General features: G+C 39.1%; 2 protein-coding genes across 2 annotated transcripts; one reads left to right on the plus strand and one right to left on the minus strand.

Moving 5' to 3' along the window:
- Positions 1 to 637: 637 nt before the first annotated feature.
- Me2 (malic enzyme 2) lies at positions 638 to 62329 on the minus strand. Its single transcript, XM_076836814.1, has 16 exons — positions 62196 to 62329; positions 48628 to 48748; positions 43596 to 43729; positions 38828 to 38977; positions 36427 to 36502; positions 35238 to 35399; positions 34877 to 34980; positions 31675 to 31784; positions 31480 to 31577; positions 31024 to 31137; positions 27884 to 27998; positions 25006 to 25148; positions 17589 to 17691; positions 10329 to 10399; positions 9452 to 9550; positions 638 to 1451 (listed from the first exon to the last, which is right to left on the minus strand). Exons 2-16 carry the CDS (start codon positions 48733 to 48735, stop codon positions 1284 to 1286), a joined length of 1755 nt encoding a protein of 584 aa, XP_076692929.1. The 5' UTR covers positions 48736 to 48748; positions 62196 to 62329; the 3' UTR covers positions 638 to 1283.
- A 53477-nt stretch (positions 62330 to 115806) lies between these two features.
- On the plus strand, positions 115807 to 128910 carry Mro (maestro). Its single transcript, XM_076837041.2, has 7 exons — positions 115807 to 115893; positions 121175 to 121274; positions 122658 to 122804; positions 123842 to 124024; positions 127308 to 127463; positions 128191 to 128298; positions 128643 to 128910. The coding sequence occupies exons 2-7, from the start codon at positions 121179 to 121181 to the stop codon at positions 128694 to 128696; spliced, it is 744 nt and encodes a 247-aa protein (XP_076693156.1). The 5' UTR covers positions 115807 to 115893; positions 121175 to 121178; the 3' UTR covers positions 128697 to 128910.
- Positions 128911 to 144179: the final 15269 nt, after the last annotated feature.

Below are 144179 nucleotides of genomic sequence, written 5' to 3' on the forward strand. Positions count from 1 at the left end.
GTAGTCTACCATTGAGCTACATTCCCAGCTCCCCCTCTTTTTCTAATTTTATGAGACAAGATTACTATTGTAGAATGAACATTTAAAAGTTTTGCTTCTTGCAGCACATAAGGCAGACAGATACTATAGCTATACCACCATATTTTAAGATGCTTCTGGATCTTCCTTTAAAAATCTCTAATATGTAAGCTACACAAGAAACTGGTCTCTTTAGCCAGTTATTATCTATTTTACTGGGATTAAAAATGGCATCTCCTGGTCTGAACACCTTCCTTATTCATCCCTACTTAGCTCTGAAAAGTAATAAATTCACCTTTAATAGAGAAAGAGTTGTCACCATTAAATATTCAAGGGAATGCATTGTAGGAGAATCCCAAAACTATTTTGAGTAATAAAGAGCCTCAGTTGGATAGGGTATAGTTCCTCCAGTTAAATACAGCTCATTTAGATGTAAACCACAACTGATTTATTTTAAAAAGTACATGAAATTAGTTGTAATGTATGCTTTAGGCATCCTATATGCCCTCAACTAGAAATTAAAAAAAAAAAACAACAACAATGTATTTTCATTATAAGCAAAACTACATTTCTAGTTGGGCAATAAGGTAGCATAACTGAAGCAATTAAGTTTAAGACATTACTTTATTAAATAAAAATCATTTTTACACACTGTTGCAAAAGACTGCTTTGTCTAAAGGCAATAGTTCCCAAAACTTTCTCCTAATGTTATAGTTAAACCTTGATTAGTTCCAGAAAATAAGAAAAAGGAAAAAAATTTTCTTATTTCCCTAGATCTGTGTATTATAAAAGAATTTCAGAGCGTGAAGGTAAAATGAAGCAGATAAAGTTTTACATAGTGACAATTTTCTTTGAATTTTGTTTAAAATTTGGCTGCTTTGCAAAATTTGCCCTCATATCCACAGAAATAAACTTCTATTTTTGTAGAACTAACCGGATGATGGAAGATTGTTACAGTAAATAACAAATACTTTGGCAAGCAGGACCAAAAATACAAGTGAAGACATCCATAGACACATTTTAAACATCTTTTGGGTGTTGTATGGCTACAAATTAGGACATTAAGCATTATGGTTGACTGTAGGGTATTGGTGGACCTTAATACAGTCAACACATCCACCTCCAACAGACATGGACATACATGGGATAAGTCAAGTAAAGTAGTGGGGGAAGAAAAAAAATACAGAAACACCATAAATCTGATAACATCTCTCAAAAAAGGGGCTTCCCTGAAGCATGGGAAATATTTATTGGTGTGAGTGCTTCTATTCTGTTATCTGGGGAGGTCTTGATGCAGATTCTGGCCATTCATACATATCAGGCAGCAAGGAATCATATTCACTTCGCCATATTCTTTCTTTAATATACTTGGTCTTGTCTTCAGGTTCTGGGTATCGGAAAGCCATTTTATTAGCATATAGGTATTCTGTAACCTGAAAAACAAAGAAGATTATTGTATAGGCTCTCATAGAAAAAATTACAACACAAGAAATAAATTTAGAAGAATTGTATTTCTTCTTTTTAAGAATTAAAAAAAAAATTAAAATTACTTTGACTTACTTCAAGACATTCAGAAACTATTCAAAGTTTAAAAGACAAAATAAACCAGATGTGGTGGTACATACCTGTAATCCCAACAACTCCAGGGACTGAGGCAGGAGGTTCCCAAGTTCAAGGCCAGCCCTAGCAACTTAACAAGGCCCTAATAAATTTAGTGAGACCCTTTCTTAAAATAAAAAAATTAAAAGGACTAGGGGTGTGGTGCAGTGGTAAAGTGTCTCTGGGCTCAATCTTCAGTGCCAAAAAAAAAAAAAAAAAAAAAAAAAAAAAAAGACTTGTCATCTTACAATGTATTTATAAAGTGTTTTAATTACGGCCCTGACCAAGAATTATTACAGCACTTCCCTAATAGTGCAGTCAAAAAAAAAAAAAAATTATCACTTCAGTAGACACACCTGGGTGATCTGTCCAGCACATCACTCCCCATAGCCCTACTGAAAGAGCGAGCTTAGGGAACACCAGATATGTAGGACTTTACTTCCTAGTCATAGCTAACTTCACAGAGGTGAAAACCTAATACAAAGCAAGTCAGAAGTCTTTGTTTTAGAATATGGATTGAATCACAGATATAGTAATCAGGTGTTCAACACCAAAAATAAAGTGCAATGAATGGATTTCTGATCTCTGAAACCAAGCTAAGTACCATAGTAAGCGGTGAGGATAAACCCTCTAGCTTTAGTCTGATAAAATGAGGAATGTAAAAAGCTTCCTCACAGGGAGCTTGCCATCCAGTTATCACGTTATGGTTTCATTTCAAATTTTAAAAGCATTGTGACACATGGTAAAATAAATCCAAACTTCCTTCTCCTCCTCTAATTCCCATTCCAAATTGTGACCACTATTCACATTTCTTATATCAGTTTTTCTAAAAGAAAAGTTTAAGAAAATGGTCAATAAAAATAATCTATGAAGTCAGGTATGATGGTGCACACCTATAATTCCAGCAACTCAGGAGGCTGAAGCAAAAAAATCTTGCATTTAAGACTAGACTTAGCAAGACCCTGTCACAAGATAAAAAATAAAAGAACTGGTAATATAGTGCAGTGTTAAAGTGCCCATGGGTTCAACCCCAAGTACCAAAAAAAAAAAAAAAAAAAAACCCAAAACAAAACTCTGGTTACAAGAGCTCAATCTCTAATGTTATATTATGTAATGGAAAATGTGCTCCATCTATTGCCCAAAATGTCATTAAGTTTTTATTAAAAAAGGAAAAAAGTTTTCTGCTTTTAGGAAGAGAAAACAAACATACTTTCCCCCTATCCTGCCCGCAAAGTATAACCAAAAACGCTTGACACTGAACATGAAACAACCGTAAGACAACTCTAAGAGGAGGAGAGAAAAGGCAGGCAAGCAAGGAGCCTAGAGACATGAGGAACAACACAGTGGCAAATTCTTGGGGTTTCTTTTGGCTTCATGTATCCTAGATTTTTAGATGAAAAAGCCAGCAGCCCTCACACACCAAGAGATGCAGACAAAAAACACCTCAACAAATGGCTGCTTTCTCTAGCTGAAGGACCAGAAGGCCGGCTTAACAGACAGAAAACTTTCAGTCAATAGCCATTCTACTCCAGTCAAACACCACAGAAAAAATTTTGGTCCAGCCTACCTCTGCTAACAAAAGGTGAGTGAGGAGTTTAGACTTCCATCAAGGCTATAATGTGGTACCATAGGAGCCCTACCAGGGTAGTATCAGAGCCAGGACTTTCATCCCCACTGGTCAGCAAGAAGGACCTTATCTCCTCGCCACCCTGCTGCCCACACTGTCAGTGGAGACCATGTGGAAAACTTCTATCCTTAATCAGTCACCTCCTTGGTGCCAGGCCACTGGATGGTATTAGAGAAGGACTACAGAACACTTGGGACCTTGTTCATTGTCCTGTGGTAATGAGGTCACCAAAGTGCAGTGTCAGGACAGAGTATTACTGATGGGGAGGCTCCCCTCTCAGGAATCAACAGAGGAAGTGGGAAACCTGCAGTGAAATGAAGCACATACCCCAAAGCAGTATCAGAGAGAGTCATTTAAAAAGAAGATTTAAGAAATATTTAGACTCTAGGTCTCAATTAAAAGAAAAAAAGCAACAAAAAACTAAAAAGTACTTATCTTACCAAGAATCAGGAACATATCAAACTAGGAAAAAGAGTCAGTAGATGTTAAAACCAAGATGGCAGAGATGTTAAAATTATCTGACAAAGATTTTAAAGTAGCCATGATAAAAATGCCTCAGAGGAGCCAGATCCAAGGTGGAAAGCTGCAGGCGCTGTGAGGGCAGGGATGGGGCCGCTGGAGTTAAAGGCCAAGTGTGGGAATGTTTATTGAAAAGAACATGCTGGGAGAACCCAGCCCTTACAACTCGGGGATTTGGGAACTGGCCGTCTGCAGTGGAGAGCCCTGCCAGATGAGTTCAGCCGTTCCCACTTCATAAAGTTCCTGGTGCAAAAATGAATGGCAAACCCAGCCGTGAATGTGACTTCTTAAAGATTACTGAAACAAATGGTCCTGCTTTTTCAAATCTGCCCTGGTGGTCAGGAGGAGGAAAGTAGGGAGGAAAACTCCCTGGTCACTTGCAAACATCCCTGTCCAGCTCCAGAAGACACTAGTGTCTAATGGCACCACAAGAAAACGTGTGTTGTTAGATTTCTCCCCTGAACGGAAGATTCTGGATCTGGTTGCCAGCAGATATTGCAAGAGTGTCAGGGATCGTGAAAGGGAAGAATCATTTGTTTCTGACCCCAAAATAACACGACCCCAGACTGTCCCTGGGCTGTAGAACTTCAAGGCACATGTTAGATAGGCAGCTCGAGGAAGAGACACACTGATTACATATCTCATGGGCCGTCACTCTCTTCACTTCATAACATCACATATGTCGCGGTGGTTTTTCGGATTACTCTCAACCTAGATACCCTAGATATTCAGATCTCGTTTCCCCAGTGACTCTGTTGGCATCTTCCCTTGGAACTAGTTTTACTTCCTCACTTCTCAGATCTTTGACATGGTATCTGGGTGCCTCCCAAACCCCCAAGTCTGCAGAAGCTTTTCCTAGACTGCGGAGTCCTTGGGCCTTTATGTCTCCTGATCACTCAAAATGACATCAAACCTCACAAGACTGTCTGGCCTTGCTGCTTCTGGATCTACTATCCGGCCCAGCTTTTACCCCTTGATCTTTTCACTGTGTTCAAGGCCAGGGCAGGTGAGATCATTCCAGTTGCTCTTTCATGCTTAAGGAACTTGATAAATGAAGTTGTGTGGGGTCCTGGCAGGCAATACATTTGAGTAGAGTACAGTGGCCATCTGTGGACCAGTCCCTTATCTCTTTTTAAAAGTACATACTCAAAAAAAAAAAAAAAAAAGCCTCAGAAAGCAATGTTACACATGCTTGACACAAATGAAATTAGAGTCTCAGAAAACAAAATAGAAACTTGCAGTAAATTAAAAAGAGATATAAGGACTCATATGAAAATTTCAGTTCTAAAAATATGTGAATAACTGAAATAGAAAATTTAATAGATTAGGGCTGGCATTGTGGCTTAGTGGTAGCGCGCACGCCTAGCAAGTGCAAGGCCCTGGGTTTGATCCTCAGCACCACATAAAAACAAATAAAGGTATTGTGTCCAACTACAATTAAAAAAAATAAATATTAAAAAAAAGAAAAGAAAATTTAGTAGATTAGATTCACAGCTGAATGAGGGGAACAGAGGAAAGAAATCAGTGAACTAGAAGATAGAAAACAGAAATTATTCAATTGGGAAAACAAACTTGGAAAAAACAAATCCCCAAAAGCAAAACAGCATGCCATAGACCTATGTAACAAAAGATCTAAAATGCAAATTATCAGAGTCTGGGAAAAAGAGAAAAGGGTTGAGCACTGCTGATAAATATTCAAATAATGACTGAAACCTCCCAAATTTGGCAGTAAGTATAAACTACAGATTCAAAAAGCAGATTCCAAATATACCAAAGGAATCCACACTAAGAAGCATCATAATTAAATTTCCAAAAAATAAAGACAAAGAAAAATTACATTTTTTTTTTTTTTTGTACCAGAAATTGAATTCAGGGGCACTTAACCACTGAGTCACATCCCCAGCCCTTTTTATTTTATATTTTGAGACAGGTACTTACTAAGTTGCTTAAGACCTTGCTCAATTGCTGAGGCTGGCTGTTAACTCACGATCCTATTGCTTCAGCCTCCCAAGCTGCTGGGATTACAGGCATGCGTGACCGAGCGCAGAATGACAGTGGGTTTCTCAACAGAAAACATAATGGCAGAGGAAAGTAGTAAATTCTTCGAGTGCTAAAAGAAAAGAACTGCCAATCTAGAACACTATACCTATTAAAAATATCTTCCAGAAATGACAGGGAAATCAAGACATTCTCAGAGTGAGGAAAACTAAGAATATAAGGATGACTAAAAGAATTTCTCTAGCTTGGCATGGTGGTGCACACTTATAATCCTGGCAATTTAGGAGGCTGAGGCAGGAGGATCATAAATTCAAAGCCAACCTCAGCAACTAAGGGTGGGGATGTGGCTCAATGGTTTAAGTGCCCCTGGGTTCTATGCTAGTACCAAAAAAGAATTTATCTAAACACAAAGGGCATGACAGAGAAGAAACACTTCAGGAAGGAAGAAAGTATGGTGAACAAAAATAAGGGTAAATTCAGCCTGGCAATAGTAGCAGAATGTAATTGTTAAGTATGTAATACTATAGTAACCACCACAAAGCTATACAAAAAGATAGGCTAAGAAAATTCTATAATGGTTGGGCTGGGGTTGTGGCTCAGTGGTGGAGTGCTCACCTAGCATGTGTGAGCACTGGGTTTGATTCTCAGCACCACATAAGCAAATAAGTAAATAAATGTCTATCAATAACTTAAAAAAAAAAAGACATGTAACCCTGAGTGTGTATGTACCCAACAAGAGCTGCATAATATGTGAAGCAGGAAGGAAACAAACAAACAAACAAAAAAAAAGAACTGGAGAAATAAATCCACGACTATAATTAGGAGTAAAACATCTCTCTTTCAATGATTTTCAGAACTACTACACCAGAAAATCATCAAAGATACAGAATACCAATATCACTATCAACCAGTTAAGATCTAATTGAAATTTGTACAATATGCCATCCAATAATAGCAAAATACATATATACTCATCTTAAATGTAGGCATTAAACAAACAAACAAAAAATACTAGAACCAAACAAACTCAGAACTACAGCTAGTCAGAGCCATGACAGCTTAAAATACATTGTCTGGTTCTGCCCATAAGTGGCTTGCCACTGCCCTCAGAATGAATTTCAGATTTATTGATGTGATTACAAAGATTTCCCCCAACCTTGTCTCCTCCTCTTTTTCATTTCAAAATTCTCTCCTTTTTTGTGTCCATTTTCTAGACACATGAGGCTTTTTCCAGGATCACATATATCCCACATTCTTTTTCCTTTGAATCTTTGTATATACAAGTCCCTCTGCAGTAACCTCTTGTTTCCTAATCTAGGTAATTCCTCAGTCCTATGATATATGAGATACTAACAGAATATCCATCAGTATATTAGCTCCCAGCTAACTCAAAGTAGAATGAAGATCTCCATGTCATTGGTACTCAAAAGTTCTTGGACCATTAGATTCGTGGACTCCATCCCAGACCTATAGAACCTCTCTATTCCAGACTTTACAAAGTCTGTTACTATTAGAGATTGGTAGTAAGGTCCTGGAGTCTGAACAAGTTCTCCAAAGTTGGGCACAGTAGTGTACACCTGCAACCTCAGGTGTATAGGGATAGCTATATCCCTAGCCCTGGCCTCAAACTTGTGATCCTCCTGCCTTAGCCTCCAGAGTTGCTCAGATTATAGGTATGTACCACTATATCTGGCTACAAGCTGACTATAAACTTTCAGATCTTCTCTTATGCCATTTTCCTCTCTGTACCTTAGATACCAGCTCAACTGCACTAGCTGCTATTTCCTAAAAATAATATCCATTACCAATCCCCAATCTGTGCTTAGGCTATGAGCATCAAAATACTCTAACAATAATATTAAAAGGGCATAAAATTATGATTGTCTATTGCAATCTGAATATGTGGCTGGAAAATTCCACATCCAATCTTGACGTTTAAGAAAATCTTGGTAAACTAGAATAGACGCCTACCTTCTTTAGATATATATATTTAAAAAATACATTTGCAGATGATTTGAAACTCAGAAGTTCCAAAGAACTGAGAAACAATTAAAACAAAGTTGAGCTGGGCGGGCTGGTGCATGCCTGAAATCCCAGCAACTCAGGAGGATCGTGAGTTCAAAGCCAGCCTCAGCAATGTTGAGGCACTAAGCAACTCTGTGACACCCTATTTCTAAATAAAACACAAACTAGGGCTAGGGATGTAGCTCAGTGGTTGAGTACCCCTGAGTTCAATCCCTAGTAACCCCCCACAAAAGAATTAAGGTTATTCAGTAAACAAACTGGTTATCAAGCAAATCCAAGTATTCATTCCTTTCCTCTATATAAGAAATAATCAGTGAGAAAAATATATATAGGAAAAAACATTTTTATACAGAGTAACAAAAATTTAAAAATATTTAGAAAAGAATACGCTATATGTTATATTCAGATGAAGAAGAGAAAATTATACTGAAAAGATTTTTAAAAAGAATTTTAGAAAGAGATATTGATTGAGAATCCTAGGTATTCCAGAGGTTGAGTCCAGTCTGGGCAACTTTGTGAAACCCTGTCTCATGAAAAAAGGGCTGGGGATGTAGCTCAATGGGACAGTACCCTGGGTTCAATTCTCAGTACTGCCCTTACCCCAAAACTCCAAATAAAGAAAAATACACTCATATCTAATAGTTCAATGTAAATTAGTACTTTTTCCTCTGAAGAAACATTTGACAATGAATATTAGAAATCTTAAGCATGTTAATATGATTTATTTTTAAGATTAGAATTCATCCTAAAGCCATCACAGGATGGGGATATGGCTAAGTCGCAGAGTGCTTGCCTAGCATGCATGAGGCCCTGGGTCTGATTCTCAGCACCACAAAAAAAAAAGAAAAAAAAGAAAAAAAAAAAATCATGAATGCACACAAAGATTTATCTATAAGGATATTCAGAACAGCCTTATTACTAATAATAAGAAACTAAAAATGCTTACATATTCAAAAATAAAGATGATTAAACATTATAATACAATAACAAGAGGATACCAATCAGTATTAATGACCACACATAAGACTATTTATTGACTTACACAGAAAAGCTTATATTAAATGGGAAAAGTACAGTTAGAAATCAATTATTAAAAATGGACACAGATGGGGGCTGGGGATGTGGCCCAAGCAGTAGCGTGCTTGCCTGGCATGCGTGCAGCCCGGGTTCGATCCTCAGCACCACATACAAAGATGTTGTGTCTGCTGAGAACTAAAAAATAAATATTAAAATTCTCTCTCTCTCAAAAAAAAAAAAAAAAAAAAAAAAAAATAGACACAGATGATTATATGCATGTATGTATGAATGTATGTGCTTACAAAGAAAGAAAGAAAGACTAGAAGGCAAAAAAAAACTCTAAAATAATAATGTATATAATAATGTATATTATATTTTGGTAGTAAAAATATGAAAAACTTCTTTGCATCCTTCTCCATGTTTTGAACTATCTCTAAGAAAATTATATTACTCATACAAGAAAATGTCATTAAAATTTATGAAGAGGGGGCTGGAGTGTAGCTCAGTGGTAAAGCGCTTGCCTAGCATGTGTAAGGCACTGGGTTCAATCCTTAGCACCACATAAAAATAAATAAAATAAAGACATTCTGTCCATCTACAAAAAAAAAAAATTAAAAAAATTTATAAAGAGGTATAAATTTTACTTACTTTAATAGCGATGTTAATGGAAACTTCTTGAATATTAGCAAGTGGTGGGTAAAGTCTCCCCTGAGCTAACTCTTCATCTGTCAATTGACTTGTCAGTGCCTGAAAAGAAAAGCATAATTTTACTTCTGTTAGTTTAAATAACAGAAAGAGCTATTAAAATGAAAAAAATCAGTGGAGAAAGAGAAAAGCATAGGTAACAAAATTCTTATTTTTTGCAGGAATACATAAACCTCTACAGAAATTAAAACTGTTTATACAAGAAATAAAACAGATTTTTTTGATGCATTCTACCCAATACATAGAAAGCCTGGCAAAACTACAATATCTACTAAGAAAATAGACATCAGTATTTGTATTAATGTGATTTCTTCAGAATTTCTATTGCAAAGTCCAGTAGCCAGAATTCCAAATAAACCATCTCCATTAAAAATATGGAGAGGGGCTGGAGTTATGGCTCTGCAGTAGAGCACTTGCCTAGCATGAGCAAGGTCCTGGGTTTGATCCTCAGTACCACATAAAAATAAATAAATTAATTAAAGATATTGTATCCAACTGTAACTAAAACATAAATAAAAATACTAAAATATTTATATATTTATATCTATATTGTCATGATACCTTTATATTCTCTCTCTCTCATACACACACACACACACACACACACACACACACACACACACACGCAGAAGTTTTAAACATCATAAATATGAAAGAATTTATAGTTTACAACCAAATGTTTAAAAGTAGACAGGCAAATTAAAAAAGCCATGGGTGGTAACTTCCCTTTCATTAATAGAGCAGAGTTAAACCATTCTCTATTTTAAAACCCATTCATCTTTATAATTATTCCTTTATAAGATAAACATTTTAAACTTACCTTTGCAGCTTCTAGGAAAACATTATCACTGATATGTCGAGTTTGACAGAGAATAACAGCTAAAGCCACACCTGAAAGAAATTTTGAGTACTTTATTTAGTAAGGTCACTTTTCAAATTATGAAAGGGGCCAAATTCCTATAACAAAGTACAGAAGTGGTAATTTACTCCCATCCCAAACAACTCTCAAGAAAATACAAAAATCTGAGCTAAAATCAAACCAAATGATTCCTGTTAACTTACAATTCTTATTTGCTTAAGGATGTTATTTTAGAAATAAATGGCTTCTCAATTTAATTTTTAAGTTCACCAAAATTACAAATGCATGTAATCCATCAATATTCATTACAAAAAACACCAATTTCCAGTCCACATCTAGCCCTCCACTTCTTGCTCAAGAAAAGGAACTACTTTCAATTCATTATTTTAATATTTCTCTTACCCTTAAATAAATTGCTTATATTTCTTCTTATTTGGGGGTTCTAGATATTATTGATTCTTTCTGGGAAGCAAATATCTAGCTCTCCCCATATTTTCAGCCTTTTCCCTTCTTCCCAATATAACAGGCACAAGTTTGGTTTAATCGACCCTCAAAATTTATGTCGTCATGGGGCTGGGGTTGTAGCTCAATGGTAGAGTGCTTGCCTAGCATGTGTGAGGCACTGGGTTTGATTCTCATATATATATATATATATATATACACATATATACATATATATATATGTATATATACACACACACACACACATATATATATATATAAAAGTCCTTCAACAATAAAAATATTTAAAAAAATTTATGTCATCATGACTTCATAGGCACTGTTCACATCCAAATGCTGTATCATGATTACTTTTGCTCTTCTGTATAAAGTTCTGTTTCCCCTGAAGTTAATTATTGTTCTGTTTTCCCCATTAATTTGACTTTTCAGTACCTAATTTCATCCTGCAACTCTCCCCCAACTGAAAGAAATCTATTCTGGCTCCCTTGTATATTCTCTAATTTCATACTCTAGCATAAACATCTGCTGAAGCTCTATAATCTGGTCAGGTTGTTCTCCATTCCAGATGGGGAACTGTCGGTCATCCTGGAAACCCTGGTATCAGCATGGGGATTCTCTTTGCTTTTGGGACCATTTCCTATCCCATTTCTTCCCTAGTGTTTTATTTATTTATTTATTTATATATAAAAACTCTTTCAGGGCATACTTTCCATAGGTTTTCTGAAAAACAGTGTATGAGGGATACATTTTTTGAAACTTGCATTTCTGAAAATGTGCATGCTTGTCTACTTCTTTCCACTTATTTCATTATCTAGGTTTGGAATTTTGTTTAGAAATAATTCTCTCCTAGAATTGTGAGGTATCATTCCAAAATCTCCTGACTTCCTGTGTTGGTGACAAGTCCAGTGTCAACATGATTCCAGACCCTTTCTGGATGATTGTCTTTTTGTTTCATCTCTAGAAACATATAGGATCTTTGTTTTTGTACCTCTGTTCTTCAATTTCATAACACTGCCTTGAGGTACACTTTTGCCCACCATGGTTAACACTCAGTGCTAAGCCACTCCTACCTGAAAACCTGAGTTTTTCTGTTTGAGGAAATGTTCATGAAGTCTTTGAAGCCCCCTTCCTGATCTTTCTATTCTCTTATCCTAGAGTTACTCATTACCTCCTGGACTAACCCTTTATTTAATTAATTATCTTTATTTTCCAAGTCTTGTCCTTTGCTCTATTTTGAGGTGACTTTCTTAACATCTTCTCTAATCTTTCTGCTCACATACTTTTTTTTTATAAGAGCTTGTTTTATTTCCTAATTTTTTTAAAAAACAAATTGTTTTGTTTTGGAACATAATCTTTTTGTCTCCATGACAATATTGATAGTTGTTTTAAAAAAACTTTCCACCTCTTATCACAGTCCTTTTTTGTCTCCAATATGCCCTTTTCTGCTTATCTGCTCTGGTTTCTTATTTTCCTTTAATGACTAGAAATCTGAACATTTCTAATGTTTAAAGTGGTACTTATGAGCACAACAGTGGGGTTCACCCTCTCTGAGCACAGCTGTAGAATGATGTGGCTTTCAATCATCCTACTGAAGAATTAGAAGATTGACACCTCTGTTCTAAGCTGTATCTGGTGACTCCCATTTTAGGTTCTGTTTTATTTATTCCAATAATATGCCATCATCATTGCAGAGATGGGAAGAACATTCATTCAACTACCAAGGGAAAAAAAGAGGATCACATAATTAGCAGCTGCCTTATTTTAATGGAGCCTACCACACATACATGTGTGTGTGTGTGTGTGTGTGTGTGTGTGTGTATACATATCTTAAAACTTCTTTTTAGTTTAGATGGACACAATATCTGTATTTGTTTATTTATTTTTATGTGCTGCTGAGAATTGAACCCAGTGGAACTGGTGAATGTCTCACACTTGCTAGGCAAGCACTCTACCATTGAGCCATAACACCAGCCTGGTACATATATTTTTAAAGTAAAGCATATGATTCATGTATATTTTTTTAAGTATCTTTTTAAAAGTATTTTTTAGTTATTGATGGACCTTTATTTTATTTATTTGTATGTGGTACTGAGAATTAAACCCAGTGCCTCACAAGTGCTAGGCAAGTGCTCTTCCACTGAGCCACAACCCCAGCCCCATCATGTAGATATTTAAATGTTTGGGAGTAAATCTACTGTCTTCCTATATTTGCCAACTCCAGTATATATTTCTTTTTCTAGGTTGTTTAATAATATTGTTTTACCCCCTAACAAATTTTAATTTATCATAAATTTTAAGTTTTTTCTAGTTTTTGAGTGGTTATCCTAAAATTTAGAACATGTCCATAAGTAATCAAAATTCCATATTAATTTTAATTTTTCTGTCAGAGAATGCAAGTCCTTCATAATAGTTTAATTCTATTTAACCTAAAAGCATTCTTGTTATTTTATATCCATGTATTTTTCTAAATACCATGTTGTTACAGTTGAGCTTTCTGTACACAATACTGGTTTTGTTTTACCTGCATATTCACAACTTTTGCTTTTCATTCTTTCCTTCATCTTTAAGCTTCTATTTGGGATTTTACTATTGCCTAAGGAACAAGATTTCCCTTCCTTTCATACAAGTGCGTAGGTGGTGCATTCTGTTTTCTGAAATGTCTTCATTTTGCCTTAATTCTTCCAAGATTTTCACTGTGATGATCTAGGTTGGCAAGTATTTCCTAGAAGTAAAATAAACATATAATCCCACTGCCTTTCGGCATATTGTTAAGGAGTCCAATGTCAGCCTAAGAGTTGTTCCTTTGAAAGAAATATTTTGATCTGGTTGCTTTCATATTTTCTCCTTGTTGTGATTTTTCTGAAATCTCTCAATGAGGTTCCTGAGTGGATTTTAAAAACCTATCCTGCATAGGTTTCAATGAGCTTCTTGACTACTGTCATTTACCAGTTCCAAGAACTTCTTGGCCAGAGGCCTGCAAATGTTGACTCTGCTTTATTCTCACTTTCTTCTAGGACTTCAGTTAAAAATACAACATTAAAGATATATCTCTTACCTTTTTTTTTTTTTTTTTTGTATTTTCCTTTCTATCTTTGTGCTTTGTTCTCTATTGTCTCTTCTCAGATAGTTTCTGAGTTGACCAATTCTCTTTGTTCTATTCTGCTATAAGCCTCATTTACAATTCAGTTCTTGACTTATTGTTATTTTTGAATTCTAGAATTCAGTAGTTTTTGGCTGAGGTTTTCGAGCTTGGCTTTATCTCTATAAACTTAATAAGCATTTTGGTTTCTTAGCACTTGTCTTATATGTAGAATTTTAGCAGGTCTGTTTTTCTTGTGGTCTCTGCTGGCTTTGGCTTGTGTTGTCATGTCTCTTTAAATGTCTTATTATCTTTAGAAAAATAATCTGAAGACTTAGAATACTGTTATTTCAGAGAAGATTTGTTTGCTTCTGTTGGGTCCTTGCTGGCACTGGCAGTCCAGAACAAAGGCTTGAGGTTTTCTAGATCACCCACTGCCACTGCAAACCATAACCCCATTCCAAAGTACAGCCCTTTTGGGTTTCAGACTGGAGGGGGAAGGGTTCTCTCCTGAATTTTGATCTGGAAAACATTTTATTAGAGCCAATGTCTGATTAGCCTATTAACCCTTTTAAGGTTGTTTTGTTTTTAAAATTTCATACAGTTATTACAGTGACTAGACCACTAATTCCATAACAATCAGAGCCGTAAGTTTTTAGTTGCTTTATATACAGACTCTGAGATAATCTTCCTGTTTAAAGGCCATTTTTATCTCCACTGCCAGGTCATTTTTCATGTTCACATTTTTGGTGCTAATAATTTTTATTAATAAAGTTAGAATTTTTAAAAAATATTTTTTAGTTGTATATGGACACAATATCTTTATTTTATTTTATGTGGTGCTGAGGCTAAAACCCAGTGCCTCACATGTCTGAGGTGAGCACTCTACTACTGAGCTACAACCCCAATACAATAAAGTTAGAACTTTAAAATGTTGTATAAAAAGTAATCAACTACCAAACTCCTTATTAGTCAAGTAGGATATTAAAGTAGTTTTAGTAAAATAAGCAGAGATGTGTTCCCTTCCCATTTCCTCATGCATTTATACCACAGAAATACTACTGAAGCTGGGCATGGTGGGGCATGCCTATAATCCAGTGGCTCAGGAGGCTAAGGCATGAGGATCATGAGTTCAAAGACACCCTTTGCAACTTAGCAAGACCCTGTCTCTAAATAAAATATAAAAAGGGCTAGGATGTGGCTTAGTGGTTGAGTGCCCCTGGGTTCAATCCTCAGTACCAACAAACAAAAAAAGAAACACTACTAGATAGAAGAGATTGATTTCGAACATTATCAAGTTCCACAAAAACATCGATGATGGGAGTTTCTATTACAGATGCCAGGTCTCAAGAGACAACAATAACTATACTGGAAGAATGTTCTACATAAAAGCACTGGCATACTTATTGGCTAAATACATCCTTATTGTGACAATAGTAATAACATGCTTGTCTAAGGTGTGCTATTATGTGCTTTGCATCTACCTGCATCTTAATGGGAGCCTGCTGTCAGCTGCTAAGGGTAAGACCCACAGGGGAAGGAAGACAAAAGTGAAAAGGAATTCATGCCAAATCCCTGTACTGCTCAATATAGTCATTCTTAAAAAGAAACTGACAACTAAGGATAATCATAAATTTATGGGGAGGGGAACAGTACAAAGGATAAAATATTGCAAGAAAGAAAGAGATGAAAGAAAATCTAAAACTTTTTTTTTTAAAGAAACTATTAAATTATTTCTGGAATAAGAAAATATTAAAGGAATAAAAAATTGTTCAACTGAATGAATTGACAATAAATGCTATTAAGCATATTGGGCAATTATTATTAATTCCTTTGGTATGATAATAGTGAGGTGGTCGTGTTTTAAAATTCAAAAATTTAGCCAGGCGCAGTGGTGCTCACCTATAATCCCAGCAGCCTGGGAGATTGAGACAGGGGAATCTTGAGTTCAAAGCCAGCCTCGGCAAAAGCAAGGCACTAAGCAACTCAGTGAGACCCTGTGTCTAAATAAAATATAAAACAGGCTGCAAGTGTGGTTCTGAGTTCAATCCCCCTCCAAATTCAAAAACTTAATTTTCTAATATATACTGAAGTTGTTATGAATAAATTTATACTATGTTTCTGATCTCCTTTAAAAAGACTTAAAAAAGCCACACTTAATGCCCCCAAAAAACTTAACAGGCATTGATGAATGAGGAAATATCACAGAAATCTACCACGTTATGAGATAAAATGGCAAAGATGAAAACAGGAAATAAAATTTTGAAGTCAAAGACAGAAGAGAAAGGATTCTATCCATGATCTAATGAAGGCTTTGTAAGAAAAAAACTGAAGTTCTAGAAGGAAAGAAATGGAAGGGAAAAAAAAATTAAATGGGAATAAACCCAACCTAGATATATTTTAGTAAACTTTCAGAAATATAAAGAGAAAAGTGTGAAGACTCTGAGAGAAAAAAGTTATTATGCATAAAGGGATGTGATTCCTTTTATCAGATTTCTTATCAGCAACACTAACCTTAACAAAAAGTGAATGGTCTTCAAAGGTCTGATGACAAAGACTTTGACTTTACCCAGCCAAACCATCAAGTGAGAAGACAAAATAAAGATAATTTCAGATCTGTAAAACCTCAGGAAGATTTCATACGTTCTTTAGGGGGGAAAAAAAAAAAGAAAAAGAAAAAAATCTTTAAAGATGTATCCAGAAACACAAGGGAGACAGAATAGAAAAAGAAGACGGGACAGAATAGTTTACTCTAGAGTAAAATCAAGGAAGAAAAGAAGAAATTCATTATACTTGATAATACTTGAAATATTCTGAACATCAAAAATTAATGATTCAGAACTATATCTTCTTGTGTATTTGTCAAACCACTCTGTAGCTGGTGAATAACATTTATATAATCATGGGGTTTTTTTGTTTTTATAATTTTGTTTTTGAATATTCAAAATCTGTAGCGGAAGCATGGAAAACAAAAGAATACAATGTATCAAAAAATTCTCTACAATGTAGGAATATTGACAAATAAAACTGAAAAGTGGAAAAAGAAAGTAATTTAAGATTTTTTTTCATTTAGCAAGCTAATAAAAACTCAAATTGCTAACAAAAGCTCGAAAAGCTCTTTAAGTAAGTTACATAAAGATAATAGCAACTACTTAAGAAAACAAACAGTAATAAGACAAATTGAGTGGTGGATGAAGAAAGGTCTCAGAAGGCATGTGTGCGCTATTACTTGTATTTCATAGTGGAAAGTTCAAACATACAGTTGAGTTACAAGAACTGTGATAAAAGGAGATGAGTGGGCCTGATGGTGACTGCCAGAAAAAGTCAGAACCAATCACTGGTGGTAGTTTTATCTGACAAGTGTGGTTAAGAAGACACTAGGGGGATATACAGAGGGTTAAGCAATTTTCTACCACTTTGTTCCTTTGCATTTTTATGAACCACATACTATATTATTTCTATAATAAAAACAAGATTAATATGAATAAACAAATTTTTAGGGGAAAGAGAGCAAATTGGAAGTTACTGAATTCCTTGAATTTCCCTATACATTTGTAACAAAATTCTCAAACACCAATGTTTATTCCAAAAAATTTCAGGAAGTATTTTTATGTAATTCCTTATTGCTTTGTAACAAAAATAATGTATTGCTTTGTAACATAAATAATGGTGACATTTACCTGGAAAAATATATACATTATTTCCTTGACCTGGTGTAAAGACTCGCCCATCTTGGAGTTTCACTGGCCCAAATGGACTACCACTGGCAAACAAACACCTTCCCTGTAAATGAAATGAAATAATCTCAACTTTGTTCCTCTACATGGATGAGAAAATTGAGGTGAATTCATATAAAGTTAAGTCCTCTGGTCAATCAGACCAATAAATCACCTGGCAACAAAGCATCATTTACTGTATAACAAATCCTTTAATTAGGATAAGGACTATTTTATGCATAGTATTACATTCGAATAAACCTGAAAAATGTCCATTAGAGTAAACTTAAAAATTCTAATACTTCTAGTTCCTTTATAAAAATGAAAATGTAAATGGTCCACAAATATCATCCCAATAAAGATGGATATAAATTGTGAATGAAGGAGGAAATGTCACAATTAATTTACTACCATTTACTGTATATCTCCTGTTTTGGGTTCTGTATCAGGTGTTTTATATGTTAATCAGTTAACTTAGCTCTCCTGGAAAACCTTATGAAATTATCATCATCTTCATTTCACTGATTATTAAAAAAAAAAAACCCTTGATAAAGTACTTGGTAAAAAGTTACACATCAGGGCTGGGGCTCAGTGGCAAAGCACGTGCCTCGAACAGGTGAGGCACTAGGCTTCAGCACCACATAAAAATAAATAAACCAAATAAAGGTACTGTGTCTATGTATAACTAAGAAATATTTTTTAAAAAGTTACACATCAAATTTGCAGCAATTAAACTTGACTTGACTTTTTTTATAACTCCAAAGCTCAGGTCTATTATGCTATAATACTCTCTAGCAGGCAATTTATAAAATAGCATTGTACAATCACACCGATTCCAGAAAAAAACTGATATTTTACCTTGTTAAAGAAAATATTTCGCTAAAAACAAGATATTGAAAATACTGGCTGGGCACAGTGGCACACACCTGTTATCCCAGCAGCTTGGGAGGCTAAGGCAGGAGAATCCCAAGTTCAAAGCTACCCTGAGCAACTTGGAGAGGCCCTAAGCAACTGAGCAAGACCATCTCTCCAAAAATAAAAAAATATAAAGGGCTGGAGATGTGGCTCAGTGGTTAAGCACCCCTGGGTTCAATCCCTGGCACAACAAAACAAAACAAAAACAAAAACAAAAAATAATCTGTTAAAGTCTCCACATATTTTGTAGTCATCTGATTTAGTTCTGCGATCTATAATGGCATATAATGTTACTAGCACCTTCATTACTTCTAAAAGAATTAGATGCCTATATAATTGAAAATACTAGAGATTTAATTTATAAAACAAAATCCTTTACATATCATTCCCCATTCCCACCTTCTTCTCCCTCCTTCTCAAAAAGACAAGAAGAAAACAATAGTGGCTCAAACAGAATACTCTATCTTGTAATACTCAGGAATAACTAAAATAAGCCACGGGTCATTAGGTTAAAAGATAATTTACAGAAGACTGAAATATTTCCACACAGTAGGATGGACAAACTACCATGACACCTGAACATTCAACCAAGTTATAATAAGTGTTTGGACACTGCTTTATCTTCTTTTTCTCAGATTTGAAAATATATATTATATCAAGAATAATGATTATTCTTCAGAATAGATCTGGGCACTAGTGAATTCATTAACATTCAAGAATTTGACTCTAGGCAATTTGTCCACAAATTTATGTTAAACATGTGCAAGGCTGCAGTTTTCAATTTCAAAATGATACAAAGTTTAAGTGTGAAAGCAAGTTCACTATGGTAATGGTGGCCCAGCTGACTAGTTTGAATTTGCAACTCCATACAGAGATGTAATTTTTCTACTCACTCTACAGATAGTTATTATAATCCTCTACTTGTCCTAAACATAGCTCTACCTGTGGCAAAAAAGTTTTATTTCTTTGATGACTAATGTCACTGTATGTCTTAGGTCATATGTTACCAAACTAACATATAAAGAATATTTTTGTGGCACCATTAATTTTAATAGCCTTATTAAGTGGATTATACAATATAGCACTTTACAGGAAAAATGTTATGCCTTCACAATATCAGTCAGTTTGCAGACTTAGAAAGATTTTAGGAAGGTCTAAATGGAATATACATTTTCTCCAGGCCACCTTTATCTTCTCCCCGCCCCCCCCTAAATCAAAATGGAGCTTAAACATAGCCAGATCTTAATGATAACAGCATTCTCATTCTGAAGTCAACCTGGCCAATCTGAACAAATGGCCATTAAAACATGAGACATTTGGGGCTTTCTTTGTTTGTTTAAGTATTTTTCTCACTGAGCAGCAGAGGGTGTTAGAGTAACACTAAGACATGTCTCCACTGAACAGGACACCAAGAGTTGACTACAACCACATAGAAACTTTTGCCGTTATTTCATGTAGCACTAAGAATTCACATAAAGTTAAAACTATGAGTCAATGCCTTCCTATTTTTTGGTAAGAGACAGGATGACTTCAAAGTTATAAAAATTGCAAAAAAAAAATTTGCATCTTAAAACTGCTGAAATGCCCAGGCATGGTCGCACATGCCTGTAATCCCAGTGGCTAGGGAGGCTAAGGCACTAAGCAACTCAGTGAGATTCTGTCTCTAAATAATATACAAAATAGGACTGGGGATGTGGCTCAATGGTCGAGTGCCCCTGAATTCAATCCCCAGCACCCTAAAATAAAAAACAAAAATAAAAAACCCCTGCTGAAATGCAGTATATCAAACCAGTCTCCCTTGGAAATTTTAATATTCATACCAATAATGTATACTTTATCAATAAAATTTATTCAAAAATTCTTTAACGAGTAGAATACACTACTACTGTTCAATACATTCGATTTTTTTTTACATTTTAGAAATGCCAAACCCATAATACATTGAATATATGTACCAAAAAGTCATTATGTAAGATTAAGGTTTAATTTTAGGGACAAAAACTATCCATTCTATGTAAAACCTGGCGGATAGGATAGGCAATCAATCTAAAAGTAATCCCACATTTAGCAAAAAGATCAGGCAGTACACTGAGACTGATTCTAAAAACTATGGTGATTCTGAAACTGATTTTCTTTCTTTATTTAAAGAGATGGGGCCTCATTCTGTTGTCCAGTCTGTTTTCAAACTCGAGATCCTCCCACTTCAGCCTCTGAGTTGCTGAGATTACAGGTGCATGCCTCTGTGCCCCATGCAATTAATTTTTAAAAAGGAGGAATTGTGCCAGATGCAATGGGGTACACTTAATTCCAGCTACTTGGAAGGCTGAGGCAGAATGAGCACCAACTTTGGGGACAAACTGGGCAATGTAGTAAGCCTCTGTCTCAATATAAAATTTAAAAAGGGCTGGGGACATAGTTCAGTGGTAGAGTGCTTGTTCATGCACAAGACTTTAGGTTCAATTCCTAGCACTGCCAAAAAAAGAAAGAAAGAAAGAAAGAATTTCAATAATTATTGTATTTATTGGATGTCATCAAAGAGAAAAAAACAGAATAATAAAGATGTAAAGACATAAATATTATGTCCAGAAAGTTCTGAGAAAGTGTAGCTTTAACAATAATCTTCTAGGTTGCTTCATATTAACTTTCTCTAAGGTTACAATTAAAAAAAAAAAAAAATCAATCTATCCATCCGTCCATTTTTCAGGACTAGGGATTAAACTCAGGGTTGCTCTACCATTGATCTACATTCTCAAGCCTTTTCTATTCTTTCCAAGTAGCCTGGATTACAGGTGTGCATCACTGTACTTGGTTAAAGTAAATGTATTTTAAAAAATGTTCTTTGGGCTGGGGATGTGGCTCATGCGGGTAGCATGCTCGCCTGGCATGCATGGGGCGCTGGGTTCAATCCTCAGCACCACATAAAGTAAAGATGTTGTGTCCACCAAAAACTAAAAAATAAATATTAAAAAATTCTCTCTCTCTCTTTTAAAAAAAAGTTCTTTTTGTTAATATTTTTAAAACGTTCTTTAAAAAAAATGAAACAGAGTGTTACCAAGATAGTGAAAGTGTGGTGTTAGGGGTGGAAGGGGATGGTTTTTAACACCCAAAAGAAGAGGAAAGCAAGATACAAGGCCAAGCTGGGCAAGGTGACATATGCCTATCATCCCAGCGGCTCAGGAGGCTGAGGCAGCAGTATGGTTCAAAGCCAACCTCAGCAAAAGTGAGGTGTTAAGCAACTCAGTGAGACCTTGTCTCTAAATAAAATACAAATAAGGCTGGGGATGTGGCTCAGGGATCGAGTACCCCTGAGTTCAATCCCAGTAAACAAACAAACAAATAAATAATAAAAAGGGCTGGAGATGTAGCTGAGTGGTAAAGTACCCTTGGTTAAATCCCCAGTATAAAAAAAAAAAGGAAAAGAAAAAGATATAAGGTCAGTAATTAAATCTTTTCCCCTCAACTGGTAATTTCAAAAGCAAAAACTGGCTTTTACCTGTGTAACAAAGATATCAGCAATTTCATGATGACACAGAAAAACTGAAGTTCAGGGACCACTAAGAATGAAGGTTGCTGGTAAATACCTCAGGGCTTTGGAGCCATACCCAAAGGGGTACACATGTGGAGGAAGAAGAAACTGGAAACAGACTAGGCCTCACCTAGACTGCATCCTGGTTGGATTATGATGATATACCCCATCCTAATAGTCACCAGAGGATACATGAAGCCCCTCTGGAGGAAGAGAATGTCATCCAGACCCTCAAATAATTGTTATAATTCTTCACTCATACTATCCAGCATTCAATAAAAAAACAAACAAACAACTAGGCTTATGAAATGATAAAAACTGTTTACCCAAGGGGGAAAAAAAGGAAACATAATAAAAGTGGACTTACATAAATTGAGATATTTGCTATAATCAGAACCTTCAATTGTAATTCAGTATAATCCCCAGTATCACCAAAAGAAAAAAATAACCTGTAACTGTAATTCATATATATTCAAGAAATTATTTTACCCAACTTTATCACAGATTTATTACTTTATTTATTCTCAAGGGTATGACCTAACAATCATAACTGCTGAACACCATTATAAAGAGGCCTTTATGGGCCAGGTATGGTGGCCCACAACTGTAATCTCAGTGGCTCCCAGCAGCTGGGGAGCTGAGTCAGGAGGATCACGAGTTCAAAGCCAGCCTCAGCAACAGCGAGGCTCTTAGCAACTCAGTGAGACCCTGTCTCTAAATAAAACACAAAATAGGGCTGGGGATGTGGCTCAGTTTAAGTGCCCCTGAGTTCAATCCCTAGCACCAAAATGAAAAGCCCTTATATTCATTCTCTGGGGAGGGCTGGAAGTATAGATCAGTACAGAATGCTTGCCTAACAGACAAGCAAGATCCTGAGTTCAATCCCCAACAGAAAGGAAAGAAGAAAGGAAGGAAAAAAAAATCACTTTCTAGAGCCACTTAAAGATCAATTACAAGAATAAAGGAAGTGATTATGCTATGAAGATTAAAGTATAGAACATTAGGGAGGAAAAAGCCAAACAGAACTGTCTTAATGGTATATAAGCAGGTATTTGTAATTGAGATATAACCTTGTGACAATGTCAAATAATTTGAAAGTACTAAATCTCAAAACAATTTTAAATAAAAATTTGTTACAGGAAACTATCAGTTAACTCAAAAAAATGACCTAGTAAAGATAAACATTGATGGTGAAGTGAGTAAAAAATAATTGCTTCATAAAATATGGGGAAGGAAAACAGAATCTATAAACTGATAATTTCTGCGATTTTAAGTCTGTCATTAAACTAATCAATTATAAAAGAAACAGAAAGTCTACAAATGAAAATAATGCAATAATTAAAATTAAGAACCTAAAAACAAACTAGTACAACTGGAAAGAGAATCTGCAAACAGGAAGAAGGTCCAAAGAAAATCATCAGGCTGAAACACAGAGCAAAAAGGATGATATATACAGAAAACAATGTAAGGGATAATGGAGATACAGTGAAGTCTGATTGTGCAACTGGAGTTCCATAAGAGGAGAGAGAGATTATGGCCAAAGCATAGGAAACCGAAAAACAAAACAAAACCAGCTATCAAGCCACACATTCAGGAGCCCTATAATCTCTAAGTGGAATAAACACAAAGATACATTATTGTAAAACTGCTAAAAACTCAAGATGAGGAATCAAAAGAAAAACAGAAGTCAAAAAACAATACTATCTTCAAAGGCTGAAATAATGTAACCACCAACTTTTGCTTCTATACAGAACAAAAATATCCTTGTAACAACAACAACAAAAAAAATTTAAATAAACCCTCTAGCTTCACTTGCTATTAGCCAACAAGAATGACTCACTTGGAGGCCACATGGCTGGAAAATACATTGTTAGTATTCCACTAGCTTTGCTCTAAGTAATACCTCTCACATGTGGGTTATGATAATGATTGTCTACATTACTTTTCATGGACTTGAGGCCAGTTTTGCTAAAAATACTGACTCTTCTCTTGGGCCTAAAGATGTGTGACAGGTGACTACTATGAGATGAAAAGGCTTAGCCTATCTGTCTTTATACCACATTTGTCTCCTTTGTTGCCTTAACCTTTGTGTCAGACTCTACTTAGCACTGCATGTAGACATGGTAATCATCTGGGAAATGTTTTGTCCAAAACTATAATATAGGGTTAACTTGGCCTAGACTTGCCCAGTCTCTCTCCTCTCCACTTCAAGGCTAAAGAGACCCACCAGTCCTCATAATTGGAAACACCAGACCACGAAAGGAGTGAAAAGAGGTGGTACATGAGTTCCTGTAAAACCTCATCTATTTCCAGAAAAGACTTGAATGTTCCTCTCCTTTATTAGTCTCTAACTACATTATTATCCATGTAATTGAGAAGCTGAGGTGTGAGCATGGGCTCCCATTTCTCTACTCTTTGGCCATCAAATAAAGCCTTTCTTTTCCCCTAATGGTCGTCTCTCAGACATTGGATTTGCTGTGGATGAGCCTCCAAATCTGGGTTTGGTAACAAGTCAAAAACGAAGGCAAAAAATTATCAAGAGATTTCATCAGACTCACACTTAAGGAAAGGAGTTATTCTAGTAGGAGAAAATGATCCTCGACAGAAGCACAGACATGAAGGAAGGAAAGAAAAAGGACAGAAAAAAATAAAGTGTAGGTCAAATCCAAATGAAAAATTTATATAGAAAAACAAAATGCCCTTTGGGTTTAAAATGTACAGAGAAAAACAAGAGTGCAAACAATCTAAGGCCCTTAAAATGGGAGTTATATAACTGTTTTCCAGAATTGATATAAGCCATTTATATCACCCTGATGACCCATGGATGTATATTATAATCTTCAGTGAAACTGCTCAAAGAAGCATGCAAGAATATGTAATTAGTAAGTTAATGGACGGAGAAAACAAAACATGACCAATTCATATAATTATTATTAATACCTCTGTAAGTGTATACGCTTCTTCAGGTGTGCACTCAGCCTTTGTTGTAGGATTACTTAATGCAAATATTATAGGCCTTTCATTGATACGGGCCATGGCTTTGATTACAGCAGGAGTAAAAAGCCGGCCAGCACCTGCAACTCCTGCAATAAATAAGGGGGAAAAGTAACTTCAGCAGAGATATAATTAAGAACTTACCAATAGCATCTCTGCAATAGGTTAACCATAACAAAACCATGTATAATCTCATTATAAAGATAAATTTTGCATTGCTAATACTCTGAGAACACAATCTTTAAATCTGAAAAGAAAAACAATGAAACGCTGAAAATTTAAATATTTATTACTACCACATGCATAGCAAATTATAGAAGATTAAAGAAAAACAAACAAAAAAAGGATAACATTATCTATAGCAGTCAGGTGTGATGGTGCATGCCTGTAATCCCAGCGTCTAGGTAGGCCAAGGCAGGAGGATTACAACTTCGAAGCCAGACTCAGTAACTTAGCGAGGCCTTAAGGAACTTATTTAAGACCTTGTCTCAAAACAAAAAATAAAAAGGTCTGGGGATGTTGCTCAGTGGTTAAGCACCCCTGAATTTCATCCCCAGCACCAAAAAAAAAAAAAAAAAAAAGAAAGAAAGAAAGAAAGAAAAAGATTATCTATAAAAGAAAGAAAGAAAAAGATTATCTATAGCACTCTAAGACAAAACTTGCATGAACCTTTTAATGAATGAACCTTCAGAACATTAAGCTAAATAAAATGTACTAGTGACAAAAAGACAAAAATTTTATGTTTTCATTCATGAGGTACCTAGCGCACAGAAAGTAAAATGCAGTTGCCAGGAGCTGGGAGAATGGGAATTATTGTTTGATGGGTATTAAGTTTCAGTGTCACAAAAGAAAAGAATCCTGGAGATGGCTACACAACAATGGGAATATATTTAAAAATGGTTTGGGATGGCAAATTTTGTGTATATTTTACCACAGTTTAAAAAAGTTAAAAAAGACGAGAAAACCTGTCTCAATTGTTAAATTGTTAAAACTCTGTGGCACTCATTACAAAATAAAAGAAGTTCAGAAGAGATAAAAGATCATCTTGATTGCTAAGCAATCAATATTTGATACAGTTGAGTTTTTAATGTCCCAGACACAGAATGGGGCCACAAAGATGCAAAAATGATTATAATGCACGCAGGTTACAGTTGAGGGAAAAAAATCAAGAAAATAAACAGAAAACAAAACATTTTCAATGGTTGTTAGGAAAGAACAAGTGCAAGGTTGCAGAAGTACACACTTAGGTCGTGGTAGGAAGTGGAGACAACTAAAAATGCATCAACTGAGGTCTTTTTGCTTCCTTAACCCTCTGGAAGTAGAATGAGTCAGTGGATACATTTTTAGGTTTCCATATAGAGTTCTTTTTTTTACATTTTTTTTTTTTTTTTTGGTACTGGGGATTGAACTCAGGGGCATTCAACCACTGAGCCACATCCCCAGCCCTATTTTGTATTTTATTTAGAGCCAGGGTCTCACTGAGCTGCTCAGTGCCTCACAATGAATAAGGCTGGCTTTGAACTTGAAATCCGCCTGTTTCAGCCTCCCAAGCCACTGGGATTACAGGCATGTGCCACCGTGCCCAGCCCAGCCCATATTGAGTTTTGGGGGGAATGAAAATAGAGTCTTTAAGCTTTCTTCTCACTATAGAAAATTAAAAGAGTTGTTGAGCATTTAGTTAAAAGATTTGTTTCTTATACTTTTAAGTGCTTGTGTGCTCTGCAGTTGAGCTACATACTCAGTCATTACCACCCCAGCCACTTTGTAAAACTTTTTGAGACAGGATCTTGCTGAGTTACCCAGGCTGGCTTAGAACTTTCCATCCTCCTGTCTCAGCCTCTCCAATAGCTGGGACTATAAGTATGCATCACCATGCACGGCCAAACACTCCTTTTTTAAAGACTTAATTTCTCTGCTGAGAATTCAGTGCTGTGTTAGCAACTGATGTCCGCTGTGCAAAGCTTGACTCAAAACACTTGAAAGGTTTCAACTTTGTTGCTAATGAAATGCTGCATTGGATTATCCCAAATAGTCTGTCAAATGAACTATATCTTTTTAAATTTTGAGCATGACCACCCTAACTATAAAAACAAAGCACAATAAGGAGCAGGGTGGGCATGCACACACATGCCTATAATCTAGCTACCAAGAAGGCTGAGCCTAGGAGATTAAGACCAGCCTGGGCAACATAGTGAAACCCTGTGCTTAAAAAAAAAAAAAAAAAAAAAAAACAAAAAAAAAAACAAAGAACAGCAATCCCTTAGGGAAGGAGGTGAAGGAGAGGATACAAGCAAAGTATAATCAATTGCAGAGAACACAGCATTTAAAAGTATAAGAAACATCTTTTAACTAAATGCTCAAGCATCATGACCAAAAAGCTGTCTCAGAAAATGTGAATCAACTCTCTGTATTTGTGGGGTTCTGCATATGTGAATTCAACCAACTGCAAACAGAAAATACTAAAAGAAAAAATTGTGCCTACACTAGCATGTACAGACTTTTCCTTGTCCTTATTCCATAAATAATACAGTATAACAACTATTTACAATGTATTAGGTATTATAAGTAATCTAGAGATACTTTAAAGTATATAGGAGAATATGCATAGGTTATATGCAAATACCACACCTTTTAATATAAGAGATTTAAGTATCAGATTTTGGTATCCATGAGGATCCTGGAACCAATCCCCCCAAAAGGCCAAGGGATAACTGTATATGTTAAAAGCTAGGCAGAAATGTCAATTCATTCTTAGTAATCTTACAGAGTAGTTACAACTGGTAACAGTTAAGTAATAGAATGATTTATCAACAACTTTACTTACCAATTATAGTTGAAGGCTTAAGTATATTTACTGCATCTTCAAAAGTATCAGGTGTTCTTTCTGGAGCTGGGTGAGCAAATGGTTCCTGATTACTATCTATTTTAGCACTCCGCCCCTAAATTTTTTGATAAAATACAGTAGTTTTTAGTGAGTGCATAATGAAGATTAACTGAGAAGACAACATTTTATGAGTTACATACATATTATTTCTACAATAGAAATGTCTTTTCATTTACTTTTCTTCTTAACTCATTTATTTCATTTCCAACTTCACAGTGTCCAAATATATATCAAATTCCATTACGCTCAGGAACTTTCTAGTCTCTTTCAAAAACTCATTTATTCTATCAAGTATACAAAAATTGAATATGGCACAAAGGCCTACAACCCTTTATCTGAGCAAGCTGAGTTTTGGAATTAAGAATTTCTCATATTTAGGAATGCAATTTGGCATTCTAACAAGTATTATGACTATTCCCTGACAAATGGGCACTCTATAATGGAACAAACTTAACCAGTCACATCAAGTAAAAAGGTGTATTTCTTTATTTACTTTTTGCAGTGCTGGAGATCAAACCCAAGACCTTGCACATTTGAGGCAAGCAATCTAAAATTGAACTACATATCTCTATATTCCCCCATATTTGCTCCCCTTTTTGTGAAGCAGAAAGTTTAAGTCTATAAATAGCCTCTCCTAAGTTCAGGTCAGGTTTTGCTACCAGATAAATTCAGATCAATTAAATCTGTCATCAAAATGAATTCAGAAAAAAGCTGAGATTTCAGAGTTTTAAGATTTCAGAATTGCAGAAAGACATCATGGGTTTTTACTACAAAGAGTACAAAAACAAGAGGAACAGTGAATTCTGGTTCAAGATGGCTAAACAAAAAAACATCTTTCTAATTCCCAGGGGTAAAAAAATAAATAAATAAAAACTTAGTAACGCCATAAAGCCAAAAAAGTAACACTGACAGCCTATGACAATGAATTTCTAAGATTTAAAGCACACAAAACACAACAAGCACCAAATCAACAAGCTGAGAAACCTGCATCTTTATTTTAGTAAAAGAGAAGCCATCTCCCCACAATAGGAAAAATTTTTCATCAGAACTCCAGAATAACCAGGCAAGAACCAGAAGGGGCTGGGAAAAAAGTGGGCCGTCACAAGTTGGCCAAGCTGTTAATTAAATGACTGAAATACAACCTTATTGGTCTGGTTCTCAGAACACTGTTTTCTTATTCTTAGCCCCAGGATTTCCAAAGCTCTCCAGTTTGAGGGTTTAACAGAAAAACTCTCTAAATGGACTATAGTGTTTAGGGTCACCAAAAGAGACTAGGAGCCTAAAACCCAGAGTTTAAGCTACCAGCACATCCTAAAATAAATACTCTGAACCTGAACAGGAATTCTCACTTGCTACTACCACGGCTGTTCATTGGATCTACTGTTATAATCAAAAACATCTGACAAAAACCAACATTACAAAATGAAGCAGTAGAAATAGGTAATCTATGTACCAGTAGAAATATATAATCTCCCTCCATAACCTTCTAAAACTGTGATGGCTTATAAGCCTTGCACTTTACATACTAGCAAATATAGTAGTTATGCTCCCCTTAGGGAATAAGCATGGTTTAATGATTCAGAGCATGGGCTTTACAATCAGACTTCTTAGGTTTAAATTATCTCCATCACTTATAAACAAATGACCTTGGAAAAGTCCCTGACCATTTTTAAAATTCAGTTTCCTCAATTATAAAAATCTTCACAGAAGAAACAAAACAAAAAACCAACCACAGGAGTTTTGAAAGAACTAAAGATAATAAGCTCTTATCACAATGTCTGGTAAACTTCAAATTACTGTTATTTTATTTTAAATTACATATAAATTTAAGCCTCAAGGTTATTCATTCATATGTTCTAATTGTTCATTTTATTTTTTGTTTTAATAGAATGCTGATACTAATTAAGAAGAAATATTAAGAAGAAGAGAGGGGTAAGGGGCTGTAGCTCAGTGGTGGAGTGCAAGCCTCACATGTGTGAGGCACTGGGTTTGATTCTCAGCACACATAAAAATAAATAAATAAATAAAGATATTTTTTAAAAAAGAAAGAAAACTAAATAGAGCTTAAAGAGAAAAAGAAAAAGAGAATTGGAGCAAAGTACACTGAGATGGATTGTACTATAGATGTAAATGGCAAGTAACTGCTATGCCATTCCGATGTGCATGCACCAGGAACAGCTGAGTACACCTGTAATACCTGGAACCTAGGAGGCTGAGGCAGGTAGATCACAAGTTCAAGCTCAGCCTCAGCAACTTAGCAAGGCCCTAAATAACTTGATCCTGTCTCAAAATAAAAAATAAAAAGGGTTGAGGATGGAGCTCAGTGGTAAAGCATTCCTGGGTTTGATTCCCCATAGCAATCCCCAAATACAACCCTGTATACTAGATGGTTTCAACTATGGAACAATTTACCTGTATTGATGTTACACAGTGTAAGATCTATGACATTCTTAAGCTAATAAAAATAGCAACCAACTTACATAATATAGGAAGGCAGGCAGTCCAAAGGGTACTAAAATAACCTGGGAGAGCTCTTTATTATCCATGAATTGGTTTTAGAAACATGCTCTTTTAGATTGGTATGGGGGATTATGATATCCAAAGGAATAAAGAATTTCTGCTCAAATATCAGATGTACAGCTAATAATTAGGGATATTTTGGGTTCTCATTAAAAAACTTAGTTTTAAGGCTGGGGATACAGCTCAGTGATATCAGTGCTTGCCTAGCATTACAGGCTCTTGATTCCATCCCCAGCATCACATAATAAATTTTAGTTTTATCAGGGTTAAATACAATCATACAGAATGTCTATTTGATTTCTTGCCCAGAGAGCAAAGCAAGAAAGGGTAAGTCTGGTGCCAACAAAGAAATTATTATAATTTAAGTACAAAGCAAGAGTCTTTATAAAAGATAATATGATAGAAGAATCTCTGTTGATAATACAGTGAAAGATCCACAATTGGTATAATTTGGATAGTTCAATGAGATACAAGATTTTAAAAAATCATATTTTAAAAATCCAACTAAAAATGTCATAACAACAATGCTCTTTTGCTTCTCCAAGTTTTAAACGTCTTACCTTGACTAATAAACCAAACTTGTCAAACATCCAGATTTTCTTTTGTGCCTCTTCTTCTGAAAGGCCATTTTCTACCATAGACATAACTATAAGATTTGCAATTCCAAGAGCAGCCTATTAACAAAACACAGATTTTAAGAATGAAAAATAGAGAATGAGAATTGGAAAGTTGCTTTATAATGGTCAAGTTGCTTTATAAATGAGGATTGTTTGTTATGAGAAATATTTAATTTGTTCTTCCCTTCAAATCACACAAAAATCAATTCTTTGTGATAATTTCTACAAATACACTTTAAGTTAACTATTTTATAACAGGAGTCATGAATTTATACCCTGTATATTTTGACAAAATTACAAGTTCATTATGCTCATTTATGAACACTCTCATTGTGTCCTACTTTCCAATTCTAAAGGAGTGTTGGTTTTTAAATTCTAAAAAGCTTAACAAAAACTTACCTCTCCTGCTCCAAGAAATAGAATCTTGTGTTCTGAGATGGGTTTATTAATAACTTTTTGGGCTGCGAGAAGACCTGATAGAGCTACTGAAGCTGTCCCTATTAAAAAAACAAAGATTTTTAAAATTAAAAAAGGTCACATCATAGATGATTAAAAAATAGATATCAAGAACCTAAAGTTCCCTTTTTGCTTTACCTTGAATATCATCATTGAAGGTACAATACTTTTCTCGATATTTTCTCAAGAACCTAAATGCATTATGATTTCCAAAGTCTTCAAATTGAATAAGGGTGTTCCGGCCATATCTAAAACCAGCAAAAACCATAACGGTTGTATTAAAAATACCACTATTAAACAGTTTTCCTACTTAATATTCCTTATGACAGCTTTAAAAACAATGTATTATATTAGTTCAGGGCCATCTAAAAATTTTCAGAGTCTGTGAAAGATTAGACCCAAAATGTAGAAATCCGTATCTTAAAAATAAAAATGTGCTGGATGCAGTGATGCATATCTGTAATCCTAGCAAACAGGGAGGCTGGATCCTTAAGTTCAAGGCCAGCCACAGCAACTTAGTGAGACCCTATCTCAAAAATAAAAATAACAACAACAAAATGTTTGAGAGTTTAAAAAGAATGGGGAAGCATAATGGGCCCATGAATAACAATCTGTGAAAACTATTTCTAAGAGTTTAGGGGGGTGCCCAGCACATAAGCAACTAAGTAACTTCCTAAAAAGGAAGAGGCTAAGTCTCAAAAAGTATGTATTTGATATACATTCTCATTACTTTAACAAATAAATGGTAAAATAAGAAAGTATATTAAACAAGCAGTTAAAAGTAATTGATATGTAGCTGGCATCCCAGCAAATGGGGAGGCTAAGGCAAAAGGATTTCAAGTTCAAGGCCAGCCTCAGCAACACAGCAAAACTCTGTTTCAAAATATAAAGGGCTGGGAATGTGGCTCAGTATTAAGTGTCCCTGGGTTTAATTCCTGGTACCAAAAAAATAAAAAATTGCTTTGTGAGTTTACCAACATTTGGAGAGAGATGTTAGTTATCTAGGTAAGTAGTAGTAAGGAGGAAGGCTTGAAAAGGAGGTAGGACTTAATCTGGGAAAGAAGAACAAAAAGCAAAAAGGTAGGCAAAACAAAGAAAGGTTTTGGCGACCCTGAATTTTCAGCAATCTGGGTATACATGTCAGGAGTTAAGCTGGGTATGGGGTCTCACACCTGTAATCCCAGCCACTCAAAAGACTGAGGCAGAAAGATCACAAGTTCAAGCTCAGTCTTGGCAACTCAATGCGGCCCTCAGCAACTTAGCAAGACACTATTTCAAAATAAAAACCAAAAGGGATAGGGATGTGGCTCAGTGATTTAGTGTCCCTGGGTTCAATCCCCAGTACCAAAAATAAATAAATAAATAAATAAATAAATAAATTAGGGTTTACATTAAAGAATAGGGAGAAGCTGGTAAAGATAAGCTGGGGGGCAAAGGTGGGAGGCTTTTTTTTTTTTTTATTTAAGTACTAGGGATTGAACTTGGGGACACTGAGGGCTAAGTTGCTAAGGCTGGCTTTGAACTTTGCTGCTATTCTCTTGCCTCAGCCTCCAAGCTGCTGGGATTACAGGTGTGTGCCACCACACCCACCTGGTGGGAGACTCTTAAATGATGAATTAGTGAAAAAGGACTTGCAGCTGGGCGTGGTAGTGCACACCTGTAACCACAGAGGCGCCAATAACTCCAGAGGCTCGGTGACCCCAGAGGCTTAGGCAGGAGGATTTCAATTCAAAGCCAGCCTCAGCAACAATGAGGTGCTAAACAACTCAGTGAGACCCTGTCTCTAAATAAAAATACAAAATAGGTCTGGGATGTAGTTGAGTGCCCCTGAGTTCAATCCCTGGTACCCTCCCCCTGCATACCAAAAAAAAAAAGGGGGGGGACTTGCTTCTATATCCCATTGGGAATCACTGAGGCTACAGACAAAGGAAGAATTCACATAAGTCTCCTGTCCACATAAGTCCACCTGCCACTGATGTGTAACACATACTGGAGTCTGGAGAGATAAAAACTACAAGAGAAGCAGCTAGGAGGCTGCTATGAGATTTTGACGCAGAAGGCAAAACACAGAAGGGACAACTATACAATGCAAAGACATTTAGAGCAAACATATTGGTGATGAGGACCAGCTGGAAAGTGAGGAAGAAATTGTTACAATGCCAAGACAACACTGATGACTAGGAAGATACTGTGTGGTGGCCCAATGCAGGAAAGTGAGAGGAATAATGGGGGAAGACAGTATCTGGGAAGATTTAAAAGTTCAGTTTGGGATTTGTCAACTTTGTCTCTGAAAAGGAAATAATTTTTGAGTTCTTCCAGGTGTCAGTAATTTAAAAGGTATGACAGCTAGATTCTAAGGGCAAAGAGTTTGGGTTTTATCTTGTGGCAATAAAAAATTATTCAGATTAAGTAAAAGAATGAAGTACATGTTTTCACAGATTAATCTGTTCTTAAAGTGAAGATGAACCAGAAAGAAATTACAGGAAAGTTTAGAAGAATTCAGAAGAGATGTGGTAATGGAAGGTTGTGATAATGGAAGAGAGTATTTATGAGGGATGTAAATGAGTGCCAACTGGATGTTGAGGAATATCTGAATGTATGCATGGGTGGTTGATGGAGAGGAGAATTATTAAAGAGGACACTAAGAATGAAGGTTTGTCAATAGGGTGAACAACATTGCCATTGACAGTGGGTGGGAAGATAAAAAGCTGTTTAGAAAAAGAGAGTTCAGTTAGACATGAATTTGAAGCAGCAATAGAATATCGTAATGGGGGATTCTAACTATTAGACACAAGACTACTAGGATGGGTTTCCATGGGTCACAGTGTACAAGGCTCAGAGAAGACTACTAGTCAATCATATTTAAAATACACAGAGAGCAAGAAGAACAGTGAAAATGACAGAAAAGAAACGCAGAAGAAAGACCAAGTTAGGAGTATTTTAGTAGCAAAGAGAAAGTCTCAAGACTACAGAAGTGGGAAAACCAGGTCACAAAGTGCAAGACAGAAAGGGAAGAAGACCAAATGGTCTGAGAAATTTAAAACATGAAAGCTGCAGGAGAGCTTCAGTGGAGGACTGTCAAAGGCTGAAAGGAGGACTGAGCAGTGAGGGTTTGATAAGACAGAAAGTACAGACTTCCTCCCAGATATCAAATAGGGCAGGAGTGCCATCTTGCATTAGCCCATCTTATCAAATAGGAAAGAACAAAATTTCTCCAAATTTAATTTCTTCCTGCTTGTCTTCATCAGAGATAAAGAAAAATAAAACAGAACTACAGCATCCCAGACCCCAAATTAAAGGTGCTTTTATCTTTCACATACTTAAACTTTTAAAAAAGTACCTGTCAGTAATTGCTTTCATAAACTCATCAATCAGATCATCATAAAGCTGTGAACGATCTCGTTTTTGATACAAGCCCATGTAAAATGGATCCTTTAAGAGTGCCTATAAAAGAAACCAAATGTAAGAATAAGATCTTTTATTACATTACTGGTCTAAAGCTATAAAACAAAACTGTAATCTTTCAAGAAACTTTTAGTAGAATTAATTTACTATTGTTTGTACACATATTAAAAGTGGGGCTTAAGAAAAAGACTGACATCTAAGCATAAGATTTTCCTTTCTTAAATCATCTTCAAAAGATGAACAATTAAAAAACAAACACAGGAGAAACAGCAAAGGAAGAAAACAGTATTACTCACTTGATTATCAGTTCCCACATCAATACACACAGGCAGACATCGATCAGGCCGTATTCCTGCACAGGCTGTGTACAAGCAAAGTTTTCCTACTGGAATTCCCATTCCATAGACGCCCAAATCTCCAAGACCAAGAATTCTCTCTCCATCAGTCACCACAACAGCCTTGATTATAAAACAAAGGGAAAAGAAGCAAATTAAAAGTTGCCCAAACAATAGGGCACTAAAGAAACACATTTAAAACAAGATTCTCCTCAGATATTTTCACTTTCACTTTTAAAAATTGCTTTTTGACTAACTTCCAATGTATTCCAATGAAGCATATTTAATATAAGATTTCTACTGAATGCTTCCATCTGAAGAAACAATTCAAACATTTTCAGAAAGATTAAATGTGGGAGAAGTGAAAAAAATTCTGATGAAGATATTACCATTAAAAAAAAAAAAAAAAACAAGAGTTTAGAAATAAGCAGCATGCTACTCCAATACAATAACCTTGGTTCAATAAAAAAACCTTGGCAATAGTAAAGGAGGAAAAGATCTAGAATAAAAAAAAAAATACATACCCACAAATAAGGTTTTAAGATAATACTGTGAGTTTAATTACCACACCAAATTTATTCTACATTATCTGAACTAAAATGATCAATCATCAATGCTTATTTTGGTAGGGAAGATATATGCAATAAAGGTAAGATTACTGCTTGTGACAAACACAAGTGTACCAAAAGATCTTGATGTTATTGCATTTCATCTCATGAAAGATAGCCACATTGATAAAGATTTATATTTGCTGAATTTAAAACTTGAAGGAGTTTTCTATTTTCTAAGGATCTAAAGCTCAAATTAAAAATTTTTAAAAAGAAAGGCATAACAAATCTTCTCCAACACGCTCCAGAGTAAGTTTTTATGGTATTTGAATAATTTTTTTCAACCTAGAATAACATTAGTAACAGGAGAGGGCTCACCTTGCATTAGCTCCAATTTTTTTTTTCAAGCTCTTTACCAGTAACCCATTTTAGAACTATAATTATTATTATCATTTCCTCAGATGCAAAGCACTAAAATCTGTATGTACACAAATGCAAAATAATCAAAGCAACAATGAAAAACCATTCATGGCAATTTAGAGACAACTTAAGGGAGAAAAAAAAAAAAAACATTGTGAAAAGGAGGGTTGTGCTATTAGTACCTTAACATGATTTTCTGGCCAGTTATCCACAATTGATCTAACATGACCTCTGTCTGAGATTGAAATAAATAATCCCCTGCAATAGAACAAAAACACCTTTGCATTTCATGACAGTTTTTAGTCCATAAGTCGAATACTTAGATATTTTAATAAAACACCAAGACATAGTACAATTTCCAATCAGATTTAGCTTAATCATGTAGGTTTATTTTCGATTATTTCAAATTGTAATTACACTGTTCACATAACTGCAACAAAGATGAAAAAAATGTATCCACATGGCATGTTCAAATATACTCAATACTTCTCCAGTAAAAAACATAACAAGTCACCAATACGAAGAAGCTTATTAATAAGTTCAAGTGAACTGTTAAAACTCAATGCAACTGAAAATTTGAAAGAGCAGGAAGGAATAAAATTATAGTAAATTCACATAAAAATGACATACTTGAAGCACTGGGAAAAAGTGAGGATATTTTCATTTAAATTTTTATTTTTATTTAAATGTATACTTTTTTTTTTTAAAGAGAGAGTGAGAGAGGAGAGAGAGAGAGAGAGAGAGAATTTTTTTGATATTTATTTTTTAGTTATCAGCGGACACAACATCTTTTGTTTGTACGTGGTGCTGAGAATCGAACCCGGGCTGCATGCATGCCAGGCGAGCGCGTTACCACTTGAGCCACATCCCCAGCCCTAAATGTATACTTTTTTAAATTAACAAAAACTATCATATACAACATGGAGTTCTAAAATATGTATAAACAATAGGGGGACTAAAGAAAAGTTAAACACAGTATGCTGTTATCTAATTGAGATAAAGTTTTCAAAAAAGAAATAGAGAAAAAAAATACACGTTTCAGAAAAAAGGCTGAGGCATAGATTGCCCCCAGTGCTTCTGAACTTATTCTTAACATTCAACTTTTTCACTGGTATTTGAACTTTGGCATTACTATTGTATATCAAACCAATGTAGTTCAGCAGTTTCTTAATCATGGCTATGTAATCACCTGATGGGCTTTTAAAAAGGCCAAGTCCCATCTCCAGAGATTCTGATTTGATGCTTAGAGTTTAGATTAATCAACCAATCAAGATTAACTGATCTCTTTTTAAGTATCAAACAAAACAAACCTTTGCGGATGTAGTATATTATACAGTAATGATATACTCTCACCCCAAACCATGCTCTTATGTCTCATGTCAGTTCTCATCTCCGTGTGCACATGAGAATGAAAATTGGGGCTTTTATGAGACACCCATACTTGGGTCCAAGCCTAGACTAAATGAATCAGAATCTCTGGCAGTGGGGCCTAGGCAGCCTTGTTTTTAAGTTTTCTTCTATTTTTTTCAGTCTGGCTTGAGAACCACAAATCTTATAAGAAACCATAAACATGATGCTTAGCTGGGTTATGTTATAGAATGTTTTAGATACATTAATCAATGGTAGTGTTGTTCCTCAGTATCCTACAGGAAATACCTGCAACACAATGACAGAGGGTGTTCACTAAACTATAGACTGCCATAGCATTTTTTTTTCTATCAGAATCTTGGGGATGGGAAGGAACGAGGTAAGTTGGCATGATTCAATTATTTTTAGTAAGTCCACCAGGTGCTTCTTATGCAAATTAAAATTTGAGAGCCATCAAATCAGATGAAGGGAGATTGAAGATAAATGCTATTCTATCTTTTCTCAATTTCGACATTTATACCAATATGTTAGATGGACATGGGAAAAAAATACAAGGACTGAGGAAAATAACAGGTAGAGGAGGAACAAGATAAATATAAATTAATTATAAATAGCATATGTGTAATGCTTGTAAGTTGATAAAGAACAATCATATCAGTTTCTTCTCAACAGCTTCTTAGCAGGTATTTTTACCCCTATGTAACATATGAGAAAACACATTCAAAGAGATTGCTTGGTTCATTCAAGGATTTGAGTCAAGGGCCCAATCCAGTACTCCTTCCACTTAAAATGTCTGGAAGTATAAGAACAATTTGAAATAAAAGTTCATTAAAAACAAAAAAAGAGAGAACAATAAAAACTAAAAATGAGATAGAATCAATCCCTTAACTTGGGAAGATTGGTAAAAGCTACTGATAATTATGGAGAATCTACCACTAGGATTAATTGCATTTCTGCAGGAAGGATAAAGGTTTAAAAAGCACACAGTTGCTCCAACAATTACATTTGAAGGTTAAAAATGAATTACACCATTTTTAAAGAAATAAAAGACAGAACATGTTTATTTTTTTAACTGACATCTTTTAATTCAAATCGAGCTTTTCTGGGGTGGGAAACATGGTTGGGATAAAACTAACAAATCTAATAGGTGTTATGGAATGATTTTTCCCCCTTATACAACAATCATCTACATATACTTTTAAAAATAAGCCTTACTTGGGTCTTCTAAAGATGTGTCCATACTGGGAACAGGCAAGACCAACTGTTGGTGTATATACAATTGGCATTAGACTTTCAATATCATCTTGTAGTATTCTATAAAACAGTTTCTCATTTCTTTCTTGTATTCCCATTATATAGATGTACCTGAAATTAAGCACAGTTAAGCAATGTCTGACTCATACTATGTCACAGTTGAGTTTTAGCTTTTGAAATCAAACCTAAATGTCTAAAATTGGGCCCTCCCCACTTCTATACCCTCTTAAAATACAACACACACACACACACACACACACACACACACACACACACCCCAAAATCTTAAATTAGTACTATTCAACGCCTAAGACAAAAAACTAGCAAAAACAAATGTACTTAAGTGGTAGATGATAATGAAGAAAATAACAACAACAACCCAAATTTACTAAATCCTTACTATGTCAGGCTCTGTACAGAACACTGAAAAATGCAAAGATCACTAGAAGCCTCTACCTTTAAGGAGCTAATCTTCAGGAGATTGACATGTAAATAAGGAAGCAAAATGAAGTGACATTCATTCAAATGTTTACTAAACACTAACTGTGCCAGGCACTATCTGAATTCCAGGGACATATGTTGTAACTCCTGCCAAGGACTTTATAATCCAGTAGGGTTTAAGCATTAATATAAAGAGAAGCACAAATAAGGCAATGGTCTATTCATGGGACTAAACACATAAATAACTTCCAACAAAGAATTAAGTTTAAAGAATAGGGAAATACTGAAATCAGAAATCATCTGGTCTAACAGACTCACATCTTCCTCCAAACTTGTTTCTCCTCTGCTATCACTTAATGGGAAACCCATTTAGTTCTTGATTTCCCCTCCTCTCCTCTCCTGTCCTGTCCTCCCTTAACCCAAAAGAGTAAATCATCAAGTCCTACAGAGTCTACCAGTAAAACATTTCAATATATCCATCTGCTCCTTCCACCTGCAGCTGGTCCAAACCACCACCATTTCTCACTTGGCCTTCCAACTCAACTTTATACATATAATTTTCCTTTCCTGTTCCAATTCATTCTTATCTTAAAAATATTAACTATGGTTATTTTATTCTCCTTAAGTGGCTTCCAGATGCCAGGAAAATAAGGCTCAAGCTCCTTAACAGTTAATAAGACCTCTGCCTACTTTCCAACCTCATTTCCATACTTATCTACTTCATTTCCTCAAGTGCACAGCTCTTACCTTGGAGGTGTTGAACCTAAGGCCCCTCTGCCTGATTACCCGTACCTGACATCGTCCTATACTCATGTCTCTTAATGTAGCTCAGAGGCTCAATCATTGGGGGCCCTTTTCAATCAACTCCCCTTTCCCACCACAAATAGATACATGTTAGAGTTCCCTGTTTTCAAGTCCCACCATACCCTACTACCTCTTCTGCATTCAACTTTCCATCACTTTTGTACCATTTTAAAGTAAAAAAAAATCCTACACTGAACCATCAAAAGTGAGAACTATCTGTAAATGGGATAATGTACACAGGTTATATGCAAATATTATGCCATTTTATATAAGAGGCTCGACCACACTGATTTGTGTCCATAGGAGGGGAGAGGTGTTCTAGAACCAAACCCCTACAGATACTGAGATATAACTGTACTTCAAACTTTAAATTTCAATATACTCCTGTGACAATGTAGTAAAATATTCTCATGATCCTGGACAGATGAGCCAGTCATAGCTCCCAACCACCCATGTAATCAAGAAGGTCAATGAGTGATGCTGTACAAGCATACTGTGTTGTTAAGCTATGATGAGTGGTAGGTGGGTTATTAAATGCATTTCCACCTTTTTTTTTTTTTTTTGCAATTTATGATGGGCTTATTGGGATGTAACTGCATTATAAGCTGAAGGTTATCTGTATTTGCCTATTTCCAGGAGCTAGCAAAGTATATGGGATCCAACTGGTATACAAATACTTGGTGAATACCTAAGAGAAGAGAAACATCTAAATAATGAATTATATTTTCTAAACAGCTATGGGAAAGAAATGACATCAAAAGGCAGAAATTACAGGGATGCAGATTTCTCCTCACTATAGGGAAATAACTGAACAACTGGGCTGTGAAGATGGAAAAAACAAGGGCTGGGGCTGTAACTCAGCGGCAGAGCACTTGCCTAGACATGTGAGACAGTGGGTTCGATCCTCAACACCACATAAAAATAAATAAAATAAAGGTAAAAAATAAAAAAGACGGAAAAAACAATTTTGTGAAGAGACAGCAGGAATGTTAAGGAAAGAAGAGCTGACATATGACCTATCAGGCATGTGACAGAGAGAGGCTGTGCATTTCCTGAAGCTCCCTGCATTGCTGTTACTTTTGCCTTCACTTCACTTCAGCCATTCTGTATACCTCACAGTGATCCTTTTGAATTCACCTTAACTGTTAAAGCTCAGAACTGGCAAATGCCCTTATTCCACTCTTAGATCACATTCCTACACACCATTTGACCATACAATGACTTGCTTCATTGTTCTTTGAGGGATCTCAAGCTTCTTAATTGCTCCATTCTCTCCCTTTCTATTGCTCCCTTCGGGTTCCTCTTCATTCCCTATTCTAGATCCCAGGATCAACGCTCTCATTCTGTGCAAATCTTTCACCAATCTTACCATTTAAAAACTTCTACATATCTTTATCACTGCACCATTCTTCCATAATGTCTGCTTTTTCCACCATACAGTGAACACCCTGAAGGAAGGGTGGGGTTTTTGTTTTTTTTTTTTTTCATTTTTTATAGTATAGGAGCTTAGAACAATGCCTGGCACTGAACAGCCTAGAAAAAACAGCAGATGAATGTTTCTTCTTTCTTTCTTTTCTCTTATGAATGTTTCTCTCTCTCTCTCTCTCTCTCTCTCTTTCCAGGGACTGAACCCAGGGCAGCTCAACCACTAAGTCACATTCCAAGCCATTTTTATTTTATATTTTGAGACTGGGTCTCACTTGGGGACTAAGTTGCTGAGGCTGGCTCTGAACTTGTGATCCTCCTGTCCCAGCCTTGTGAGCAGCTGGGATTCAGGTATGCTTCATCTCCCAGACTAGATGAATGTTTCATTGCCTTCCCAGTAAACTCCAAACCCAAATTAATGTTACATTTCTCCTTTTCTGTGGAAAAATAATACTGACTATGCACAATGGCACCTGGACAAGCAAGATTAAGACTATGAGGGTCTACTTTCATCCTTTTAACCTATCCAACCATGTTTAGTCTTACCTCATAATCAAATCACTCTGCCTAATATTTATCACTCCCCTCGTCAACTCTATTCAACATTGGCCCTTTTAATCATAGCTGTGATCCCACATTCTGTTATAAAGAAATCAAAGACATTAGGCATGATGAGATCTCATGACCTCTACTCCACTGCCAGCATATTGAACCTTACATATCTACCTCTCCAGTTGCCCCTGCACCTTTTCCCTTTCACTAGGACCTTGCTCTACGTGCTCTAGCAATTATCCTTTCTCCTGAGCTTTTTCCTCACAACTATAAACACGTTCAACTTTCTTGCTGTCCAGAATACTTAAACCAAAGTACCACTTTACTTATGGTTCAATGTCTTTCTTCCCCTCTTATTGGACTTCTTGACAGAGGAGTTTACATTTTCTCCCCTCCCCATTCATTCTTCAGTCTATTCCATTCTTCCTTTGGACCCATCACATCAAAGAAACAACTCTCATCAGTCACCTATAATATCCTATACTTAACAACTCCAACAGATATAGTTAGCTCTGCAATCAGACTGATTCCTCTCCCCAGAATACCTTGTTCTTCTTTCTCATTTTGACAGTTACTATCAATATACTACTTAAACTTGAACTCAAGCACCACTTCCTTCAAACTGGAAGAGGTGCCATCTTCATGCTTCCAGAATACATACTGCATGCAGCTTTTTTCTCACTGTACTTCACACTGCAATATAGAGTACAGTGATAGTTATACTATAACTATCTGTTGAGAAGCTCCTAGAAAAAAGGCAGGGCTATGTGTTACTGAATTGGTCACTGTGTGCTTTGAGTATGTCTCCCAGATTTTACGTTAGAAACACAATCCACAAAGTCATATGTTAATAGTATTTGGAAATGGGGTTCTCTGGAAAGAAACTGGGCATGATGGCTATTAAGATAGAACTCTATGAAAGAATAAGCAGGAACATTAAAGAGCACATGTCCTATCAGGCAAGTGACAAAGAGACTCTATGATTAATCCTTCACAGACTAATGGGTCATTGAAGGAATTATCAGGAGAGTGGGTGTTTGGCCATCTTGTGAGCTCCCTTCACTACATGATGCCCTGCACAGCCTCAAGACTGCAGAATCCCCATTAGCAAGAAGGCCCTTGCCAGATGCAGCCCCTCATCCTTGGATTTAGCCTCCAGAATTATCATCCACTTTATATCCCCAGCGGTTAGTAAAGTGTCACACTACATGGATGATGAACTAAATTTGTTAAGTTAAAAGGGTATGAATCAAATGGTATCTTTTGCTTCTAAAGTTGTATTCACAAGTAAAATGCACTGATCTTCAGCATAAAAACTGATTTTGATTTCTGTCAAGCTGAAAATAGTCAAAATGAGTGAAGTACTCACTGAAGAAAACAATCACTATAAAAGTAACAGGTAACAAAAAAACCCCCTCACAAACTTCACCATGAAACTGTATTTCTCAGGCCATAATTTATCTTATCAGGATATCAATAAAAAATTAGATATATAATCAATGCTTACTTTTCCAAAGGGCTATTCATTTTTTTCAAGTTTTTATGGAATCGTAAGGCTTGAATATCTTGTGTCTCTATTTTAGGAGGTAAAAGTCCTTGAAGACCAAGCATTTGTCGTTCCTGTAATGTAAATGCCATTCCCTAAAGAAAAGAAATAAAAGGATTAAAATTTACTTACCACGGGTAGCAATGTCATTGTCCTTTAATACAAATTTTAAAAATCAACAAAATATATTTGCCCAGACTTTCAAAATTTTATTAGATTGGCAACATCCAGTATTGGTGAGAATGTGGGAGGAATTATTCCCACAGAACTTCCACTGGAAATATAAACTAGTTTAGGCTTTCAGAATGCAATTTTAAAGTACTAAAAAAACTTTTTTTCTTCATTGGTATAGGAATGGAACCCAAGGTCTCAGCCACGCTAAGCAAGAGCTCTACCACTGATCTTAATCCCTGATCCTTTTTTATTTTCTGACAGGGTCTCACTAAATTGTCCAGACTGGCCTGGAACTTGATTCTCTAAGTTTTTTTAATGCTCATATTCTTCAATCAAGCATCATAACTTCCAAATAGCCATCCCAGATAAATATGCATCAATTATGCAATAAGAGCCTATGGTATAGGTATACCATAAAATACCACAGAAATAGTTAAATATTTAAGTCTCTAAGTATGTACAATAGTAGAAAGATCTAAAAGACACAGTTAAAAATAAAAGCAAATTGCCAATCAAAGCACACTGTTAATCTACTTATGTTTAGAAAACTACCTAAAACTACGTATTATATATAAGATGGCATGTAACACATTAAAAGTGAGATTAACAAAATACAGTTTAAAAAAATCTAAGTCAGAAGAAAATATTCTATTTGTTTTTCAGTTGTGGGATGTATCAAAATGATAATCAACAAAAATGCTGGAGTACAGACTTCTGAAAACTTTTTCTTCCATAAAAGCACAAGTTTTATATATAACCATAAAACTCTAATAAAAAATAGAATTAAAGTCAGTATACTGTATTGATATTCATAGCAGAACAATTCACAACAGTTAAACCATGAAAGCAGACTAGGTGTCCATTAATGGATTAATGGCTAAAGAAAATGTGGCATGTGGCATATAGCATATAGCCATAAAGAAGAATGAAATTAGTTCATCTGAAGGAAAATGGATGGAACTTGGGAACATTATGGTAAGCAAAATAAACCAAACTCAGAAAGTCAAGGGTCATATGTTTTCTCTCATATGCGAAAGTTAGCAAGGAAAAATGAAAATAAAAATGGGGGAGGGGGAATTTTAAGTTCAAAGGGAGATCAGTAGAGGAATGGGACCAGAGGGAGGGAAGAGAGGAAGAGAAATACTGGGGAATGATATTGACTAAATTATATTATCGTGTGCATGTAAAAGTATTTAACAATGAATCCCACAATTATAATGCACCAATAAAAAATATGGGAGGAGAAGAAGCAACAAGAATACTGGCTAAATGATCAGAATCAACTTTTTCGGGCTTCCAGAAATAAATCAGATTTGCAACTATCAGGAAGCACTAATTCAAGAAAAAAATAGATGGACTCCAGTAAGCAGCAAGCTTACTAGCCCTATTCTCATCTCCTCTCTCTACCTATAGTGGCTTTGAAAACCAAAAGCTAGAATCACTGTGCAACTTGGCAGCCAGGAAGCTACTAGAGGGGGAAGAAAGGACTAGAGATTGTTCTAAAGCCCTAATCTCAGGGAAAAATCACTATATGATCTGTTCCCTCCATGAACCCATCTGCAAGGCTGTCATTATTTTCGGAGCCTACCCAGTACTAACAGCCTTCCCTCCAGAGGTTTGTTGAAAACACTCAGAGGCAATTATTAAGCTGGACAACTGTCTGAAATACTGGATAACCACTGGTTATAAACCACAGACTAACCAAAAGGCAGAAAAAGTAAAGATGAAGATCTGGGTGGGGTGGCACATGCCTATAACCTCAGCTACTTGGGAGGCTAAGTCAGGAGGATCGTTAAGTTTGAGACCAGCCTTGGCAATTTAGTGAGACCCTCTCTCAAAAAATAAAAAAGGACTGAGGATGTGGCTCAGTGATAGGGTACATCTAGGTTCAATCCCCAGTATCAGGGGGCAGGAGGTATTGGGGTGGGGGAGAAAAAGAAAAGGATAAGGAATGAGATGGTTATGTATTTGGGGGAAATCTAGAAGGCTATGTGCATGAGCTGTGAATATGTCTAGGAATGACCTGAGATGGCCCTAAGCTCTTAGCTATGACAAACCTTCAGGCCCTGTGCAAGCAGGAAGTGAGGGTAGGCAAATGCTTAGTTGTAAACTGCCTGCCTCAGTGTTAGCCATGCCCCAACATGCACACAGACCCCTTGGCAAAGAGTAGAAGACTTACTGGTTCTGGCTCCAGACCTTTAGGTCTCTGGTTAATCATTAGTTGACAAAACGAACCAGAGAATTCAGTAGGCATACACAACAAGAACATAAAATAATTAGTTCAGAACTGCCACCATAGTGCATGGGAATGTAGCTCAGCGGTAGAGCAGGTACTTGGCATATCTAAAACCTTGATGCTGATTTTGTAGGCATTAAAAATGCAAAAATTAAGGGGTCATGGAGAGTTCTACCGAAATTTCAGAGGAAAGGCTGGGAGGCCAGGCATTGTGTGGCAAATTCCAAGTCCCCCACAAGCAGGACCTAACAGGGCTATTCATGGAGCAGGGAGAGTGAAACTCCAATGGAGATTCAAGGAAAGGAATATCAGGAACATGAAATGTCAGCTGAGGGATGCTGTAGACAGTTTGCAAAGCCAGTCCAAGAGTGTGGCCATGTGGGTTGCAACCATGAAAGTCATAGGGGTAAAGCTGATCAAGCACTTGGTAGCCCACATCATGCCACATGTACACTGGATGCCAGACAAGCAGATGTAGGATTTAATGTTTGCTTTCCTAAGTTTTGATCTTGCTGTGGTCCAATTCCTCCTTTCCGGAATAGGGATGTTTACCCTTTGCCATTGTATCTTAGAAGCATGTGAATTCCTTTTTTTATTTTAACAAGGGCTCACAGCTGTGTGTACCCTGAATCTCAGAGAAGACTTTGGACTTGGACTTTTGAGTAATACTAAAATAGTTAAGACTTTTGGGAGTCTTGGAGATGAACTGAACACATCCTATACTGTGGGATGAACATGAGTCTTTGGGGTTGGAGTAGAATACTACACTTTGGATCCTAAATGTTCCCCAAAGTTCCACATGTCCCAGAGTGGAACTATGGGAAGTAGTAGTACATTTAAGAGGTGGGGCCTAGTGGGAGATCTCCAGGTAACTGGGAACATGCCCTCAAGAAAGATTGTGGGGCTGGTGTGTCAGTGTATGCCTGTAATTCCAAGAACTTGGGAGGCTGAGGCAGGAGGATTACAAGTTGGAGGCCAGTCTCAGCAACTTAGCAAGGCCCTAAGCAATGCCCTAAGCAACTTAGTGAGACCCTGCTGCAAAATTTAAAGAGTGAGGGATGTAGTTCAGTGGCAAAGTGCCCCTGGGTTCAATCCCCAATACAAAAAAAAAAAAAAAAAAAAAAAAGATTGTGGGGATAGTGGTCTCTTCCTTTCCCATAGCAGATCTGCTGTGCTGTGGGTGATTATCTCAGTATTACTATAGTAATGGAAAGTTATCACATCCACATACATCATTATTGAAAAATTCCTTATCCAGATTCTTGAACATACAGGTAAACATGCTAGGAGCAAAGAAGAAGCTTCTTCTTATAAGCTTCCTATAAGAAATTCTTTCCAGAATTATATTCACTTACTATTTAATAGACATGAATTTTAAACTAGAGTTAATATTTTATTTATTTTTGCTGCTGGGTGTGCTAAGTACATGCTATTATTGAACTCCACAGCCATCCATTATTTATGCTTTTTTTTTGGGGGGGGGTACTAGGGATTGAACCCAGGGGGTGTTTCACCACTAAGCTACACCCCTAACCCTTTTTATTTTTTCTTTGAGACAGGATCTCGCTAAGCTGCTTAGGGCCTCATTGAAACCTCAAAAACTATGAGCCAAAAGAACCTTTTTTTCTTTTATCTCAGGACCTCATTTAGTTGCTGAGGATGACCTTGAACTTGTAATCTTCCTGCCCCAGTCTTCCCAGTTGCTGGGGTTACAGTCAGGTGCCATCACACCCTGATTATTTTATGTATTTCTTAACCACGTACCAAATACTGTGCTAAGTATGTCAAAAATTTTACTTCATTCAATATGCAGAAAGTATCATGAAGTAGGAACTATTATTTTTGCTATTTTTCATATGACTTCAGATGAGCTTCTTAGAACTTTGTCACATGCCCAGAGTGTCACAGAAGTAAGGAGAAGTGCTAGAACTGAAGTCCAGACTGTGAAAATGCAGTCAGATCCTCTTAACTATCATGTTTACTATTTAATTTTGCCACTAAAAAATAAAGGGCTTTGCCCACCAAACCCAGCTCAGCCAAACAAAGTCATGACTGGAACTCAATACTGCCTAACACATCTGTTCTAAGAACAATAATAAAACCTTTCCTTTGAAGCATTACCTCCTAACTAATTATTTGTGTGCAAAGATTTGTGTCTAAAAAGCCTTGTGGAGATGGGGTGGGCTGGATTTTAAGCAAAGGTTCATTTCACAATTTTGACCTCACCCTCCAAAGGCCTAATGATTGGTCTAGCTTTGAGCTGGGTCAATGGATCCCATATCTGGCCAAAAAGTCCTGATAGAGTGCTGTTCTGAGATATTTTTCCATCTTTTCTTTTTAGCTAGGAAGTGAAAAATCAAGTCTTCTCTGGTGGTAAAAGTTGTGAAGAAAAAACTCTGGCAGTAAAGAATGAAAGTTCTTATAGAATGAATGAAAAGTTCATACAGAGAAAGCAAATGCCTCTGAAAAGTCTTAGTATAATGCTAATGAATACAAAATTTTCTTAACATCATTCTACAATATCAAACCTTTATCAGGAAGAGAGAAAATTTACATTGGCATGAACTAATTAATGTTACTAACCTTGTTTGTTCTTGGATTCAACATGAGTGGCTTGCCTTTCTCTTTCCTGTGCAAATGACGACAAGCCACGGAACAAGGAGTGGCAACTGCTCTTAACCGGGAAAACATCTTTTTCTTTCACCTGTCAAAAATGAAGCAAATAAACTGATGAGAAAAATATAGTAGAATTCCATGTACATAACATATCATCTTTCAAAAGTAGATTTAGAATCTTTCCACATGTGAAAATACTCTTTCAAAACGCATCTACTTTTCCTCAAGTTCTATCAGTTGGAAAAGGGCAGCCATATGCTGAAGGTGAAGACTTAACTTTCCTGATAGCACTCTTAATTCTTGGATAGTAATCAATCTTACATTTTATATACAACCTTCCATATGCCAGACCCCATACTGAACATTTAACTTCTTTCTAATCCACACAAATGTGATAATGTATGTGTCTCCTATTCTGAGAAACAAATTGAGAGGTTAATAAACAAGGATACATCTAAATAAACAGCAAAGTGGGTTCCATTTAATGAGCCTGTAAGTCAATTTGAAGGTGGAAAGGTAAGTCTAGGAAAGCGGAACATTTACATTGATGGATGAGAAGCTACACAAATTCTCTACCTAGAGCTAGAATTCTAATGTTCTCCATTCAATGTTTAAATTTAATGTACTAGTTTGCCTTAAAAAAAAAAAACCTATTGTTTAATATAAAAACCATGTAAATTGGCTAGAAAACATAGTAAGCAACGGTTGTCCTTTTAGACCTATCATAAACATATGGAAAACTACACATTAAACCCTAAATATTTAGTGGAGATAATAAATTCTTCTGCTTAATCAATTCTCCTACAAAGAACTAGAATTTACAATATCCATTTATTTTTTTAAACTTTACAATCATTGCAATTATCACAAAGTGATTTTTTTATTTTAAAATCATTTACAAAAGGACTTAAAAATTAATTTCTGAGAGGAAACTCACATAAAAGTAACAATTTCATTTTATTTATTTATTTTTGTTTGCTTTTTTTGGTATTGGAAACTGAACCAAGAGGTACCTAACTACTGAGCCACATCCTCAGTCCTTTTTATTTTTTATTTTGAGACTGGGTTTCCATAAGTTCCTTAGGGCCTCGCTAAACTGCCCAGGCTGGTTTCAAACTTGAAATCCTCCTGTTTCAGCCTCCCAAGTTGCTGGAACAACAGGTGTGTTTGACAGTAACTATCTTAAAGTGAACAATTCAGAGGCCTTTATTAACATTTTGCCACCTCCATCTAGTTCCAAAATATTTTCATACCCTATAAGACCCCATACCCATTACCCAGTTATTCCCTCTGCCCCTCCTCCCACCACCAATTTTCCTTCTGTCTTCCTTTTGCACTATCAAGAGACAAGCACTAGAAAATAACTGATCTGTTTTCTTAAAAAAAAATGTCACTGTCATGAAAGCAAAGATCAAGAACTACTGGAACTTATAAAAAACTAAACTGATAATAACTAAATGTAAAGCCCGATTATAGACTAAAATAATATTTTTAAAATGCTTCATATAAAGACACACTGTAGATGACAAAGTATTATATAACTTTAAATTTTCTGAATTTGCAAACCATATATAAGATATTCTAGCCAAGGACTGTGGTGCACATCCGTAATCCCAATGGCTCAGGGGACTAGGGCAAGAGGATTGTGAGTTCAAGGCCAGCCTCAGCAACTCTGTGAGGCCAAAGCAACTTAGCAAGACCCTGTCTCTAAACAAAATAAAGGGCTGGGATGTGGCTCTGTGGTTAAGCACCCTTGGGTTCAATCCCTGGGCCAAAAAAAAAAAAAAGATATTCTTACTCTGAATATATACTCTGAAGTACAAAGGGCCAAAGGAATGTGATCTTTGCATGCAATCTATTTTCTGAAATTTCTCAAAGCAAATTTTAAAAGATAGAAATTTACACAGTAGCTTCAAGTATACTAACAAATGCTAGAGTAGTGATCTAAATGTATGATAAAACCTCAGTGAAGACTGAAATGGCATTAAATTTTAGATGTAAATTTTTAGCGACATAACTACTGATGTTGTGAGAAAAGCCTTTTGGCTTCACTCTTCATTTCAAACTTTGTAGCAAAGAGGAACAGCCTCTGATAAACAGAAATTCAAAGCCACCAAAGGACTGCTTAAAAGTCCACATTAAAGGCAAAATGTGTATACTGTTAGGCTGTATTTGTTCATTTAAAAAAAAAAAAAATATATATATATATATCTTGCCTAAAAGAAATGCCAAAAAAGATATCGTCTAAAATAAGCTTTTATTTTCCAATAATTTTAGATTTAAAAAACGTTACAGACAGTACAAGAGTTCCCATGTACACTCAGTTTCTCCTGAGGCTTCGGAACAGATGTTGAAAGAATGAGTTGTTTCTAGGAAAGAAAAATGCCCCACCACAGCTTAAATTTCATCATCAGCCAAGACGCTGACTTTAAAGAGTCTCAAGACTGAATGGTTTCATGGGCAAAACAAGACTGTTTTATGATGATGCTGTTTGACACTCAGAGACCAGTAAGCTTTTCTAAAATGTAACAAGCTGTGACCTGTTTTGATATGGTGCTTGACTGAAGGATGTTTTTTACGTTTTTATAAGGTTGCAAACGGAAAAATGTATATGACAGAGATGCATATGGTTCATAAAGCCTAAATATTTACTCATGGTCCTTTACAAAAAATTTTGCTGATCCCTACTTCAAATTCCTATGATCTGAAAGGCAAGATATAAAATCTCCTGTGTTTTACAGAAAGATGGACAGACAGACAGACACACACACACAAGGTTCCAGTGGTGGCAGCATTTTTTCTTCTTTATTCATGTCCAGAGGTCAGCACTGACTTCAAATAGGGTTGTTTTGAAAGTGTTACTGATTATTTAATCCTGGGTACCTGAATATTCCAGTTTGCAATAACTATGTTGAAGTTGTTTTCTGCCATCCATGAACCTCAGAAATAAGGTATAATGTACTTGATGTTTCAAAAGCATTGCATAAGACTTAGTGTGTCACCAAAACACGCAGCTGTGGATGGTGATCTTGATATTAAGATATCAAGCTGTGTTGGAAATTCTTTAATATTGCCAAGAATGTTTCACTCATTTTAAAAAGCCATGAAACCAATTAAGCTTTAAATAGCCAAGCACATTGGGAAAACAATGAAAAAAAAGTATGAATAATTTGAAAGGTTTTCTGCTCTTTGAAAAATGTGGACCTGAGAGGCTGAGGAAGAAGGATCATATTCGAGGCCAGCCTTAGCAACTTAGCTAGGCCCTAAGTGAGATCTAAATTAGGAAAAAAGAAAAAAGAAAAAGAAATTGGAAAGCACTGTACAGGTAGCTAGGTCAAAACAAGAAGGATGGTATTATTCATAACTTCAAGGAAGAAATTTAAGAATTAATTGTGGGCCTTAAAGAAAATGACAAAGAATGTGAAATATGGGAAGAACAAAAGAATAGTGACTAAAAGGAAAAGCCAGCAATGAGAAATCTTCATAATACATTGTTAAAAAATAATTCAAGAGCTGGGCATGGTGGCCCATGCCTGTAGTTCCAGCTACTTGAGAGGCTCAGGAAGGAGGATCCCTTGATTCCAGGAATCTGAGGTCAGCCTGGGCAATAGGGTAAGATTCCCAACCTTTAAGAAAGACAAACAAAAACAAAAAAAAATGTACATGAGTTTTGGGGCTAGGGATGTAGCTCAGTGGTAGACTGTGTATGCACTAGGGCCTGGGTTCAATCTCCAGCACCCAAAGTGGGGAAGCTAAAACATTTGTACAAAAAAAGACACCATAAACAAAAATAAATGACAGCACAAGAGAAAGTATCACTTCATATCTAAGGATCCTATTTAGAATAAATGAAGAGCCCCTACAAATTTAAAAGATAAACTCAACAAAAGACCAGCAAAGAAATAAGAATAAATAACTCAGACAATAAGCAATTTAGATTATCCTCAGTAGTAACCAAGGAAATACAAATTAAATCTTCAACAAAATTTTAGTTTTTACCCAAACTGCCAAAAAAATTTTAAAAATTAATATGCAGTATTGGTGAAAGTACAGAAAACAAGAATCTTTAATAAGAATACAGCTGGATACAGTGGTATACACCTGTTATCCCAGCTACTCAGGAGACTGAGGCAGGAGGATCAAGTTTCAGGCCAGCCTCAGATATTAGCAAGGCCCTGTCTCAAAAAAATAAAAAGGGGGCGGGGAGCTCAGTAGTAGAGAACCTTTTGTTTCCATCCACAGTATTGTAAAAGAAAAAAAATTCATAGTCTTCTAGATGGAAATTTAGCCATGACTATAAATTTTGATAACAAATCCCTCATTCTAATAATTCCAATTATAGAGTATGCTAGAAAAATGCTCACAGAAGAATTTTTTTAAAAACTAGATGAAGATGTTCAAACTAGCATTAATAAAAAAAATGGTATCAAGAGTGCTTCATGAAAGGTTAAATAAGGTATAAAAACATCCATATCACAGAATATCACGTAACAATTTAAAGAGGGTAAAAACTACACAGGCTTTCATAAATATTATTTTAAATTAATTCGCTTTTTAAACTCGCATAGACCCATTTATGAGTCAATCCAATCAGAAATTAAAACATTAAATGCAATTCTAATATAACTTCTTTTGAGAAAAAAATGAGAAAAGTCTCTAGATATTGACACTGTTAATATTCCCTAAAATACTGTTTAGTGCAAGGAGCAAAATCCAGAATATATATGGCATGAAAAACTTATGCTTTTTTAAAAATTATATTTATTTACAACTTATATATAAATGTATAAAGATCTGGAAAGATAGAGAAGGACAAAGAGAAAAGGACAGATAATGTGAAATGTGACTTTAAACTTTGACTTGACATAATTTGTATTTCTTCCCCCCAGCTACTCACTCCCTTTCTTTGAAAGCAAATATTGTAACCAATTTCTTGTCCTAGACTTGTTTTAAAGTTTAAGGAAACAGGAAATTGGGGAGTGGGGGTTAATGGACCTACTGCCTATGTATAACATTAATGAACAAAATTTTCTATTCATAAAGGAAACAAGTATTTTTTCACTCTACTCACACAACAGTTCAGACACAGATTCTGTGAAGATGTACTTACTGCTTCTTTTCCAATACTTTGTACACTGCCTACTTCTGTGACCAGGTGTATATGGGATTTTCTCCGCACATTAAACAATTCTCTAGCAGATACCAACTAGGTGTCCTATAATTCAATTCAATACAATTCTGACACCACCTGGAGATAGTGTCAGATGCCACAGATTAAGTGTTCAGTCCCACAAGACTGCCCTTACTTCAGATGCCAACTCTAAGTAGTAAGTTGTCAACTATACTTCTAACAAACCAGTGCACACAGTGGGATTCCCACTACTTACTTCTGGTTTGATAAAGAACAATTCCCAGTGTGGGAGGCCAACCTTATGGGTGACTGAGTTACACTCCCCAGCTGGGTGCTGAGGCACTCAGTCACAGAAATGGGCGTGTCTTGCTACAGCCCCATGGGTGAAGCTATGCTCACCTGTTCCTTTGTAATATAACCCCTTGCCCTGTTTAGGATAGAATCTTCCATGGAAGTGCCTTGTGCGTGTCCCCTCCTCTTACTGTGCCCTTGGGTGTGGCCTACCCAGGTGTCAGTCAACCTGCCTACAGTGGACATCAAGAAGATAGACTCAGCCCCCTGAAACCTGACCCCTTGCCTCATTTGAATAGCTTCTCCTCAATAAAAGGGGTCAGCGTGTGCTCTAGCTCTCTCTCTTTCTGTGGACCCTTAAGGTCAGAGGAGCCGTCACAGCAATCCCAAAGAAAAAGGTATTTGTGTCTCTTGTGTGGTTATTTCATGCAGCCCAGTTAGCCCAGTTTAACTAGAGTGACCCCTGAGCCTTTTAGTCGTGAGAACAGAAACCCGGCATCCCAGACCTCAGAAGAAAACTTTTACTTATATTTACCAGTTTATTACAAAGGATATACAAAAGATACAGATGAACAGCCAAATAAAGAGGCACACAGGACAAGGTATGGGGGAGGGGAGAGCTCCCAGCACCTTAGGTATTAGGCAACCCAAGAACCTCATGATATCTTCTCTAGAGCTTATTGTCCAGCACTGCCCTTCCCAGAGGTCAAGAGCAGGGCTGAAAGACCGATCACCAGGTCTGTCTAGTGACGAACCCCATCCTGGAACTCCCAAAGGGTCTTATTCTAAGTCACCTCAGAAATACACATTCAGAGATAATCAAAAGGGGCTCATCATAAATGACAAGAGACACTCCTATCAGGAAATTCCAAGCATCTCAGGAGCTGTGTGTCAAGAACAGGGGCAAAAACCAAATATATCTTGTATAACACTACACTATTTTAATATGTAATTATGACTCTGATATTTACAGTTTCCTTCATAAAGTAGAAGATACGATATATCAGTTTATCTATATTATCTATAATCTCTATGTATGTGTGTGTATTTTCTGGACAATAAGCTCTATAAAAATTCTTACACAAGATTTCATGAGGATGGTGGGTTGCCTAATCCCTTAGGATGCTGGGAGCTCTCCCCTCTCCCATATTTTGCCCTAATGCCTTTTCACCGGTGTCTTTCGTTTATTTCTATAAAAATTTTTCCTGTATAGTTTATATACACAAGCCCCAAGCTAAACTGTTTTATTCTAACTAGTGGATTTACATACTTTAAACAGACTTTCTGTGAATAACAGTAAGTTATTATAATAAGTGTTAGATATCAGCTAATTTAAAACTCTTATTTAAATAAAAAAAATTAAGCTCAAAGATAGAAATTGGTACATCCAATTTTACTCATCTAGTTAGTAGTCCAGGGTTCTAGATTGATTTACCTTTCTTAATCCAAATTTTTTAGTCCCTGAGTTTTAGTTATGCTGCTCCTCTTGCTTAGATGCAAGACAAAATTTAATTTACTAAATAAATAATTTATCTACTTCATAGCATTTTAGTTATCGATTTCAGATATGCCATTTTTTTCACTTCAATTATTTTATGTATATATTTCAGTTTGGATCTTTTATTATATATATGTGTTCCTGTTTCATACCTTAAAAAATCTTGGTTTCATTAAATATTTGTTCTGAAGACCTTTCCAAGACCTTCCCAAGATTAGTATTCTAAAGTCTTTAGTGCCTAGATATCTATCTATAAGCTCATTATTTTGAAAACAGTAATCTTTGACAGCACTCCCTACATGTTGTGTGCTGTAGAAAGCAACATTTGGAGACAGTTTTAAGTTTGCCTTTATAAAATCCAGAGGGTTTACAGGGTAAACCCAGTTTCTAAATTAGTTTCTGTACTAAATAGTAACACACCTCAGGGGAAGAATTCCAAACCCAAATTCAAATGAGTAAAAGATTTAGGATTCTGTTTTTGGTGTGAAGTCAGTGGCACAACTCTCACCTCCATGCCAGGGAAGATACAGATTTCCCAGTGACCCCCTGCCACCCCACCAAGAGGGCAGTGCTTTCTCATGAAGTACAATTAATCTGGGATCCCAATGTCATACAGACTTGGGAAATCAGTTTCCATCTCCTGGTGAGCAATATTACTACTTCAGACCCTTCCTAGTATTTATTGTTCCCTGTCTACCCACGGGACACTTTTCTACCACTCCAGCTCACTGCCAGAGGTTATTTCTTCATTTCTGCATGTGCAAATTTCCCTTTCTTGCTTTCAAACCTGGCTCTGTTTCTATTTCAGTTACCATTACTGTGTTTTTAGAGTAAGAAAGGGAAATTCCAACATGTGACTAATCGACCACCTTAAAGTTGAAGTTGATACAGTCATCACTTTGAACATATGTTATAATTACTTAGTCCTCTATTGTGCCCCTACCACATAACAGGGCCAGAATGAGATCAAAAGTTAGTACTGCTCATATATTTCTACTTAAAGGTACAGCAGTCCATGTCTTTCTAGCTATTATGAAACTTACATTTGATAAAAATTTATTAAATCACCACACGTACTACTCTCTTAATGTTCTACTGTTATCTATAGCTCTCCTTTATGAATTAAAAAAAAAAAAAAAAAAAAAGCCCAGAGCAGTGGCACATGCCTGTGATCCTAGAGACTCAGGAGGCTGCGAAGGATAGCAAGTTCAAAACCAGCCTCAGCAACTAAGCAAGGCTTTAAGCAACTTAGCAAGATCTGCCTCAAAATAAAAAATAAAAGGGGCCGGGGATGTGGCTCAGTGGTTAAAACTACAGGCTTTCCCCAAGTTTTTTCTTTCCTTTTTTTTTTTTTTATAACTTCTATGTACCTATGAATTATCTTCACTACCTCAATAATTAGATATCTATTAAAAATGTACACTGCAGAAGAATAAACAGGAGCCTGCTTTGAGAAACTTCATTGATTTTAATTTTAAGAGAATCTGCTTTATAAGAGATTATTTACTCAGTTTCTTTAATTAGCAAGTTCTTGAAGTCTACTTTTAAGTATAATATGATTCAAATCTGACTTCATATCTTTCAGGATTATATTGTTTAGAAGGTCCATGCCACTTTACATTCATTAACATACTGCAGAAAGCACTAACCACTGACTCTAGATTCTGTATACACCAAGTTTCTGTAATCCTTTACAAAATTAGCCAAACTATATAATATTATTAGTAATATTAATTACAGCAACAGCAGCAGAAAAATATGCACCTGGTAGCTTCCCCTCCACTATAATGGTATTAATAAAAGAGGACACCCAGGCGAAAGGAGGAGAAAACCTAAATTTTGGCATTGTTATTTAAGAAAAAAAAAAGAGTCTTGAAGGACAACTTGATCACATGTTTATGTGGTTCTTTCAGGGATAACATCATTACTTGCCATAATAAAAACTTTGGTACCAAAACATTATAATACACTGGTGAGGTAGGCAAATTTAAAGGTAGTATGGATACATTTTATTTTATTTTATTTTATTATTTATTTATTTTTTTTTTTAAAGAGTGAGAGAGAGGAGAGGGAGGGAAGAGAGAATTTTAATATTTATTTTTTTTTAGTATTTGGCGGACATAACATCTTTGTCTGTATGTGGTGCTGAGGATCGAACCCGGGCCGCACGCATGCCAGGCATGGCGCGCTACCGCTTGAGCCACATCCCCAGCCCCTACATTTTATTTTAAATCAAAGGCAATCTGAAAAAAATATCTTTTGCAATCAGCAGTTAACTTAATTAAGACCAACATTTAAAATATGAAGTCTTATATTTTCAGCTCTAATTTTGCTTCTATCAAATACTGAATTCAGCCTGTATAATAAAGGTTCCATCACCTGTCACAGATAACTGTGATGATCAAATAATAAAATATATGTAAAAGAGTATTATAATTTGTAAAAAATTTTTAAAATTATTATAATCATTAAATTACTCAAGTAAAATAAAATATAAAATAGAATTTAATAGTGTTTTTTGTGTTTTTTTGGTACCAGGGATTGAACTCAGGGGCACTCGACCACTGAGCCACATCCCCAGCCCTATTTTGTATTTTATTTATAGACAGGGTCTCACTGAGTTGCTTAGCACCTCACTATTGCTGAGATTGGCTTTGAACTAGCGATCCTTCTGCTTCAGCCTCCTGAACCACTGGGATTACAGGTGTGCACCATGGCACCTGGTTTAATAGTGTTTTTAAAACAAGTAGGCATGAATAAGAAAATAAATAAATAAGAAGAAAAATACCCAATCTTTGCCAAAATTAGAATGCAAGACAGTTACAAAGAGAAACTGACAGGTGGAGTTATTATCAGCTGGAGACACATAAAATGAGGAAAACCACACCTAACTACTTATGTTTTATAGTAGGACAGAAGAATAAAAGAAGTAAAAACAAGAAACAAGCCTGGGTGTGGTGGCACATACACCAATAATCCCAGTGGGAAGCTGAGGCAGGAGAATCCAAATTGAAGGACAGCATCAGCAATTTAACCAGAATCTGTCTCAAAATTAAAAAAAAAAAAGGGTGGGTAGGGCTGGGATTGTGGCTCAGCGGTAGAGCACTCGCCTAGCACGGGCGGGACCCAGGTTTGATTCTCAGCACCACATAAAAATAAAGGCATTGAGTTGTGTCCATCTACAAAAAAGATCCTCTCTCTCTCTCTCTCTCTCTCCTTTAAAAAAAAAGGGGGGGGGAGGGGAGTGGGCAGAAGGCTGGGGATGTAGTTTAGTGGTAAAATGCCCTGGATTCAATATCCAGTAGAGGAGAGGGGTGAGAAAGAAAAGAAAACCAGGAAACAAAAGATGGTTGAGATTTCAACTTTAAATAAACATGCTATATCAAGCTACTTACTCCACAGTTTCTTGGATACCATTAGGGCATACCTCATTTCTCCCCTCGTGTGTCTCTGTCATTCAACCATACCTGGTCCTTTCCAAAAGTAAATTTTGATAAAGAAGAGGGTTCTTGAACTGGGAGGCAGTGGAACTCCCTCTCCATGGTGTTTACAACCTGGATTGGGACTAAAACTGTTATGTCACTGGCTGCTGGAAGTCACCCTCCCCAGACCTTTACCCAGGAGGCAGAAAAGAGTTGGTTAAGATCTGGGAAGACTGTTCAGGAGAGACCAAAACACTAGACACTGTTCACTAAAGAGAGGTCTTGGCTAATTATCAATTAAGAATCTGTTGTCACCCTGTGTTCCCAAATGATCTGGTGTTAGTATGGAAGACATTTTCACTGGTCTGTAACCAAATAAGAATCTAAGACAATGTAATATATTCATAATACTAAACTATTTTTTTGTTTTTATGTCATAATTATGACCTTTCTACCTTTTGGATGGTAAAAATATTCTCTTTTAGGAAAGGATGGGGACAGTAGATTGCAGTAGTTTTTAAGAAGGTCCTTACTCTTGTCAGAATTAAAAACTGGCAGTCTTACCTCTAGTCCCAAATGTCCCACCCCCATAAATATATTTTTAAAAAACTTGTCTATAAAGTCCAATCTGGGAACCACTAAGAAGTCTAATTTTTTTCTCATCAATAAAACAGGGAAAGGGAACTCTGTTTTGCAGAATTGTGTAAAGATAATAGATATATAAAGCATCAAAACCTTAGAGCTTTATAATCTTAATTGTCATAATTGTTGAGCTTGATTGACTTGAAGGTTTATTCACTAAGACATATACCTAGGTTGTCTAGCAAGAGTGGTCAAAGAGCAAGCTCCAGAGTCAACCTGTCTGAACTTCAAATCCTGGCTTTGCCATTTGCTACACTGGTGATTCTGAGTTAAGCTACAACCTCCCTGAGTTGCAATTCTTTCATTACTCAAATGGGGATGTACAAGAAAAGCTATTAAATAAGGCTGTTTTAAGAAGTCAATTAGATAATCCATTTAAGATACTTATCACAGCGCTCTGAGTGCTTTGATGAGTGCATTGATTATCAGTCATTCTTATGACCAAGGTGGTCATAAGTTGCTTTCTAAATGCCTGCTAGTTTCTCCATCAACATCTTCTAAAGATGAAATCCATACTAAGAGGCTCTGAAGATAATCATGACTAACATTCATTTAAAGCATTTCTTCAATTTAAATCTCCAGATCAAGAATGAGAATTTGTCAACAGATCCAGGCAAATCAAACATCTCTATGGAGTTGATTCATTACTTCTGAAATCTGTATCAAGTTCACCAAACTAAGTATAACATGCAGCCATATAAGCAAAAAATTTTTTTTAAAAATTAGTTAACCTTTAATAAATTCACCAACATATTAAAATTTTAGTTTAACCTAAGTAAACTTTAATATGGATTAGAATAGCTTCTTTATGTGAAATTAAATGCAAATTAGACATAAATAGCTTTATAATAGCGTTTAACTTACCCAAAACAAAAACAACAACAAAACCCAATCCTAAAATGGTAAATAAGTTTTTCCTTTATAATTCTCACATGTATTTTCATTAAAAAACAGAAACATACACAAACACCTTAGAAGGGTGAAACCCAGAAGCAGCTCTTTTTCAGTAACAACTATTAAGCATGAGTATGTTACTCTCAAGAGAATGAAGAACGTCTATAAAAGCATTACCCAACATTTTCTATTAATGCCTGATAAAGGTTATATGATAAAGCGCTTCTGGCCTCTATATAGAATTTTCAAGGCTTTCTAACTATCGTTAAGAGTCAGGACCAAGTTACAAATCAGGCCAAAAGTTGATTAAAAGTCTAATTTAAAAGACAATTAGGGCTGGGCTTGTGGCTCAGCCATAGAGCATTCACTTAGCATGCTCTTGCCCTGGGTTCGATCCTCAGCCCCACATAAAAATAAATAAAATAATGTGTCCGACTACAACTAAAAAATAAATATTAAAAAAAGACAATTAAACCTTTGTTCTGTATTTCTGCAAGCTGTGTAACATAACAATCTATAATCAACTAGTTATATACTCACACAAAGATACATCTATTTGTTTTGGGAAAATGACTTCTCTGACTTCCAGAATATTTTGATACTAAAGCTGAAAATTTATGACATTACTTTGCAATTAGTTTAACAACAGGTACAAGTCCTTAAGGGAACACACACGTTAAGAGGGGAGAGTGGAACTATGAAGTTAGACTGCTTGAGTTTGAATCCAGGTTTTTAACTTAACGTTCCTAACTAAGCCTCGGCTTCTTCGTTTGTATACTGGGAGATAATAACAGTACCGACCCCAAAGGGTTATTCTGAGATAATCTACTGAGAGGAGTGCCCCGCCCATCAGGAACAACAGAGCTTCTACTGTTATCCCAATCACAACATTAAAAGAAATAACAATGCCATTAACTGCTTTGCTTAGAAGTGACTGCCACAAGCCTCAGGAAGGCAAATCCACAGGTATGAGATGACAAAACGTTTCGTAAAGAAGCACTTCGGTGGAGGTTATTTTGATCTCGCCTTTCACAAGCCACGTTAACTTTCTAGACTAATCTTCTGAACCAAAAAATAAATAAATAAATAAAGTCAAACCTAAGGTCACAAATGCAACACCACAGGCAGAGTTGGTTGTCGCGAGCGTTAAAGAAACACCTGCCAACCCTGGTGCACAGATGCTATTTCAAATGAATGGACTGAACCACTCCGGAACCACTCGGATCTTAGAACTTTCTAGTCTGCAGCAACTCTCTTTAAATGAGGAACACAAACACTGCCACTCCCTCATCCCGGCTGAGAAAAATACTCTGTCTAAGGGGTTTCCAGCCACAAAAATCGGTCTTGACCGGCTCCAGAGGAGGAAAAGAAAAGATGCCCAACCCCCGGGGGTGGGGTGGAAACCCCGGCACCAGCGAGCGTGGAAACCGGGAAAACATGCCCCAAAAGCATGCGCCGGATCCGACCAGCCCCACACCCTCAGCTCGGGCTGCGCCGGCCGTTTACCTTCATCCCGCCGCGCATCCGCCAGACGCGGGCCACACGCGTGGAGGCCGCGCTCGGCTTCTCGGGCCGGTCCCGAGAAGGCCGGCGCCCGCTCCTCGCCCAGCCCCGCAGCGCCAGGCCGCCCTCAACTGCGTACCGTGCCATGCCTTACCAGACGTTTCACCCAGCGACAGGTGGTGCTTCGGGCGGAGAGGCCGCGGCCCTGCAGCCCGCTCCGCGATGCTCAGCCCCGGCTCCGCCCGGCCCTTCTCAGCTCCGAGTTTCTGAAGCCTGCACCACCTCTGGCTTGCACTGGCCTGGGCGGCCCCACACGTTCCGAGGTAGCCAGGAAAGCCGCGCCGGCCCATGGGCGGACGGACGGGCGCGCGGACCAATGGGAGGCAAGGAGCCGGCCGCGGGGCGGGGCTCCGCCTAGAGGCCTCGCCGCCGGGGGCTCGGGTTCCGCGAGCAGCACCTTCTTTAGCTCGAATCCATGAGGTTAACTGCTCAGAGGCCACGCACGCTTGTGTGGTGGCGATCCCGAGGACGGGAGAAGGACCCCTCAGAGTAGGAGGAACTCGGAGGTGCGCCTCCGTGAAAGAGCTGAGGTAGATTAACGGCGGCCCACGCCGGTCCCTCCTGGGGTCTACCGGAGTGTGGGGGGTCGGGGCCGAACGTTCGCGCGAGAAGAGGCTCTGCGCAGGCGCGGGCGGGGGTATCTGCGGGTACCAGTCTCGGAGTCCCGGGGGAAGAGAGGAAGCTGAGGTCTGGGTCCCTCCTGCACGATCCGTAGAGGATAGGAGACGGTGAAGCTGGATACGGGGCAGAAGAATGGAAAAGGAGAAGGGGGAGTGCCCAAGAAACACTAGGCTCCCGCACTTGAGGAACTCTTTGTGTTTCGGAGCTGTTTTTATCAGGGTGTGTAAGACTGGCTCTTCCTCAAAATTCTATGCCACTCTTCACCGCCGGTGACACAGTTATGGATCCGCAGGGGATTTACTAATCATCCCTACCGCCACGTAACCATAAAGAGATATTCAGTGTTCTCGGGAAAGCGCCGGTGCGCGAAATTTTCATGTCCTTGAAAGAGGCAAGAACCACGCCTTCCCACATCTGAACACACCCACGGTTAGGGTTTAGGAGGATGTTTGTTCATTCTTAATTCAGAAATGTTGCCACCAGAAATTCCTTACAGTATTCGAAGTTTTATACACTTAAAATGGTAATGACAATTTAAGAAATAAGATGCAAGGCATATGGAATAGGCAATTTAAAAGAGATGGAAATTTAGGATGGAGAAAATTGAGGAGTACCAGAGAAAAACGAATCATTCCCTTCCAAAGTCTGACAATTATGTAAATTCTGGAGCAACTGTGCCACTCTGAACTTTGAAGGGTGGGGCAGGTGAGAGAACACTGTAGTTAGATTACAAATGATAGGTATGGCTGCTATAGTAACCACCGCAGTAAAAAGGGCTATAAATAAGCGTGACCTAAAATAACCCTGCTAGCCAGAAATTTTCAAGATGCAGAAAGCTGAATGAAGGAAACTTCAAAACTTCAACTGCCTTTGTAGATGCTTCATCAATAGAGAAATAAGAGGCAAGGCATAAGGAATAAATAAATTCTTTTTTCTTTGAAATTTTGTCCTATGCTAGAATAATTCCAAGAGAAAGAGTTGTAGAGAGCTATCATGGGTGGGACTTATTTTGGTTTAATTGAGGTCAGTTCATCCTTATTAAATGAAATGTCTGCTAATGTCAAGGAGGCATATACCTGTTTGGCTGGTCGACTACAATCCACTTATTATTATTATTTTTTTTTTTCTGTTTAGACACTTCCAGTGATTGGTCAAAGGCTTCTTGTGAAAAAAACATACTACTAATTCATTATTAGAAAAACAGGCTTTTTCTGCTACTACATACACCCTCATCAGTATGTTATAAAGGATGTTACTAAATATGTTGATGAACAACCCGATGGAAAACATGCATGGGGCAAGGTATATGAGAAGGGATGGGGAAACTCCTTGTCCTCTCTGGCCATGCCACCCTCCAGGCACCTCTACACTTTCAGCAATCAGGAAATTCTCACACCCTGTCCTCTAGGGTTTAGGGAGGTTACGTTACATAAGCATGATAGATTTCATCTTTGACCACTGATGATCAATTTAACCTTCAACTGGAGATCAATGGTAGGTCTGAAAGTTCTAATTCTAACCACATGGTTGGTTTTCCTAGAACCAGCCTCCTTGGTCCTGAGGCTATCTTGGAACCCACCGGGTGTTCCCTCATTAGAGCAAAAATTCTCTTATCACCCCCAAAATTCCCAGAGATTTAATAACTCAGTATCGATGTTATCACTCACAGTTACAAAAGTCATGAACTCTGCATCATGAGCTGGGGATAGAGACCAGAAGATAATCATAGTGCCCAATCTGCAAAGATTTTAGGAGTTCTGTTTCAGGAACCAGGGCAGAGACCAAGTAGATGTTTCTTGTTATATCACAGTATCACAGGCTTCTTATCCAATATGGTGGTAGAGCTATGGAACACTTGAAAGGTGGCTAGTTTTAAAGGGAGATACATCCTGTATTTGAAGTAATTAAAAAACTGTAAAATATATCAAGAACATTGATCACATGTCAAAGCAATAATTTGGATATTCTGTGTTAAGTGACATACATTAAAATTAATTTTATCTCTGTTCACTTTTTTAAGTACTGGGGGTTGAATCCAGGGCCTCACACATGCTAGGCAAGCATTTCGCTACTTATCTATATCCCCTTTTATCTTTCTTTGTGCCGCAGAACATTTAAAATTACATTTTGGGGTGGCTGGGGAGTATAGCTCAGTAGTAGAGTGTATATCTAGCATGAACAATGCCTGGGATTGATCCTTAGCACAAGAAAGAGAAAGGAAGGGAAAGTAGGAAGGAAGAAATATGTAGCTCCTATTTGTGGCTCATATTTTATTTCTGTTGGACACTGCTGGTCTAAGAGGACCATGTTAGAACCACAAGGGAAGCAGCTGGGTGGAGCTTCTGGAAAGGCTTAAAGACTCGCATGTGCCTTTGTTTTCTTTTCCTTTCTTCTCTTTTTTCCCTCCATTCCAGTTCTTTTTGCCAGAAATGTTTGGAGGCATGGCATCCATCACTGGGCCACATGATGACAAGTAAGAACATGAAGGCCTGCGCTCTAAGGATTTTAGCAGTATGGAAGAGCTTGAGACTCTCTCTTCCAATGCATACACATGTGTACTTGAACAATTAATATAGCAACCTAACATATTCCTTTGTGTAACAGGTACTTGGTGACATATTATTTATGTTAGGGATCTAAACAAGGAAAGGATGGGAAAAGACATGTAATTGGAAGATATGAGTAATCTTTAGTGGTAACATGACACCTAAAACCCCCTCTGCTAGTTTCAATAGACAAGAATTACACTAAAATTAAACTCCCAGGAATTATATCCTTTAAAAGGTCTTTAAAGTATATCCTCTACATCCTTTAAAGTAAAATTGTCCCTACCACTGATCATGCTTTTTATTAATGATTGAAAACAGATGCGTGGAAAGTGAGTCACATACTTGAAACAATAATCATCTTAAACTGAAAAATCCTGAACTATTTTGAGTTTATTATTTAGCCTTTACCAGTTCAGTATTGCTGGAACTGAGTTATTTCATCTTTCAGTGATGCTGTTATAGTGAGACACTAAGATGTCTCACTGGTTAATATTTAAGAGGCCAAAGGGAATCAATAGAAATGATGCAAGTGTGTAGATATTTTTTAAGTCTAGGAATTCTTAAAAATGATTTTAAAGATCTTATGTCTAATAAATTAGGCCAAGAGCACACAGGACCAAAGTACTATTATTATTATCATCATTGCTACTACTAGATCTGACATCGGCAGTTTGACCTAATAGGAGTTATAAGCTAAAGAAAGAAGTATAAATTAAGTTATTATGATAGGAACAAGACTTGTACATTTTAACAGTAACTGTTAGAAATGATTTTTAGGCACAGAAAATAAAAAACCCTATTAGAATTAGTTTATCCCAAGAGAGGCCTATTTTTCAAAATAGGAAATAAATAAGTAGGGCCTGGCACAGTGGTGCATGCCTATAATCCCAGTGGCTCTGGAGGCTGAGGCAGGAGGATCGTGAGTTCTAAGCCAGCCCCAGCCTTAGTGAGACATTGTCTCAAAATAAAAAATAAAGAGGGCTGGGGATGTGGCTCAGTGGTTAAGCGCCCCTGGGTTCAATCCCCAGTACCTAAAAAAAAAAAAAAAAAAGTAACATAGGAGTAGGTCCAAGGCTGACCAGGACTCAGTCATATCCTGAATGTTCCCTGAGGGAGTGAAAAAGACAGGTCTTCCAATGAGTGGAGATAGATCCTGACAATCCTTGACCAGAAATAAGGCTCAACTGAAGGAGAATGCAGATAACCCATTTATGGATAATCCGTGAGTTCGAATGTGGGCTGGGGCTACAAATTTTCTGGACAAATGCCTCAATTTTTCATCACTTTTTTTTTTTTTTTTTTTTACTGTTTACTTGTTTATGTTGAAGTAAACAGTATACTTTGAGTATACTTTGGATATTTGGAATACTTGAATTCTAGAGCTCTCTTTCTTTCACACTTTTTTTTTTTTTTTTGGTACTGTGGATTGAACTCAGTGGTACTTGACCTCTTGAGCCACATCACAGCCCCATTTTGTATTTTATTTAGAGACGGGGGTCTCACTGAGTTGCTTAGCACCTCTCTGTTGCTGAGGCTGGCTTTGTACTCACAATCCTCCTGCCTCAGCCTCCTGAGCTGCTGGGATTACAGGCTTGTGCCACCATGCCCAGCTCTCACGCATTTCCCCCCCACACACATTCTTTTAGTAAGGCACTGGGCATCTTTTTCTCCTGTCAGTGGGCAGGATTAAATTTTTCCTACCTATCTCAAAAAGCATTGAAAGGAGATGAGGTGAAAATGTGCAAGAGTTTTGTAAAGTTAGAAGGATGAAATGCAAACAAAGAATTCTCATTCAGGCTCCCTGCCTGGAATGTAGATGAAGTTCAGTAAATATTAATAACCATTCATTAAGCAGTTAATATTTGCTAAGCATTATTCTAAGGCCCCTCCTATATATATTAAAATAATTTAATTATCTTAACATTATGAGGTAAGTATAATTATTATCCCATTTTAAATGTGGAAAAATTGAGGACTTAGAGGTTGATTTGTACAAGGAAACCACCAATAAATAAGTGATACACAATATATTTTGTGTACAGTTCAATGTCTTTTAAAGATAAGAAAAAACCTGTGGAGCACTATGTCAGGCCCACCCCCTCCCTCCTTCCCTTCTCTACCTGGGAACCCCACCCCCATCATTGTAAGCTGTCAGTTAAAACCCCCTTTATGATTCAAGGATAAATTCTAGACCCACCTCTTCAGTGGCCTATGGTATGTATAAAAGTATGTAAATGCACACTGGAATCAATGGAGAACTTTCCAAAAATTGTTATCTATCCTATACCAATAAGAGTCATATATATATATATATAAAATAGTACTAGGGATTGAAGCCTAGGTTGTTCTACTACTGAGCTACATCCCCAGCTCTTTTTAATTTTGAGACAGAGTCTTGCTCTGTAGCAGAGGCTGGCCTGGTAATTGCAATCCTTCTACCTTAGTCTCCTGAGTAGCTGATTGTAAGGGTGTGCCACCACACCTGGCTATTTTATATACTTCTAATAAAGTATATTATAAATTCCATGAGAGTAAGAATTTATAAAAATTATTTCTTCTTGTATTCTCAAGTTCTCACAATTAGTGCTTGATTATATCACAAACATTTGGTTTATTTGGGCAGGATAATCACTGTCAACATCAACTGCAGGAATTCTCAACATGTAGTTTACAGATCATCATCATCATCACCAGGAAACTTGTTAGAGGTACAAATTCTTTTTTAAAAAATATATTTTTAGTTGTAGATGGACATAACACCTTTATTTTATTGATTTACTTATTTTTATGTGGTGCTGAGGATCAAACCCAGTGCCTCATACATGTGAGGCAAGCACTCCACCACTGAGCTATAGCCCCAGCCCCTAGAGATGCAATTTCTAACCCACACACATACTCACACACCACTGTTGTAGGGACAAACAAGGCAAGGCACCGAGGATAGCAGGAAACAGTTTTATTTGGCTGCAGCCAGGTTCAGAGGGTACAGCCTTTGCTGTAATCAATCAATCCCCTGAACCCCGAGTTCAGGAAGTTTCAGAGTTTTATACCCAGCATGTAAGGGGAGGGGCTCAGAAGTTCACAGTCTGCAGAAGTTCACATAAAAGCAGGTTTTTCTTTCACTGTTTTGGGCAAGTTAACCCTTCAAGGACAACACCTGAGAAGAGGGGAGCTTCATCTCCCCTTTCTTTCCTCCCCCTGCCAGCTCTTACCATGGAACCCAATTGTAACTTATCTTAAAAATGTAGACATCTCTGTGAAGCCCAGCTCAAGGCCAGAGGTCTTGTTTGCACATTTCTTCAAAGTACTGTACTGGATACGTTTGTGAAAAAATAGTAAGGGGGTGTCCAACACCTGGAGTGCTGGTATCTTCTCAGCCAGTGGCCAAGAAAACAGGGTGACATGAAAATAGGAAGTTTTTCTACAATGGACTCTTTTGCTGACAGTCCTAAAATCAGCTATGGAGAAGAGGGCTTTTCTGAGGAGAAAGGGGGGTGCCACTTCACCACCACTAAATCAGAAACTTAAGGCTGAGACCCAACAATCTTTGTTCTTTGCTGTGCTGGGGACAGAACCCAGGGCCTTGTGCCTACTCACTCTACTACAAAGAGTTTTGTTTTAACACGTTCTTCAGGCAATTGAGATACAAGCTATAAGCTTAAGTTTAACAGCCTTTTTTTTTTTTTTTTTTGTACTGGGGATTAAACCTAGTGGTGCTTAACCACTGAGCCACATCCTCATCTCCTTTTATTTTTGTTTTGAATCAGGGTCTTTCTAAGTAGCTTAGGGCTTTGCTAGTTTCCTGAGACTGGCCCCAAACTTGCAATCCTCCAGTTTCAGCCCCCCACCCCAAGTTGCTAGGATTGCAGGCATTTGCCACTGTGCCTGGTTGAACCACTGTCCTTAAAATGGAGTATTACTCAGCCATAAAGAAGAATGAAATTATGGCATTTGCTCGTAAATGGATGGAACTGGAGATTATCATGTTAAGTGAAATAAGCCAGACTCAGAAAGCCAAAGGTCAAATGCAGAAGCTAGTCCAAAATAATGTATAGGGGGCGGGGTAGAAAGGAGGGAAATTCCATCAATATAGAGAAAATATGGGTAGACTAGATGAAGGGGAAGGGAGAAGAACAGTGGAATGAATTTGACCTAACATTCCTATGTACATGTATGAGCATTTCACAGTGAATCTTACTATCATGTATATCCGCAAGAGGCTAACTAAAACAAAACAAAAAAAAGTAAATAGCAGAAAGATCAGCAGAGTCAAGAGAAGGGAACAGGAGGAGGGGAAGGAAAAGGGGAAGTACTAAGGACTGAATTTGAGCAAATTATATTCCATGGTTTTATAATTATGTCAAAATGAACCCTAATGTTATGTATAAATAAAAAGAACCAATTAAAAAATTTTACAGGGAAAAAAAAAAAGAAGAACCACTGCCTGGTGCTTTATATTGATCAAGCAATCCTAGGGGCATAATTAATTCTTTCATGTGTAAAATTTCCTGCTGAGAAGAGCTAATTGGAAATAGGAATAAAAAAGGATGAAGTACTTGCCCACCAAGGAGGAGTTTATGTCATAATATGGAGACAAAGCATTTATTCATGGAAATAAAATAAAAAGCAGTGTGTTATTAAATATTTGCAGGTGAAGTATGCATTATGTCATGCATTCACTCTAGGGAAGAAGTGGAGATAGAAGAAATAAGATTATTAAGGCTGGGGATGTCTTTATGGGGTCTTTATTATACTACAGTTTCTACTTCTGGGTTTAAATAGACATTTTATTATAAAAAGATGTTTTTAGGGCAGTATGTGAGCAGTAAGCTCAAAGTGCTATAGTAGTTTAAAAGAAGTAATCCCGGGGCTGGGGCTGTGGTTCAGTGGTAGAGCATTTGCCTAGAATATGTGAGGCACTGGGTTCAATCCTCAGCACCACATAAAAACAAATAAATAAAATAAAGGTCCATCTACATCTAAAACAATATTTTTTTTAAAAAAGTGATCCCTTCTTAAACTGGGATTAATTACCGCAGAAAACTATGGAGGATGTGATTTCGGGCTAGCCTTGACTTCAGTAGGAAAATTCCTGCTACAGTCCCATAAACTATTATCTATAATTCCAAAATCTAAAAGTTTTTTTTTTTTTTTTTGTGTGTGTGTGTGTGTGTGGTGTGTGTGCCAGAATTTATTTGGTGGAAAAAAAATTGTCACAAGACTATATTCATATTTCTCTTCAAAAATATGAATGTTTATGAGACATTGTCCCATATCCCACTGTGTGTATTAATTATACCTGGTATATGCTTCTTATAATGTTTTCCTGAATCCAGAAGTATCTAAATATCTAAATTCTCAACTGACTCCAAGGACTATCAGTATGATCAAAAGATTCAGTCTTTCTTCTGGACCTAGAAAACCTGTGTGTAGGTCTTAATTTCAGTTTTGCTGGGATTAAGCAGATAATTTGTTACTTAAATTCTGCTTATTACTTACAAAGTTAAACTTACTGTGAATGAGAAACCACCCTATGACATTATACATGTTGTTATGAGCACAGGAATGACTAATTTGATAAGTTTATATAATTTAGACTTTAAGAAAATATTTGTGATGACAGAAGTGGTTACCATTAAGGGGAGTTGGCTGAAAAAAGACCAAATTACTGGAAGCTGAAACCTCTGTCTCAGTCTAGGCCACAGCCACATGGATTCATTTCCAGGGGCTGGGACTGGGGCTCAGTGGTAGTGCACTTGCCTAGCATGTACAAGGCACTGGGTTCAATTCTCAGCACCACATCCAAATAAATAAAATAAAAGTCCTTCAAAAACTAAAAAATGTTTTTAAAAAAGATTCATTTCTAGCTTGAAATATATGTATTGCGCACACTCTTCACTGTGGACATTTTATATCCACTCCAATAATCACATAAACAACAAATTCTCATTTCTTATTGAGTAAATGCCCCTTGGAACTCTGTTATGGATTCAGTGTCTTCCTACGGACTCCCTTCTCAGGGTCCTTTGCTGGACCCTTTAAGAAAAAACAAGCAACATTCTTGGTCCATTCTTGGCCCATTCTTGGCTGTCCAGAATGAAGCTCATTTGGCCTTGACAGAATTCTCCAAATGGCCTTGTAGACAATGTACACAACGCTGAGTCCAGAAAGAAGATACAAGTTCTTCTTGTAAAAGGATGGATTGTAAAACAGAAGATTAGTTAAAACAGTATACAAGGCCTAAGTCCATGGGAAACCAGAAGGAGGAAATATGTGTCAGGCTTGGTCTCTGAACACAGAAAGGTTTCGGTGTGGACCACTTTGTGTTGCGTTCTATACTGTAGCAAATTGGGGCTGCTGTGTCTTAAGCCTGTTCACCTGTGAAGGGGGCGGAGCCTTAAAGGCACAGGCTGCTGGTACATACCTGGCCCTGTGACTGACCTTCCTGTAAAATTCTTTACCTAGCAGAGTTTAAAGTGGTGTGTCAGTTTTCTCAAAATGGGTACATCTTCACCAACCTTTCTTAAAATTTTTATCTGGTCACCATGAAAACTGGATAGCTTTATTTTATCCATCCAAATACCACAATATGTTTCCTTAAGGAAAATTCATATCATTGAGATTTCAGAGGATTATGGAAGGTCATTTTCTTTGTAAGGAGAGTGTGCGTGAGTAAGATCATTTGTTTTAGGTTCACATATTATCTATCTGTAGCAAAAGCAGATAGATTGTGCTAACCACATCTTTAGATTTACACAACACCATTTGACTTAGAATAGAAAACATTAATAATGAATGCTGCCCCTACCACTGAGCTAATAAATCAGGATCATTAAAAATGCAAACTCTTTAAAAATAGAAGAGAAAGTAAACAGTATATCTAAAGGCATTTGTGCTAGACACTCTGCAAAACAATCTCCTGTCGGCCTAGTCTGGAAGTGAGACACAAAATCATTCTGTATAGGCAAGTGCTATCATTAAGAAACAAAATGTTTTCCCAAAATACAATGAAGTGCTAATGGTGGTAATTACCTCCAAAAAAGTGGTAACAAATCTCTATGTAATTAAAATAAATATAACTTTTCAGGCTCTCTAAAGAGTAAACTAATACCATAATAAACAGTGTCTTTATTACTAAAACACTTTAAGGAAAGTTCTAGAAATTTCCATGAAGAACAAAAGAGTTAACATCATAGACTTCTTTTTCTTTGATTTTTTCTTGCTGTTGCTTTTGCTTTTGCTTTGGTGCTAGAGGTTGACCCCAGGCTTTGCTCTTGCTAAACACACACTGCACTACAGAGCTATACCTCTAACCCCTATAGGTTTATTAGCAATAAAAGAACCTTTCTTCCTTAAATAAAAATAGCACTTTAATGTATAATATCATACTACATTTGGTTTTAATCTAGAACTTAGGTAAACTGCAGAGAGAAAAGCAAAAATTAACTAGTATCATGGCATTGTAAAACTAATCTCTTTTCTTTTATGAAAGTGATTCAGCCTTGCTGAGATTGCCCCTAAAATCTGACTGAGCTGTAGGCTACTTGATGTTACTTGCTCTAAACCCCAGTCCTGTCTCCATCATTTTCAATACATCCTTTCTAGAGAATTCTGGAAGCACCAACCCTGACATCACCAGGGAACTTGTTAAAAAAAATCCACCTCAACTCACCACATCAGAATGTGCACTTTAACAACAAGTCCAGGAGTTCCATGCCAGTTGAAAGGCATGGGGGACTTAGACGTACCACACTCTGGGAGCTCACACAGCTGTGATTAGATTTTTATTTCTACTTATGGGATGATAAGAAGTCCATGATACTTTCTTCAGCTTCAAGAAGGTCCTGTGCCAAGGCAAACACAGTTTTTTTTTCCTTCCATCACTGAGAATATGTTATGATTAAACCATTAGCAATACAGTGTTACTGTTCATTCACTAGATGGCATAGTAATGAACTAGGTACCAGGGAGAAAATTTGCACCAAATAACATGGATGCAAAATCTCTGGTTGATGTCTGGGGAAAAAATTCAGGATACCAAATAGTGTTCTGGTGTCCTAAACAGAGTTCTGTGTTGTGTCTTTAACAAACCCCATAGGTGTCAGTGTTCTCAGACTACTCTTGAGTGTGAAATTTTACCTCTGAGATTCTATCTCTTGGGGGCAGTACAGGGACATTTTTCTATAAAGCATTCAAGATTCCACTGGCCAAGAAACGTACTATAACAGTTGTAGGTTTATTTGTTTGTTTGTTTTTTGGTGGTACTAGCGATTGAACTCAGGGCCTTATACATGCCAGTCAAGTGCTCTAATACTGAGCCACATCCCAGCCCAGATAAGTAATTGAAGGATACCATAATGGGTAAATTGGGTTTGATTCGCCAATATTTTTTCCTACTTAGCAACAAAGGCAGATCCTTTGCTGTGTTAAATGTCAGAACCCTAAAACAGCTTTAACATTGTTATATTAAATACTTCATATATTTTATATTATCAAGACATGTTCTCGTTACAAAAGAAACCTCCTAGGTGTGACCTCTCTCACAGTGTTTTTCATTTTAGACTTTCTAGCATTCTGAAAAATTTTCCAAAGCAAATTGCCTTCCATACCAAGCTACACTACTGGGCTAGGAATTCTTTCAGATGTTCTTCCTATAAGTGGTTTCCTCAGGAATGTCTGGGAGACCCTAGAACCTCCCTGGAGATTTGTCGTAATTACAATGGTTCATATTAGGACTTGATCATTGTGGGGTTTTTATCAGCCCCAGCATTAACAGGGAACGTTCTGGATTAACAGGCTTTCAAAGGGAAATGGAATATCATTCCTTTTTTTGTGCTTGAAGCAAAATTATACTTAGATTGCACAGAACATAAACAAAATGATTATTTCTAAATAATATTACTTTGCAAAAAAGGTAATTAGATTCCAAATTATTAAGGTTCCAAAATGGTCCAAATAGAATCTGTTGTTCATATCTTTGAGCCAGGGACCATAAGCTTATTCAAAAAGTACAGATCAAGAATTCTTAAGCATAGCTGGGCACAGTGGTGCATGCCTATAATTCTAGCAGCTTGGGAGGCTGAGGCAGGAGGATCTGGAGTTCAAAGCTAGCCTCAGCAAAAGTGAGGTTCTAAGCAACTCAATGAGATTCTGTCTCTAAATAAAAAATACAAAATAGGGCTGGGGATGTGGCTCAGTGGTTGAGTGCCCTTGAGTTCAATCCCTGGTATCCTCCCCTAACCAAAAAAATAAAAAAATTCTTAACTTTTTTTTTTTGCGGGGGGGTGGAGGAGGAATAGGGTCTCCCTATGTTGCTGAGGCTGGCCTCCAACTTGTGATCCTCCTGACTCAGACTCACTAGTCACTAGGATTATAGGCATACACCAAGATGCTCAGCCTCAGAATGATTTTTTAAATGCACAAAACCAAAAATACAAGGATGACTGAAGGATCCAATTACAATGAAATAAAATTACCAATTTTTTAAATCCAAAATTTATAGTACAATAATATATATGCTACTTTATAATATGTTAAATAAAAATATAATGGTAGATCTAATAACTGGCAATAAGGATATTTTAAAGTGTTTTCAACAACTGTAAAGTTCTATGAAAAGCTTATAATTTCTGTTCATTCTAGTAGTTTGCTGCCTATATTCATAACAGAAGAAAATGTTAAATTCCAGTTGGAAATTAGTGAAAAAAAAATATATTTTTCTCAGTCTAAATGCACACACCACTTGTGATTAAGAATCCTGTGCTGGATTCAGTTTTTAATCTAAGTTCAGCTGTTTTGCCTATCAGCAGTTTATGAATTCAAGTTGTGACAGAAAAGTTTCTTAGCATTTTCCGGTAGTCAGATCCGGCACAAAGGGTTTAACTGATTAACATTTCAAGGTTTTCAAGTTGAAAACTGACCAAACTTCCCAGCCTCCAAGGTTAGGAAACCTGTCTTGGTTATTTTGTGTTCCTTGTTAAGAGGAATTTGTTCAGGTCTCTCCCATGCCAGAGGCACATATTGTTAGGCATGTCAAGAAAATAATTTATGACTGGTAATTGCTGTAGAACACGTTTTGAAAAGCTTCCACACAGAGGATCTTTATAAAAGATCTTGATAGGGAAATATATTTTAGCTTATTTTATGAAGAAAAAAAATGACTTTTTAAAATATATTTTATTATTCCATTTACATTCTTTGAAAAGAACAGAAATCCTTGGGTAAGGTTGGGGAAGGAAGAGAATTTTATTTCATGCAGCTATAAAAATAGAGGTTTACTTCATGTTTTGACTATATTCCTTGTGGCTTTGAAATTTACATATTTTTTTACACAATCTTCTTCTGCCTGACCTGCTCCATAATTTCTTTTCCATGATCTTCTTTTCCCTAACCTTCTCCTTCTTGGTTTTCTCCCCTCTGATCTTGTTTTCCCTAACCTGGAGCTATGGCTGACTCTTGTCTTTGGAGTGATAATGTTGGCAGTTAGAAGCAGGAAGAAAGTCAGAACCTCAAGAAGCCAAGTCCACAAGGGTGGACATGGAGCCCAAGACAGTGCACAGAAGATCATCTGGGACTCCATCTTGGGTCCACCCCTCTTCTCACTAAACACACTTTCTAGGCATGGTCTCTGTTTTCTAGGAGTAAACTCTCATAGTTACGGCCACTAATCATGTGATCCATGTGCCAATCCCAACCCACGTGTCCAATGCAGACCCCTCTATTGAACTTCAGACACATTTCTGAAACTCAGATGTGTTTTTCCCCCAGGTGCCTGCTTGGAATCTCCACCTCAATCTTTCTCTAATTAAATAGGCTACACACAGAACTTGTCATCTTCTTTCTTCAACCTGTTTGCACTGGTCTGTTTTCTGTGTCAGCTGGTGGTACCATCTATGCCCCTCAGCTATCTAGAGACCAAGGAACCCTCTTCAACTTGCCTGACTCCTTTGCCTCCCAAGTTCCGCCCCAGTGTCCCTCTCCACTCCATCAAGGAGTCACCGTCTCCAGTCAGTCTTCTTTGGTTTCCCTGTGGGCTAGGAGTTCCCACCTCTCCCAAGTGTTATGCTGGACTCTTCTTGCTCCTCTTAAACTCCCACAGTTGCCCAAGCAATTGCTTCAAAAATGACTATTTTGCTCCCTTGCTAAAGACCTTTCCAGCTCTTCCTGTAAGCAGTCCAAGGTGATATGTGAAAATGGTTTGCTACTCTCTTGACCAAGAAAACCCCACAAAAACCATGCAAATCAAAAGGTTCATATCTTCATATTCACTGTGAGAACATTGCTGAAACTGCCCAGGCCATCAAGGTATGCATGTTCAAAAGTTATCAAGTACCTGAAAATATCACTTTAAAGAAGCAGTGTGTGGATCACAGGTTCAAAGCCAGCCTTAGCAACTTAGCAAGGCCTTAAGCAATTTAGCGAGATCCCATCTCAAAATAAAAAATAAAAACGGACTGGGGAGGGCTGGGGTTGTGGCTCAGTGGTAGAGCACTTGCCTTGCATCTATGAGGCACTGGGTTCAATCCTCTGCACCACATAAAAAATAAATAAATAAAATAAAATCATTGTGTCCATCTACAACTAAAAAAATATTTTTAAAAAGGGGAAGTTGGGGATGTGGCTCCCCTGGGTTCAATTCTTGGCACCTCCTCCACCCACCCACCCCCACCAAAAAAAGAGGAAACAATATGTGCCATGCTGGTGCTACAATGGTGGGGTTAAGAGGTATCCCCAGGCCAAACAGTGGGACTCAACACAGGGTTTGTGACCCAAAAAGGATGCTGAATTTTTGCTGCTTAAAAATGCAGAGAAAAATGATGAACTTAAGTGTTTGGATGTACATTCTCTTGTCACTGAGCATATCCAGGTGAACAATACACACCTGCAATGCACTTCTGAACTTGACTCATACATGAACCCCATCCTCACCCCTGCCGCCACTTTGGAATGATCCTCACTGAAAAGGAATCAATTGCTCTTCAACCAGAGAGGAGTTGTACAGAAAAGAAAGATATCCCTGAAGGGAAAACAAACAAACAACAACAGCAACAACAATAAAAACTCCTGGTATGGGAATAATTTAGCACAAAGTAAATGCAAATAAAAGTTAAAAAAAAAGACCCTTCAATAACTTCTTATTTGATCTTAGAACAAATTACACAACTGTTTTCTAGTTTGCAGACTACATCTTTGGGACTTCTTGATCTCCATAATCCCAGCCAATAAACACTCTTCTCTCTCTCTCTCGCTCTCTCTCTCTCATTCTATTTTCCTTACTAATACAGGGATATAAGTACCCACCGAGCAACGAGGGGGACAGGCTTTCTGAGAAGTGAGGGGGTGAGCCTCACTTCTTTGTTCCCCGACTTTATGGGTGCAGGTGTTTTCCTGCAGTTATTGATCTGGGCTATTTCAGTACTGCCCTGCATATTCCTTCAGCTTTCCACTATATCTATAATGGATTCCCTATATTAAATACCTTCCCCCTTAAAGGAAGCTTCTGTTTTTCTGATTGAACCCTGACTGGCACAGACCCCTGGGGCAGGTAGAGGGAGAGCCTGCAAAGGAGATGGAGATGAAAGGATTAGAAGGTTACTAAGAGGACCAGGAGAGAGAATGAGGACACAGTGGAGACTGAGTGGCAGAGTTTCAGAAAATAGGAAATGATGGGCTTCCAAAAATGAAATAGACCAGCAGATCCAGCAATTCCTCTTCTGGGTAGACATCCAAAAAAACTGAAAGCATGGTCTTGAAGAAATATTTGTACACCCACATTCCTTCGCAGCATTATTCCCAGTAGCCAACAGGTAGAAGCAACCCAAATATCCATCAGTGGATGAATGAATTAAAAAAAACACAACATAATCTATCCATATAGTGGAATATTCTTTAGCCTTAGAAAGGAAGGGAATTCTGATACATACCACAACATGTTAAGTGAAGTAAGTCAGTCACAAAAAGAGTATAAGTCCTCTTTAGTGAGGTACTTGGAGTAGTCAGAATCTTGGAGATAGTAGAAAGATGATTGATAGGAGGTGGGGGGAGGGTAACTGAAGGGTTGTTTAATGGGCACAGAGTCTCAGTTTTGCAAGATGGTTGCACAATAATGGGAGTACACTTAACACTGCTGAACCACACATTTAAAAACAGTTATGACAGGGCTGGAGTTGTGGCTCAGTGGTAGAGTGCTTGCCTGGCATATGTGAGGCCCTGGATTCGATCCTCAGCATCACATATAAATAAAACAAAAGATCCAGTGACAACTAAAAAAAATTTAAAAACCAGTTATGACAGTAAAGTTCATGTTATGTGTATTTTACTTTAGTTAAGAATAAAAAAAATTTAAAGGAAAAAATAAATCTAGGAAGATAAAGTTGGATTTGTTGTTTAGGGCATATAAAGCCTTAGAGTGCAATTTCTGAAGCCATCTGGAAATGAAAGACTGCAGGATATTGAGAAGGAAGTGGGAGGTGAGGAGGTTGAAATGGGCTTTCTTGAGAAGTCTAGAGGAGCAGGGGAGAAGCTGGGCAAGGGCTAAGGGGCCTGAGGGCCCAGGGACATCAAGGAAACAGGTTCGAGTTATGTTTAGAAACTGAAAGAAGTCGGTAGAGGAAGAGAGAGGACATACAGTGGCGTGAAGCAGCAGAGTCCTGAGGGAGGAAGAGGATGCCCTTGGGCAGAAGGGGTGGCTGCTCTCTGTCATGAAAGGGGAAGAAAGTGTGTTGCTACATACTAGGCAGAGGGTGATAGAACAGCGTGCATGAAGATCCCATGGCTTTCTCTATGATGTGGAAGACAGTGGACAGGGAAAGAACCCATGGTTGCTCAGGGCCCCCTGGAGGTGGAGGTCATGGATTGTAAGCATTATCTGTTGAGACTCAAAAACTTCCTCCAGCAGCTAAGTAAGTGTAAAAGCAGGCTTGGGGTGTTGAGAGATTTTATGGAGGGGGTGTATACAGGGAAATCAAAGGTAAGTGTAGGATTGAACAATGGGCTAAGGAGTCTGAAGTCACTTGGGGAGCTAGAGAGGCTTGAAGGAACTAATGAGAGAGAGGGGTTGGGGACATAGCTCAGAAATTGTATGTGTGCCTAGTATGAGCAAACCTGAGTTCAAACCCCAGCACCGTACACGTGTGCACATGCACACACACACACACACACACACACACATACATACGAACAAAACCAGCCAACCAATCAAACAAACAAACAAAAAACCCCAGAAGCATAAGACTAGGAAACAATAAAAAAGGTCAAAGGGCTGATGTTTCCAAAAAGTCAAAAGAATTTGTAATGGGAATGAGAGAACTGGAAATCTGAAAGATTGTAGAGTTTAGACAAAGTGGAGTATTGGGTGGAGCAGTGACCTGATATGAAGAGCCAGTGTGATTGGGGGTGAGGGGGCAGGTGGTGAAAAGTCCCTGGCTTTTTATACATACCAGGATGGGAAGCAAGACTGTGAGCTGAACTGGCACAGAACATCTCCAACCAGAGGTCCCATCTCAGCTCACATCCACATGTCGCAAATCACCCACCCCTCGTATTTCCCCCTGAACTGTGCCATTTTTGAAAATGTATAAATTCCACTTATCTGGATCCATAATGTCATAAAGACAACATCAGACTGGGAGCCAGGACACTTGGAAACAAATTGTGTTCTACTAGCTGTGGACCATGACATTTCTCTCAACATAAAGCTTATTTATCTCTGTAGGGGTTTCCTAAAGAATAAATTAAATGGGCATGAGAAAGCACCTAATTGTATAACAAGAAATATAATCAGTCTCAATAGACATCAGTGGAATGTGAAAATGATTTTTTCTTCACCCCCTGGAATGCATTTATCACCAATTTCTGCTTCTTGATTTTTACATTGCCTTTCCCAGCACTCATTGATTGCAGCACCTTCTAGTTGGTCCATCTCCTTCCCCCTTCCAATGCTTGTCCATCTTACACATCTTAGCCCTTAGCAAGGGCTAAGGCCTAACTTACCTTTCAAAAACAACACTTATCATATCATGCCCCCATGGCAGGTTAGTGGAAAGAGGAACTCAATTTCAAACTGAAAACAAAACAAACATTTTATTTCTCTCATTTCAGATTCTTCATCTTTCCAGAGTCTGGGGAGGTGCATTTCAAAATCAGTATAAATTACTGGACTGGGAGAGAAGTCAGTGCAAATTATTGCAGGTTCACAGGGGGACTTAGAATTAATCCTCCCTCAAGATAGGTAGGTGGAACATTTCCTTAGATGACTAAAATATTTCCTTCACCAATTGGATTGAACCTCCTTGCTGTCCCCATACTTGACACAATTCTTAGCCCAGAGTGAGGCTCAGGTGAGATGAGGGATGTTTTGTTGTAAGTCTGAAGTTTATTGTTTCTCCTCCTTTTCACCACCCCTTTCCCCACCCTGCTGCCTTCCATGGGTCATATTTCACAGCCTGACTCTCCATGAGTTCGCCCCATTTTATTTCCACCCCATTCTATCCTCCCACTTCCGGTGTGCTAATTTTGCCTTCTGCAATTGTGCTTAGGCTCCTGTGGACATCCCAGCAATGTAGCAAAGGCAGTCACTTAGAAATTTTCACCTACTGAGAGAATTCCTCCAGACCTCAGCTTAAAAGTTGGAGAGGGCCTTATGGTTCTCTAAGTGCCTGAGTTCCTTCAGCAACCATAGAGAACAAGAGCTCAACTCACCCTTCTCAACTGCCACAATGACAAGGCAATCACCTGTCTGCAAAGTACTTGTCTTTAGTATCATGGTGGAATGTCAGTCAAATCTCATTGTTTATTTACTAGCACACCTTGGTGGATGACTTACCAACTGCTCTGATAACCAGTACTCTGGGGATCTCAGCACAAACCTTTCCTTGGCCTTTAATCTAATCTATATCTTCATTTGCTGGGACCTTGAATATGTTCCTTACCCTTTCTGCCCCAACTCCCAAGGAACACAAAAGTATCAGTTCATATTTGAAGTGCCAGGTAGGTACTACACAGTTATCTTGAATATAATTCACTTGGGTTTATAATTAAAGCTCATCTGTGGATAGATTAACCTCTGGACTGAAAGTACAATTGTATAAGAAATTATTAACATAGTTTCTTGACCAATTGTATCCAAATTTTAAAAAGTTTGAAGTTGAAGCTATTTAAATGTAAACTCAAATTATTGGCTAGTTCACCCCCAGAAGATTAATGGATTTAACAAATACTTTTATTGAGCAAGTTTATATAAGAGAATAAGCTAGGCATTGATAGGGATATAAAATTCAATTCCTTGTTGGGCAATGTGGCTCCTACCTGTAATCCCAGCTGTTTAGGAGGCTGAGGTGGGAAGACTGCAAGTTGAAGTTCAGCCTTGAAAATTTAGCAAGATCCTGTCTCAAAATAAAAAATAAAAAAGGCTGGGGATGTAGCTTAATAGTAGAGCACCCCTTGTCCTAGCCCTGGGTTGAATCCCTGGTACTGAAAAAAAAAAAAAAAAAAAAAAAGAATCCCAGAATTGGGAGATTCTGAGAAATGCAAACAGTCTGGTTGGGAATGGGCAGGTTAAGGGTTCTGTAAGCCTTTCAGTGTCCAGTGCTGAGGGTCAGGCCAGAAGGAAGGTGACGCTGGGTCTTTGGTGAGCTTCCTCTGGGAAACAGAAGGTAGAAGCCCTTCATACTCTTATCTTTCACACGCTGTCAACTACCAGTTTGTTTATAGTTCAGCACCTTTTCCCTGTGCCATGGAAATGGCTGTTTACAGTGTTTTAACACTTCTTAGAAAAAACAGATGGTAACTCTTTGATTTCTTTTTGGCTTTGGTGGTAACCTTGGGTGAGGCGGAGAACCCTGCCTTTATCCCTGGGGTTACTGGAAGATGGGAGGATCCCCTGGAGCTGAGCCAGCCCAGGAAAGAAAGAGGCTTTGGACTGGGAAATGGAAAGCCTGTGAAGTCCTGTGAGGCTTCCTAACCTGCAAACTGTGCTCTTCAAGAATGAACAACCGGGAAGAAAGCATCCCTGGTGTGTGGAAGGGTTCTATGTTGGACAGGCTGAAGTTGAAACGCTGGCTCTATGAAGTCAGACAGGGACCCAGACTTGAATTGATGGGGATATTGGTTTAAATAAAGGGAGTTTCAAATGAAAGGAAGATCTGAGCTTGAATCCAATCAGAGAAAGAGGGTTCTGTCCAAGGCCCTTACTGACTCAGGCTGAGTTTCTGTATTAACACAGTCATGTGCCACCGTGTCTCCTGTCAGGGACAAACAGGCTGCCATCAACAGCACTAGCCTAGGTTTCCTTAAAGAAGAAATGATTAGACTGAACAAGATGTTCCAGTCACTTAGCTGTAAAAACAGATCTGCTCATTGGTGACCAGGGGGAGTTTCTAACAGTGTGGGTTGGTAGCACTTGTCATTCCAGGGAAGGAACTGGCCTGGCTTCCTTGAGTTTAACCCTGCTGGCTCTGACTTCTTTAAGGGTGGAAGGTGGCAAGTAAACCCACCCAGCGAGTGGACTTAAAAAGCAACAGGTAAGGCAGGAGGATTGCAAGTTCAAAGCCAGCTTCAGTAGCAGTGATGTGCTAAGCAACTCAGTGAGACCCTGTCTCTAAATAAAATACAAAATAGGGTTGGGGATGTGGCTCAGTGGTTGAGTGTCCCTGAGTTCCCCCCACCTAAAAAAGAAAACAATAGGTGAAAGATGAGAGAAAGCTCAGGCCACCAGGACAAACATTACCCTTCTAGACAACATATTTCCAGGGCCCTCGTCTCTATCTACTCCTGGTTGTTTTTAGACATTAATCGACTGGCTTTCAACCCCGTCAGTTCTCCAGCTCCCTCCCTTCAGCCCTTTTCCCTTTTTTTCCTTCTTCCCTTGCTTCATTTCTTTCTCGATTTACTGGAATCCTCCTGTTGGATACTCTGCTGAATGTGTCTGTGGACATGATGTCCAAAGATGTTGGACATTGTTAGGAAACTGGCACAGGACTGAATCACTCCAACACACTGAAGCTAAGCAGAAGCAAGTTTATTGTCAGGAAATCTAAGAGGCTGCCTCTGCACAGAGAGAGCAGCAGCGAGATTTCCTCTGAATCAAACTTTTATAAGTCAGAGTCTGGGTTATGCATTGGGGGTGGGTTTAATCCTTGCTATTGTAGAGAGCAAGTTTCAAAACCTCAGGAAACACAAAGGGGAGGGGACAGGAGGAGCAGGCACATTGCCATCTGTTCTTAGAACTGGAAGCCCCTATGTATACTCAGAAGTAGGCTAATGAGTGTTAGCATTGTGCTCAGGGTTCAGGTGGGTGGAGGTGTCAGTCTCCATGTGAGTGGGCTCTTGCAGAAAGGGGAAGGGGAGAGGCATCAGGGTGAGATGTCTGGGCAGAATGGAGTCAGCTTGCCTTAACTTTCTAAATCATCACAGTTATGTTAACAGGCTAACAGACATGATGTCTGAAGACATAGCCCCTAACACCAAGGACTTTACAGCCTAGAGAGGCAACTAAGGTTTTCAAATATCTTGCCACAGTACAAAGGTGGAAGAAATTAGAAAGTGTTATGATACAGGGTTCAATTATACTGAAGGAGTTCAAAAGAGACCAGATTGTTTCTGATTGGAGACATAGGGAAGACTTCTGGGGGAGGAAACATTTGCACTGAGCAAAATGAAGTTGGGCTGCAGGTTTAGCTTGGTAGTAGAGTGTGTGCTTTGCATATGTGAGGCCCTGGGTTCCATTTACAGCAAGGGGAAAAAGAGATAGAAAGGGGGGGGCAATTTAAATGTGCAGATATGAGATATTTTAGCCACATTATATCAAATGTATATACTTATGCTTCTTAGCTCATGTCAGAGTGTATAAATCACCAATGTGAAGTTTGGGAAAGGGAAGCTTGTGGTAAGGAAGCATTTCCAAACATCACTGGCTGTTATTGCTTCTTAGCCCACCTTCAAAGAACTACCCAGTGGTCAGCAGGTTTGATGGCTATCCAGTGGTAGCAAAGTAGACAGAATGCAGATATGTTACTCAGGGACGGATGGACACATTTATCGTTCCTTTCACTCCATATATTTCCCAATGCTGAAATTTTAGATTTTGTTTTTTTACTTCAAAGCATAGATTTATTTTAATATAAAAAGTTCACTCCTTTCCAAATCTTCAAGAAAAGAGCACTTATTTAACTGATTTTGCATGGCCCCAGGAAAAAATGTGGTCCAAGGAATCAGGCACAAAAGTCTCTCCTAGACAAAGCAGTTTATCACATGTCATTTTACAGGTTAGAGGGACTTCAGAAACTTATTAGGTAAAATGGCTTTGTTTTGAGATAACAAAAATGTAATTAAAGAAAATGGCTTTTGTGCAGGGCATGGTGGCTCATGACTGTAATCCCAGCAGCTTGGGAGGCTGAGGCAGGAGGATCACAAGTCCAAAGCAAGCCTCAGCAAAAGTGAGGTGCTAAGAAAGTCAGTGAGACCCTGTCTCTAAATAAAATACAAAATAAGGCTGGGGATATGGCTCAGTGGTTGAGTTCCCCTGAGTTAAATCCCTGGTAACAAAAAGAATAAAATGCCTTTCTTTTAAAGTGATGATTAATGAATGATTGAAGTTCCAGCAATCCACACTTTACAGACACATTTAAATTAGATCAACTACAAACATGAATTTTTTTAGAGAGAGAGAGAGAGAGAATTTTTTAATATTTGTTTTTTAGTTTTCAGTGGACACAACATATTTATTTTATTTTTATGTGGTGCTGAGGATCGAACCCAGAGCCCTGGGCATGCCAGGCGAGGGCGCTACCGCTTGAGCCACATCCCCAGCCCCAAACATGAATTTTTTTTTGGTACCAGAGATTGAATCCAGGGGTGCTTCACAACTGAGAAACATCCCCAACTCTCTTAATATATATATTTTTTTATTTAGACAGGGTCTCAGTGAGTTGCTTAGGGCCTTACTAAGTTGCTGAGACTGGCTTTGAACTTGTGATCCTCCTGACTCAGCCTCCTAAGCCACTGGGATTACAGGCAGGCACCACCTTGTTTGGCTAACATGAATTTTTAAATAAATTGAGAAAAAATAGACATGAAATAAAGAAATAAATAGGTACTAAATCAAATTAATGAAAATCAGAGGAAAATGTTTGTTAAGTCACAAAGCTCTAACAAATGAATTTCAAGATCCTGTGAGTCTGAAGACAATTTTTAGTATCCTCTATTTTTTTGCAAGTCTTACATTCGCTTTTCACCTGAACTTTCTAAATAAGAAATTATGAACAGATACCTAAATGAGAAATTTCAGAATCTCAGGTGAGATAATCCATCTATTGACAAACAAACAAGCATAAAAATCCAGAAGTGCTCCCCAGACACAAATCATTGTCCTGACAAATAAGTGATTCATAATAATTTAAAAAGTTTTTTTTTTTTTTTGGTAGTTGTAGATGGACAGAATGCCTTTATTTTATTTTATTTTTTTTATGTGGTGGTGAGGATCGAACCAAGTGCCTTATGCAAGCTAGGTAAGCACTCTGCCACTAAGTACAGCCCCAGGCTCTTCATAATAACTTTTTATAAGTAATTTATAGCATGCCATAGATCGAGTATGTTCACAAAGTGACTTATTTTAAAATATGATCACATTCAAATTTTCAGTCAAATATCTCTAATAAATGTTCAACATGTACTCACAATAAAGCTTTCCTTTTATGTGAAATAAGTATTTTGTAAGATTATATGCATATACTTCTGATCAAGATGTGAAACAAGCCGACACAGTGGTGCACACTTATAATCCCAGTGGCTTGGGAGGCTGAGGCAGGAGGATTTCGAGTTCAAAGCCAGCTTCAGCAAAATCAAGGTGCTAAGCAATTCAATAAGCCCCTGTCTCTAAATAAAATACAAATTAGGGCTGGAGATGTGGCTCAGTGGTCAAGTGCCCCTGAGTTTTCAATCTCCAGTACCAAAAAAAAAAAAAAAAAAAAAGTTGTGAAACAAATAAGGAAAGAGACAAGCACAGACAGGTGACAGCCTTGTTAAGGTTGTTGGAGCTCAAAATAAGGATTTTTAAGTTTCCTTTAGCTACAAACTTCATCAGACAAAGAACGAGACCCCAGGAGTATAGAACTGCTTTTAAGTTGAAGCAGTGAATACACTCCTCCAGAAGAGTGAACTTGCACACAAGTGATGTACAAATTCACCCATAAAAGAACATTCTGAATAATACATGAGAATCAGGGACAAATGAGTTCTTATTACAGATTTAACTCTCTGAACAGAAGTGTCTTTTGTTCTTAAATTTTTTTCATCTACAGTGAAATTGCCATTACTTATCAACTGGCTGATTTCATGAAAAATGCTTTTACAGTCAACTGATTTATCTAGTGATCCTCATTTTACATTGACTGTTACTGCTAATGGAAACTGTTTCCAGACATACTTTTGGAAGTTAGGCCTTTTTTTAAAAAAAAGAAGAGAGAGTGAGAGAGAATTTCTTAATATTTATTTTTTAGTTATCGGCGGACACAACATCTTTGTTTGTACGTGGTGCTGAAAATTGAACCCGGGGCCGCACGCATCCCAGGCGAGCGCACTACCACTTGAACCACATCCCCAGCCCAAGTTAGGCCTTTTTTAAAAGACATAAGTTAAAAGGAATGTTCACGGTGACTTGATGCTACCTTTTCTCAGGAGAATCCACTCTTGGACAGCTGTTTCCATAGGCCTGTGGCAGCTGGAAAAAGGACCTAGTCCCCTTTACTAGTTTCCAAAATACTCTCGAAAATTGCAAATGGTGATTTTAATTTCCTAAATGATAAAAATATGTGCTCTGCTGGCTGGGATTTTTCATTATTTGCCACCTAAGGTAGGGGCATCAGATCTTTGGCTGTGTTCTCTGGCTGAGCCATCACTTCTGGGAGTCTCAGTGCTGCTGCCATCATCGTCTCCTGAAGTTTTAGATTTTATATTTATGGCTGATAAAATACTGTTGTTGTTTTTGTTGTTGTTGTTGTTGTTGTTTTTGGTACCAGGGATTGTACCTAGAGGTGCTTAACCAATGAACCCATTCCCAGTCCTTTTAAAAATATTTTTCTAGAGGCAGAGTCTGGCCAAGTTGCTGAGGGCCTTAGGCTAGTCTTGAACTCATGATTCTCCTGCCTCAGCCTCTCAAGATGCTGGGATTACAGACCTGTGCTACAATGCCTGGCTGGGAAGCTGGATTGAATTCATTTTAGGCTGCAGAGAAGGAAACAAAGTATCAAATCAGAGGGACAGTAGATACCAATCCATGACAATATATTCACTAGCCTGTGACAAAAGGAGAAAAATAAAGAGAACACAGTGAGTTTTTTCATCAACTTAAATATTTTAAACACAAAGATTATCTTTTATTCAGAGATTAAAAATTCTGATCTTAAAATGACATGATGGTAATGGTTGATGGGATGGTGGTACTAAAAATAACAAACTTCTTTCTGAAATAAAGACTTCTGATCCTTTGAGGATCCCACAGGAAAAAACTGGAGGTGAGGGATCTTTACTGGCATATGAAGTCCTAAAACCAAATGCCCAGGACTGGGGTCGTGGCTCAGTGGTATGTGCTTGCCTAGGCCTTGTGAGGTACTGGGTTTGATCCTCAGCACCAAATAAAAGTAAATAAATAAAATAAAGGTATTGTGTCCATCTACCACTAAAAAATTAAAAACCAAGAACAGCCAGGAGGGTGGTGCATGCCTATAATCCCAGTGGCCTGGGAGGCTGAGGCAGGAGGATTGTGAGTTCAAAGTCAGCCTCAGCAAAAGTGAGGCGCTAAGCAACTCAGTGAGATCCTGTCTCTAAATAAAATACAAAATAAGGCTGGGGATATGGCTCTGTGGTTGAGTGCCCCTGAGTTCAATCCCCAGTACCCCGCTCCCTGCAAAAAAAGACTTGCTGATTTAAGAGACAGGGGGAAATCATTTTTGCATATGGAACCAAATGGTGTCAGAACTGAAGGAAACAGATTATCTGGGTTGTGCAAATTTCTCTCTTTTTTTTTAAGGGGAGTACCAGGTATTGAACTCAGGGGCACTCAACCACGGAGCCATATCTTTAGTCCTATTTTGTATTTTATATAGAAACAGGGTCTCATTGACTTGCTTAGCACCTCACTTTTGCTGAGGCTGGCTTTGAACTTGTGATCCTCCTGCCTCAGCCTCCTGAGCCACTGGGATTACAGGCATGCCCCACCAAGCCCAGCCCAACCTTCTCATTTTAAGTGAAGAATCTGAGGCCCAGAAGTGTTAAGTGGCTTGCCCAAAGTCACTTGTCCTTTATTTTCATGCTTACAAGTGATCCTATGTAAGTGTAGCTACAAAAATTTAAAATGAAATCTTGCTACTCAGGATATTTATCATAAACTTAAATTATGTATAATGTACTTTAAGAAATTTCTGATATCACTTCCTCTGTGTCTGTTATTATTTATAAGTACTCATGAAACAATGGGTTTCATTATTCTGCACCCAAGAAGGATATCAAGGATTCACCAGATCATGCACAGCACTGGCCTGTCAAAAATGTCCTTGCTGTGCTTTCAGCCTGCACAAAAGCAAAACATCCACACTGCTCGTTAACCATTCCTCCTCAGTTATGATAATCCGATGGGTGACAAGATCTGCCCCTTGGGCTTTGAGATTTATTAGCTCATTTGGTTGGAATTTACTCACTGCCAACTTGTGTTATACAGTGTGTAGACTCACACCAGAAGGTCAGCAAGACTAGACTTTCCATCTGGGAGGTGAAAGTCTCCAGGAGGAAGCTCCTGAGGAAGGACCCTGACAGCCTGGTAGTGACTATAGACTCATGTAGAGGTGCCAGAGGACTGCCTTTCAGGGTTTGAGCTGAGGAATGAGTCAATGAAGATGGTCTTTCAGCATTATCTGGCAAAGATATGCCAGGTAAATGGAATGGAGAGGAGGAGCCCCACATAAGATGCTATGATCAGTGTGTGAGTTGAATATGATGAAAAGAGTGAGTCGAATATGACTCCATGTTTTGCAGTTCATAAGCTTGGGTGATTAAGAAATTGGTGATAGCATTAGACAAAGATGGGAATTGGGAAGGAAACATGAACCCTAAATTGAGGGAAGAAACTGGGTTGGAGTACTTCTCCCTTCACTTTGTTGATATGAATCTGTCCTGTACCTGCAGGATTCTGCATTTCAGTGGTTTCATCTGAAAACCAATTAATCTTGTTAATGGTGGTGTGACGGCTAATGTTACACATCAACTTGACTGGGTCACTGGGTGCCCAGACAATTAATTAAACATTTCTGGGTATCTGTGGAGGACATTTCTGGAAGATTGATATTTGAATTAGGGGACTGAGTAAAACAGATGGCCCTCCCCATTGTGAGTGGACATCTAATTCTTTGGGAACCTGAACTGAACAAAAAGGGGGAAGAAGGCTGGAGTCACTCCCTGCTTGTTTGCTTGAGCTGCCCTTAATGCCCCTGGATTCCACAGCTTCCCAGACAGGACTAAAATTGAGACCATCAGCTTTCAGACTCCGAGACCTTCAAATGACACCATCAACTTTTCTGGGTCTCTAAGGTCCTCTCAGCCTCGGAACCACGTGAGCCATACCTTGTTTTATGTAGATAGATAGATAGAAAGAAAGGAAGGAAGGACAATAGGAGGGATAGATGTCTCTCCTATTGGTTCCCTTTCTCTGGATAATTCTAATTAATACAAGTAGTGTCTTATTTTTATTATTAATAGATAATTATACCACAGAGAAGCAAAAAAAAATCAATTTGTAATAGGTCTGGATTGTTCTTTATAGTTGACTATGTGACATGGATTATGCTTCTGTTTTGGGAGGCAGGAGTGGTGTTCAAACTGGGCAGAGACATGTACCTTTGTAATATCCATGTATTTTTCTAGAAAGAGGTTCTAGTTCATATCTCTGGTTCTATTCTTGGGCCTGAAGAGGAGGAAATCTGGGTGCCTATCAAGCCAGAAGGCTATCAATTGTATAGGATATAACTTTGACAGGGCCCTGACCTTTGATTCAAGAAGCATCAGGCCTGTTTCTATATTTTGGGCCTGGAAAATTCCTCGCACCACAAAGCAAAGCCAAAGTATGGCTACAGAACTTTCTCATGGAGAGGTATTTGACCCTGGTAATGGGGCTATATTCAGCCTCCAAACTACAGACCATTCTGAGTTTACTACATAATTCTGCAACCATAAAAGTTAGGGTTGTTGTGATATAAAGAGAGGGCAGACAGTACATGACTGCTTTTATCACAAGGCAGAATATATTGTTCCTAATCAACTGAGCTATATCCCCATCCCTATTCCTAACTTTTGAGGCCTTTAAATTCAGTAAACTGGGTTCTACTAAAAATATGTTAGCTGGTTGAAAGGTGCTTGTTTTCACTTATACTAAAGCATCTACCCTGACATACCAAACTGTGGCCAGTTATCTTAACTCCTGGTAACTTCTATTTCATACAAGATTTTTATTTTGTTTGTTTGTTTGTTTTTAAATGAGAAACCCCAAAACCCAAGAATAGCTGGTTTATTTAAACCATAATAAGCTTGGTGGACACCTTTAAACTGCATAGTGATGTTGCTTAAAAACTACCAGCTAAAAGTTAGAGGGTATCTGCTGAGTACTGTGCTTGAAGTCACTTTAGTAACTAAGTATGAATATCAACATTAACCAGTAGATATGCAATAACTAGAAAAGAAATCCTCCCTTCCTGTTTTTAAATCTCCAAAATAGATTACCCATTTCATAATTTACGTAGACATTTACACATCACCCTTTTAAATAAATAAAATAACAACAATGGATTTGTCTCTTACAAGTGGAAATAATGTTGAAACATTTATGAACAATTAATATCATGATTCTTTCCTGACAATAGTATTCTGTGTTTTTAGGTACATGGGTGAAAATTTCTATTCAAATAGCTATTTACTAGCTGGGAAGTACATATGCCCAAAGGGTAATAAATAGAATGTGTAAGTATGAGATTATAAAGTGGTCAGAACTAGTGTAGGATAGCAGATCTCTTGCTGTATAGTCAGCAGTTAGCAAGTCTACAGGGGAGGCCATGGGAGGAATCATACATTTTAATTATTGTTTCAACTACACAGCTGGCAAAATTCCTGGAGGAAATAAATTCTTATCTTGAAACTTAAAAAAATAAATAAATAAAAAAGTACAACCAAGCAAGTGACTTTCAGCAAGATCTCAAACTACTCCCTGTAGGAAGCCATCTGATTTCCTCAGCTGGAGGCTAACTATTTAGTCTTGGTCTCATCTTCAATTATAAACAGAGCTAGAGATCCTCTTCTTCAATGTTGAAAATACTGACTAATGAATTGAATGGAAAGTGATAAGGGCTGAAATGTGTTCTCTCAGAATTCACCTGGTTAAAGCCCTAACCCCAGTATCTCAGAATGCAGCTTTATTTGGAGACAGGGCTTCCCCCCAACCCCCACCCTCCACTTTTGATACTAAGAATCAAACCTAGGGGTGCTTTAACACTGAAACATATCCCCAGTGATTTTTATTTTGTTTTTTATTTTCAGACAGGGTTTCACTAAGTTACTGAGGCTGGCCTTGAACTTGCAATCTTCCTGCCCAAACCTCCTGAGACCCTAGAACTATACATGTGCCACCACACCTGACATGGAGACAGGGGGTAATTGAAGTACAGAGAGAGATATTAGGTTAGATTCCAGCTGAATGTGTCTGGTATATAAAAAAGGAAATTTGGACACAGACACAGAGGAAGAACCATGTGAAGACATGAGGAGAAGATGACCATTCATAAGCTGAGGAGAAAGGCATCAGAAGAAACCAATCCTGTTGACACCTTGATCTGGGATGTCTAAACTTCAGAAATGCAAGAAAATAAAATTCTGTTGTTTAAGCTGCCCAGTCTGTGGCACTTTGATAGGGCAGCCTGCATTGGCTAATTTTTCTTTTTTTGTACCAGGAATTGAACCTGGGGCACTTAACCACTGAGCCAAATCCCCAGCCCTTTTTTATATTTTATTAAAGACAGGGTCTTGCTGAGTTGCTTAGGGCCTTGATAATTTGCTGAGGCTGAGTATGAAGTCATGGTCCTCCTGTGTCACTGAGATTACAGATGTGCATCACCGCACCCAGCTGTGTTGGCTAATTTTATATGTCTACTTGACTGGGCTAAGTGTCCAGATACTTAGTCAAACATTATTCTGGGTGTTTCTGTGAGTGTACATGTGTATGATTTTTTGATTTTTTATTTGGAAGAGATTAATATTTAATCACTGGACTTTGAGTACAGCATGACCCTCCACAATGTGGGTGGGACTCATCCAATTATCAGTTGAAGTGCTGAGTAGAATAAAGACTGACCTCTCCTGAGCAAGAAGAAATTGGGCAAACTGGCTTAGGACTTGGACTGCAGCTCTTCCCTGGGTCTCCAACCTGCCAGCCCACTCTGTAGATTCTGAACTTGCATATTCACAATTAGGTGCACCATTTGCTTAAAACCAATCAATTTCTCTCTCTCCTATGAATATGGTTTGTACTCTCCAAAACTCATGTTGAAATTTAATCTCCATCATGAGGTATTAAAAGGGTGGAATAGTAATCTGAACACAGTGTGTAGGAATGGGGCCTTTGGGATCATTAGGATTAGAGTTAGATAAGGTCACCAGGGAGGAGCCCCATGATTAAATGCTGGTGACTTTATAAGAAAAAAAATATGTACATGCACGTAGTCACACTCCAGCTCTCAGTCTCTCGTCATATGGAGTTCTGTGCCACCAAGGACTCTGCCAGCAAGAAGCCATCATTAGTAGCCCCTTGATCTTATTGTTATTTTTTCCACATTTTTATTGGTGCACATAAGGATAAAATTTGTTTTTACATATTCATACATGCACACTAGAGAAAGAGATAATTTGCCAATATCACTCCCCAGCATGCCCCACCCTCTGCTTCCTCCCACTCCCTGGTCCCTCTTCTCTACTTCTCTTGGATTTTCATGAGACCTCCCCACACACACTTTTTCTTTTTCCTCTCTAGCTTCCACATATGAGTGAAAACATATAACCTTACCTTCTGAGTTTGGCTTATTTTGCTTAACATAATGATCTCTAGTTCTATCCATTTTATTTTTTTTTTAATTTATTTTTTAGTTTTTTTCGGTGGACACAATATCTTTATTTTACATTTATGTGGTCTGAGGTTTGAACCCAGGGCCTCATGCAGCTAGGAGAGCACTCTACCACTGAGCCACAGTCCCAGCCCTAGTTTCATCCATTTTCCTGCAAATGACATAATTTCATTTTTCTTTATGGCCGAATAAAATTCATATATATATATATATATATATATATATATATATATATATATATAATATCCTATTTTTAAAAATATTTTTAGTTGTTGATGGACACAAAATATTTTTGTTTATTTTATTAATTTTTTAAATGTGGTGCTGAGGCTCAAACCCAGTGCCTCACACATGCAAGGCAATCACTCTACCACTGAGCTACAGCCCCAGCCCATCCCATTTTCTTTATCCATTCATCCATTGATGGACACCTAGACTGGTTCCACAGTTTGGCTATTGTGTCTTAGGCTGCTATAAACATGGATATGCATGTATTGCTATGGTATGATGATTTTAATTCTTTAGGGTAAATACCAAGTAGTGGTATAACCGGTCTTATGGTGACAGTGGCCTCTTGATCTGTGACCTTTTCTATTCTACTTGCCTAGTCTGTGGTATTGCATTCTTACCAACAGAAAAGAGACAAAGACACTATTTGTATGTATATGTTTCCTTTGATGTTTCTCCAAATAATTCTAATACATTGATAGCCCTAACCAACTTATAGTATGTGGATTACATCTCAATGGGGCCATTTCCTTTTAAAAGACAATATCCAAGATGTTAACAGTAATTATTTGATGGTAGAATTTGTTTAGGTTTATTTTCAGTTTAGCTTATCTGTACTTGTGGTTTTTGTGACCATGTGCTCTTTGTGTAATGATCATTGATTGATTGATGGATTGATGATTTGTAACTGGAGATTGAACCCAGGGTGCTTTACCATGAAGTCACATCCCAGTCCTTTTAATTTTTCAATTTTTATTTAATGAAAATTTAAGAAAAGTTTTCCACTCAGGGGAATGTTTAGACGCAAGTTTGGATAACATGAGCCCAGGGGACAAGAGGATATGATAGGATGCATTGTTAATACCACTTATTACAAAGATTCGATGGCATGCTAATCAAATGACATCTATGACAGTGGGGAAAATTTTCAGTATAGAATACAGTTATAATATGGCTGCTAACAATGTTTCCTAGAATGTGTGTGCTTTAGTCTGCTTTTGCAACCCTTGTGACCAGAATACCAGACAAGAGCAACTTAGAAGAAGTAAACTTTATTTAGGGTTCATGGTTTCAGAGGTGTCAGTCTCTAGATGGCTAACTCCATTGTTCTGGGTCCACAGTGAACCCAGAGCACATCATGGGGAAGGGCCCAGCAGAGGGAAGCTGCTCAGCTCATGTGGGGATCAGGAAGTGGAGAGAAGAGGGAGGGAGGGGCCACAGGCAAGACGCACCCTTTTAGGGCACTACCCCAGTGACTCGCCTCCTAAAGCCATATCTCACCTGCCTGCAGTTAACACCCAGTCAGTCCATACAAACTAGGATGGACTGATTAGTTTACAACTCTCACAATTCAATCACCTCACATCTAAATATTCCAGAACCAACAGGAGCTTTTGGGAAACACTTCATATTCAAACCATATCCATGTGTATCAAAGGAAAATCATTTCTTCTACCAACTGTATTTTCAGCCATCATAAGTTATTTCATTCACTCTGCTCCAAGCTTTTACTGAGCACTTGCTATGTCCAAGGGTTGCACCAGATGCCAGACATCAAAAGACAGGCAATTAAGAAGCATTCACTCAAGTGTGAGAGACAAAATGTTACAACGTGTTCCTGTAGTTTGTCCACAGTGGAGGGGCTGCCTCCCAGAGAGATGGGGTGGGAAGAGAGACTTTAGTCCTCAGGGCAACTCTGCAAGTAAATTATTGTCATTCCCACTTTGTATATGAGTGAACTGAGTCTCAAAGGGCTGAAATAATTTGCCCAAATCATTCAACAAGAGGAAAGAGATTTAAGCACAAGGCCCAATGCAAAGTCCATGTTCTTTCCATGTACTGTGTTCCGTGTCTAATGCATTGTCAAATAGACAAGCAAACAAGTAGGATATGCTGAAATATCATCAACTTAATTTTTACTTTGAATTAAGGACCTAGATCTACAAATGCCCCGAAATTTGTCTTAATTATCTTACCATGCTCTTCCACTAATTTTCATAATTGTTAATAACATAGTTATCATTTACTGAGTTTGCCACCAGGTTCTTGGTGCCTAGTGTCAGTTCTCTTGATTGTTCTTCATAGCATCCTGATGAGGAAGGCTGTGGTATTTATTGTATTGTATTGCAGGGGACAGTGAAGCTTGAATTATTATTATATGCTGTTAAGTGGCAAACCTGGGATTTGGTCCCAAACCTAATTCCAAGAGCAAGTTTTTTGTTTTGTTTTGTTTTGCTTTGGGTAATGGGGATTGAACTCAGGGGCACTCAGCCACTGAGCCACATCCCCAGCTCTATTTTGTATCTTATTCAGAGATAGGGTCTCACTGAGTTGCTTAGTGTCTTGCTTTTGCTAAGGCTGGCTTTGAACTTGAAATTCTCCTGCCTCAGCCTCCTGAGCCGCTGGGATTACAGGTGTGTGCCACTGTGCCAGCTGGTGCTAGGTGTTCTAAATTAGAAGAAAATCTAGATAGTAACCCATCTTCCAGGTCACAATAAATGACAAGATTTTGTTCTTCAGTTTCTGAAGAGGGTCTTCCTAGGGAGTTTGAGGGATTTCATTTCATCTAGAATACTGCTGGGTTGCTCCATTCACAAGTTTTCTACACTGAGGTTCTAGAACTCTTGAGTTGCTCTGAGAGACAGACCCTGCAGGCAGGATGTTGGGTGTGGGACCAAGGGTACCGATATGGAGCTCTTCACAGATTCTGTCTGGGTGGCAGGCTCTGGTGTTCCATCCCACTGAAGCTACTCAGCTCACTCCTTTCTGTCTCTCCCCATAAAAGTCAAGGCCCCTTGAAGGTCTAGACCTTTCCACTCAACAAGAAAGACAGCCTCCATGACGACAAACCACTGGAGAGAATTTGTGAGGGACGGAAGACAAGAGCAGCTCTTTCCTTAGTCAGTTCAGCCCTGTTTGCTGTGGATGTGACACTCTTTTCCTCACTCTAGGACAGGAACGAGCTCACAGGAGCAGCAGACCACAGAGGCAGCCTGTTTTCAGCCATGGTCCTTGGTGCTGCCGAGTCCTGGGGAAGTCTAGACACAGAAGAGGAGGGAGAACATGCCCACGGTGATGGGTTTGATTGGGAACAAGGCTGAGAACCCCCTGCAGATCTAATAACCTTCAACATAAGTTAGATTCAATTGAAGACAGAGGAAGAAGTGACGTTAAGAATGTTGATTCTTCCTGTGTGAGTGTTCACCCTTTGCCTGTTTTCTGGGGATAGAGAGAGTGCATGAATATAGTGGCAGTCGCTAGACATGACTGGCCCCAGCTGGACTTCCACATAGGTAGCTCAGAGGCTGCAGAACTTAAATAGTAGGACTAATACCTGGTCTTCAGGAGAGGGGACAGCGATGTGATAGGCATCTGCTCCAGGAAACACTGGCAAGGTATGGTAGAGGTTGTAGATACCTCTACCACAGGTATAAGCTGTAGGGCCCAGCTTAGGTTCCTTGCTAATGGAGAAGGATGTGCCTTCTCTTTTGGAAAAGGAGGGTGAGAAGAAGGGGCCTCAGAGAGTCTTGCCTGCCCTCCAGATATATCTGAGGAGCATCCTGGGTACCAGGCTGCCAGCAAGTCAGAGGTGAGGTTTTGTCATGCCCACATTCTTCAGCTGATGCCACCACCCCACCTTGGCCCACTCACCCAAGGCAGGCAATGAACTCTGCAGGAAAGGGAGGTAGAAGACCAGATGGAGCAGAGCTTGGCCTGGGGCCAGCAAGTTGCAGTTTTCTGGGTACAGCATAAGATCCCTGGGGCACAACTTGGACACTAAGAACTGTGATAACGCTGGGCAGTAGGAGCTGTGCATACCAAGGGGCAGCGAGAAAGTGGCCTTTTGAGATGGCAAAGCCATGACTGGCAGTGCTGCTGGATTTGGAAAAGGTATGACAAAAAGTTAACTGTTCAGCATGCCAGGCCTGGAGAAGGAACACTGGGCACCAAGACTTACGGCATTGCCTATGCTGGGACACAGCCTTATGAAAGCAAATATCTATATTTTTAGATATCTGATTAGAGACCTCAGGATCTATTTTGTACAGCAAGTGTGTGTGTGGGGCGGGCAGGGGTGGTTTAAGCCAGATTAAAGATTATGAAGCAGTCCTGATAAAAGGGAAGGTTTATCCCTCCAAAAGGACGCTCACTGAATCTGATTAACCTTTCATAGACCGCTGGTGTCCTACATTTTCAGTAAATTTAAAAGAGAGATTGCAACAGTTAATGTTTTCTTAGTGTTTGTTGAGTGAATCTATAAGCACACAAACACATCTATTCAATCCAACAAATATTTGCCAGATAGCTAATAAGTGCCTTCATGCCTGGTTCAGTGGCTTAATTTTTAATATTTTTAATTGATCTATAAAAATTGTATGCCTTTTTGGGGTATCACGATGTTTCAATAAGTGACTTAATTTTTTTCTGTGAGTCAGTAAGAAATATATTTTACATTGTATTTATTGTGACTCAATAAATATAAAGGCACACTGACAACAAATGTTTATGAAACAACTTTTACCAAATGAGCTGAAATGCGTTCTGATATTTTCTTTCTTAAGAGACAGTGTCTTGCTATTTGCCCAGGCTGGCCTTGAACTCCTGGACTCAAGTGATCCTCCTTCCTCAGTTTCCTGAGTAGCTGGGGCTATGCACTACCACGCCTAGCAGATATTTTCTATTCTACTCTTTTTTGTTTGTTTGTTTTGTTTTTTCTGTTCTACTTCTTAAAAACAAAAAAGTCTAAGACCCACTGATGTGATTTCACAATGCTTTAATGAGCCACGATCTGTAGTTCAGAAGGCACTGATACATGAAGCCTGAGTTTCTTTTCTTTCTCTCTCCACCCCCCCCCCTTTTTTTTTTTTTGGCAGTGCTGGAAAGTTACTAAATTTCTGATCTCATCTTCCCTTAGCTAAAAATCGGGTGAATCCAGAAGTATCATGTACAAATGCGTTTGTCATCAGAATCCAAGTGACCACGGGGCAAAAAAGCGATTTCTATTGAGCCTGCAGAGAAATCAGGAAGCCACTATTTTTCTTTTGCTATCTTCCTACAGCCTTGAGATCATCCTCCTGGGCAGTGATGAGTGACTCTTTTTTCACTTAAAGCCAAGAGGGCTGGGGTAGCAGTGGTAGTAATTGCCTAGTCCATCTTTAACATGAGAATGTAGAACATATGTAAATGTTAACCAAGGAAAAACACATCTGAATGATCCCCCAAATACATTTAAATTCCTAACTGAACACCTCATTTGCAATATTAGAGGAAAGCAGATCCTTTTCATGTTAGACACTTCTGGAGCATTCCAGAAAATGCTAGTTCTGGGGGAAGCTCTCTGATATGAACAAGTCAGACTTTCAGAACTGTGAATGTACCCCACCAAGGCCTGACCACTCGTGCCTTTGTCAAAGTGGCTAGTAAGTATCAGAGTGCCTATGACATCCTATGGTTTGTACATTACTGCCTGGTAAATCAGTCTTCTTCCCAATTCTGTCGACCAAGAATTGTTTCTTCTCTATCTCTGTATTCCTAGCACTAGGCACAAACATTTGTAGAATGACTCAGTGATACTGGTTCAAATTGGTGGGCAGAGTAGAGACAAGTTTACTTATTAAGAAAAACTAAGTTGCAAAAAGAGAAAGTGGGTTTCTGAGGGACAGACTAAGATAGATCAAAGTTTACATAAGGTCCGGATCAAGGTACAGTACGGATATTCTTACACTTATGTAAGATGAACATATAGTGCACTTGCTGAATTTTGTACAATAGGGCTTGGACCTATGAGAAATCTTATGAAATTATCCAATCCAGCTTTCTGCTTTCATTTTTTATTTTTTTGTCACTGGGATTGAACCCAGGGGCACTTTACCACTGAGCTACATCCCAAGTCCTTTTTATTTTTTTTATTTTGGGACACAGTCTCACAACGTTGCTAAAATTGGCCTCCAATATGTGATCTAGGTAGAACCTCAGGCTCTATTGCTGAAATTACACGTGGCTTTCCAGCCTTTTTTTTGGCGGGGGGAAGTACTGGGAATTGAATCCAGGGACACTCAACCACTGAGCCACATCCCCAGCCCTTTTTTTGTATTTTATTTAGACAGGATCTCATTGAGTTGCTTAGGGCCTTGCTAAGTTGCTGAGGCTGGCTGGCTTCAAACTCACCATCCTTAGTCTCAGCCTTTTAAAGAGACTTTTTTTTTTTTTTTTTTTGGTAAGGAAAGATGAAGCCAAGAACCAAAATATTGAAGATTCATACAAGTTTACTCTTAATCAATATAATGCATCTGAGAGGACCACAGTCTGTGAAAGCTGCAGTGACAGACACAGGCAGGGAGCAGTGCTTTAAACTGAGAGATCACAGATACCTTGAGTGGAAAGTCCATAGATCAGACTGTTTCCAATGCCATTGCCACTTTATTACTTCTTTATTGCTAAAGTTTTCTGGATTTTTTTTCTGGGTGGTAATGTACCTTGGTCTAGTTGATCACTCATTGTTAGTTTAATACAATTACGCTCTTCCGTCTTCCCTTCAACAGATACTTTATTTCCTTGCTTATCTTGCAAGTGGGAAGGAAGCATTCTTGTGGCGCATCCTGGCCAAAAACATACAAGAGAAAGTGCCAAAGGACTTCTCAGAAGGACTTTGCTTTTCTGCTAAAAGGGAGAAAGATGTGGCTGGTGTTTCCCTTTTCTGATCATCCAACTTTAGATCTAGAATGAAACCTAGAGATGTGGCAACAATCTCAGATAGCAGAAGAAAGCATTGGTATAATGGCCACTGCAGAGTAAGAAGATGAAAAGCTCTGAGACTCTTGGTGGTCCCCCTCCCCCAGCAGCAACACCAGTGCTAATAACTCCTATCTCTGATTTTTTTGTGTTACAGTAAAAAAAAAAAAAAAAAAAAAAAAAAAAGAAAAAGAAAACCACGAGCAAATTTTTTCTTTGTTTCAGACTCTATAAATTTGTGTCTTGTTGCTTGCAAAGTTAAAAGGATTCCTAACGGATAAAGCCAATAGGGATCCATCAATGACCAGATGTTCTCAATTCTTTTAAAAGAATTTACTAGAACTAATGGAAAACATTTGGTTTATTTTAATAAATTGCAAGTTTAGTTTTACAAAAGAGTTAATTCATAGTCAAATGAAAATACAGTTGCTCCTCCGTGTCCGTGGGTGATTGGTTCTGGGACCCCATGGATGCTAAGTCCCTGGTATCGAATGATGTCATATTTGCATTGTCTCCTGGGCCTCAAATCATCTTTAGATTACTTATAACAACTAATACAATGTAAATTCTGTGTAAATAGTTGTTATGCTGTATTGCTTAGGAAATAAAGACAATAAAAAATCTGTGCATATTCAGTACAGATGCAGATTTTAAAAAATATTTTCCCTCTACAGTGGAACAGGCAGATAGAGGGATCACTGTACAGTAACAAGTGATCAATGGAGATATGCTCAGACTATCCTTTGAGAATCACTGAAAAAGAAGATAAAGACAAAGAAATGGCTGTTTATGAGTGTCTGCATACCTGGGCTCTTTACCAGGTGTCTTTTAATTTTTTTTATTATTATTATTAATTTTATTATATATATTTACATATGTGTATGTGTGTATGTGTATATATATGTTGTAGATAGGGACAATACTTTCATTTATTTATTTTTTATGTGTTGCTGAGGATCCAACCCAGTGCCTCACATGTGCAGGCAAGTGCTCTACCACTGAGCTGGTGTCTTTATATTTTCACAAATTTCCCATCTTACATAAAGTATAATTGAGCCTTAGAGATGCTAAAATAAATTGTCCGAAATCACACAGTAAATCTTAGAGGCCGGAATTAGGCATACAAAATATTTTAATGATGTTTAAATGAATAAAATTTTATTCATTTGCATGAAATTAAAGGTACATGAATTAGTGAAAAAGTTAAATAATGTAATATGTAAAGGAAAAGCAGTTTGATTATTTTGAAATATTTTCAAAGTATCTTGATTTAGTTCATAAAATTTTAACAGATTACTTACATGAGTCTTACTTTAATAAGTAGGTAAGATTTGTTTGTATTAGTGTACTCTTATTTTTTAAAAATAGTATTCCTAAAATACTGGAAGGTGCTAATTTTTTTTTTAAAGATATTTAAAAATCTTTCATGGAATTTGCTTATCTAATAGTTGCTGGTATTTGTCAGTTTTAAAAGTCAAACTTCAAATTAATCCTTACCTGAGAATTAATTATAAGAATCAATTAGATTCTACTACATATAAAAGATTATTATTTGGATAAAGATGGGCCTATCTGAAGTAAAGAGATGGAAGCTAGTTCAAGCCACCAGAAAAGATCTTTAAAATAGTCTTCCATTTTCTAGAACCATCACTTACATAAGGGCTTTCTTAACCAGTGGCATTGTGGTGATGTTTTATGATCAATAATAGGAAGATAAACTAAGCAAATGTATTGGAGAAATTAGCTGGATTTCATGTTGTGGGATGATGTGAAATACACACAGAATAAAATTAAGGAAATCTGTTGTTGATTTTTTAATTACTCTATAAGCTTCTCAAGGATATAGGGTTCATCTTTCATCTATTCATTTGTATCCTTTGTGTGTAAATCACACTATACATAGCCATGATATGCATTTAGAAAATATCTCCCGTAATTGCTTACCCAACCCCAAACAAGGAGGTGACAGTATTACAAAGAAACACATGCTCAAGGTTGAAGCAACTGGACTCTGGAACTTTTGCAAAATTTCTTTCTAATTCACAACAATGTGAAAAACTGAGAATAAGACATTCTTCTTCTCTCCATTACCAATTCAAATGTATGATGTGGCCCCGAGCACCTGACACTGAAATGACCCTTCATCATTTTCTTTGTTCAGATCTGTAGGCCAAGGACACCACATTAAACTGAAGAGCTACTTTTGGAAAACTACAAACTCAAAACTTGAAAGCAAATAAAAATAGAAGAAGATGAATCTCCATTTATATTTGCTTTAAAACATACAACTCCCAATTATTTAGTTTTATATTTTGACTTCACAGCATGTCAGTCTTTACCCAACTTCTTTCCAGCAGGTGTTTACTGAACTGTGTTTCTCTTCATTTATCCCTTTACTTACCCCCTGGCTACAACCTACCTGCCCTTCAAGGTACAACTCCTGGATGGGATGTGTGCAGGATCTTCCAAGTTTGGAACCTGTCCTGGTTAACCATGCCTATTTTGATTGCAGCAGTAAATTACCATGGACAAGAAAACTCCCACTTTAAGCAGATGGTTTTAATATGACACATTTTAGGTAGAAGAGTAAAGTATTTTAGCAAAATTGCTGTAACTAAGTTGTATTATCAAATCACACCATGAGGACATTTCGTATAGGAGGTCCTCGCAGGAAAACAGCAAGGGGAAAGGAAATGGTGGGCTACCCACTTCTTCCAATGATTGGTCAAATTCAAGCTTTGGCCATTAAGTTAATTCTGGATGAATTTCACAAATGCCTAGAGTGGAGTGGCTACAGGCATAATAGTGATAGATCAATTCCTTTCACAGCCAAGTGTCCAGAAAAATGCCATTAGTAAGATTATGCTGGGAATCTCCAATCATTAACTCTTCCAGGATACTCCAGCAGCACCCTAACTCTACACTTGGACACACATGTCAGGTGGTGTGGTGGATTGTAAGTTCCTACCTGGATGAAGTGGTGTACCTCAGTGTTGGACAGGGCACAGGAAAGAGAAGATCCTGCTATTGTTATTAGCTGCCCAATTGGAATAGGGTCTGTAGTGCAATTCATCAGAAGGCATGCCATAGCAGTGGCTGTGGAGATTCTGCCCAGTCACTGGGCTTTTTTTTTTTTTTTTTTTGGACCAGGGCTTGAACCCAGGGTGCTCAACCACTGAGCCACATTCCAATCCCTTTTTATTTTTCATTTTGAGACAGGGTCTTGCTAAGTTACTTAAGGCCTTGCTAAATTGCTGAGGCTGGCTTTGAACTTGAAGTTCTCCTGCCTCAGCCTCCCAAGCCACTAGGATTACAGGCATATGCCACCACGCCTGGCTAACTGGCCATCTTTTATTCAACAAAGAGAAAAATCTATTGTCATAAACAAGTTAATATCTCTGTCCCCTATGATATTAGTCCTAAGCAAAATACCCATTTACTTAAGCTGCTATTACCTTTAATTAGCTGCTGGGAAATAAAATGCACTTATTTTTTGGCAGACTAATTTATTATAACTCCTATCTTGCATCTGTAGAATTAAATTCAAGGGTAGTGAATGCCTCAAACCTATACTTGTTTTTGTTAAAGTGGAAAAACACTGTTAGCAGGAGAAGATCATAATGATTCAGATAAACGGGAATCATCTGCTGAAAAGGCATCATGTGCCAAGCACTCAGCTGAGGCCACAGGCTTGGGTGGAGACTCACGTCGACGGCTGGAACACAGGCCGTGCTTTCCACATGCTCACAATCCAGCCTGGGGCTGGGTAGAGTCCATGTAACAACTGGTATACAAATGGGCTAGTGATAAAGGCCTTTGTGGGAGAGCAAAGTGCTCAGGGACAGATTGATCAGGCAGAAGTAGGGAGGCCTTTCAGTGGGGTGAGGACAAGCCTGCAAGGAACGGTAATTGGGGGTGGTCAGGAGGAGGTTGCCTGGTCCTAGACATGAAAAATAGATGGGAGTGTAGACATTATGAGGGAAGTAAAAGGAGCTGCCTCTGAAGAAAGTCTGCGTACGTTTGTGAGCTGGGATGACGGCAGAAGAGCAGAGCAGACTGTGTGGGGTGACCAGGCAGCCGTGTTCTCAGGTGTTTTAGTTTTTTCGCTGCTGTGACTAAAAGACTTGACCACATGGGGAGGAAGAGTTTATGTAGGGGCCCACAATTTCAGAGGTCTCAGTCCATGGACATCTGGTTCCATTCCTTGGGTCTTGAGGTGAGGCCGAACATCATGGCAGAAGAATGTGGCAGAGGGAAGCAGCTCCCATGATGATCAGGAAGCAGAGAAGGACTCCACTCACCGGATACCAAATGTATACCCCAAAGGCACCCCGCCCCCAATGACCCACCTCCTGCAGCCACACTCTACCTGCCTTCAGTTACCACCCAGTTCATCCCAGCAGAGGCTTAATTCACTGATTGGGTGAAGGCTATCCTAACCCAATCATTTCTCCTCTAAACCTTCTTGCATTCTCACATAAGAGCTTTTGGAGGACGCCTCACATCTTAACCATAACATCAGGCTAGAATTCTGGCAGGCTTGGTTGCCAACCTGAAGTATAGTTATTCCGTTAGGGAAGAGGAGCCACTGAAGCCATAGCATGATTTTAGGCTCCTGAAAGATGACCCTGGAAGTTATCATGTCTGATGGATTGGGAAGAGAGGACAGGATTTAGGTTAGGAAACTTCTACAGGGATATAGGAAGGGTCTTTAACCAGAGCATTAGCGGTAGGGAGGAGAAAAGACTTAAAACACAACAGAGGAGTGAAAGTGAAAAAGCCAAGTGGAACAATTAAAAATGATTGTCCTTAAATAAGTATGACACAGGTATTCATGCATTATATACTGTGATGGTAAATTTCATGTGTCAGTTGGGCTGAGCTATGGTGGCCAGAGGTTTGGTCAGTCATTTTTCTGGATATTTCAAGGGTAGGTATTTAAGGATGGGGTTGATATTTAAATTCATGGATTTTGAGTCAAGCAGGTGACCCTCCCTAATGTGGATGGGCCTCAACCAATCAGGTGAAGTCCTGAACAGAACAAAGACTGACCTGGCAATGAGCAAGAAGGTATTCTCCCAGCGGATGACCTTTGGACTCTAAATTTTCCTTGAGTTGCCAGCCTGTTGGCTACCCCATCAGATTTGGGGCTTGCTTCCCAATTGCATGGGCCAACTCCTTAAAATTAATCTATCTCTCTCTCTTTCTCTCCATTTATATATATGGTCCATTCTCCATATCCATGGGCTCCACATCATAGATTCAATCAACTGTGGATTCAAAGTATTGGGGAAAAAATTGTGTCTGTGCTCATCATGCACAGACTTTTTTTGGATAGTGAGCATGACTGTCTGTACACACATCCTGGTGGTCCTCTTTCTCAGTAGAACTAATAAACATACCATCACTCAAGAGACAGGAGCCAGTGTGGTGGGCGTAGGTCCCATTTCTGCCACTTACTATCTAGGTTGTCCTATTTGAAGTTATCCAACCTCTCTGAGTTTGTTTTGTCACATGTGAAATGACACTAAATGCTCTTTCTTTGCCTGTCAGTGAAGACTAATGCATTTGGGGCCAGGAACAGGGTGAAGCTGGAGGCCTAGAGCCCCAGGTGGATTGGGTTCTTCACTGTCAGGTGCTCACACTGCACACCCTGAGAGCGAATGCCTTAGGCGGCTCTTGCCTCACCTTAGTCCTGCCCTGATTGTATGGAACAAACGTTATAATGGACATTGGACCGAAGAACCTGTGGCCTACCAGACTGTGACTTCTTAAAGGGCAGGAACCATATTGTTTTTAATTTTATATGTATCTTTATATTCTTTAGTGCTGGGCAGAGATCCAGGGACCTAGAAGATTCCCAATAAATGTTTAAAGAATGAACAAATATTTGTGTAATGACATAGAACAGCTAAGCAAATATAATAAGCAAATAAATACTGGGGCTGTAAAAAATCAGTCTCCAAACAGAAATTCAGCAAGGTGTAAGAATATTTGTTGCATTAATGTGTCAAGAGAAGACCTTGCTCTGGGACAAGGTCAGTAAAGTCTCTTTTCCAATGTGTAGAAGAATAGAATTTGTAGCTTTGAATAAAGATGTTTATAACTTGTACTCAAAATCAAGGTCTCATCCTTTGACATTGGAACAAATACACAGTGCAAAAAATCCAAAGTAGAAAAATGTTTTGTAAAATTTATGACATTTCAAAGTACATTCCTCTGACATTCATTCTTGAAGGGAATTTTTTAAAGATGTCATTTAATACAAATACTTTCTCTTAAGAAAAAAAATAAATGTAACTGCATTTTTAAATTTGGGATTGCTGTGTTACTTATTCACACTTTTTTTTTTTTTTTTTTTAATAACGTATGTGTTACCGAAATAAATATTCATGGGTAGGTGAATTCTTAGCATAGGATTTATAATAATGAATTTGACTTTCCTGTTATGATAACAGTGATCTAAATTCTAGGAACAAATAGAAAGCTATTATTTCCTTTCCCTAGGGCCCAAGACCTAAGGGAGAAAGAGAATTTCACTTTTCCGTGCCTACTTAGTACTGTAAGATGAAGGAAGTAGGTGATCAGGGACTCTCTGATAGGTCCTGGGGTTTTTCAATGATGGGTAACTCTGTATGCACTGAGCTTATGCTCAATTGGAACTGAATTAATAAAAGCATGCTTTTAAAAAAAGATGAAAACAAAAGAAAATGTACTTAATGATATTCTTTTTCTGATTAAATATATGAATTGTTGCTGGGCACAGTGGTCCATACCTGTAATCCCTGTGACTTGAGAGACTGAGGCAGGAGGATGGCAAGTTTGAGGCCAGCCTCAGCAACTTAGTGAGACCCTCAGCAACTTAATGAGACCCTGTGTCAAAATAAAGAATAAAAGGGATTGGAGATATGGCCCAGTGGTAAAGTGTACCTGGGTTAAATCCTCACTACTGAAAAAAAAAAAAAAAGAAAGAAAAAGAAAGAAAAGAAAAGAAAAGAATTATCTAATAGATAAGTCAATGGAATATTTGTTTTCAGAAGCGCGAACTGAAATGCCCTTAGACAACAGAGGAAGAGGTGATCTGGGTTCCTCAGCAACCCCCTTCACCAGCAGAAATCACAAAATCACCATGGCCCTGAGTAACTATCCACAGAACTACTGAATCAAAGGGTATTTGATAGATATTATCAACTGTCCCTCCAAAAGTTGAATAAACTGTTTCTTCCTGCCCCTTCTTAGCTCTCCTTGCAATGAAAATCCTGCAGTCTTTTTTTTTTTTTTTTTTTTTTTAATGTATTCTATTGGGAGATGTACACAGCAATAAAAAAAAAAAAATCTCTGATTTTTTAATTCTAAAAGATATGAGGAAAAGAAAGATCTATCATGTTTTTATCTATCTATCATAATCCTCATTGATTTTGAAATTGAAAATAATAAATGCTTTTAGTAAGAAAATTCAAATAATATAAAAAAATATGTTTGAACTAAAAGCTTGCTTCCTCACCCAATGACTCTCCTCCTAGGAGACTCGTTAATGGTTTCTTAAGTGTATTTTTTTTTTTTTTTTTAACAAAAAAGGTGATATGCTAGCATATATTTTTTAAAAAGATGCCCATGATTTACTTATAATATATTGTCTTATGCACCTTGCTTTTTTCACTTAATGATATACCTTGAATATTTCCTTGTATTAACACACATAGATCTACCATATTTTTTATAATTTTCTCTGGCATTCCATTGTACTCTAATCTAGTTATTAACCAGACCCCTTCTTGTAGTCTTTTGCAACATTTTTTTTTTTTGCTATTACAATGAATATCCTCCAAAAATATCTGTTGATCTTTCCTTGTATTCATATGTTAACTGGGGCCAATATTCACAGGCTAATATTCACAGACACTGCCCCAAGTGTCTCATCTCTGTGGGCCCCATTCACTCTGTAGATATCAGAACTTTAAAGATTTATGATAATTTTCTGGCAGATAGACATAAAATGGTTTGATGAAGGCACTCTTTTTTAATTTGCACAAAAATCACCATGGCCTTGAGTAACTATCCACAGAACTACTGAATCAAAGGGTATTTGATAGATATTTATCAACTGTCCCTCCAAAAGTTGAATAAACTTTTTTTTGTGTGTGTGGTGGGGGGTACCAGGGATTGAACTCAGGGACAATCCACCACTGAGCCACATCTCCAGTCCTATTGTTTTTGTATTTTATTTACAGAGAGGGTCTCACTGAGTTACTTGATGCCTTGCTTTTGCTGAGGCTGACTTTGAACTCAGTGATCCTCCTGCCTCTTTTACTCAATTTTGACAGATTTAGTGCTTGATTTAAAAAAAAAAAAAAATCTAAAACTTACTATGTCATTTTCAATTATAGTCAACTTCTACTTACTGGAAGTGATGGGAAAATAAGAGCTGGGGATGTGGCTCAGTGGTATTGCATTTGCTTACCACATGCAAGGCCCTGGGTGCAATTCCCAGTATTACTAAAAGAAAGAAAGAAAGAAAGGTAAGAACAAGATAGTTGAAATCTTAAAACAAAAAAGAAAAGAAAAGAAAAGAAAAGAAAAAAAAATTCCCAATGGGAACAATGGTCTTTCTCTCTCCCCCCACCGCACCCCCCCACCCCAGGTGGCACTGGGGATTGAATTCAGGACCTTGCACATGGTAGGCCAGCCCTCTACCACATCCCTAGCTCCTTTTAAAATTTTTATTTTGAGGCAGGGACTCTCTAAGTAGCCCAGGCTGACCTCAGTCTTCGGCCCCCACACCCCCAAGTCATGAGTACACCTCCTGCTAACTTTCCCTTCAGTTCTGGGGACGACCTAATGTGCAGTCCTAGGAAGAATGGACACCAGCCGCAAAGGACACTGCATTTAGTCCCAGGGCACCTAAGACCTGCATAGTTGGTTCCTGAACACGTAATGTTGATAACAATGTCCTCTTTCGCTCTTTTCTGGAGGAATTAAATGACGAGTATTGGGAAAGGTGCAGAGTGCTGTGGTGGAGTTGTATTGAGAGGCTGGTGTTATGGGATTACAGATGGGGTCATCGTGGGGCATCTACTTAGGGGTAGATAGACGAATGTTCCACAATCAAGGAAGGGTCCACCCTCCCAGTGATCCTGGAAGTGATAGCCGCACCTATCTTAAGGTCCTTCTGGACACGGGTTTATTGTTCTATTGGTCCAACTATGCTTGACATTACTCTCATCATCCTGAGAAGCCTGCATGTCTGTCTCTCCTAGGGATTTTACTGGATTCCACAGTAAATGTGAAGGGGAAGGGAGAGCAAAGGGAATCTTGAGAGGATGCTTATTTAATTAATTTATTTTTAGTTGTAGATGGACACAGTACCTTTATTTTATTTATTTGTCTTTATGCAGTGCGAGGATCGAACCCAGTGCCTCACACGCGCTAGGCAAGTATTCTACTGTTGAGCTACTACTCCTTCGAGAGGATGACTATTTTAAGAGGAGGAACATAGTAAGTCATGATCAAAACAAACTTAGAGACCAGGAATGTGGGGGAAGGGGTGGAGAAGAAAAACTGTTGGGGAAAGGCAACAGGGTGGGAGGAAGGAGGGTGGTAAGAAACGGAACATGACCTTAGCAGTGAACAGCTGGTCAAGGGGGAGAGCAAGTGGAAGGGTGTTCCCTTAACCAAGTTTGAGACTCTAGGCGAGTTGCCTTCCCAGTCAGCCCCTCAGTTACCCTGCTTCTCCCAGAGGCATTATGGCAGGAAGCAGACTGGTGGAGAAACAGCAAGCAGCCCTGGGAAAGGAGGAGAACTCCAAACTTTATTTTAACCGGTGGACCCAGAGGAGATCAGACTCCAGATTCTGAGAGCCGGTCGCCAGTTTTCTACAACATTTAGAGGCTATCTAGTGTCACAAAATTCCTAGTCTAAATAATCCTCGGGGAAGTCATTTACAATCCAAAAGGTGGGAGTGGATGGTGCTAATCAAGCTCCCTGAAGATGGACTAGAAAGGGGAGAGCACCTCTCCCTTTCCTAGCGCTAATTCTCACAACAGTGTTCTTAGTTTATTTCGTATCCAGGCTTGGATTACATTACAGCATGAGAAGGATCCCCTTCCCAAGACTGGGAGGACAAAATGACACACAGCACAACAATGCTCTGGGATGTCAAAAGCAGAGATGAGAGTGCAGGCAGTCATGGCTGAGGGGCCATTTGCCTTCTCTTGCGCTGTGTCCTCGTCCAGCTCTCGTCCACCACCAGACTCCCATGGCTTCCGTGGACCCTCAAGGAAACAGGAAATGTGCTGTGAGAAGCATAAGTTTGCAAAACTGCAAGACATATTATGTATCTCTAGTAATTATCAGGGGGCGGATTGCCTAAAACGGTCTCATTATGTGTTTAAACTCTAATCTGCTCGATGTTTCATCTTCAAGGACAAAACGTAGCTTACAATGGACCGCGAGCTTCTTTAAAGCCCAGTGATGTTCCTGGCATTAGTTACATTTGCTTTCCATCAGGGTGAGCACAGACGGACAAGCCAGGCACACTAAGCAACTCGTCGCCTAGCTCAGGTAAGACGGCACAGAACATTTTCTGGATCTCACCCCCTTCTGCTAAACACTTCTGTGCCTCTCAGTTGATCGATGGCTATAGATTGAATCAGGTTGAAAAATGTCTACATAAGTCCATGATTACTCTTTGGAATTAGGAATACTGGTGAAGCTATAGGGATAATTACTGTATAAAGGTATTTAAGCTTGAGCTTCTTTTCTTTAAAAAGCAACTATCCTTTATGTTTATTTTATACTAGATTTATTCCTGGGCCATAACTTTCTTCTGGGATATCTTCCCCCACCCCGGCCCGGGGGCAGGAGGCACTTTTGTTTCTTTTGTGCAATCCCCTGACTGAGGAGGTTTGTTCTTTTCAGTGAGGATCATGCCAACACGGCAGAGGAAGCTCCTGGGTGGATGGATCTGACAGTGCCCTCTGTCTATACTGTGTACACCTTGCGGGGAGGGGCTTGGTTCACCTGGATGTGCTCAGGAATCAAAGAATCTACAATTAACCAGTAAGGCCATTATTCCTGTGATTTTTAAGCATGTGCAGCAAAAATTCAGCACTCTCTTTGAGTCACTGAGATCCTATACAAGCTCTGCTTTCTGGCCTGGGTACACCTCTCAACTCCACCATCATAATGAGTGACAGAGGGGCACCTACTGCTTTTGTGAAGTGACTGCTTTCAGTTACTTGGTGGTTTTTAAATTTTTTAACTTCTTTCTATCTATCTCTCTATCTCTCTATCTATTTTTTACTGTGCTGGGAATCGAACCCAGGACCTCCAACATGCTAGGTGAGTTAGTTCTCTGTTTCTGTGCTACAACCCCAGTCCTACTTGGTGATCTTTTTAGAAATGTATACTTTCAATGGCCCGGGAAGTTTTCTGGGTGTTTTTCAGGGGACTTGAAGACTTGAACCTCTTGATTGCATGATTTTGTGGGCTTTTCTGGGCCAAGTAAGCAGCGAATCATTTTCAGAGATCACCTCAAGCCAAGAGGTCACAGGAAGAGCTTGGAATCATTCTTGCATCCCATTACTAAGAGTGACTGTCACATAATGAGGTCAGAAAACACGGCACAGCAGCCACATGGGGGCGGGGGGCAAGGAAACAGCTGAGAGCAGCTTTCTGTTCCTAGAGTTTGTCGCACTGTATTTGCAGGGGAGGAGACCAGGGCCATGGGGACTTCTGCTTTCCCCTGCCAGGGCATATTTGAAGTTAGAGGCAAGCCCAGTACTTTTTCCTGTGACATGTATTTTATTTAAAAATTTGAAGCAAAAAAAGACCATTGTTTTATTTAAAATATATTCATGGGCGGGGGCATGGCCTAATGGCAGAGTGCTTACCTAGCATGTGTGAGACCCTGGGTTCGATTCTAAGCACTGCAAAAACCAAAATGAGCCACACATGGAGCAGTGGGAATTGAAAGTTGCACAAAGTTCAAGAAGAGCCTGCCAGGGACGTCCACTTGCCCAGGCAGAGTCAGGGAACCAGCAGGTTCTGGGGCTTATGAGGGTTAACTAGACAGCGGGTGCTTAGATGGCCTCCACATTCCACCTTCCCCTCCATGCCTTTCTCCTCTGTCTCTTGGTGCCAAACTATTCTGTTCAGCCCAGGTACAGATGGGCATTTCCCGTGAAGGTTCTCCTGAGTGACTGCCCTTTGACTCTCATGGCTGTTTATCAGCACTCTCTGTGGCACTTGCCACTCTCCTGTGATAAGGCCCAGTGTGAAGTCCTCTCCTGGTCAGTTCTCCTTGGGGGAACCTTGAGCTTTGATCCCACCTGCTGAGCATGCTGTTGACAGAAGTAGGATCTCAATGAACATTTGGAGGATGAATGGATGGAAGTTGGCATTCCCAATCTTTGGCCGAGGAGGCAGCTGACGTGTGTGTGTGTGTGTGTGTGTGTGTGTTTTGCTGAGGATCAAACCCAGGGCCTTGCACATGCTAGGCAAGCATTCTACCACTGAGCTACAACCCCAGCCCCTGACTTGACTTCTTTTTAGAAATGAAAATCAAGACAAGGTTTGGCCTAACTTGGGGATATCTGTTGAGAGAAAATGAGAAGGAGGAGACAAACCTCTTACTTTTAGACAAGTTTCTAGAGCAAACAAAGCACATTCACACAAGGAGGTACTTTTGACAGTCGTGGAACTGAAGAGAAATGTCTTTCATTGGTGACTGTCACTTGACCCTATTTCCCAAGTTTAGATGGCAAGTGGATTATTGATGAATTTAGTTCTGCCTATTACCATTTTTGTCAGGATGCCGGCTCAGTAATTACCCTTTTGATTTTTTTGCAGTGGCATCAGCCCTGGGGTACCTCTGACAAAGAGGAATCCTTCAAAAGGTTGAAAGAAAACCATTAAACAATTAAATCAAATAACTATGATGTGTTACTTTTAAGGACATCATGTCATCAGTACAACAATATGTGGCAATCAAATTATTCAAGAAACTTTCTCTCTTATTCCCAGAAGAACTGTGCTATAGCCTAAGGCCACGTAAGGAGAATCTTGGGTTCTCTTGGGCCTTGTGCCCTGATTTCAGATTCTCCTCAGGTTGGTACAGTGTCTGGGACACTCAGGGACCATTTTAGTTCTACCCATGTCACTCATGAGAAGGTTGTGAGAGGGCTGAAATGAGGCCACTGTAAGCACCAGGAGGGCTCCTGGAGACCATTTCTAGTTCTGGCCCTGATTTCCTTCATGGCTTTAAGCCAAACTAGGAAACTCTCCCCCTTGGATTTCCCATTTATCAGTAGAGAAGATACTGTTTCTCTGATTTCTGTGTCAAATGTCTTCAAAGTTAAATACAAAGTAATATTAGAAAGAATGGGGGTATTAACAGCATTCCTGTAGGAGCTGGGGTATAACTGAGTGGTAGAGTGCTTGCCTGGCATATGCAAGGCCCTGGATTTGATTCACAGCACTAGGGGGAATAAAAGTGTGTTTCTGCTCATGTATGGGTGTGAGATTTCACAGAGAATCTTCACAGTCACAGAGTGGATGTCCCTTCTCTAGCCTCCTCTGTTCCTGGTTTGATTTTAAGCTCTACGTGGATCAATTCAGCATATGAATTATGTCTTTTTTTTTTTTTTCCCAGTCTGGGAATTGAGCCCAGGGTCTCATGCTGGGCAAGCATTCTACCATTGAACTACGTCCCCAGCTGGGATTATGTCTTTTTCCCACTCTTGCAGAACCTACCTCTGGTTATACCAAAAAGATCAAGGCTAATTTGGAAAAACTGAACTTGTAACTCCATGTGAACTCTCATTTTCATGTTGATGCATCTTTGTTTCTGTGGCTTGTTCTCTCTTCCTCCTGCCCAGAGATAACCCTTTCCCGGTACCCTTCACACCTCCCTCCATATTTTCCTATTACACTGTCACCACTTGGCACATTTTAGGGCTCTCCTGCCACTGATCTCAAACATGCCCAGGCTTTATTCTATTTTTAAAGCACACGAGAAAATCAGAATGCCTTTCCTTGACCTTGCAGTCTCTTCTAGTCTATTTATTGCTTTCCTTTTGCAGGGAGACATCTCAATTTCCTCTTTCCTTGTGGCCCCTTGGTTTGACAGTGTAGCTTCCCTTTTCCGTCACTCTATTGAAATTGCATCCTTTAAAGTCAACAGTGGTGTCCTTGGAGCCCATTCCAAAAAGGGTTTTGTTTTAGCCTCATTATTCTTATTTTTTCAGGAGCACTGAGTTTCTTTACCTTACTCTGATGTATTTCTTTGGTTTATTTTTGTTCCCTTATTTCCCAAATGAGTTTTCCAAACTAGTTCACTGCATAGCATCCTGGCTAAGTCCAAGTCTGGGATCACTGTGCCTGTGGTTGAATTCTAACTCTGCCCCTAATGAACTGCATGACCTTGGACAAGGTTATCTCTCTGTGCTTCAGTTTCACCAGTTTTAAAATGGGGATGGTAGGGAGAGTTCTTACCTTGATTTGTTGCAAGAATCAAATGGGACAGTCCTTGTAATGTTTGCGTCAAGATTTGGACCATGAGAGTATTCTTTAGTGTTACCTATTAGCCTAACGATAAGCTCCTTGTTCTTTGAATACAGAACTTTTTCTTTTAGGACATATTGCTCCCATTCACCAACATGATGTAACCAGATAATAAATAATTATTGACACATAGATTTATGCAGTGGTGAAAAAGCTCAGGGAAGGTGGAATGATGACAGCAGAGGGCTCCTAAGGTCTGCCGGGGTTGTAGGACCCACGTTTTTATGTTTTTACCAATAAACCATTTAAATTGCTGAGAGTTTAAATGAGATGTATGGTGTTCCAGGAGCAGGAAGGGCGTCAGCGGTTAAAGCCTTAGTTGTCAGTCACAGTGGTGTTCTTGGCGTGGAACACAGCGTCCCATTCTTAAATTAAACGCGGCTCTAACGGGATTGTGTGGGGAAAGCAGCGGCCACAGCGCGGGGAAGCCGCGCATTGAGTGATGGCGCCATCTAGTGGCATCACGAGGGACCGTCGCTGGGCAGCGCGGTGTCATTTGGTGCAGGGGAAGGTCCTCAGAATTGCCGTCCTTTCTGGACAAAGTGGGGATGAGACTGGACAAGAGGAAAGAATAAAGGGAAAGCACAGCAAGAGGGAAGAAGAAACACCTCATCACAGTGTGGGGACCGAAAGGACATAACCAACCACGTCGTCGGTGTCATTCGGGGCAATTCCCGCCCCCACCTCGCGATCTTACACACTTTGATTTCCCCCCCCCCACCCCCATTTGAATCTCACTTTCCCACGCTCTGTGCTGCCCCGTTATCCTGAACAGACACTGCTTCACCTTTTAATTTCCCTTTTTGTGTGTTAGAAATTCGGAACTGGGAAGATTTAGCCGAGTCATCACATTTGGCTCCACCCCGGAATAGCAGCCCTCCGGAGTGGCCCAGGACCAACCTCCAGCCCCACCGCAGCAGTTCGTCACGTGACAGCCACCCCGGGAGCGCAGGTAAGAGGACTGCAGCCTGGGGCAGCCCGACCGCAGGAGAAGTCCCCTGCGCGCTTGGCTCCCAAACCCTTCCTGGAATGCCACTCACTCCGGTTACCGTGTCAGGGGGAGTTGAATCCTAAGGAAGTAGCTATCTGGGATGTTCTCTTTGGAAAACCCAAGTGAACAATGTTGACCATGGAACAGATTTGTTTTTCTCTTTTCACAAATTATAGATTATTGTCAACAGAGAGCATTAGAGTGGGAGGGACTGGTGGGAAGGCGTCAATGCATCAAATTGAAGGGTCTACACACTTAGGTGGTCAGTGCACAGGTTGTCTAGGAGCTGAATACAGACTTAAAACAGAAGTATAGATTTTGTCATCCAGAAAGGGAAAAACAGTATAGATTTTGAAGTCTTGAACTCTGCTATATTTGACTTTGGGTGAGTTGTTTAATGTTATTCTAAGTCTGTTTCTTCTCTAAAATAAATAATTATACACAATTTTCTAGGATTGTGAGGATTAAATGAAATATCATAAAAGATCTCTTATTTAAAGTCGAGCATGGTGATGCACACTTATAAATCCCAGTTAATGGGTAGCTGAGGCACCAGTGTGACAAGTTCCAGGCCAGCCTGGGCTTCTTCACAAGATCCTGTTTCAGAATAAAAGAGACTGGGGATGTAACTCAGTGGTACAGATTCAGTCTCCAGTACCCAAAGAAAGAAGGAAGAAAGGAAGGAAAGAAGGAAGGAGGGAAGGAAGGAAGGAAAGAAAAGAAAAGTTCTCTTATTTGAGATATTGGGACTGGATTTCACAGAATTAATTAAGAAGTTGATTAAAGAAGAGAATCATAAAAGATGGTAAATAGTTCACGTGTTTTACCTTAAAATGTAAAATTTACTTTTAATACAGGGCCATGGTTTTTTCTTTGAATATGAATCCACTAGTTGACATTTCTGCATTGTCTTTCTTACATAAACTATATGCATAATACTTTATCTGTGAGTTCTAGCTTTAGTTTCTTTAAATGTAGCAAGAATTTATACACTTGGGAAGGCACTTGTAAAGTCACTTTCTACAGAATCATGTCAGTTCCAAAAATCATACCAAATGATTATATACTTCCAAAACTTTTACTCTTCACATACCTAATTAGACAACAATATTTTAGCAGCTTCCTGTTATGAAATCCTCCTAAAACATTCAACCTTGCATTCACAGAAACAAATTCCTTTTCTTGTGTACTCATATTTTGTTAGTTTATATTTAATTAAATTTCAAGCTGCAAGACTGGGGATGTAGCTCAGTGGTGGAGTGCTTGACCAGTATGCACAGGGCCCTGGGTTCCATCCCCAGCACTGCAAAATAAAACACAAACAAACAGACAAATAAAATTTCACAGTGACAGTAACAAGTGCATTGTTATAAGCTAATTCTTGATAAACATGAAACTACTGTGGGGCCCCAGCAGCAATGGTTAGTATAGTTCCCAGGCAGCCTGGAGAATCACAGTTAGCCCTCCAGGTTGGTTCAGTAGAGGTCAGCTAAATCAGCTCCCCTGCACTCTACCTATATAAAGTGTTTAACCTAGTGCCTTTCATGTGAAAGTGTCTAATAGCTGGTAACTTATTCCTATTGTTATTAATAAGCTCAGAATTGCAAGGATGGCTAAAAATCTGTTTCTTTTCTTCAAAATTTTACAGATGAGAAAAGATCCAAGTGTTTAAAATTTTGCTTTCAGCATATACCTTTTGACTTCAATGAGTAAAAGGATTATTGATCATAAACCTAATATTTTGATTCAGTTTGCAAAGGCATCTGGGAGTCGGCATAAAGCATAAAATAGTCTTCTATGGTACTTCAAATCTATGTCTTTTCAGTAAGACCAGGTAGGACCATGGCATGGTGATGAAGACAAGCCCCAGGGCCTCCCGGGTGGTAAAAACCAGGGGTCTGGGCATAGTACACACAGGGAATGTCTCCCAGAGGAAGAAGGATTAGTTGAACAATGTACACAGGGATGAACAAAGTTTTGGTCACAGTAGGCTCTGCATCTGTGACTGCCTTGGAAACCCAACAAAAAAGCCTCCTTCTAATAGGAAGAACCACTGCTAAGGGGCGAGTGGGCTTCTAGAAAGAGTCAGAATGCCTAAGAAATCTTGGAATCTGTGTACTGTGTTCATTTTTGTGTGTGTTTAAACATTCCTCTCTCAGATCCTGTGTTGCAACAGATGGGAATGATCCTTTTGTTTTGGTTGGATTGGGTGTAAAGGATGCAACTGGTTGAAAGGCAAAGACACTGCAGGCAGTAAGGGTGTGTGTGGGTGATGGGTGTTCTTTAAAAACTGCAAGTCTGAAAACACCAAGCTCCAGGCAAGGCCTTGTGACTCTCATTTACCTTCTAATTTTTTTTTAAAAGAAAATTTAAGAATAGCATTCTAGCAAAGTACAAATCATGGTTGCACATCTCCCTGTGTTTTTGTTGGTGGTGGTGCTGGGGATGGAACCCAGTGCCTCACGCCTGCTAAGCTTGTACTCCACCACTAAGCTGCACCCCCAGCCCCTGCTATGCTTTTAATTTTATTTTGACAGTCATCTTAGTCAATTTTCTGTTGCTAATTACACAGTACCATAGATTGGGTACATTATAAAGCAAAGAGGCTTATTTTGGCTCACAGCTCTGGTCCAAGGTTAAGGGATCACATCAAATGATGGCATCCTTGCTGACAGAGTCCCGAGCTGGTGTAGGACAACCCATGGTGAGACAAGGTGAATGGAAGAGACCAAGCCAAATTAAATGTCATAGCAGACCCATTCAGGAGGTAACCTAGTAATCCTTTAATTACATGAGTGGGCTAATCTCAGGAGGGCAGAGCCTTAATCACCCATTAAAGATCCCACCTCTTACTCTCTCATAATGAGGATTAAATTTCAACATGAGTTTTGGAAGGGACAAACTGTATTCCAACTATAGCAACAGTGAAATTCATTGCCTCACAAGCATGCTATCCTATCAATCCTTGGTTCTTTGCAAAGACATCGATGTGCTTCTCTCTTACCCCTGTTCCTCCTGGGACTCTGGGCTCTCTCATGATATGTGGCTTTATGGGGTATGCCAATCCTGGGATTATTTTCCAGTTCAGAGGTTTTTATATACCAGCATATGTAACTTTGTGCAAAAAGGGCAAAGCTCTGGCCCAATGCACACCAAGATTCTGTCCAGTAATTCTGGGGAAGTCTTGCAGTTTATAACATGTACCACGGAATTCTGACAGAGGAGATTCCCTCAACACTGCAAGAAGTGCTTTTGATTTTTCACCAGAGATCAAGATGAGCTCTGGGAGACAACTGTGAGGTTAAATGAGAGCACGGTTGTTTTGTGATAGGAAGGTGGGCAGGTGAGGAAGGTTTTTGCCGGGACAGGTGTGAGCTGGAAATGGAGCCTGTGTGTGTCTCTCTGACTACATATCCTGAAACTTCCATGAAGCTCAGCTGTCCCTCCCTTTGCCCTGATTGAGAGCCTTCCACATTCTTGAACTCTAGACCTGACTATTAAGGCCAGACTGGCTGCTTGGTTTTTTAGGCCTGGGACCGACCCCCCCCCCCACCCCCACCCCCCTCTGCCCTGGCTGGCTAGAACCCTTAACTGCTTTGCTAACTTGCAAGAAAAGTCAAGCATAAAAAATGAAGGAGCAGGTTGTTGTCCTTCCCAATGGGGAGGAGCTCCAGGCCTGGTTTCTTGTGCCTTGGAACACCGACACAGCCTGGTTTACAATGAGGCTGATGCCCTTCTCAGTGAGCAGGCCCCCAGCCTGCAGGACTTGGGCTTCTTTTAAACTGAACATACTCATTGTCAGGCATCTGTTGGGTCTGATTCAGAGCATTCCTCTTGAGGGGTGGCAAGTTCTACTGGAACATAAGGTCAAAGAAAACCCCAGAAAGAAAAAAAATCAAACATGTTTTTCTTTATTGTTGTGAGGTTTTCCTTTCTTTCTGCCTCAATATAAGTTTATAACCCTTTATTCTGGGGGGAAGTGACCCTGTGCTGCTTTGGTTTCTTTCTCTTAATTCAGTGGCTCTCAAGTGTAGTACCCAAGCCAGCTGCATCCTGGTATCAGTCTCACCTAGGAGTCTGCTAGAAATCATATTTTTTAGCTGCCTGCTTCAGGTGCACAGTCAGAGACTCTGGGGATCTGGCCTGGGAATGCATTGTTTAGCACATCTGCCAGGTGATTTCTTATGCATGCTCAAATGTGAGAACCACTGTTTAACAAAGGCCTACGGGAATGCCTTTAACTCTGACAAAGAGAATCTTAGTTCAGCCAGCTACCTGATGAAAAGAGAAGACCTTTCTACCTGGAGTGGTGGTGGTGGTATAATTTTCTAGGTTTTTATCTGGGTTCCTGTCACAATGGTTGCAGACAGGTCCATCGACCAGAGATGATGGATGGAGAAAGTGGGACTGGAGATTAGGGAGTGAATTTCCACCGCAGTGGCGATCTTTGTTAGATTTCCTAGGTCTTCTATTTTATGCAGATGCAAACACAATGTAATAAGTATTTCCCTCAATTTGATTTTACACAGATGGTAACATACTGTACACATTGATTTTCACTTTTCACTCAACAACCTGTTTTGGAGAGAATTTTGGTACATGTAGATCTGCCCAATATTTGTTTAAATGACTGCATACATAGTAGTCATCAAAGAGTTGTACAGGTGTAATATAGATGTAGTCTACTTAAATTATAGTCATGGAAGGACACATTTTTGTTTGTTACAGTGCTATGTTGGCTGTCCTTTATGTAGTGTGCTAATTCTGTAAGAATAAAGAATTGCTGAGCAAAAGAGCAGGTCTATTTTAAAACAGTAAAGAGTATCGAGACCCCGTCCAAAAAAAAAAAAGTACCTATTGACATTTTTGGGGAGCTTTAAAAACACAAAATATGAGGCCACTCTTGACTTCAACTCTCAAGGATTCTGTGGGTGGAGCTCAGGAATCTGAATTTTATTTCTTGGGTGATTGTGAGACAAGAAGTCTGCAGGATGGAATGGGGAGCCAGGGTGTGGGCCCAGAGCCCCAAGCTTCTACTCCTCTTGGGCTGCCTGGAATTACTCTTTCACTTTTTATGTGACTCTGTTTCCTCACCAAGATAAAGGTTCCTAAGGACAGGCCTGGGGTTGTCACCTTTTCCTGTCCTCCCTGGAAAAGCGCTTTGCAGTGTTTGTCAATCATGAGGCTTTGGAGGGGTTTGTGGCTCATGTGATGATCTTGGCTTTTCTTCTGCTTCTTTTAGTTCCATGGACCAAACACAGAGTATCCCGGACCAGCCTTCTTCTGTACCTCCTTCCCAGCCCAAGAGGAAAATGACATCAATGATAGCTTTCTTTTCCAAGGTCTGATCCCAAATATCATGTACATTTAAATGTTCCCTCCCAAAAGCCATTTTAAAGTTCTTTCTGGAAAAAAAATTGGATGTGAATTCTTTTAATATCGGTAGAATATTTATGGGAAGACAAGAAGATAAGTTGAGAGGGATTTAACTTGCTGCTAACCCAATAGTAAAAATATAGAATGAACCATGATAAATATTCAGAAATAACCATGAAGCTTGCATATTACTAAATCTCATCAACAGCACTATGGAAAGAGATCTGGATCCAAGCCCTCCCTCCAAACACACACACACACACACACACACACACGGTGGGGGGAGCGCAGTGGCTTTTGTCATTGATCTTATCTGGATCTTTCATTGTCTGGATTCTGACTCTAATATTGTCTGTTCTGCATTGTAAAGAACAGCAGGGCCTTCCTGGCATCAGAGTTCAACTGCTCACTACAGGGGGCAGCCCATCTCTTGCCCCATCTCTTGCCCTGCAGTCACTTAGAGTTAGGGCTTTGAAGTCATTTTCTGCATCAGACACAGTGTTCCCCCATTTGCGTTATTCATGCATTCCTGTTCCCAATCTTAATTGCTCAGATACATGCATTCCAGAATTGGGACAGCCTTCCAGTACCCTGAAATGTTTGTAGACGTGTAACAGATTTTTGTGGATGTGCTTTGCCAGTTGTGTCACATGCTATTACGAGCTTAAGGTGACTGCTGAGAATGGACCCTTGGAATGAGCCACATGGAGGGATGGTGAGGGGGGAACATCAGCTCAATTGCTGAGTGTTCAGAACAGAATAGGAGAGGAAGCCGGAAGCACGCACCACAGAGACGTGTCACTGGAGGTGTTAAGCTACAAAGTGGAGCTGAAAGATGGGGAGGGGCTGGAGGGAGAGGGTTAGGGAACTCTTCAAAGTGAGTGAAATACCAATATGTACTTTGAAAGGGATGTGTATTCTCAGCCCACATCAACCCTTCTAAAGTCCCTTTCTTTTCAACTTGTCACCCTCCTCACAGCTATTGAGCATCTCTTTCCATAAAAACACAGCTCAACACCAGCCTGCATTAGTTTACTTCCCCCTCTCATTTTCCCCCTTTAATATCTTCATTATATAGATCAAATTAATATATTCCCCAACAAAAATCAGACATTTATAGGGGCCGGGGTGCAGCTCAGTGGTACAATATATGCTTAACATAGCCCCAGATTTGATCCCTGGTAAAACACACACACACACACACCCCAACATTTTTAGTTGGATAAAGAAGAGCAAAACCAAGCAGGCAATGATGACAGGAGAATTTTCTTGAGAGGGAGGGAATGGGGCTGGGTTCAGAGCAAGACTCCGAACACTCCCAATTAACACACTTTTGATCTACCTCTCAGGTCTCTTGGAAATTTAAGTTCCAGAAGCAGGAGTCTTCAAAGAATGTGTTTTTCATCTTGGCAGAAAGAGCTCGGGACCCCAGTGCCAAAAAGCGCCACCTGGCAATGAGAGGCCTGGGCACCATGGCTTGTGAAGCCCCTGACCAGGTGAGGAAGGATGTGGAGCGGAGTCAATCTCCCCAAACCCTCCAGCCCTCGTGGGTGGCGCCCAGGCTTGGGTGGGGTACCCCCTGGACTAGTACCATTTCCCTCTAACAAACCACCAGACTTAGCAGCATAAAGCAACATGTGATAGTTATTCATAGTGTCTGTGGACCAGGGGTCTGGGGACAGCTCACCTGGGTCCTCCATTCAGGGTCTTACAAGGCCGGGATCCCACAGGCTGGACTGTGCCCTTCTGAAGCTCAGGGTCCTCTTCCAAGCTTATGTGGTTTTGGCACAATTTGGCTTTTCCAATTCTAGGACTGAGATTTCTGTCCTCTGGCTGACTGTCCTCTGGGGGCCAGTCCCAGTGCCCTGAGGCCACCTTCTCACAGGTGGCAGCTTTATTCTTCAAGGCCAGCAGGAGGGTATTACTCCTGTCTGCCACAGTGTGTCATCCTGTTACCTTTGTCACATTCTGTTAGGCTTGACAAGTCACAGTTCCCTTCCACACCCAGGAAGAGCAGATTGTTCAAGGGCATGGCTCATTCAGGGTCATTTCAGCATCTCTAACCATGGGCAGTAGCTGCAGGCAAGACCGATATATGCCAACATCATTCTCCTTGGGAATTCCAGTGATTTCCTCATGATTTTTTTTTTAAGTAAAAGCTCTCTTTCACTCCTATTTCTTTAGTATATGTCAACTTCAATGGCCATTTCATGTCCTCCTCTTCATAAAGGTACATAACCCTCCTCAGACCTCTAAGTCACCCTGGTCCACCACCCTCCTGAAGTATCTTACTCATCTCACCTACCAGACACCACCTGCAGCTTTCTCTTTCTGTCCTTCCAAGACTGAGTTGGGCTCCTGGGTTGGGCTAATAGAAGCCCTGGCATTTTGATGAGAGTTGCAGCAAACCCTGAAGAAAACCAAAGTCTCTCATTCCCAGTCTTAGGTTACTGGAAGATTAGAAGTGGAGTTGTTTTTGGATTTACAGAGAGCAATTTCCATGCTTAGTAATGTTTTCAAACCTCGATAACAGGTGAGAAAACACAAGAAAATTATGCTAGATCTGCTGGTGCATGGATTGTATGACCCCGTGAGTTCTGAAGTCATCCACGAGAGTATGAAGACACTGACCATCATCCTGGGCAAGATTCAGGGCAAAGGTTTGGGCTCCTTCTTCGTAGACATCACCCTTCAGATCAGGACTTTATTGGATGATGTAAGTGACACAACTCATAAAAATTTGGGGGTATTAAAATCAAAGTGAGATTAGCAGTGACAGCCCTGGGTAGTCTGTTGCTCAGGGAATAAGGTCTATATAATTCACTTATTCATTAATTGTACTAGTCACTTTTCATTGCTGTGAACAAAATACCTGACATAAACAACTTAAAGGAGGAAAGATTCATTATGGCTCACACTTTTAGAAGTTCCAGTCCATGGTTGGCTGGCTCCATTGCTTTGGACTTGAGGTGAGGTGGACCATCATGGTGGAAGGACATGGTGAAGGAAGAGTGCTCACCCATGGCAGCTGGGATGCATGGGAAGGAGAGAGAAAGAGAGCAAGAAAAGGACTGGGGACAAGATAGATCCTTCCAGGTCATGCTCCTAGTGACCTGCTTCTTCCAATTAGACCCCACTTCTTTCAGTTTCCACCACTTTCCAGTAATGCCATCCAGCTATGAATCCCTTCATGGATTAATCCATTGATGAGATCAGGGCTCCAAAGTCCTATCTCTAAACACTGCTGCTTTGGGGGCCAGGCCTTCAACACATGAGCCTTTAGGGGATGCTTCAGATCCAAACCATAGCATTAATGAATCTTGTTCAGAGACTAGTACCATACTGTGTGTGGGTTAAGAAAGCCATAAAAGATGTGTAGAATTCCATCACTTCTCCTTAAGGAGTTTTCATCTTAATAGAGGAGTGAATATTGTATGCTGATGACAGTGAGCAGCGTGTAGTCAGCACTCCCTCCTACATGTAAGAATGACAATAGTCACACCTAGTGAGCCCTTCCTGTGTGCCACATATGGTGCAAGGCCATTTACATGGAGCATCTTCTATAACCTCTGCAGTCATCCTGTGAGGGAGGCACTATAATTATCCTCACTTTATGGATGAGGAAGCCAAGGCACAGAAAGGTTGGAACCTGCCCAAGGTTTGCAGAGCCTGTCAGGGTTAGGAAAAGCAAGCTTTCTGGCTGCAGCCCCTGCCCTGGTAACTACCAGATGAAAAGACGCCAAGCAAGAATTGTGCTGGGACAGCATTTAGTCTGAACCATGGGGAAGAAGTCCAAGAGCCTTAGTTTTCCAGCAGTGAGTCAGCCTGCTGCAGTTATTCTCGCCACTCTGAAAGGCAAGACCTGTTGAATGGGGAACAGACCTTTTATTTGCTCCCAGAGCCACTCGCATCAGTTTGCCACACCCTAGTTCCCCAGGAAGCCGCACAGAGCAAGCAGGGGTGCCAGCCCCACATGAGAGCAAGAGAGACCTTGAGATTATGAAGCTGGCGTAGTTGTCCCACCTTCTTTCAGAGAGAGACAGATTTTTGCTCTTGAATATAAACCAGACCTCCCAGCAAATGTGGCATTAAATCTCTCTAGAGGAGTCATCTGAACTTCAGGCTTATTTTCCTTCCCTCCCTTCCTTCCTTCTTTCCTTCCTTCCTTTCTTTTTTTTTAGATGGACACAACACCTTTTTTATTTATTTATCTTTTTTTATGTGGTGCTGAGGATCAAACTCAGGGCCTCACACGTGCTAGGCAAGCGCTCTACCTCTGAGTCACAACCACAACCCAAGGCTTATTTTGGATGGAGCAGCTTTTTAAAACCCACCTTGCCCGTGATTTTTGGTGAGAAATCCTTGGCAATGTATCCTGAGGAAATTCTCTTGCTGAGTTCCTTGCTGACAGTTTATATCTCTGTCACAGTCGGCGTTCTTTGCTGCCTGCTTTATGTTAGTGCCTGTGCCCCCATTGGATGATTGGCAGACTGTTGGGGGACATGCACCTGTCTTATGCATTCCTGTCTATCTCGGCAATAGGGGAGGGCTTTGGATGGGGTGCATTCACCCACTGATAGGGCAGTGAACAAAATAGCAACCTTGAGGTAATTCTGTATATGTCACATATGCTAAATATATATATTTTTAAACTTATTTATTTATTTATTTTTGGCACTGGGGATAGAGCCCAGGGTTGCTTAACCACTGAACTACATCCCCAGCCCTTTTATAATATTTTATTTAGTGATAGGGTCTCTCTAAGTTGCTTAAGGCTCTCTAAGTTTCTGAGGCAGGCTTACAACTTGTGATCCTCCTGCCTCAGCCTTCTGAGCCACTGGAATTACAGGTATACACCACTGTACCCAGCACTAAATGCATATTTTAAAATATATGATTTATATTTATTGTAATATAGAAAAGTACATATATGTTAAAATATATGAAGAATATAGAAATATATTTGCATATTAAAATATATAAAATATATATTTAAATATTTCACAAAACGGTCAGTGGTACTCAGTCTTGCTGAGTCTTTGTGACCCCAGTTCTAGGTGCTCCTTGCTTCCTGGAGTGGCCCACACTGGCCTTGTTCCTTCTGGTTTACCTGGAGCTGAACAGAACCATGAAGTACTGATATAAAAATCTGTGCACTAAAGTCAAATGATTGGCATCCTATGCTGGTTCTGTTACCTGACAGTGTGACTCTGGGAAAGTCACTGAAATGCCCTGGGCCCTGGACTTCTCATCTGGAAAGAGAGACACATGGGGCAAACAGCTCACAAAGGAGATAAAGGGAGGGCTGAGTCCACTCACCTGTGCTCAGGGAGGAGCCAACTCATCAAAGTAAAAGAAGAGAGTGGTGGTTGTGGTGGGGAAATAGAATCCTTATTTCCGCTACAGGTAGAAGGAACTCAGTCCGAAAGTAAAGAGAGGTGACATACGTGGGTGCAGTGGCACATGCCTGTAATCTCAGCCCATTTAGGAGGCTGAGGCAGGAGAATCTCAAGTTCAAAGCCAACCTTGACAATTTAGCGAGGCTGTAAGCAACTTAGTGAGACCTTGTCTCAAAAAACAAAAGTTAAAAGGGCTGGGGATGTGGCTCAGTGGTTAAGCACCCCTGAGTTCAATTCTTAGTACCAAAAACAAAAAAAGGAGAAAGACCGAGAGCTGACCTGGGAAAATGCTAGAAGTGAAAGGAGACTGATCAAGCAAATCATGATGCAATAAAGCAAAAGAAAAGAGAAAAAGTATGAAAATTCCTTTATGTGTTTAGGTGGAAAGAGCTCCTACATAGATTGGTAGTAAAACCATGGTGCATGACACCAGTTGGTGTCTGTCTGTTTATGTAAAAGAGAGGGGAAGAGCTCTGTGTCTGGAGGCCCACCCCGTGATGTCCATGCGGGAACGATGGCTGTGGTGGGAGCCATGTGCTCTGACACTTTTGTCTCTTGATGGTGACCTGCTTCTGTTGTTTTGTTGATGGGAACCCGCAGGAGAACGACAGCATGAGATACTTGGCCTTTGTCTTGCTCGGGCAACTGGCGGCCTTTGCTGGGTGGAAATGGAAGAAGTTTTTCGCCCGTCAGGTTAAGCAGACACGAGATTCCCTCCTGATCCATTTACAGGACAGAAACCCACAGGTTGCCACGGTAAGACCACGATTCTCCATGTTCTTGTCGAAGCCCTTATGAAACTAGCAGCGTGTCCCCATGAATCCTGAAGAACTTGCCTCCCCAACATGTCATCCTTCCCGAACAAAGATGTTGTTTTCCTGCCCCACCTGCCCATGTTAGTGCCTGTCAAGGCCAGATGAGCTCAGGTTCAGGGTGGGTGGGCAGAGGGTGCAGGTTTAGGTTCATGTAAGGAGGATATCTATTCACATATCTATTCACACAATTAGTGATTGTCACTGCACCTGTTAAAGATTCCCTATGGAACTGTTTTGCTCTTGGAGAAAATGTGCCCTAACAAGGTTGGATCAACCTCAGGCCTGGGTGAATGTTTCAAAACTGGGAGCAAAGAGTTTTGAAACCATTTGTGGAGAGAGAGAGAGAGAGAGAGAGAGAGAGAGAGAGAGAGAGAGAGAGAGAGAGAGAGAGATTGAATTCAGCATTTAGGGGTCCCATGACAAGTATTGTGTAAACTTCCAAGTAATGCCGTCTCCCCCCCCCCCCCCCCGCCCGAGCCCCCTGATTATAGGCATGGCATTTCACAAGCATATGTCCTGTAAGTTCAAGTCTGTAAAGTCACTTTCACATTGTAGTGTAGTGGCCCTGACCATAGATTGGGTCCACTTCTTTGGGATACCCTTCCCTGCTTGGGATTCTAGAATTCTGATATTTTTGCCAATAGGATGGTCATATTTTTCCCCCTCAGGCTTGCAAAACAACTTTTCGAGCCTGTTCTCCGTATCTGAAACTGAGAAACGAAAACAGCTTCCGGACAGAAGAAGATCAAAGGAATCCCAAACTCTCCAGGCAGCTGGTGAGCGAGCCAGGGCAGGAGAAAATTCTCCTCAGTCCCTGCCCTCCCAGTGTTTAAGACAAAGGTGGCCAAGCACATGAGGGAGTTATCCACCCATAAAATGTCTCAGACCAATTATTCAATTGTGATTGACCCATGATGCTGTGTATGTAAGTGGCGAACACCTGGGAGTTAGGCACACAGTGTCAGGGCAGTTCCAATTCAGGTCATTAGCTAAGTGCAGGTGATGCTGCCTACTCTCCTCTTGCCTATCCCAGTGCCCTGAATCTGCAGCTGTCCACTAGTTATATCTAGGAGGTTTACTGAGTCCCTCCCTCACATGTACCTTTGCTAATTTCTTTCAGAGTCACTATCATCCAGAGCTCCTGCAGTTCTTCTACGCAAATAAAATTCTGTAAGCGGGAGAGGCAGGAGAATGATCCCACATGAGTGTCCTGCGGGGGGCCCTTGTGTTCCCTCTGTTTTGTCTCATTGGATGCCTCTTCTGCTAGAAAAGAGGATGTCAGGAGAACAGATGGGGGCAAAAGTAATACCGTGGAATTGCATAATTATACCCAAAGTAAAATTCTAAATTGCTTTCACATATCTCATCTTCTCCCAAACAAATTTAATGAGAGAATATTTTCCTAAAAACACATAAAGTATATGCAGTTTTGTTTAGTGCTTATTTCTCAGCTATTTCCTTCTTAAGTTCGTGGCTGCCAAATATCTTGTATCTCTAATATGAAACTTCTGAGCTTAGTGGAAAAATGGTTACTTTAATTTTTTTAAAAGTGTATTTGCTATTGATATTTCACTATTTGCTATTGATGATTTTTCTTGCCAAGACTTATTTAAAATTGGCCAAGATACCAAGAAAATAACTTGCAGGGTATCTTTAGTTTTTCATGGTCTTTTTATGGCATGGCCTTCAAGATATCTTTAAAAAGAACTAGTGAAGAGAAAAAAATCTATAAAGTATGTGTTGAAAATCCTCAGGCTGATAACTTATGGAATAAAACAGTAACATTTATTGGGAGTGTTTACAATTTATCCAACACTAAGAACTTTTTTCAATTATTATTTAATATTTATATCAACCCTATGAGATAGGTACTATTATTGTTCTCAGCTTATAATGAGAAAACTAAGGCATGGGAAAAGTAAGTAACTTGCCCAAGACAATCAGTGGAGCCAGAATTCAAATCCATACAGTCTGATTTCTGGAGCCTGTGTGCAGTCTCTTTTCAGGGAAACTTTGATGGTGAAAGGCAGAACAAACAAGAAAAATCTCAGCACACTCCTATAATCCAAGCACCTTGAGAGGCTGAGACAGGAGGATCATGAGTTCAAAGCCAGCCTCAGCAACTCAACAAGGTCCTAGCAACTTAGTGAAACCCCATCTCTAAATAAAATAGAAAAAGGGCTGTGGATGTAGCTCAGTGGTTAAGTGCCCCTGGGTTCAATCCTTAGTACCAAAAACAAAAGAATGGATTCAAACTAAAAAGCTTCTTCCCAGCAAAAGAAATGATCAATGAGGTGAACAGAGAGCCTACGTTTTGGGAGCAAATTTTTGCCACATGCATGTCAGATAGAGCACTAATCTCCAGAATATATAAAGAACTCAAAAAACTTAATTCCAAAAAATAAAACAATCCAATCAATAAATGGGCTAAGGAGCTGAACGGACACTTCTCAGAAGAAGATATACAACCGATCAACAAATATATGAAAAAATGTTCAACATTTCTAGTAATTAGAGAAAATCAAATAAAGATTACTCTAAGATTTCATCTCACTCCAGTCAGAATGGCAGTTATTAAGAATACAAACAACAATAAATGTTGGCGAGGATGTGGGGGGAAAGGCACGCTCATACAATGCTGGTGGGACTGCAAATTTGTGCAGCAAATCTGGAAAGTAGTATGGAGATTCCTTAGAAAACTGGGAATGGAACCACTGTTTGACCCAGCTATCCCACTCCTTGGTCTATACCCAAAGGACTTAAAATCAGCATACTACAGTGACACAGCCACATCAATGTTCATAGCAGCACAATTCACAATAGCCAAACTGTGGAACCAACCTAGATGCCCTTCCGTAGATGAATGGATAATGAAACTGTGGCATATATACACAATGGAATATTACTCAGCAATAAAAGAGAATAAAATTATGGCATTTGCAGGTAAGTGGATGGAGTTAGAGAATATTATGCTAAGCAAAGTAAGCCAATCCCAAAAAACTAAAGGCCTGAATGTTCTCTCTGATAAGTGGATGATAATCCATAATGGGGCAGGGGGCAAGGGATGAGTGGACAAACTTTGGATGAAGTAAAGGGGAGGGGGGAAAGGACATGGGGGTAGGAATGATGGTGGAATGAGGCCAACATCATTACCCTAGGTACATGTATAATTGCATGAATGGTATGACCTTACAACCAGAGAAGTCAAACATTGTGCTCCATTTGTGTACAATGAATCGAAGAGCATTCTGCTGTCATGTGTAACTGAATAGAACAAATTAATAAATTAAAACAAAACAAACAGACAAAAATAAAATAAAAACCCTCATCTCTGCTCCTCTATTAAACACAGTTAACTGCTGCTGGGATACCTGATTTACATTCTTATTCATTTAAATGAGCTAAGTGCTCATCACTAATCACTTCTTGACTGAAATGCCAATGGTTTGGTGACCAATCCTAGTTATCTGAGGGATCACATCACTCTTATAAAAAGTTCCAGTTGGGTTTGGTGGTGCAAACCTGTAGTCCCCAGCTATTTGGGAGGCTGAGGCAAGAAGATCATTTGAACATCCGAGTTCAAGACCAGCCTGGGCAACATGATTTATTTTTTTTTCATTTTCTTTTTTTTAATTTGGGCAACATAATTTCAGAGGAGAAAAATGTTTAGTTTCTCTGCTTTCCATCAACTCGACTGGTTCCCAAGCTTCCCCTGCGGTAATTCTGATACCACCACTGCACACAGTACTGGTCATGCCCGGAACACTGTGTTCAGTTTTGGAAATCGAAAGATCACCAAGAGGGAAATCATGAGAAGGTCGTAAAAACTACAGAAGGATCTAAAGTGGCACTCTGAGAACCAGGAACTCAGTTTCCGGCCCTTTCTCCCAGGTCCCGGGCTCTGAGAGTTGAGGGTGCACTGGAGCATTCCGGGAGACAGGATGTGGAGATGGCAGACAGGGCAGCAAGTGCCAACTACCAGTGGAGCTTCTTTCTTCCTGTCTTGAAGCTGGAGTGACAGCAGGACCTCCTAGGAGTGAGGCTCGGGAGCAGGTGGGAAGGGCCTAAGCTGTGATCCTTCTCCTTCCCCAGGTGTTGGCATGTTTAAACTACCTTGCAATGTTGATTTAAAAATCTGATGTGGTTCTCTGAAGCCATCAGTAAGTGGCATGAGACACATCTGAATTTGCTGGCACTCAAAAAGGTGGGGGTGGGGGGAGGTGGATGGACTTACCTATTCTCAAGTTGAAAAATCTATGCAGTTAGTGTCCTTTAGTTGATTTAATTTGCTGTTGGATGATTTAACTTTAAGATTCCATGGCAGCCATTTTTTCCCTTGCAGTGAACCAAACCTCCTGATATTCATGCCCCTGTGCGGTCCTCTCCCTTGAACTCAGGTTAGTCCTGTGACTGCTTTACCCCTTAGAATGTGAAGAAGGGGCCACCATGCTGGGCTGCTTCCTCTTGTTCTCTGGGGGAAGCCAACCACCACATAAGAAGCCAAATCACCAGGAACAAAGGAGAATGTGGGAGATCCCTGTGTAGAGGAGGAACCCAGCCCACAACAAACTCTGAGGCCCAGAGCCTCGGAGCAGGTGGGCTGGTCCAGCCAGGCCCTTCATTCAAGCTGCTCCAGCTGACATGGCCTGAGAAAGAGCCGTTGTTCCCTCACACACACGGCCAAGTGCAGAATTGCTAATAAGTAATAATTGCCGTTTTAAGTCATTTAGACTTTGGGATAGTTTGTCACACAGCAATAAGTAACTCCAAAATTCCCCGTCATGAATTTTGTCATTGTAGCTGGTTTTGTTTTGCTCTTAATAAATCCTCTTTGAATTTAAATTCCATCTAGAAAGCTATGTGTGATCACGCAAGTGGCATGCAAGGGACTATGCTTTGTTTTTCTTTTGCGTCTTGCCGTATCTGTCACAGGCCCAACCATGGAGCAGATATGATCAAGAAACATTCGCTGACTGATTAATGGTTCCAAATCATAGAGGGAATAAAGTCAGTGTCTACTCTGCTATTTCAACTGTGGGTTCACACTCTTCCTTTTCAGCTCTTTCATATGCACCCCCCCACCCCAGACCCCACCTCGCATGCACACACAATTTCACAAGTAGGTCTTACTTATACTCTAAAAGATAGGTCAGGAAAGAGCTCGAAACTCTGAATTCCCAGGAGATTCTAGCAGTCTCCTGTCACTTAAACTATCTTATTCTCATCTGAGGATTTTTCACCGAAATATCCTTTGTTCCTCATAGATAGAAGCTGTCTTGTATCTCTCTTGAGATCACAAAGGTACACAGAAGGTGCTCAGTAAATGAATGCTGACCAGGGAATCAAAAGTCAAAAAGTTAACTAGAGCTATTACTGCTTCTTGGGAGGACCCTATTCTAACAAGTAAGGAAGGGTTGTTATTTCACTAGCTTCTTGTAATTGATCCACGGATTACCTTTTATGCTTATTTATTTAACATTTCTCTTCACCATAAGAAACCTATTAATTAAATGTAAATCTAAGGCAAATGCTTTGACATTTCTTACTTTTTAACATTAGATATGGGACAGTTGAATAAAAGAAAGTTCCTATGTTACTGTGCTAAGTGCTCAGGGTAGAGCTATACATAACATTCTTTCAGGGGAAGAGATGAGCCTGTAAATTCAGAAACACAAAGTGATAACCAGCCATAAGTCATTATGCCATCAACAAGTTATGGCATCGACAGGTCATTATCATGACAGGTTACAACAACTGGCATGCAAGGGCCAATTGTGAGATGAGCCTTTCTTTCTCCCCCCACCATTTTTTTCTTTTCCTGTACTGGGAATTGAACCCAGGAATGTTCTAACACTGATCTACATCCCAGCTCTTTTTAAATTTTTTTTTTATTTTGAGATAGGGTATTCCTAAGTTGTTGGGGTTGGTCTCAAACCTGCGATCCTCCTGCTTCAGCCTCCCAAGCTGCTGGGATTACAGATATGGCAAGAGATGAGTCTTTCTTAAATGGAGGGGCAAGACCAGAGGAAGTCTGACAATCTAATGGGTGTGACTATCTCTGGTAATTAGTGTGAACAGAAAGCTTTATTCTAGTCCATAGGCAATTAATTGAAGAAAGACTTCCCACATTGTTAAAAAATACTGTTTAGTAGGAAACAAGAGCTGCGTAGGATAGTGAGCAATAAGTGAGGTAAATAAGTCAGATACACATTGTGCTTTCCTGAATTTTCAAAGTTTTCTATATGAGCATGTGTTACTTTTATAATCATAAAACACATGCAAAATGCCTTTTAAAAAGAAAAAATTAAATGTCCCTCAGGGTGAATGACATGCTTTGGAAGGTCTGGGATGGTCATTTTTGTTCATTCTCAAGAGACTTTGCCCTTACGTTTCAATTGTTGTAACCTGTCATGATAATGACCTGTCGATGCCATAACTTGTTGATGACATAATGGCTTATGGCTGGTTATCACTTTGTGTTATTGAATTTACATTATTTGAGTCTGATCATTGTACAATTAGTCTTTTGTTTCTGTATTTATGTGTTTAATGTTCTTAGAAAAACCTTGTATTCTAGATAAACCTGACATAGTCCCATTTACCGAGGAGAGATGATTTGATAGGCAAATGCCTCTATTATTTACTACATTAAGTACAGACTCACAAGTCAGAGGTTTAAGATTCTTCACAGTAGACACCAACTTATAATTTCCCAAGGATCTTCCTCAATTCCTACTGCTTGGATGGAACACTTGGCTCTCCCATTCCTTGTTTCTATCCATTATTCCCTGGACTGATTCCACACACCCCTTTTTCAATGGTAGAACCGAGAAACTGGGAGGATAGGGCTGGGCTCTGCCTCTTACCCATGAGACTGACTGTGGCAGGTCAGTGCACCAAGCCTCAGTTTGCTGATCTGTGAAATGGAGATAATAATCCAGCTCATAGAGTTGCTGGGCCACAAAGATTCCACTGGAGTACTTGGTACAGTGCTTGGCATGAAGAAGTGCTTAGTTCTGGAAATGTGGATTATGTTGGTCTTCAGGGAGTCTGTTCTGGAGTGACTTCCGGTAATCTGAGTGTTATCTTGGTCCTCTGGCCCTTAGGACAGCTTCTGCACCCTACTCCCCACCAGTTCTCCAAAAATGTAGCTTTGAGCCTGGTCTGACATAGACATTCAGTAGAGATTGATTGAATTTATCGAACTACAAACACTGGTGCCTTGACCAAACATGAGTCTACCACCTGACAGGTTTTGGAATTTTAGTAAAAAATGTGAATTGCAAAGGAATGTGAACAGCAAATTTTTCTTTCCCATGGGCCCTTGTTGGGTGTCATGAATGCTCAGAGCAGGCACAATGCTGTTTTGTGCTCTGGAAATGGTCTCAATGGGCTCTGTTTGTCCCCCCTCTAATATTCCCAACAGCTCCATTAATAATTCTGTATTGTTTCTGTTAGGCAATCTCTTGTTAATAATTAATGCCCTGCCTTCTGTTTCTGGATGTGTCTGCTGTATTCGTGTTCTTTTCAAGCTAATGAATTTCTTACAGCAGTTTGCCAATGTTAACCAGCTAATGACCCAAAGGTCTCCCTGCAAGAAGAAAATGTCTTTCAGAATGTAGATCAAACAGTTAAAATGTCATTTCCTAAGCCACACTGCTAGAGGCACATGCTTCTGCCCTGGCAAAAATGCGATGAGAGTTCCAAAGCAAATTTTTCATGAGCCTGCCTGATTGCATCAGCAGACACCTGCTGGGAAGGGAGGACACTCAATTCTCCAATGTGACATGGGTGTGCTGGAAGGACACTAGGCTACATGTTCAAAGACATGGCTTTGCTCTTGAGCAAGTCATGTAAGCTTGCAGAGCCTAGGTGTCTTCATTCGCAGAATGGGGCTACAACCCATCCCACAAGATACAGTGAGAATCAGATGCCAACCTGTGAAAACTGAAGCGTTAGCCCACAAGGAAGAGTCCTTATTTACATGGTAGCCACTATTTATAGGAGGGGGAGGGTGGAAAGAATGAAATAGAATGTTAACATCCATTGCAATGTAAAAGCAGCAATGAATTAGTACTTTTTTAAAGCCTTAAAATATAAACATATTAAAATTAGATCTAATACATTTTTGTACCTAAAAAAGTCTTTCTAGATGACAAATACCCCTGTTACCTGTGAAATTTAGTTTATAGGGCTGGGGTTGTAGTTCAGTGGTACAGCGCTTGCCTAGCATGTGTGAGGCACTGGGTTTGATTCTCAGCACTGCATACAAGTAAAATAAAGATATGCTGACAAATAAAAAAAAATTTTTAAATGAAATTTTAAAAAATTATTTTAAAAATTAACACATATCTATTTTGTACAATTTAGTTACACTCAAATTTTTTCAGTATGATAGAAAAGTGACATTCAGAAATTGTGGGAAACCTGCAATTCTGTCTTTGGATTACTCTACTATTAGAATCAAGTTTAACTCAAAAATTATTTCCTCATTTTCCCATTGGGGAAAAAAGAAAAATTTAATATGTTTGGATTTAAATCTGACAGTTCATTTACTAGCCCTTCACAAATCTGAGAAGAGCAAACCCAGGGATCTTTAATTTTTCTGACTGGCAAGAAAACTATGCAATGTGCAGAATGGTGGATTAAATGCATTCAAAGCTGCCAACCTCATTTTACAACTTAAGTGAGCAAATCCAATTTCCTAAATAAAAAATTTTATGACTTAAGAGAACAAACACAATTTCCTGTATTAAACACAGTTTACTTGTTTAGATGGTTAGACTGTTTTATTTATGTCTTGCTTCCTCTCATTAACTATCAGTAAACAAAGAGGATTTTATGAAGGTAGTGAAATGGGCACGGTTAAGCCTGTTTAATCTTAAAAGACCTTTGTCCTTCCTGCCTCTGGGTTTATGCCTGGACCTAACTATATAGATTAACCTCTTGAGCCGTTCCCAAGAAAAGTCATGGCTGGTCCAGCATTTTGGATTTTATAAGGCTTTTTATGAAATATGATATAGACTTGCATGTCAATAAACAAGGTCTGCCTGAGAAATGAACCCCTGTAACTTTGGGTGTTGCCAGCACTGATGCAAGTCTCCCCAGCAGGCTGTGACCTCGCATCTCAGGCTGTGGAGTCAGGTTGAAGAGGGTGATGGGTGTGTGTGTGGGGGGGTGAAGTGGGGGTAAATGAGGGAACCAGGCTGGGCCATCCTCTCTTTAAGGAGCATCCAGGTCCTGCCCTTTGTGCCTGTGGGTGTTCCTAGAGCTGGAGCCCAGTGGTGTGGTGCACTGAAGGCAGTTTGTGCAGAGGGTAGGCTTGAAGGCTTTTTCCACTTTCAAAGTTCAAGTGGTTCATGGTCATCTCTTAACTAATGAAAGAACAGTCAATTTTTTTAAATGGGTGGGCATAAAACAATCACTAAAAGCAAGCAACAAACTGACAAATCCCTTGCCTCTTCTCTCCTTCTCACCTCTACTTTCCCCTTTCTGGATGTGCCCTGGCTCCCCTGGGAAGAATATAGACAGCTTATGTAGTATGCGAGGTCTTGCAGAAAGGGGAAAAACAATGCTGGTGTTTTTACTAAGGGAAAGTTTGGCTAGGATGGCATTCTGGCAGGGCACATGTGGTGAGGTAGTAGAGAGAATTTCTCCCCGTGAAACTTAGTGCCTCCTTCCCCATCATAAACAGTCACCCACCAGGGCCTGCCAGGCACATTTCCTTGGTTCTTTCGAGTGTAGCCTCTCCCTGGAGGTCAGCTGTTAAGATTGTTTTATGCCCACCCATTTAGCCTTCATGCTCTTCTGCTGATGGTTATCTCAGTCCAGAGCCTACTGCAGCAGGTTTGCGGGTTGCAGAAAGAACTCCACACACCTCCTGCTGCCTTGCCCTTTCTGAACAATTCAGTAGCATGAGTTGTATTAACACAGGCTCGGAAACTGCAAGGAAGGCAAGCGTGGCCAATCAGGATTGCTGTACACTGCCTCTCACCAGCACATTATCATTTCTTCCCAAATGTAAACATATTTCTCTGATTTCAACATAGCGAGTTGTATGTAATCTGGGGAATATATTTATCTGTATGTATATGTATGTATGTTTAGGGTATGTTTGAGTGCTGCTTTTGCGAAGAGGAGACTTCCAAGTGCACTCTACTTCTCAAGTAGTGTGTATTTCAAAGAATGCTGGGGGAAAATAAATGGAGCTTAATCAAACAACTTCCACCCCACCATAACAGCCAGAGTTAGATGGGGTTCCTTTTTAGTCTTCTCTTTCCTTTCTCTTTTAGGGGTGCTTGCAATTTGATAACTATCTTTTGAACTCGAGGTATTTAGCCTCTGAAGAAGATGGGATTCTTCAGATCAGGCCCTTTGCATTTTTTTCCATCTATTTGAGAAGGTGTTCTATATTAAGAACTGTTGATCTTGTTCTGGGACCCTCACTTTGGAAGAATTGCTTGAATGATTCTGCTGACACAGCTGAACTGACACTAGCTAACATCTCTCCTTTGATTGCTATGGAATGTTCCTTGGAAGAGAGGTCTCTGTGAGCTGTCATGGCCAATAGTGATGTTAACTTTGAGGCCTCAGTTGGATGGTGATGGAGGCATGAGAGACACTCCTCACTTCTCTGTCCAGTCCTGTGACACTCATTCATGCTTCCTTCTTTTGAAATTTCTGGTCACTCATGAGAGGTCTTAATACCTACGTGTACTCCCCATAGTCCCTTAGCCATAGTCCCTTAGCCTAATGCATTAGGCCATGAACAGGCAAAAAGCTGCTAATGGGGGTCCCTGTTCAGACTCAGATGATGGCAGTGACCCCATGTAAACCTGCTCTTCTTGACCTGACCTTGACTGTTCTCTGATATAATTAAGAATGAAAAATTCCATGTCCTATTTCCCAAAGGCCCCACTCCTTCTGACCTTCAAGGAGACAGAGTGGTTGGATCATCACATGTGAGCAGTGATTGCGCAGTACCCTTCTGGGAGATATTTGTATTGTACCTTGGCTTTTGAGTCTGTGCTCTTCAAAATGGTAGCTACCAGCCACAGGTGACTGCTGAGTTCTTAGTCCAAATTAAGATGTGCTGGGGGTGTAGCTCAGTGGTAGAGTGCTTGCCTAGCTTGCTGGAGACCTTTAAAAACAACAAAAACTACTACAAAGAAAAGTAGTTAAAAGCCCTCAGCTGCTTTAAAAAGATTTAAAAGGGTGTGGATGAAGACATCATACCAAGAGAAATAGGCCAGACCCCAAAGGACAAATATGTAGGATTCCACATATATAAGGTTTCTAGAGTGGTCACGTTCAGAGATGGAAAACGGACCGACCGGTGGGTGATAGCAAGAAACTTTTATAGACAGCCATGAGCTTGTCTATCCAGCAGCAAGCAAAGAGGTGAGTGGGTGTCTGCAGGATCATATGGGTCCCAGGAGCTGGCTGCATGGGAGGACCGAGGGCACAGGAGGCCAGTGTGTGTGGAGAGGTCAGGGCCAGCAAAGGGCCAGCTGCTATCATGGCCTTGGTATCTTAGCTCCAGCCGTCTCCAGACCCTGCCCCGCACATGCTGCAAGGGCAGCTGCCCGGCCAGCCTCCACTTGACTGGCCGATGGGACCAAAGCTCCTCAGTGACCAGGGGAGGGCAGAAAGGTCTTGCCTTTCTCTCCTTCCTTCCCTTTGTCCGTCCTTCCTTCTTTCCTTCCTTCCTCCCTCTCTCCCTCCCTCGTTCCTTCCTTCCTTCCCTCCCTTCTTCTTTTTTTCCTTTTGCACTGCTGGGGATCGAACCCAGGGCCTGGTGCATCTGCCTATCACTTTTCAAAGAGCCGTTCTCAACACAGAATGGTTTAGAATTTCCAGATCACCCTTGGAATTGTCAGGGCAAGAAAGCCTTTTATTCAGAGGCTGGTGGTGGGAGGAGAGGGTGTCCCGCTTCCAAGTAAAGGCATGAAATTTCTTTCATTCATGTCTTCAGCCTTTGAATGGGTATCTGCTGAAGGTTTTTGTCATGCTTTGCTGCTAATCCCTAGGGCACTTGTTATCGGGAATCAGTACCCTGCTCCCACAGCTCTGGCCGCAGATGCATCTTTGGACTCAGAGGTTCCCCTGCCCAGCCCGCTCACACTGACCTGGGATGCCCCGAGGGAAGTGCTTCTCCATGTTTTCACACATTTTAGATATTAAAGTGCACATTTCAGTGGCACTTAATACATCCATAATGTTGTGTATCCATTGCCCTATCTCGTTCCAAACACTTTTAGCACCCAAAAGGAAATTCCATGCACTTTAATCAGTCCCTTCCCCTTCCTTTTTCCCCAATCACAAATCTGCTTTCTGCCTCTTTAGATTCATCCATCCTGTGTATATCATATAATTGGAATCCTATAGAAAAGACAGCAGGCCTAAATGAAGTCACTTACGCTGAAATTCCATGTCACTACACTGACACCTAACTTGTTTATTTATAACATCTGATCTGAGAAATCAGAAGTTAGTAAAAAAATCTCATTAAGCCAACAACATTTCACTTACATCTTAACGAGGAGAGCAACCTTGAAATGACCATGGTATAAGGAATTCCATATTCCTGCTTTCTTCTGCCTATAAAACACAGCCACCCTGTTGAGCTCATAGAATTCCTTTGAATTTTACAAATTGAATGGGGCCTGGTTCGTGAATTGCTAATTGTCCTTGTAACCCAATTTGTGGAAATTATTTTGATTGACATTTGACCCCTTAGTTCTTAGCCTCCTGTCCTTGGGAACCTTTCTCTACCCCATGACAGCCACCCTCTTTCACTGGCAATTCGTTTGACCTTGACACCACCAAGGACTCCACTCTCCAGTCTGTTTCAGAAATCCCAGGCCCCAACCATCACCTCCTATAGCATTAGGAAACCATGAATTAAAGCAAAGAGAAACCACTTCACACCCATCAGGGTGACCAAACTCCAAAACACTGACAACACAAAATGCTGGAGAGGATGGGGAGCAACAGGAATGCTCGTTCTTTGTTGGTGGAAATCGAGGTGAGGCGGGCATTTGGGGCAGCTTGGTGATTTCTTAGCTAAGCATAGTCTTACCATCTGACCCAGCAATTACACTACTAGGGGTTTATCCAAATGAGTTGAAATTTTAGCTCTACCCAGAAACTGTCAGGCAAGTGTTTATAGCAGTTTTATTCATATCTGCCCAAATTTCACCTATCCTTCAAATAAGTGAATGGATAAACAAATTGTGGTATAGTCGCACAATGAAACATTATTCCATAAGAGAAAAAAAATGAGCTATATGAAGAATGAACTCTAATGTAAAGCATGGACTTTATTTTATTTTATTTTGGTACCAGGTATTGAAACATCCCCAGCCCATTTAAACATTTTTTTTTTAGAGACAGGGTCTTGCTGAGTTGTTTAGGGCCTCACTAAGTTGTTGAATGCACCATCCTCCTGCCTCAGCCTCCGGAGCTGCTGGACTTTAGTTAGTAATAATATATCAATATTGGTTCATGAACTGTAACAAATGTCTCCCACCAATACAAAATTTAATTATAGGGGAAAGTGAAGAGACAGAGGTAGGGAGTACTGGGAACTCTGGAATTTTTTTTCAGCTCTTCTGTAGACCCAAAACTGTTTTAAGAAATACAGTCTTTTAATTTAAAATGTTTCAAACTTCATCAGAAGGCAAGAAGTAGAGACATGGAGGTCAGAGTCAGATCAAGGTCAGTCAGCCATCTTTGCTTTCAATGCTGTTCACCCGCGAGTAGAGTGCTGTGAATTTCTGTATCCAAACTGCAAGCACGAAATCACAGAGCAGAGAACAAAAACTCTATCACCACAGAAGCAGAATCAAGCACCGCAAAACAACTGCAAAATCCTGACATTGAAAATTTGGATTAACGATCCCTAAACTGCTCCATCTCTAGACTCCTTGTAAAAAAAATGTGCCTCGCATTGTTTATTGCTTTCAGTTGGTCTTCATTGGCCTGCAGTTGGAAACATTCTAATTAACACATGAATATAATCAGCTCATTTGATGCATAGATAAATTGAGGTTAGAAGACATTAGTTACTTGCCCAAGAATATACAGCTTAGAAAGTGATATAGTTGAAGTTCAAACCTGTTTTTCCCAACTCCTAACCTGCCACAGTCTTTCAGTCTAACCTGTACCACACTTGAATGTGAGCAGACCACGTGACTTGCGTTTAACCAAAAGGATATGACAATGGCATTGGTAAAATGCTCACTGCTCCTTGATGGAGTTAGTATTCATGACAGAGACAAAGGGCTGCAGGTCATCTCTAGGAATTACAGGGGTCTCTAAGATCTGCTGGTGGCCTCCAGCAGATGGCAAAAAATCACACCAGAACTTCAGTCAAAAAATTCAAGGAAAAGAATTCTACCCACAACAACGAGAATGAACTTGGAAGTGGATTCTTCTTCTTCAAGCCTCCAGATGAGAATGTAGTCCAGGTCACATATTGATTGCAGCCTGTGACATTGAGCAGAGCACCCAGTTAAACTGTCCTTGGACTCCTGGCCTCTAGAAATCATGAAATAATAAATACTAAGTTTAGGATAATTTTTTACATATTATTGAAAATGAACACATTACCCCCTGCATGAGTCATGTTTTCATTTTCCTCAATTATCTAAATTGTGTTTAACAAATGCTAACATTAACACAGATATTAGACCTTGTGCTTCAGACGGGTAAATAGTGGTTCTGGAATGAAACCAGCAAGTTCTTATCTTTTTAATTTGAATTGCAGAAAAACAAAGGAATGTGTCTTTTAAATAAAACATAACTAAATTGTTTTTCTTGAGACCTTGTATCAATCTGATTAGCAAGGAAATTGGTTTTTGTTTTTTCATTTGTCTCCCTGAGTTGTAAATTTTTTTTTTTTTTTAAATCTTCTAACTCCTTTTCCAGAAGGGACTTAAGATACTAAATAACAAAGCACTGTCAGATCCCAAATAATTTATTTCAGTTTCTTTTTTGATGAAAAGCTTATCCCATTTTAAAGAGACCCATAGATGGGAGCTCATGTTTCCCTTTCTAAAATAGCAATTGATATCCTTTAACTACATGGATCTCAAGTAAACAAATCCTGTTAATGATCCTCCGTCAGACAAAAGACACAGTCTTTTTCATCATGGAGATGGAGCTGAGACGCAGCCTGTGGGTAAGAATCAAAATTTCATAGCCTGCTCATCACAGCTTGCAGGTTTGACATATCTAAAAATGGGAGGCTATTAAACTGAGGGCCAGGGATGAGGCTAGAACACCAAAGCCAAGGTAAACAGTTACTGAAATTTCTAGGCCTAGTGCTAGACCACAAGATTAAAACCAGTCAAGAATTCTGGGTTTGAGGTAGCATCCCATGACGTCTACTAGAAATAGATTTGAATCCTATTATATTTTAAGGAAACTTTATTGCCAGAGAAATTACAGAGCTGATAGACAACTCCTAGGCCAGTCCTTAAGTTGCTTACAGACAAGGGGCTATTAAACCTGTAGGATCCCTAGAAAAGCCCACTCTTCTCCATGTTCACCTGGGAAGTGGCTGTGGAAGTTGAGAGTAGTCTTAGTCATTTGTACTGCTGTAACGAGATGCCTGAGGCTACATCTTTATAAAGAACAGAGGCGATTTCTCACAGTTTTGAGGCTAGGAAGTCAAGATCAAGGTTCTAGCATCTGGTGTCTGGTGAGGGCCGTCTTTTTTTTTTTTTTAATTTAATTTTTTTTTTTAATTGGTTGTTCAAAACATTACAAAGCTTCATACATTTGACTCAATTGGGTTATGAACTCCCATTTTTACCCCAGATATAAATTGCAGAATCACATCGGTTACACACTCACATTTTTACATAATGGCATATTAGTGACTGTTGTATTCTACTACCTTTCCTATCCCCTACTATCCCCCCTCCCCTCCCCTCCCATCTTCCCTCTCTACCTCATCTGCTGTTGTTCAATTCTCTCCCTTGTTTCCCTCCTCCTTTCCCCTCACAACCTCTTATATGTAATTTTGTGTAACATTGAGGGTCTCCTACCATTTCCATGTGCTTTCCCTTCTCTCTCCCTTTCTCTCCCCCCACTCGTCTTTGTTTAATGTTAATCTTTTCCTCATGCTCTTCCTCCCTGTTCTGTTCTTAGTTGGTCTCTTTATATCAAAGAAGACATTTGGCATTTGTTTTTTAAGGATTGGCTAGCTTCACTTAGCATAATCTGCTCTAATGCCATCCATTTCCCTGCAAATTCTGTGATTTTTCATTTTTAGTGCTGCGTAATACTCCATTGTGTAAAGATGCCACATTTTTTTTATCCATTCATCTATTGAAGGGCTTCTAGGTTGGTTCCACAGTCTAGCTATTATGAATTGTGCCGCTATGATCATTAATGTGGCAGTATCCCTATAGTACGCTCTTTTAAGATCCTCAGGGAATAGTCCGAGAAGGGCGATAGCTGGGTCAAATGGTGGATCCATTCCCAGCTTTCCCAGGAATCTCCATACTGCTTTCCAAATTGGCCTGGTGAGGGCCATCTTGTTGTCCTCACATGGCAATAGGTGGAAGGGCAAAAAGAACAGGCTCTGTGGCCCCAAATGGCAGAATAGCAGGAGAGAGTGAAACCGTTTCTGACCGCCCTTCTCACA

This window comes from Callospermophilus lateralis, chromosome 17 (assembly GCF_048772815.1).
Source record: "Callospermophilus lateralis isolate mCalLat2 chromosome 17, mCalLat2.hap1, whole genome shotgun sequence".
NCBI classification, from domain to species: Eukaryota; Metazoa; Chordata; class Mammalia; order Rodentia; family Sciuridae; genus Callospermophilus; species Callospermophilus lateralis.

Excerpts from the sequence above, each read along its gene's own strand:
- Mro (XM_076837041.2), top strand. The coding sequence starts at position 121,179 with ATGGACCAAACACAGAGTATCCCGGACCAGCCTTCTTCTGTACCTCCT. Across the intron at positions 121,275-122,657 it reads TGATAGCTTTCTTTTCCAAG|GTCTCTTGGAAATTTAAGTT; the intron begins GTCTGATCCCAA and ends TCTACCTCTCAG. Across the intron at positions 127,464-128,190 it reads GAAACCCACAGGTTGCCACG|GCTTGCAAAACAACTTTTCG; the intron begins GTAAGACCACGA and ends TTTCCCCCTCAG.
- Me2 (XM_076836814.1), bottom strand. The coding sequence starts at position 48,735 with ATGTTTTCCCGGTTAAGAGCAGTTGCCACTCCTTGTTCCGTGGCTTGT. Across the intron at positions 43,730-48,627 it reads TGAATCCAAGAACAAACAAG|GGAATGGCATTTACATTACA; the intron begins GTTAGTAACATT and ends TCTTTTCTTTAG. Across the intron at positions 35,400-36,426 it reads GGCCAGAAAATCATGTTAAG|GCTGTTGTGGTGACTGATGG; the intron begins GTACTAATAGCA and ends TTTATAATCAAG.